General features: G+C 42.0%; 2 protein-coding genes and 1 long non-coding RNA gene across 3 annotated transcripts; 2 read left to right on the forward strand and 1 right to left on the reverse strand.

Annotated features, from left to right (window-relative positions):
* Positions 1 to 18,693: 18,693 nt before the first annotated feature.
* Positions 18,694 to 58,766, forward strand: LOC132870741 (CMP-N-acetylneuraminate-beta-galactosamide-alpha-2,3-sialyltransferase 1-like). The gene is made up of 6 exons (XM_060904571.1): positions 18,694 to 18,876; positions 47,374 to 47,564; positions 48,812 to 48,991; positions 49,094 to 49,139; positions 49,491 to 49,610; positions 58,404 to 58,766. The coding sequence occupies exons 1-6, from the start codon at positions 18,694 to 18,696 to the stop codon at positions 58,599 to 58,601; spliced, it is 918 nt and encodes a 305-aa protein (XP_060760554.1). The 3' UTR covers positions 58,602 to 58,766.
* A 24,589-nt stretch (positions 58,767 to 83,355) lies between these two features.
* On the forward strand, positions 83,356 to 85,690 carry LOC132870750 (uncharacterized). The gene is made up of 5 exons (XM_060904582.1): positions 83,356 to 83,465; positions 84,031 to 84,076; positions 84,641 to 84,732; positions 84,843 to 84,953; positions 85,408 to 85,690. The coding sequence occupies exons 1-5, from the start codon at positions 83,374 to 83,376 to the stop codon at positions 85,688 to 85,690; spliced, it is 624 nt and encodes a 207-aa protein (XP_060760565.1). The 5' UTR covers positions 83,356 to 83,373.
* A 1,816-nt stretch (positions 85,691 to 87,506) lies between these two features.
* On the reverse strand, positions 87,507 to 88,373 carry LOC132874988 (uncharacterized). Its single transcript, XR_009651738.1, has 3 exons — positions 88,302 to 88,373; positions 88,085 to 88,213; positions 87,507 to 87,632 (listed from the first exon to the last, which is right to left on the reverse strand). It is a non-coding gene; the product is annotated as an uncharacterized LOC132874988 (long non-coding RNA).
* Positions 88,374 to 144,179: the final 55,806 nt, after the last annotated feature.

A 144,179-nucleotide genomic window follows, 5' to 3' on the forward strand; every position in this document is an offset into this window, starting at 1 on the left:
GGTTATGTTTTTCTGTTTCCATGTACAGGTGTCTGCGCCGCAGGAGGAATAGGCCACAATTATAAATTATAAATAAATCATAAAATGTTTCTAAGAACTTGTTCAAGTGTGTTCTGTTCCTTATAAATGTTAAAAGTTATGCCTCATTAGATAGCTTGACAAACATTAGGAGAGGTGCATTGTTGCATGCATTTTTATATCCTGTTGTACATAAAACAGGATGTAGCCTACGCACATTGATATAAATTAAGTTTCACTTTCATGGTTGAAGTATGCATGTGTGTGTTCATCCTAGGCAAGAGCCCCGATGCTTTATTGTTAGCTAGTTTAATTTAGCCTGTTTTGCTTAATTTGTAGCCTTCCTGTTGTACATAAAACAGGAAGTAAAGTTGGATGAATCATCGCCGAAAATTAAACTATAAATCGACCGAAATCCGTAGTTGAATAAAGGGTGAAAGGGGGTCTATTCTCTGTCGGCCACCATCCACTTTTCAACGTCGTTTCAACGCAAACTCGTATGAGCAAAGCAGTGTTGAATCAACGCCGGTGATCCACGATGATTCGACGGCGTATGGTCGAAGAACATGCCGATGATTCCCCGTCGAATCAACGCCCTTTTGCTATCTGGGCACCTTCTGCAAACATGGGACTACAGTTATACACAGAATTATAATCACAGTTCAATCCATACATTCATTTCCATCTTTACTTGTGTTAACTGGCTCAAACATCTTAAGCTGCTCTGTGCATAACTATGTCATTAGTGTTACAATTAATTTTCCTTAAGGCTCATTTGACTCAGCAGCTATGGAAATGCATTAAGGTGTAAAGCATTCCAGCTCTGCTGAGCCAAATGAAACTACAGGAAAATAGCAGGCTAGCCTACAGCTAGCAGGTTCTCCAACTTAACCTACATTACATCAGCTCTTTGGCGTTTATGGAAAGATACATTATCCTACAAATAAATGCACTTACATTTGCACAGAGTGTATGTGAAAGGTTAAGACACAAAACCAACTGCAAAATAGTTTTTTTTTTTTAAGATAACTTTAAATCAAATGAAGTCAAAACAACATAGTAAGGGATTTGGACTGAATGTTAATCATATAAAATATATATACACACACAGCATGATCTACTGTATAAAGTGATAACTGAACAGTTCAGAAACCCTCCATATCCATTTATAGACAAAATTACAATTCAATCCTCACTCATGTCTCTTTTTTATTCCGTTTTAATACTGTCAAAACAGGCCAACTTGCCAACTCGTGGGAAAAAAAAAAAAAAGACGCGGTGGATTAAGTGAAAAGGTCCTTAGTCCTCAGTCCTCTCAGCATTGTGTCCTCCACCTCCTCGTCTTTGAGGTGCATGTTTAAGGTGTTCAGATCAGCAGAAGAAACAATTAGAACTGTGCGGCCATTTGCTTCTTCATCTCCGGCACAGAAGAAAAGTTCCTCTGAATCGCGAGAAACGTTAGCAGTGTTGTTGGCCAATCAGAGTGGCGTTTACTATTGGGCTGCGTCGACGCGGTTGGCCAATCAGAGAGGCGTTGACTGGTTGAACTCAAGTTGAACTCAAATAGACAACAAATTAAACAGATAAAATATAATGTAAATGGTATGTAATCACATATAAATAGGCTATATTAAAATTCACGGACAATATTAATAACAATGTTCATCTCATCTCATTATCTCTAGCCACTTTATCCTTCTACAGGGTCGCAGGCAAGCTGGAGCCTATCCCAGCTGACTACGGGTGAAAGGCGGGGTACACCCTGGACAAGTCGCCAGGTCATCACAGGGCTGACACATAGACACCCATTCACACTCACATTCACACCTACGGTCAATTTAGAGTCACCAGTTAACCTAACCTGCATGTCTTTGGACTGTGGGGGAAACCGGAGCACCCGGAGGAAACCCACGCAGACACGGGGAGAACATGCAAACTCCACACAGAAAGGCCCTCGCCAGCCCCGGGGCTCAAACCCAGGACCTTGCTGTGAGGCGACAGCGCTAACCACTACACCACCGTGCCGCCCCTAATAACAATGTTGATATTTGTAATATTATTTATTTATATTTATAGTTTGTAATAAAATTTATTTAAATTAAAAATAGGTTATATACGTAATTTTCCTGCACCTGTTTTAGACGTCTTGATGACGTCCAAAAAAGTCACCTTGTCTGACGTTAAAATTTTCAACTACATATTGACGTCCAAATAGGGTCATAGTTAGACGTCTAAATAGCAGACCTAGTTTGCACGTCATTTAGAAGTCCAGAATTGGTCTTGGACCGACGGACGCAATAAAGACATGATCTGCACGTCCATACGACGTCTAATGTTTAGTGGGTCATATAGTGTTTTAAAGATATTTAGGAATCCACTGTATGCTTTGTCAATATCTTCTTCCTCATATACAACTCTCCAGTTCTGTTTAAGTAATTCACTCTTAAGTATCCTTATGTTTTCTTCGGTTCTTATCCGTTTGTATTTCAGCTGATTCATATCCTTAGGTTTCCAGTAATTACAGTGATAGACAATAAATACAGGCAAATGGTCACTGATGTCATTATATAAAAGCCCACTTTCTGTATTATTTTCCATACTGTTTGTAAATATATTATCTATTAATGTGACACAATGAGAAGTAATTCTACTAGGTTTGGTAATTTTTGGGTATAAACCCATACTGTACATTGTATTTATGAAATCTTCTGTCATTTTATGCTTTTTTGGATTTAACAGATCAATATTATAATCCCCACAGATAAACACAGTCTTCTGCACTGAGTTAGAAAACATGTTTTCCATCCAGTTTTCAAATATATCAATACTTGATGCTGGAGTTCTGTACAAACAGCTCACAATTATATTTTTTACTTTTTCCATACAAATTTCCACTGTGATACATTCCACCAGATTATCAACAGCTGCTGTCATACTCTCTACCACCTTATACTTCAATCCTTTGTCCACATATATTGCCACACCTCCTCCTCTCTTTTTCACTCTGCTTATATGATTTAGATCATAACCCTCCATCTCAAAGTCCACATCTCTGTCAGTGCTGATCCCTGTCTCTGAAATTGCTATGATGTTGAATGGGTTCTTAAACTGTTTCAAATATTCTTTAATACTGTGGAAGTTGGCATATAGGCTTCTGCTATTGAAGTGGATGATTGATATGTTATGCTTTGATTGGAAAGTTGCCTAGTCTAGTCTAGTCTTTAATCTAGATTTGAAGCTGCCAACAGCAGGAGCATTTTTGATGTCCTCTGGCAGTTGGTTCCATAGCTGTACTGCATAGTAGCTAAAAGCTGCTTCACCACACTTTGTTTTAACAACAGGTTTTACCAGTAAATTTTGCTGCTGCGATCTGGTAGATCTGACTGGGTTAGGCCGCTGCAACATATCAGAGAGGTAATTGGGACCTGTACCATTTAGAGATTTGTACATCAGCAGCAATGCTTTAAAGTCAATTCTGTAGCTTACTGGAAGCCAGTGAAGGGACCTTAGAATTGGAGTAATGTGCTCTGTTCTTTTTGTTCGTGTGAGAACCCTAGCCGCTGCATTTTGAATCACCTGAAGTCGTTTGATGATCTTTATTGGCAGGCCTGTTAAAAGGCCATTGCAGTAAACAACCCTACTAGAGATGAAGGCATGTATAAGTTTTTCCAGATCATTTTTTGACAATTTTTTGAGTGCTAGTTCAATGTGCAAATTCACCATCTTTGCTAACAGCTAACCCACCGGAATATTCAATAGTCATGTCATTAAGACGGGTCGGCAACTCCGCGACTTGGACGACTTCTTTTCCACAGTCAAAAAACTCTTCTCACGTAGCCTTGCTACTCTCTACTTTAAAGACAAGTAGTGAACTGTTGTGTCTGGCTAATAACAGCTTTCTGCTGATGCTGTTAAGCTCGACTCTCCACGCTCGTGTCTGTTGTTTTTTTTTTCTCTGTAACCACTTGTCAGTGCACCACTTCCTATCGCTCAGTTATAACATTAAGCGGTAGTGGCGAGCCACCAAACCTGTGAACATAGATAACTTCATACTAGAATGGCTGTTCAGACTGCCGGGCTACACTCACATTCTAGATTATTATTGGGCAACTCATCAGTGGTGGATCGGTATCAATTTTGTGCCAAAATGTTCATACAATACTTTTGAAATATCAAACAAAAACGACAAATCAAAATCCAAAAAAAAAAGGGTTTTTTTTAGACTGGCAAACAAATTATTCATGTAATCGCGCAAAATATCAGTCTATTACTCTTCAGAAACCTTTTATTTTTGTTCCGCGTCTTTCTCAGTTTTGTTTGACGTAATTTATTTTGGTTGCGATTCCAGCTTTCTCGTTTGCGCTCCCTGACTTTTTGCTTGCAGTTTTGGCACAAACTTCACGTGTGGGTGGGCTGTCCAGGAATGCATTCCCATTGGCTAACTTGTGTTTGACTGACAGCTACGCTCAGCCATTCCCTACTCGGATTCTGGCGGACTGTTTGACGAGTGACCGATCCATTGATGGTAAACAAGGATCGAGTGGACTTCAGTGGCCACACCCATTAACAGGGCATGTGATAAGATGATTAGCTGGCCTGGGGTTACTTGGAAACTCATTTTTTCCCATGATAAGCTGATGGAGCGGCACAGTGGTGTAGTGGTTAGCACTGTCGCCTCACAGCGAGAAGGGTCGGGTTCGAGCCCCGTGGCCGGTGAGGGCCTTTCTGTGTGGAGTTTGCATGTTCTCCCCGTGTTCGTGTGGGTTTCCTCTGGGTGCTCCAGTTTCCCCCACAGTCCAAAGCAGGGCAGGAATTTCATGAGGGCCATGGCCCTCATGCCCTCTCAATTTGGCCTTGTGCCCTTGGAAAAAAATATCTGCCGTACGACCACAGCGGCCTTGATGCCCTGTGGTTTTGTAGTCTGCCTCGTGACTGCCAATAGGCTTTAACATCACCTGCGTCTGTTGAGGAAAAAAAATGTCTTTTGTTGACATTCTGGATTCTTATTGGGCAACTCATCAGTGGTGGATCAGACTCGAGCTTGGAATGAACCGCTCCGACGTGCTATAATGACACCAATCTATCACCAGCCAACCAGGAGACTTAATCAAACGCATCCCCCGCCCACTTGTGTCCACATCTGAGACGTTGAATTTCTTTCACAGAAGGAGGGAAGAAGTTGACTGAGGTAAGACTGTGTGATAAATTAATGAACGAATAAGAGAGGAATTTCAACATATAGGGCCTAAGTTTGTTACCGTTAAATAAGCATTGCTTGTACAGTGACGTTATGTCGTTACAACGTTGACCCACTTTTAACGTGCCGAGTAACGACTGTAGCTGCTTACAAATGCTAATTAGCTTGCTGCCAAGTTTTTCCTTTGTTGCGCTTTAAGCGTAAGGTCATGGATGTTATTACGACAGGAACAAGCAGTAGTATGATACGTGATATGTGCTGTTGTCTGTTCATAGCCACTTTTTTAATCTATGCAGTTAGCATTGTTTTGTTACTAGTATTGTGTGTTTCTTTTTGCTGTTTAACCGAAGTGTAACTACTGCCATCTTGACGAGATCACCATCGCAAGAGATTTTATCTCATTGTTTTTGGCATCATTGCAACATTAACATTTACTTTTATTCATTTACCCCCCCAGTAATAATTATGCCAAGCAAGGAGCAGAGGGAGAGGTGCCATAAAAAAAACGTTGAAGATGCAGCTAAAAACTGCAAAACAATGGACCCTTTTTTCAAGAGGTGAGTGGTAGCTTAATTATGATTCAAGAGGCAACAAGATATTGTAGTTTGTTTGTTAGCTATCTAACAACACACCAAAAGTGAAATTCAGGGAATCAGTTTATCATGCACACTCCATAAATATTTAGGCTATAAATATATAAATAAAATATAAATATTATAATAATTACATAAATATTTAGGCTATAAATATATAAATAAAATATAAATATTATAATAATTACATAAATATTTTCCTATCTTCAGACATAATAGTGTAGGAGATGTTTCTTTACCTGCTTGATAGTTTTGACTGAGACTCCAATCTTCTTCAGAAGAGTCATTAGTCCTTAAATTCATTATAGACGTGAACTTAAAATCATTGTTTTATTTTATGGCCTTGGTTCCCTGGCTTTTGGCTTTCGTGCCCTCAAAAAATTGACAGCACAAAAGGCCTAGTGGCCTTGCCCCTAAAATGATGAAATTCCAGGCCTGGTCCAAAGACATGCAGGTTAGGTTAACTGGTGATTCTAAATTGACCGTAGGTGTGAATGTGAGTATGAATGGTTGTCTGTGTCTATGTGTCAGCCCTGCGATGACCTGGTGACTTGTCCAGGGTGTACCCCGCCTTTCGCCCGTAGTTAGCTGGGATAGGCTCCAGCTTGCCTGCAACCCTGTAGAAGAGGATAAAGCGGCTAGAGATAATGAGATGAGATGAGATGAGATGAGATAAGACAATGATATGCCTCTTGAATGACTAATGATTAACATAAAGGGTTCACAAACTTTCAGGAACCACTGTACAATGGCACCTGGCCAGATAAGATAGCAATGACATTTGCGCACACACACACACACACACACACACACACACACACACACACACACACACAAATACAATAGAGGGAAGACCCAGAAAACAGTTGAAAGACTCTGTTAAAGACTCTCTTAAAAAGTGTGATATTGCTGCTTTTTTTCTTTTTTTTCCTCCGTGCTCTCATGGAAGGCAGTCGCATCTCTGCTCTCCTCTCCTCTCCTTTTTTCCTGCTTGTGCTCTTTGTCTCATCTGCTTTTTTTTGAGAGACTCTCTCCACATTGAATTTCTAAACTAAAAAAGCATGGATTTGATAAACTGGTCTCCTAACGAAATTGACACAGTTTCTGGGTCGGGCGAACCCACCTGTCCTGCCGGAACGTCTGTGGAGGACATTGAAGATATCTACCTATTCGGAACCATGATTACAGGACTTTTGCTGATTGGATTAGGCATTGCCCTGGTATATCGAGGAAATCAGACAACGGTGACAGCTGTTCAAAGCCCCACAAAGCTGCCCGATGATTGGAGTGGTGCGCAAAGCTGTTCGCACTCGGACTGTGGACATTCAGAACTTTAACTACAAAATGGTTGTTATCTCGGAGCAGCTTTCAGCTTTGCAAGGAATACGTATTTCGGAGACCAAATGGAATTGAATTGAACAGAAATGGACGAAACGGACAGATATGGACGAGTGGTGTGGACGTGTAAAGACTGCGTCTGTTTGAAAGACTAAACAATCTCTATCTTATCGACATTCGGCTCCCTGAACAGCACTGGCCTTGATCAAGGCCGTTGCTGGGGTAACATTCCCCCAGAAGGTCACTGCTGGGAGACACTCTCGCCCTTCCCCAATTTTCTGCAGTCGCCGTTTTTCACCCCCAGTGTGACAAGCGGGTGTGTGACCAGCACCGTTTGCATGGCTGCAGGAGCGGACGGCTGCTTGCTTGCGCTGGGTTACCTCTACCTCCTCCCCTCCCCTCCTACCCCCTTACCCCTTCCCCCCCACCCCTGATTGCCCCCTCCTTCCGCCTTTCCCCCCCTCAAGTCCCATGTTTCAAAGTGTATTTGTGTTATTGTGTGCTTGTGCAGAGGTTTTTAAATGCTCCCACACTGTACTCCTGATAGGAGCATAGTGGGGGGGTGTTCTTTTTTCCTCATCTTCCCATTTTTTTCCTTTTCTTTTTCTTTTATCCCTGTCTTCCTGTCCTGTTCCCCCTCTGTAAGGACAGGTTGATGGTCAATTTCACTGGTAACAGTGAAAGGGTTCATTCATTCATTCATTCATTCATTGTGATTTTGAGCAAAAAGCAGAAAAATGTCTGCTGTGGAGAGTTACCATTCAAAAGCGAGTTTTCTCCTTTGAGGAAGAGAGAGCCTACCAGATACACCAGGCCAGACTAGTGCTGGACAATATGGAAAAAACATATATCACGATATGGATTACTTTATATCACGATGACAATATATATCACGATATACCACAATTAAGTATGTTTTCAGTTCTTCTCTTTATTTTGAACCGTCACAAATGAGAAACGTGTATTTATATTGCTGCATGTAAATGTATCAAATGAAAATGGGTACACTACAGTAGTACACAGTGAGGTACAGTAGCCTTCACTTTTTTTTCAAAATCATAGTTATACAGTACAGTGAGGTACAGTAGCCTTCATATAGTTATTGAAACTTAACTGTCAAAATAAACTCACTTTTTTTAAAGTGCACAAGCTTCAAGTTTCTGAGACGAAAAAAAAAAATTTTGCACAAAAGTTCAGCTATAAAAAAAATAGATTATTTTTCACCTTCTGAAATCTTTAACCTTGTAGTGCAAAGTTTGAAAACCAATATAAAGTGTAAACATCAGGGTTGAACAGAACTCTGTTTAAAGCATTAACCATGAATAAAAGTGCAAACATAAAGGATACTTTGTAGAGGTAGACATAGACATATTTCTGTCAGAATTTATAGGATGAGTGCAAGGAAGACAAGTTGGTCAACTGTGTTTGGCTTAAGACATGACCTCTTACATGTGATGATGTTCCCACTCGCACTGAACACCCTTTCAGATGAAGAACTAGTGGTGGGAATGCAGAGATACTTTTTGGCAAGCCTGGCCACCAATGGGAAGTTCAGCTCATGCTGCTTCCACCATTCTAGTGGGTCTGTCTCTGAGTCAGGCCCAGGTGCCTGGAGATACTTGGAGACCTCCAGTTCAATGGATGCCCTGTTGGGTTGGGAGTGGGTGCTGGCTTGAACTGCCTTCTTAAAGTAACTACCTAAACTTTTCTTTTCCTTTGTGGGATGGGGATGCTCCGGATCATCCTGAGCAGCTTGGGGTGAACTGGAGGCTGCTGCTGTTTGTTCACTTTCTGGTGCCGTGGCTCCCTCCACCATGCCCACCAGCTCTGCTACAGCTCTTGTCTTGATGAACTCCACTGTCAAGGTATCAGTAATGTTAAATGGTGCATTACATAGTCCAACTGACTATACAGGAAGTAACGCGAGGGTTCGCACTGAGGGATGAGAGTTCAGACATGTAAGATTCATGTGAGTAGTGAATAAAGACGCAAGTCGAATTCAAAAAGCTGTGTCTTTAATGAGGTGAATCTAGGCTGCAAACATAATCAGAATCCACAATGAAAAGAATCAATGTGCAATGTTCAGTGGCCATGTCTCACCTTCTTTTCTGCAAGGAGGACCTGAGAAAGGGCTTTCTCCTGCTCTAGGAACCTTGCTATCATCTGCCGGCATGAGCCCCATCTTGTGGGGGTTTCAGTGATGAGCTGATGCTGAGGCAAGCCCAGCGCTGCTTGTGCCTTGGCCACAGGGCCGGTTCTGCCCTAATCTGGACCCGGGTGCAACATCGCGCAACCCCCCCCCCCCCCCCCCCCAAAACACACACACACACACACACACACATACACACACACCAGTCTAAATCAGGACAACCATCACATAACTATAACTATAAACATTTTTTACATCAACTATTTTAACTAAATGGGCTATAATAAATACAGTAAGCCTGCAGCCATGGTGGGCCGCTTCAGAAAAGTAACCATTCAATGACACAACTGAAAGCCTGCAGCCACGGCGGGCTGCCTTAAAAAGTAGCCATTTGTCCTACCTTAAAACTCGTTTTCCATTTTCTGCCTCCTTTTTTGTATATTCGACCCTGCGTTTATTTTCTTTCCTTTTCTAAAAACCCGATTTGTGTCCAGACATTTTGTTCTGCTACCAACGAACTAACTCGTCAGGTCTCATCTCTCGAGCCCGCGATGAATCCCGTGGGAAGGGCAACAATTGATACATTTTTACAAACAACCAATAAACAGCCAATAGGGAGGTTGCAACGTTCAGGCTCTCCTTTGCTCAGAGACACTCAGTAATGCACTTATTCAGGAACAGAGAGAACTCATCTCATTATCTCTCTAGCCGCTTTATCCTGTTCTACAGGGTTGCAGGCAAGCTGGAGCCTATCCCAGCTGACTACGGGCGAAAGGCGGGGCACACCCTGGACAAGTCGCCAGGTCATCACAGGGCTGACACATAGACACAGACAACCATTCACACTCACATCTACGGTCAATTTAGAGTCACCGGTTAACCTAACCTGCATGTCTTTGGACTGTGGGGGAAACCGGAGCACCCGGAGGAAACCCACGCGGACACGGGGAGAACATGCAAACTCCGCACAGAAAGGCCCTCGCCGGCCACGGGGCTCGAACCCGGACCTTCTTGCTGTGAGGCGACAGCACTAACCACTACACCACCGTGCCGCCCCTCAGAGAGAACTCTTTATTTTATCTTATTTTTTGGGGCCCCTCTCCACACCAGTCCCAGGTGCAAATGCTACCATTGCTACCCCTCCAGAACCGGCCTTGCTTGGCCAAGTCACGTTTTCTCTTCCATGAGTTGGAGAAGGCACTCACCACCTTTTTACAGACTCCCACTGCTCTTTCCACAGCCTGCTTTGTAGATGATGGTGTGAGATCTTTTAGAGCATTCTCTGTTGAAATAAAACGAAAAATGTGATGTAATAACATATTTGACAGCAATTTTATTTTTTATCGTCATGCATCACTTAAATGATTTATGGATTGATTTAATAATTAGATAGTGTGGGCAGTATGTATTACAATTCATTGTGTACCATGACAGGCAAAATAATCAATAAAATGGAAAGAATAACTTGTTCAATAATGTTTTGCACATGGCCTGATCAAACAACACAGGATAACCAAACTAATTTCAATTCACTAATATTTTTGTTGCTACTATAATATGCCCATTGCGATATTACACTAAGCCATATTTAGATTGTTTTACACTTACCAATGGCTAGCTGTAGACGGTGACCAAAGCATTGTCACCATTCCCACTCATTCAGTTCTACTGCAGAGATGTTGTTTGTGGCGTTATCTGTGGTGACACAGACAAGATGGCATTCTTGCAATCCCCATGACTCCAGGGCATCTCTCAGACCTAAATAGATGAATTCTTAATTATGGGTCATTCAGAATTACTACAGTAGACAGAAGACAGTATAATAAAACACCAATATGCTAATTGTTTTACTAAAGAGATACCTATAAATAATTATGGACCCGTTGCAGGCACGTGACTATTATCACGTGACGAGACAACGTGGGTTGCTGTTGTTGGAACCCATAGACATGCAATAGACGTCTATGGAGAGAAAACTAATAGGAATTTCGAAATAACATACTTATATGTTACATATATATATTTATACATACATAGTGTATTCTTATTTTAAGCACATTAGTAAAAAGATAATTAGCAACAGAATAAATATGTAGCAAGGTCAGGCTCATACCTTGGGCTAACATGACTCCTGTGTGATTGCCTGGGAAGTACGCAGTCTGTAAACAGCGAGCGCAGAGGGTCCAGTCGCTCCTGATGAAATGTATGGTTATGCTCATGAACGGCTGCGTAGCTCTGCTCGTCCACAGGTCCGTAGTCAAGGCGTAATGCACCACACTGCAAACATCTTTCTCCACTTCAGCCCGGCATGCGTCATATAAGCGAGGCAACTCGACTTTACTGAAGTGCTTACGACTGGGCATAACGTACCTCGGATCAAGTACTTTGACGAGATCTCGAAAGCTGTCCTTCTCAACTACATACACTGGAGCCATGCCTTTACAAATGTAATGCAAGATGTCACCTGTGATTTGTTTGTGGCGCTGAGACATCTTTTCATATGGCGTGCATTGGACGAGAGACTGCTTTATCTTCGGCTGGCTGTACTTCTTTTCGGAACATGCCCCCACTGTTTCACCCCTTTGTTTAGATCGGATTTGTTGGATTCTTATGTATTCTTGTTCGTGGACCTTCTTTAAGTGATAGAAGAGGTTGGATATGTTCGCATCTGTTGCGCTTCCATCCTCCATTTTTCAGCTAGAGAAATTCCAAAACGAAAAGGGCTCTGCTTCAGCAATCATGTCGCAAACATATGTCGCGTGAGACTCAAAGAACGTAAAGCAGCGTCGTGTCGCAAAACCACATTTCTTTACTAAGAATCGTTTTATTCTTCTTTATTTTCAGTTATATAAACTAAGAGCGTGCATAGTGACAACACAAAATTATATTAAATTATATTAAATTATATATTTGCTGTAATAATGGATAAAATTAGTTTATCATGATAGAAACGATAGAAGAGAAAGGGCACGATAGACACTTTTCTATCATCCCCACGATATGTATCGTCATATCGCCCAGCCCTAGGCCAGACTAAGGAGGAAAGCACCAGATTTTGCCGATGCCCCCTTTAGATGTAACACCTGCTCAAGACCCTGTGCTTTGGTTGCCGGCCTCGTCGCCCACACACACGTCCACCAGTAGTCATCGTTGACTTCCACGTGACATCCATGATGATGATCATATACACACATATATTTAAAATCTGTCATCCTTGTGTTTTTTTTTTAATTCCTCAGTGTGCTCAGGCTCCTGTTGTGCATGTGGTCGGAGTGTTTCTGATACAGACATGATGCTAACATTGTTGTTAAAAATGTGCACTATTATTACAGACACAGCACTTCTTGTTGTCTCGATTTTTGTTTTCACTCATCTAGAATTAAAGCTGCTTTGTGTTGAAAGTCATTGTTAAAAGTGCTCTGTCAATGAATGAAATTGAATTCCACTGAATTAAAAAAAAAAATAAAAATAAAATAAAAATCACACTTCACAGAATTATTGGCACCCCATATAAAGATTAATAAAAAGGGTTTGAAAAAAATCCACCTTTTGGTGAAGTTGTTTCATCTCGCGCTAAAAAAAGAGAGAAAAAATCCATGCAAACTTTATTATTCAGAGAAAAACAAATCTGTCATCAAGAAATAATGTTTTTCAACAAAAGAAAAACACGTCACTATTAGTGGCAACCCTGCATTTATATTTTGTACACCCTCCCTTTGCCAGTAAAACAGCACTGAGTTTCTCCTGTAACATTTTATTAGGTTCAGGGCCTGAATTTGGGCACGGGATTGCGGGTATCGCGCACATTATTTTTATTTCCTGCACCTTTAACGATTCTAATGCGGGAGATTCCCGCACACATTACTGCATTGCCTGACAACGTCAATCTAATAATGGATCAATGTGAATGCGCGACTACCTTCTGTTCTCAAGGTTACTTGAATTGAACCCTTCTTTTACTGACTGACCCCCCTCTCTCCCCATAACCTACTCAGAAAAAAAAGCAGCAGACACAGACAGTTCACACACACACACACAGACAGATACAATGCGTGCACTCTTCCTCTCTCGGACTTTCGCTGTAAAACAAACATGGACCGCTCGCTAAAATGTACAAGTGCAGTGGCAGGAGTTTCCCCTGCTAAGAGGAAAACTCCTGAATCCGATGGTGGTAGAGTAGAGTGGGGGAAAAAGCCCCCATGGGGTAATACGCCCCCGGCCTGTTTTACCCAAAATAACCACCAGATGGCGCAAAGTTACATTTCTATTGTTGATATGGACTGGCTTGACAATGGGGATATACAAATATCCACTGTGGATCGCACATCAGCAACACAGAGGAGAGAGATCAAATTTCATGGTAAGTGATATAATTTTCAGATATCAGTAATACTGTATTTAGATAGCTGCTATTTCGTCAGATATCACAGCTGTGTATGTGGTATGAGTAGACAAGTCAGTACGTAAAAAAAAAATACATTAGGTATAAAAAGTTGAATCACATTTTGAAAGTAAGACCCTTGTTTGTAAAAGTGTAGTCTGTGGGGTAAAACGCCCCCTTAATGGCGGGGTAAATGGCCCCTATGGGGCATCGTTTCCTTTTATCATAATTACTGTATTTCATACATTTCTGAATAGCAGATACATAGTTTTTAATAACATCTCACTTACCTGATTGAGTAAAGCAAGTAATTTGAACTTAATATTAAAAAATATTAATATTAGAATTATTTATTGATGCACTTGTTCTTTGTTAATTCATGTTCAATCCACACAAAATTATATTGAAATTAAAATTCGAAATATAATAAAATAATGCATCTATTCATTAATTCAGGGATATTTTCTTGTTTCTTTCACATTATAGGCTTAAGTAAACACTTTTGCTATCCAAACAGCTTTTTTTGAGTGAGGGGGCCTATTGCCCCACCTCAGGGGGCATAATGAAATAGTGGGACGAGCTGATGATTATCTGGCCTGGGGTTACTTGGAAACTCATACAGTGGAAACTCAAACAACTGTACAATGGCACCTGGCCTAATAAGATTGCAATGACATTTGCGTGCACACACACACAAACAGGATAGAGGGTTTGTCATCTACCAGTGGTAGTAGTGTGGCCACACCCATTAACAGGGCATGTGATAAGATGATTATCTGGCCTGGGGTTACTTGGAAAATCATTTTTTCCCATGATAAGCTGATGGGGTGGCACGGTGGTGTAGTGGTTAGCACTGTCACCTCACAGCGAGAAGGGCCAGGTTCGAGCCCCGTGGCCGGCGAGGGCCTTTCTGTGTGGAGTTTGCATGTTCTCCCTGTGTTCGCGTGGGTTTCCCCTGGGTGCTCTGGTTTCCCCCACAGTCCAAAGCAGGGCAGGAATTTCACGAGGACCATGGCCCTCGTGCCCTCTCATTTTGGCCTTGTGCCCTTGGAAAAAAATATCTGCTGTCAGGCCACAGTGGCCTTGATGCCCTGTGGTTTTGTAGTCTGCCTCGTCACTGCCAATAGGCTTTAACATCAACTGCATCTATTGAGAAAAAAATATGTCTTTTGTTGACATTCTGGATTCTTATTGGGCAACTCATCAGTGGTGGATCACACTCGAGCCTGGCATGAACCGCTCCGACGTGCTATAATGACACCAATCTATCACCAGCCAACCAGGAGACTTAATCAAACGCATCCCCCGCCTACTTGTGTCCACATCTGAGACGTTGAATTTCTTTCACAGAAGGAGGGAAGAAGTTGACTGAGGTAAGACTGTGTGATAAATTAACGAACGAATAAGAGAGGAATTTCAACATATTGGGCTTAAGTTTGTTACTGTTAAATAAGCATTGCTTGTACAGTGACGTTATGTCGTTACAACGTTGACCCACTTTTAACGTGCCGAGTACCGACTGTAGCTGCTTATAAATGCTAATTAGCTTGCTGTCAAGTTTTTCCTTTGTCGAGCTTTAAGCGTAAGGTCATGGATGTTACTACTGCTTGTTCCTGCCGTAATATGATACATGATATGTGCTGTTGTCTGTGCATAGCCACTTTTTTAATCGATGCAGTTAGCATTGTTTTGTTACTAGTATTGTGAAGTGTAACTGCTGCCATCTTGACGAGATCACCATCGCAAGAGATTTTATCTCATTGTTTTTGGCGTCATTGCAACATTAACATTTACTTTTATTCATTTACCCCCCCATTAATAATTATGCCAAGCAAGGAGCAGAGGGAGAGGTGCCATAAAAAAAAAAAAAACGTTGAAGATGCAGCTAAAAACTGCAAAACAATGGACGCTTTTTTCAAGAGGTGAGTGGTAGCTTAATTATGATTCAAGAGGCAACAAGATATTGTAGTTTGTTTGTTAGCTATCTAACAACACACCAAAAGTGAAATTCAGGGAATCAGTTTATCATGCACACTCCATAAATATTTAGGCTATAAATATATAAATAAAATATAAATATTAGAATAATTACATTAATATTTTCTTATCTTCAGACATAATAGTGTAGATGTTTCTTTACCTGCTTGATAGTTTCGACTGAGACTCCAATCTTCCTCAGAAGCGACATTAGTCCTTAAATTAAAATCATTATAGACGTGAACTTAAAATCATTGTTTTATTTTATTGGCTTGGTGCCCTGGCTTTTGGCCTTTGTGCCCTCAGCACAAAAGGCCAAGTGGCCTTGCCCCCCAAATGATGAAAATGCAGGTTAGGTTAACTGGTGATTCTAAATTGACCGTAGGTGTGAATGTGAGTATGAATGGTTGTCTATGTGTCAGCCCTGTGATGACCTGGTGACTTGTACAGGGTGTACCCCGCCTTTCGCCCTTAGTCAGCTGGGATAGGTTCCAGCTTGCTTGCGACCCTGTAGAACAGGATAAAGCAGCTAGAGATGATGAGATGAGCACAGGCGATTGCTCTAAGACAACGAGGGAGGCTCAGCCTCCTCTTAAAATGACAAACATCATGTAGGATGAATTGCGCTAGGCTTATAGCTGACCTTATAACATTGCTATTTCAGATCCAGAATTCTAGAAATATATGTGCTCAACCCATCTACAGTACGAAATCATTCCGTTATAACTTTCCCCAGTTCGCCTAATGTGTGCGTGAGTTTTCCCCCTCGTGACAGAGCGATGCAGCCCAGCCTCAGTGGACTTCAATGGCATTTGGGAGCTATGCGCTTGTCAATCTCAAAATACAAGACGATTATTGGACAAATACTGCGAAAATGCCCGCCCACGGAGTCTCACGGACTCCCAGCCTCAGTGGACTTCAACGGCATTTGGGAGCTATGCACTTGTCAATCTCAAAATGCAAGACGGTTATTGGACAAATCCTGTGAAAATGCCCACCTACGGACTCCGAGCCTCACATGGGAGGCACATGGCAAAGCTTTCCGCGAGGAGACTGGTGATTGGTGAAAGCGGCTGGATATTTTCTTTGATTGACAGCTCGTTTCAACTATAGACAGGCAGCGGTGAATTTCAGTTCAGTCCCATGCGGATTCGCAAGTGCTGTGGTGTATTGTAAGAAATCAGCTTACATTTCGATTTCATTCATTACATACGGTTTCTACCAGCTTTTTTAGTTTGTATATATTTTTATTGTAAATAAAGTGCTGTCAAGTTTGCTATCTTAGTTCCAGAAATTTCGTTTATTTGAGTGACTGAACTTGAACTTGAGGGGGCTAGTCAGCTAGCAAGAAAGCTGCGCACGGAAAGCTGCGAAACGTCTTCAAGACTTTTCAAGCAAGTCCAGTTGCTCTCTTCTACCAACCACAGATTACTATGTACCTGGATGACTGAGTATCTTCACAGATATGTTTCTACGCACTTTGGGATGAGTTCCCTTTGACTGGTGCGGGAGTACGAGAGGACTTCCAGAAAACTGGCAGACATCTTAGCCAGAGAGGATCGTTCATTTTTGTCAACCTGGAACGACCATCACTGAACAGAGGTGGGTGTCTATGACATCTATCAGCCACCTACAATGCAGCCATCAGCATTCTGATTCGGATTCTATGATGATCCATGAGAGGATAAATACTTGATACTCCCTATTAGACAGACAGAACTGAGGATGCCTTTCAGATGAGAGGCGAAACGTCTTCAAGACTTTTCAAGCAAGTCCAGTTGCTCTCTTCTACCAACCACAGATTACTATGTACCTGGATGACTGAGTATCTTCACAGAGATGCACGGATGCCAAGCATTGTTGATTTAATTTTGGCGAAGCCATCTGCCAGTCTTCCTTTCGAGGAAAAAATTAAAATTTAAGAGCAGGGTAGACCAACGCCTCAAATTGACTTGGTGAAAAAGGTAGGGAATAATACTCGTTCCTTTCAGCTCTCCTGGTACGAGAAAGTGAATTGGCTAACAGCAAGTGACCCACATCAACAACAGTAAATAGGCTACTTTAGTAATATGTCATGGATGGACCAAAAACATAGAATCGATTTAAAATGTTTATGCTGAGTATATTATATTGGAATATATATTTTTCTGGATATGAATTAAACACAGCTACAATTTGGAAAACATTTTTAAACAAAAACACAGCCGAGAACATTTCACACTACAGACCTGGATTAAAAGCGAAGGGTTATCAAAATTGTCAATAAAACATTTCTCAGTCAAAATAAGTAAAATATAGGGAAAGTGTCATTGAATGAAATGTGTTGCACCCAGCTCTATGTTTGGCTCCCCAAGGTCAGTGCTTTCCAGAACACTCTGCTGTTACTGCTGAGGTTCCTGACAAAGAGCTGCTTTCAAGAATGATCAATTTTTAAACAACATGGCACAATTTTAAAATATAAAATGTTAAAATATCCCCCCCGCCCCAACACCACCATCATATATATTGGACAGTAGGCTAATGGGCCAAAAGAACCTGTTATTTCACAGTTTGTGACCCTGCCAACAATCAGCCAGATCAGAGGCAAGAGTATGGGCAAAATTGATGTGTTTTTTCTTTTTTCTTTTAAAATCTGGAAATATCGTAACCGAACAGCCTCCCCTGTTTGAAAGACTACCAGCCGCCACTGGAGATGAGATGACGATGATATGCCTCTTGGATGATTAATGATTAACATAAAGGATTCACAAACTTTCAGGCACCACTGTACAATGGCACCTAGCCTGATAAGATAGCAATGACGTTTGTGGATAGAGGGTTTGTCATCTACCGGTGGTAGTAGTGTGCCCACACCCACTAACTGGGCAGATGACAAACTGACCTTTGCTTATGCAGTTGGAGGAAAACCATCAAAGGTTAAATACAGGCGCATGAGAGACATCAGTGCATTTTAATTTATGAAAATTAATATTAATAATTTATTTAGAAGATGAACATCAGGATTCTAATATTTTTAGCATTGTTGTGCATCACCTGCTTGATGCTGTACTGCTTCAGTGTTGGTCAGAACATCTCATGGAATATCTTTCCATTGAAAACATGTGCATGTACACAGTGCATAAACAGGGATCCATGGTTCGCAGAGCGCTATGACAGCCAGGTGCCAAAACTTATGAACAGGAGAAACAGCAATCTTAGCACTCTCACACTTGACTGGTGGCTGGTAAGAATGAATGAATCCATGCTGCTCTTTTTTTGTTTATTTTATTGTTATTGTAAAGGACCACTATTGTCCTTGTATGTGTTTTGTCATTTTGCCTGGGAAAAACAACACAATATGTCTAATTTATTTTCTAACTTATTCACAAATATTTCTATTTGTGTACATGCTTTGATCTGATTTGTGTGTGAATTGTGATCGAACATTGTGTGTGCTTATATTATTGAATTTTTTCCTGTGGGTGACACTGTAGTTTGCACAAGGGGGAGATCTTTGTAAAGGTAGCCTGCAGGTGGGAGTGATTGTAGGGATGCGCGATGTCGGAGAGCGGTTGAGAGGGCAGAGAGTTTGGTTGAGTGGTCTTCCAAAGCGACAACTTTTTGGTTTTCTTTGTCTTGATTGTCAGGGTTAGAGTAGTTTGAGTGGAGGGAATATTCTGTGAGAAGTATCGGCTGACGGCCTGTATGGGTTCGGTAGACGATACACTTGCACATAGTCTTTACCATGGCGGTGAGTCAGGGGGAAGATTGTTGTACTATGGATGACTTAGATGAAGATGACGGTAGTTGGCAGTTCAGGAAGATATATAAAGCTAAGCGGTTGAGGAAAAGCAACGAGAGTGAGGAGAAATGGAATGTTGTGATGTTTGAAGAGGGAGGAGTGAAAAATATGGATCCAATAAAGCTGACGAAAATAATTAAGAATCAGGTTGAGGAAGTTAAATATGCAAGAATTTTGAACGATGGCAATTTATTAATTGGATATATCTCTGAAGAACAGTTTGGAAGAGCTGAAAATTTGCAAGCAGTTGGGAAAGCAAAGGTAGTGAAGATTGTGAGAGTTGATGATCAAGGAAGTAAAGGGGTGATTTGGGCAATTCCATGTAAATGTCAACCTCACCATGCAAAAATAAAGCAACATGTAATACATCAAAACCACTCCCAGAGATATCACCTAGGCCTGTATTTTACAGATGTGAATAAGTTGAACCAATTTGTCACATTTTGATCACCTAATATGTCACCGTCAGTCTTTCTTTCTTATAATGTAAAACCCAAGCTAAAATCAACTTTGATCATGTACAATTCTATATTATTGCCACAAGCCACAGAAATGTATGCTAAAATCCACAAAACAATAGCCATCCTAAATATTATTTAAGAACTTTGATAGTTTTAGCTGATATTTAGAGAGTTTTTCAAAGGGTTATGGTGGTTAAATTGCTGATTTTCTAAACATATGCCATGTCTATTTCAGACGCGTCACATCCATAACGGAATTTCGTCACATCCATAACGCTGACTTTTCCTTCCGAAACTCTGCATGAAATATAAAATATTTTAAACAAAGATTTTTTATTCACCTTGGACCCCTCTATCAAATGGATATCTCCATTTCGACATTAGGTTTACAGTTTCACAGAGTTTGATAAAAATGTACAGTCACCCAAGAAAAGTGATACTTTTTCTGTCACATCCATAACGCATCTTTTATTGGCATTTTCTGGCATGCCCTAGATGTACTATGGGAATTGTTCTTGTTCTATCACTTCTCCAGTATGGTACAGCCTTAAAATATGCAACACCTGTTTAAATACTGGGAGACAATAAAACATGCACTGGGTCATTTGTTGCCATTTTGAGTTCAAGTGTCACGTCCATAACGCTGGAATTGCTCATTTATGGGATTCCTTTATCAATGGAGATGAAGGATCTAGTTAAGTATTAAAGGAAAAGTGTGATGCTGTTCAGAGTGCAAAACGATTGACTAGGGGATTTGAGAAAAAGGAAACTGAATCAGTTTTAATTCAGTTCAGTACTAAAGAGATGCCTACAGAGCTATATTTGGGTATATGAGATATAGTGTGAGAGAGTTTACTCATAAACCAATGAGATGTTTCAAGTGTCAAAAGTTTGGGCATATACCGTAGCTAAAATGTGTAAAGGGGAGAAAAGGTGTGCAAAATGTAGTGGAGCTCATGATTATGGGGAGTGTGGAGAGAAAACAAGACCTAAATGTTGTAATTGTGGAGGGGCACACAGTGCAGCTTACTGGGGGTGTGAAGTAATGAGAAGGGAGACGGAGATTTATAATGTGAAAATGAAGAACAAAGTTACCTATGCAGAAGCAGTTAAAAGGGTGGAGCAAACAAGGGTTAATGGAAGAAATGTCAGAGGGGAAGTAGCCACAGGGAAAGTATGGATGCAGAGACAAGAATCTGTTAAAGAGAAGGAGAAAAAGGAGTGGAGGGAAAAGAGGGATCTAGTTATCTTCATTGCAGGGGTGATTAATGCAACAGCTGAGGTTAAATCAAAAATTGAAAGGATTCAAATTATTACAAAGGCAGCAATTCAACATTTGGGTATGGCAGGTTTAAAATGGGAAGAGGTGCGAGATGGTCTTAGTGTGACATCAGCAAGCCAGGAAGGAAATAGTGTAGGATGATCATATTGATTATGTTACTTTTACAATGGAATGCAAGGAGTTTGTTAGCAAATGGTCAAGATTTTAAACAGTTTATAGATAATAGGAGTGTAAAACCAGATGTAATGTGTATCCAAGAAACTTGGTTAAAACCTAGATTTGATTTTGTTTTAGCTAATTATATTGTCATTAGACGAGACAGAGAGCAAGGAAGTGGTGGGGGCTGTGCTACCTTTGTAAGGCAGGGTGTGCCTTATAGAGATCTTGCAGTCACGTGACCGGAAAGTACACAGCCACCATCTTGTCAGTCAACAGCACAGCTGAATACTGCTGCACTCGTGTACAGAATGGATCAATTTCAATCGACGGACTACACGGCTCATTTTTCTAATGAACAGATAACTAGATATATGTCTAAAATAAACGATCTACAGATTATTGACCCTTATGGCTTTCCGGACGGAGTTTTCACGACCGTGTCAGTGGATATTGAACTGCCAGCGGAATACCCAGACACCTCATTAACTTTCACTCGCTGTTCAGTGGTGAAGCACTGCGTGCTTATAAATCTCTGGACAGTTATCTTTACAGAAATTCAGGATTTGTCAGCGACTCAGATGTGGCATCTTGTAAACAAGAAAATGATCCTCACTGGATGGGTAAGTCACTTAAGTATTGAGTATAGCACTGACCAGCCGATTATAGAATAGAATAAAGTAATTCCAGCTGTAATTTCAAATCGTCCATCTTGTTTACCTGGCGTTGGAGAGATAGAGGCTTAGCAGTGGAGGTTTGAGTGGCTGTTTTCCAGAGGTGGAAAGAGTACTAAAATATTATACTCAAGTACAAGTACTGTTACTCTGATGAAATTTTACTTAAGTACAAGTAAAAGTTACCAGACAAAAAATCTACTCAAGTAAAAAGTAGATCATTTAAAATGTACTTTGAGTAAAAGTAAAACGTTACTTTTAACAATGGGTGTTTTCTGCCTCCATTGTGTTGTGCAAAAATGAAAAAGAAGAGGAAACAAGGATATATGTACATCTCAACCCAGATGTTTTATTTAAAGGAATTGTATCAAATTGAATGCTTAGGATAATGCTGCATTAAAACTGAGACAAACAAAAAAGGTCAATACACACAGTCATGTCGTTTACATCGCCCTGACCACACACAAAGCATTGTACACGAAATATGAAAGTGAAATGTTGCACCGAAATCTCGTAGCTTGCCTGTGTGCACTGTGTGTTACTGAACAATTCAATTCAAACATTATTTGTTTTGCTTAGTATTCCTTTCTGGCCAGTTGGATGTAGAATGGTAGGAGGACTGATCACGTCAGGTTGGCGAGCTAACTTGCTTGCATGATTAGCCAACCAAATAACAGACTAGTTACCGTTATGTTACAGTACCAACAGGTTGCTACTTCAACATTAGCAATGCCATCCACTATTTTTGGAATATAACCAGCCTATTGTTGGTTTTACTATGGAAAGGAAACATTATGATCGGGGCGCAGATACGTTTTTTTGAACTGGGGGGGACAAAAAACTGGGGGGGACAAAGCTGCCAGCAAACCAACCCCAACCCCGATATGCCTGTCAAACTTGTTGTGGGTAACCATAGCAACCAAGCTCGAGCTCGCAACCTGTGCAGTCTGCACAGCTCAACCAACCGAATATCAGTCTTTGTTTTGTTTTATGTGAGTTGTTGCAACTATGTATACACTGCTGTGCACCTCAATAAACCGAATGGTAATTAGTCTTTTGATTTTTCCGTGAGGTTTGCCCTATGCAAAGAAAGACAGCATAGACGTTTTTTCCTCCCTATAAGTGGGGGGGGGGAACCGAACGAGGTGAATTTAAATCTGGGTGGGACGAATCCCACCCGTCCCACCCTCTATCTACGCCCGTGATTATGATGCCAATGACAATACTTACCTCAACATGCTTGCGCAGATTAGACGTCGAATTTTTGTATGCCGCAATGGTTGTCTTCTTGGGCACACATAATCTGCATTGCATAATGAAACTGTCACCCCTTTTCTCTATGAAGCTGAAGTGATCACGTATGTAGGGTCAGGGGTGCACTTCATTACTGGAAGAAATTGCGTTTTCTGCAGGGTCGTCCACCACAGGTTCCTCGGTCTCCTCCATGTCTGCAGGGGCGCTTTATCAACACCCGTGGCCCAGGGGCTAGGCCCCTCATAGGCTACCTGTCAACCCTACCTTTACCGTTGGCCAGGAAAACGCTCTTATTTTATTTGCAATACGTGTCAAGCATTTACAGTGTAAGTGCGTAATTAGCCTAGAAGCCTACGATAGGTTACGTTTGGCTCAGCGTAGCTGCGCAAGGCCCACGCTCACATCGCTCAACACATCCAACCACAGAGGGAGAGAAGAACGTGCGCATTATCATTACAGAGCCGGTTCTGATTATTACCACGGACAGGACAGTGATACTGCGTAACTTTCACGCAGGGGCATGGCCAGAGATAACCACACAAGCCTGCGTGCGCTATAATGTAGACCTATGTGTTGTAAACATAAAACACACACCCCTACAGACAAGTCCTTTTAAAAAATAAAATACATAAAAATAGCTCGGCGGCATGAAAACAAACATTCACTGCAATTCAAGGTACTTGGCTCGGCGGCCACATGAAACAAACACCATGGACAGCGGCCAAACTCATAACTCTACAGACCGAAATACACGAAACCAAGTCCTACTAGGGTCTATTTTACCGATCTATGTTCAAGCATCATGCAAGTCTTCCTTCTCCTTGAATGAGACCGTGCATTCAACTGCCTTTTTGATATGACTGCATCAAAATACCACTTGCAACAATATTTCACGCTAGGGCTGTGCCGATAGACGATGCCATCGTCCATCGACGATGGTGGTCATCCATCACGATGGAGAGCCACCATCGCGATACCACGCCCCCTCCTGTCATAATCATGCATATACGGTATCATCTGGGCCTATTTAACCTAAAAAGTTAGTTTTTTGTTAGTTTGTTTGGTTTAATATATAAATATATAACATAAATACATATGTTACAAACAGATGTAGCAGTGTAACATCTATGACAAAGTCACAGGGCTCATTTAAATCTAGAGGTATTTTATTGTCAAATAATAACAAAACAAACCAAGGAACAACCAACAAAGAATTAAACTACATACAAAAGGGGAAACCAACCACAAAAGAGAAACAAGCAGGCATCAGATGGGTGTGGAACCAACCCCCGAGGAGAGAGAGAGTCTTTAGGCTCCCACCCTAGCATTTATAGAGGAGACATCATTGGCTCCACACCAACCACCTGTAAAACAATTAAGTGCAGCAACCATACAAAAAAGTACTGGGGGCCCCTAGTGGTAGGAGGACGTAACAACATAATTATATAAATCATTATAAAGTAATATCCTATTACCGCTTGTTCACGTAGGCTATGGTGCAGGGACGTGCTAGTGAACATAACATGTGGTTACACAAATACAGTATGCTACTAATAATAAATTTTGACTTCATTTTTTAGCCTACACTATACTTTTAATGTAAAATTTGTCATGTTGTTCAAACAAATAGCCACTATTAACAGTCGGGAAATTTTGCACCTTATCAAACGGCAGTGAAGCGCAGACTTCGGCAGAAGTCAAATAACTTTAATCTGGTAAATAGGCCTACTTTCAGACACAGAATGGTCCACTCTAAGCCATAATGTCAAACCAAATGGAAGAATGAAGATGATTCTGACAAATGTAAAGACAGTAAAAACAAAAAAACAATATTAAATCATGATTTTAAAAGCTGGTGCAATAATTCAAACACTAATAAATTGGAAAAATTAGCGCGTTCAAGTGCGCACTAAAGGCCGAAACGCATCTTCAATTGATATGGTGTAAATAAACAATGAGTAATAGCTTAAGTGTAGTTTCTTCTCATAGTTTGAATACTAGTCTTTCATTGTTAGAGCAGATTAATATCTTGCCGTGATCAGTGAGTGCTCGGGGAGGTTCGTTTCCACCTGCGCTTTGCGCAGCTCATTTCTCCGAAGCCAGCTGTGCGCAAACGCAGTGTTGACTGCTCAGCAAACTCCAAACGCTCGGTCTGTACTGGCCCTCTGTTGCGCAAGCGAGTTGGTTATGGCCAGGTTCAAATTGTGCCCAAAACAACTTAACCACGGCCATTTCAATTGCCTGATGGCTGAGACAATATTCGCCCCGTTGTTATACAGGCGATCTTTTTCTCCTCTATTTTCCATTCGGCAAGTGTCTCGCGCAATGCGTCTTCTAAATTGTCCGCTGAATGTGTCTCTGGCATGAAACTCGTGTGCAGGCATTTGGACTGCATTGCCCACTCTCGGTCCACATAATGTATGGTAACTGACATGTAGGGCATCATGTTGCAGCTGGACCACATATCCGTTATCAAGGCCAAATATTCCACATCACCTAGTGCTTTTTTTTTTCTTAATGTGCCAAAGCCTCAGATGAGTACCTAATACTTTTAATAATAATAATAATAATAATATATTTAATAATGTGGTATTAAAATCCCCCCCGCCCACGATATGATCGTCCATCACGATGTTTGCACTGTAAACATCGTCGATGCCAATTAAGGGGGCATCGCACAGCCCTATTTCACGCACTCCATCAAGAAAAAAGTTAAACATGATGAACACGGGCATACTGTTTTGAGCATACGATTTTTTTAAAAGAAACTAGCTACATCAAAGTCCTTCAATAAACCCATCCTTTAGCGCAAATGAGCTTAACCTAGTTCAAAGCATGACGCTAGCAGTAGCTGCATAAGGCAAAATCATGTGGGCCTTTCGTCAACAACAAGCCACGGCGGGCAAACATTAATAATCAAGCGTCCTTACCTTAAAACGTTGTCTTGACCACAGAACTTCTCAAGTATTTCACTTAAATCCACACGGGTTAACAACACACCCAACACAGCTAGCGAGAAATGTGGATCTGCGCTAGCTTTGTATTGCTGTTCCCCTCAGTATGCTTATTCTGTCTGCTGCCCGAACTGTGAACATTATAGGCTACAATCTTTTCATCAATTTCTTCAGTAGATGCCATTTTAGACATTTTATTATCCCCATCGAAATATGCTATTATACTAACAGGATTATAACTCATCACACGACACGTATTCAAATCACAACTGATTTATTTTACTGTTGGACAGATCATAGCATATCTAGCCTAGCTACACATAGCCTAGCTGCTGGTACGGCTGACAACTGATAAGTAGCTGATATTCTGAACAGATTGGTGATCCTTACCTTAAAAAAGTCTGTGACTTTAGGCAACGATTCTATCATTACCTGAATCTCTCTCTTTTTTTCCTTTTATGCGCCCCGCTAACATGTGAACGCTTCATCTTTCAAAGCCTATAAATTTGTGTCTCAGTAGTCTGCAGTCTTTGGCGCGCTTTCGTGCGTGACATTACATTTTGTTCCATTTTATTCTGGTCCAGTTGTGGGTGTTCGTTTCGCGAACCACATCCACCATGTCTCTTACAGCAGGCTACTGTGCGCTCATTTATTTCTAACCTTATTTCTATCCGTACATTAATGTAGGCCCACGATTCCGACAGTTTATTATTTTATTAATATTACAAGGCCCCTGATTGGCTGTGGCCCAGGGGCTTGAGCCCCCCCCCTAAAGCGCCGGTGCATGTCCGCCATCGTCTGTGTGAGACTCGCGCGCGCGACAACTGTCCTTCCCGTGATTCATTTCCAGAACGCATTTCCCCTTCTCCGTTTTAGCCTTTTTTATTTATTATTATTATTTTTTTTTTTTTTACTCAGTAACGGCTGTGATGTAAAATGTACCGAAGTACACTAATTAAAAGAAAACATACTTAAGTAAAAGTACACTCTTTAAAAATTACTTGAAAAAGTATAAGTACACAAAAAAGCTACTCAAGTACAGTAACGCGAGTAATGTAATTCGTTACTTTCCACCTCTGCTGTTTTCTGAGCTTAGTCAACAGGCAGGCTCTGCAGCCTCGTTTCCGCTCCCGGCGCCGCCTCCTTAGCTTTGCTTCCAATAACAATCCACGGAGACCCCGCTGGTCTCACTATCTCGTCCGGAATGTTTTTTTTTTTCTTTTCTCGTCCGGAATGTTGTGCATGCGATGGAAATCGCTACAAACCGTCATTTTCTGCTGGAAACCAATGTCCAGTAAGTCCATACGGTTGTAGTGGATATTGAAGTCCGGTACAGACGAACAACACGCAAAAATACACACAAAAAACATAAAAAATGTGCACAGGTAGGGAGAGCTTGTAGCCGCAGCCGTTGTAGTAGAATTGTATATAGTAGGTTTTTCCAGAAGAAAAGGTAGAAGTAAAAGCAGAAGCAGAAGTAGAAGGCGGAAATATGGCGTTTGAGCGACAAGATGGCGTCTGTCACAATCTGGATCGGCTGTGACGTCACATGCAAGTGCTCCATAGGGTGTTGGGTACAGGTAAGGAACAAGAATATATGGTAGTGGAAGTATGGGCTGATAAAAAGAAAATAGTAGTAATAAATTATTATAATCCTTGTAAACTGTGAGAATTAAATGAGCTAGAGGAAATAGAAGGACAGGATAGAGATAATGTTATATGGTGTGGAGATTTTAATGCTCATAATACAATGTGGGGAGGGGAAAAGACTGACAATAATGGGCAGGTGATTGAGGAGATAATGAATGATAGGAATTTACTTTGTGTGAATGATGGTAGAGGGACTAGGATAGATATAAGAACTGGTAAAGAATCAGTACTAGACCTCACGTTTTTGTCTAGTAAATTGGCACCAAAGTGTGAGTGGGAAGTGTATGGAGGAAGCACTATTGGAAGTGACCATTATCCAATTATATGTAAACTGGATGTTGATGTAAGGTTGAGCACAGAAGATAGTCATGGAAAGTGGATTTTCAAAAAGGCAGACTGGGAGAGATTTATGGAAATAAGTGATTTGTATATTAGTTCAGTCCAAGAAACAGATGATGTTGATGAAATTGAGTTGCGACAGAGTATATGGCTGCAATGGCTACAATACCAAAAAGTTCAGGAAAACTAGTAAGAAAAGTGGTCCCATGGTGGAATGTTAAATGTGAAGAGGTTGTTAGAGAAAGGAATAGAGCCTTTAGAAGGTTAAAAAGAACTCATAACTTTCAACATATGATTGATTATAAGCAAGCACAGGCAGTAGTGACAAGGACGATAAGACAAAGGAAAAGATCATACTGGAGGGATTATTGTAGTTCAACTGGAAATACTACTTATATAAATGATGTATGAGGAATGATTAAAAAGATGGAAGGTAATAGTGGAATTACCCAATCCTTTCAGATGGAAATCAGTTGGCTATATCAAACCTAGAGAAAGCAGAAATGATGGTAAACACACTGAGTAAAGTGCATAGTTCTGTAATCTATCAGAAGAAGAAATAAGAGGTAGGGAAGAAACAAGGAGCATATATGCAGAGGTTATTCAAAAGAATGGAAAATTAGAGGATAAATATAATGTTCCATTCACACTGAGAGAATTAAGAAATGCATTGGATAGGTGTAAGAATTCAGCCCCTGGTAAAGATGAAATTTGTTTTAGCATGTTAAGACATTTAAGTGATAAGGGACTTCAGAAGGTTTTAAATGTATTTAATAAAGTTTGGGAGGAAGGAAAGATTCCTACAGGGTGGAAGGAGACAGTCATTTTTCCAATAAGAAAACCAGGAAAAGATGCTAGTAACTGAGCAAATTATAGGTCAATAGTTTAAGTAAACCCTTGAAAAACACTTGGAATAAAATGTGTATGTGGTACAGACTCCAAACGTGTGGTCATTATCTCCAAACTTCTTAATATCTAGAACCTGTTTATTAATTAATACGCATTTTGAAAAATTAATTTCAAGGCCTCCCCCGCTGCTTTCTGTTGCTCTGACTACGTCACAGTCACTGTTGCGCTGATTGGTCAGAGCGTTGGCCTATACGCACAGAGACAGTTTGAAAGACAGCGGTTTGTTCCTCCTACCCGCTTCGGAAATGTCTACGGATCGAGGCCAGACTAAATATTCACATTTAGTCTGGCTTGCCAGGCTAATTAAGTTTTAAAAAAAAGTTTGAGTTTAAGTATCTCTGGATCTTGTTCACGAGTGAGGGAAGGATGGAGCATGAGATCAACAGGCGGATCGGTACAGCCTCCGCAGTGATGCGGTCGCTTTACTGGTCCATCGTGGTGAAGAAGGAGCTGAGCCAAAAGCCAAAGCTCCTGAATTATCGGTCAATCTACGTTCCGACTCTCACCTATGGTCATGAGCTTTGGGTAATGACAGAAAGAACAAGATCGCGGATACAAGCGGCTGAAATGAGTTTCCTTCGCAGGGTGGCTGGGCGCTCCCTTAGAGATAGGGTGAGAAGCACAGTCACTCGGGAGGAGCTCGGAGTAGAGCCGCTGCTCCTCCACATCGAGAGGAACCAGCTGAGGTGGCTCGGGCATCTTTTTAGGATGCCTCCTGGACGCCTCCCTGGGGAGGTGTTCCAGGCATGTCCCCCCGGGAGGAGGCCCCGGGGAAGACCCAGGACACGCTGGAGGGACTATGTCTCTCGGCTGGCCTGGGAACGCCTCGGTGTTCTTCCCGAGGAGCTGGCCGAGGTGTCTGGGGAAAGGGAAGTTTGGGCTTCCATGCTTAGACTGCTGCCTCCGCGACCCGGTCCTGGATAAGCGGAAGAAGACGAGACGAGACGAGATTTCACAGTTTGTGACCCTGCCAACAATCAGCCAGATCAGAGGCAAGAGTATGGGCAAAATTGATGTTTTTTTTTCTTTTAAAATCTGGAAATATCGTAACTGACCAGCCTCCCCTGTTTGAAAGACTACCAGCTGCCACTGACATGTAGGTATAGCATCAAATGAAAAGGTTGATAAGTTGGCTAAGGAAGCTGCTCAAAAGGTACCCGTAGATGTCAACATAAATCTGTCCAAGGCGGAGGGTAAAAGTATTGTGTGGCAGGAAACAATTTTAAAATGGCAACAGCTTTGGGAGCAAGAAAATAAAGGGAGGCATCTATTCTCAATTGTTGGTAGGGTAACTGATTCAATTAATGTCTGTAAAAAGGGGGGGGGGGGCTAGACGTAAGGAAGAGGTAATTATTTCTAGATGGAGGATTGGTCATACATTTCTGAACAGCACTTTATTTATTTTGGGAAAGCATCAAAATGGCCTGTGTTCTTGCCAAGAGCGTGAGACAGTACATCATGTTTTAATTTTTTGTAGAAAGTATGACCGCCAAAGGCAAGATTTAATTAGACAGTTGCAGGAGATTTGGCTTGGAAGAAATATCTCTGAAAGGTATTTTAGAATTAGGGTCAAGCGGGAGGGGAAGACAATTTTTTTTTCAAGTTCTTAATGGACACTGGTATATATAGCAGGATATAGTGCACTAAGGTGGTAGTACTGTAGATGGCAGCAATGCAACTTTTTGGATGTTGGCTGTCATAAAACCTTGAAGAAGGGAGTGCTTTGTTTGGGCCTAAGCTGCATGAGTTTTATCTCCAAGTTTTGTACTTTTTTTTTTTTTACATAAGAAAAGCTCATTTTGATGCCTGTTTTAATGACAGAAGATTATCATATCATACATTTTTCTTTGCATTCCTTGGTGAGTGCAGCGAGGTATGTTTGTTTTATTCAGTCATGGTTTGTAAGTCATATCTTTGTATGTATGAAACATGGTTGTGTATATGATTGTTGCTTTTATATAATGAGAAGTTTGTACTCATGGAAACTAGATGCTAAGATGTTTATTGTTTATGTCTTGATATAAGGCTAAGATGAAATGGATTAAAGTTGATGCTCTTACGAACTAAAATAAAAGAAACCTTAATCATCTGTTGAGGCTCTCTTTGGGATCCAAGGGCTGCTACAGTGAAAACTCGATTCTACATCTGAGTTGTGTGCTTTGTTCGGGACGGCTTGGTTTGGGAGGGCAGGCCAGCTTCGGTTTGTTCCACGCGAATTCAGGCGAGATTGTAATGCGCTACCGAGTTCAACAGAGACTGCAGATGCAGTGAGAGAACCCGGTTAATGGGATAGTTAACCTGGGCTGAACTGAACTATCATACCGCAGTTTTCTGATTGATTCAAGCAGGGCGTAATGTGCTTTTGTTTGTGAATACAGCTTTAAGTTAAATGCTTGAGATGAATGCTATTGCTTGACATGCTTAGTGTAGCCTATGAAGTGAATGTTTAATGGCTTTGTGGAAGGTCCGTCATCACTTTACTTGGCATGCTCTAATTTTTAAAGTGAGAAGTGATGGTCTATAGCACTCTTAAAAACATAGCTCACTTTCAGTTCATTACTTCACTTAAAGATAATTACAAATCACATAATCAGAAGTTTAAAATTAAATATGTCAGTGTCAGAAGGAAAAGGGAAATCCACTGAAGAGGGACTTATCTGAAGAACCTGCGACAGGAGAAGGGAAATCAGTTGGCACGCAAGAAGGTGGCTAACTGAACGAGGCAAACAGATGTGTGAAGATGCTGCTAAAAGGCATGTAAAGGCATTCTTGAAAGCTTATGAATCCTGGAAGCAGATAGCAAGAGAATGTAGGAAAAGTCTTAAGAAATTTTGTTCAAAAGATGATCTTGATAAAATAAACCAGCATATTCAAAGTGGATATGACCGTGTAAATCAGAATTACAAACCACTCCAACACAATCCTATTAACACTCTCTAGATATTGTGCAGAAATTGGATGCTTGTAATACACTGACTACTAAAATATGTGATTTAGTGAGTAAACGAATGGAAGTGGACCTTGTCCAAGATGCATTTAAAGCAGCGGTTGAAAAGGAAAGAGTGCGGATGATTTTAAATGGAGAAGAATATAAATCCATCTTTGGCGGAACAAACACTGAAAGTGTCCTCTCAGAAGGGCTTGAAGGGTTGGATAATGTGTCCGTTGCCAACTCCAAAGCTTCTAGTAAGCGAGCAGAAGCAGATCTTGCAGGCAAATTAGAGCAAGCAAAGACAATGCAGGAGATACAAGCTCAATCAGTAAGCTGGAAAGTGAATGGAAACTTCATGAGTCACAGATGATTGAAATGAAGCAGAAGCAAGCTGAAGTTGAGCTGAAGCTAGAGGAGGAGAAAACAAGGCTGAAAATGATGCAGGCAGACATGGATGTTAAGGTGGCTGCAGCTCGGGTTCGAACATACAACAAATTTGAAGGTGAAGTGGAAAATGTAGTGGGAGAGCTCTGTGAGACAGTCCCTGTTCGAGCCATTACAGGTATGACTTCAAGTAGACCAGTAAGCACAGGAGTCACATTGTTGCAACCACATGCTTCTCCTCAGAGTTCAACAGCCAGCTTGGCTGAAGCAATTGTAAGTTCCCTAAGCTTAAATCATCTTCCTGTTACTGAACCAACTGTGTTTGCTGGTGATCCTTTGAAGTTTGTTGACTTTAAGATGCCATTCCTAACTTTAATTGGCAGGAAACCTATCCCTGCCAGTGAGAAGATGCTTTATTTGAAAGGCTACCTTGTAGGAGAGGCCTGTAAAGCCATAGAAGGGTTCTTTTACCGGAGCTCTGAAGAGGCATATGAGGGTGCCTGGGCTGTTTTAGAGGACCGATATGAAAATCCTTTTGTTGTGCAGAAAGCTTTTCGAGACAAGCTTATGAAATGGCCTAAGGTTAGTTCAAATGATTCTTCTGCATTAAGAGACTTTGCAGATTTCTTAAAAAGCTGTGTAGAAGCTATGCCTCATGTTAAAGGATTGACCATTCTAAATGACTGTGAGGAAAATCATAAGCTTTTGAAAAACTGCCAGATTGTACGAAAGTGGAGTAGGATTGTTGTAGAAGAACTTGATGCATTAGGAGCATATCCAGCCTTCAACTGCTTCACAGACTTTGTGTTAAAAGAAGCTCGCATAGCCTGTAACCCCATCGCTTCTGCCTTCTTGCTAAGTTCTAGAACAGCAGATGAGAAGTTGCCTAAGAGAGCAAAAACTCTTAGCACAAGTGCCCAATCAAAAGATCACACATTAAATACCTTAGAAAGTGTGTCTGCATCTAGGCCAAGGTTGCCATGCCTCATCTGTAAGCATGAGTTGCATGGCATTGTTAAGTGTCCAATCTTTGCTGCCAAGCCTATGGGAGATAAAAGGGCATTTATACATCAGAATCATCTTTGCTTTGGATGTTTGCGTAAGGGCCATATCACTAAAGACTGTAGGACAAGACATGCCTGTGGGGTGTGTGGTCACCGCCATCTGACTTCTCTGCACAGAGAGCGAGAGAGAGAGAGAGAGAAGAAATCTGGGGAAGCTGCGATGAAAGGTTCCATGTCTACAGAAAGCCAAGCAACTCGGGACGTCCATAAGGTCAACTCCTTTGCGCTGATTCGAGATGCATCCACCACTTCAAGTATCATGCTAGTTTTCTTGTCATCTGTGAAAGAACCTGAAAAGGAAATTCTTACATATGCTCTTCTGGATACACAGAGTGATTCAACCTTTGTCTTGGAGGACCTTGTTAGAGAGCTGAATGTAGTCACTCAACCACTGCAGTTGAAGCTCAGTACAATGACTGCTGTAGATACAGTTGTAGTCAGTCAAAGTGTGGGTGGCTTGCAAGTTAGAAGCTTCCATAATGAAAATCACAGAAGTTCTTAGTTGTGTGGAACCATCCCAAAGAGCGGCAAGTGTTGAAAGCCTTGACCTCAATCAAGAGTCAGCCTCAGTGTAACATGCATTGGGCATTCGAACAAAAACAAAAAGCTTGCTCAGTGGCGAGTACTGCGTAATGCAGGATAGCCTATTATCAGGGGCCCTGTGTCTTTTTCTAAGAGATGTGTCTTAATAGAAAAAGACACAGGGCCCCTGATAATAGGCTATCCTGCATTACGCAGTACTCGCCACTGAGCAAGCTTTTTGAAGAGATAGTGAGGAGACATTGGCCCATCCTTAGCTCAGACCCTACCCTCAGCGATGCCTCGTTTAGACAGCCCCCACGTTTTGTATACAAGCATTCATTCAATATACGCAACCTTGTCGTTAAGGCCGACTGACCACCAGACCGCGCACGGAGATTTCCTCCCCTTCCTGATGGCAACTATAGGTGCGGAAATTGCGCGCAATGTAATTTTACGCGCAAATGTAATTCTTTCAATCACCCACACACTGGGAAGCCTTTTAAAATAAAAGGCGTTATTTTGTGCAATACACGAAATGTAATTTATATGATTAAATGTCCCTGCGGATTAGCCTATATAGGCAAAACAACAAGGTGTCTAAAAACGCGCATCGCACAGCATAGAAGCAACATATGGTTGAATGATGAGAAGAACCCTGTAGCTGTCCATTTTAACACGTTTAAGCACAACCTCGCAACCCTTCAATATATTGGCATTGAACATGTTGCTACACCTAGACGTGGGGGTGATGTTGATAATCTCCTTTTAAGACGCGAGGCTTTTTATATCTATACCTTGAACACCATTGCACCTAAGGGAATGAATATGTATTTTGATTAAAACCTTTTTTGTAATTGATTTTCACGTGATATGTATTTTATATGTTGGTGTACTATATTCATATCTTTTTAATCTTTCAAACTTGCAAATGTTTTTTGGTTTTGCCTTTTGTATGACTGGTACAGGTTAAGACACCTGTCTGTCTAATTGATTGGCACCTTTGGGTGCCTTGCCTGGGCGGGTGTAGAGCAGAGTCATGTGATATAGGCCACAGCCTCTTCCTGTTACCCATATGCCTGATGAAGATCCAGGGTGATTGAAACGTTGCTTGTTTTAATTAAATAAAGTTTATTTTTTGGAGTGTATCCAGCAGTGTGCAGACCTATTTTCTTTTATTGAAAGGCGGGGTACACCCTGGACAAGTCGCCAGGTCATCACAGGGCTGACACATAGACACAGACAACCATTCACACTCACATTCACACCTATGGTCAATTTAGAGTCACCAGTTAACCTAACCTGCATGTCTTTGGACTGTGGGGGAAACCGGAGCACCCGGAGGAAACCCACACGGACACGGGGAGAACATGCAAACTCCACACAGAAAGGCCCTTGCCGGCCCCGGGGCTCGAACCCAGGACCTTCTTGCTGTGAGGCGACAGCGCTAACCACTACACCACCGTGCCGCCTCTAGGCGGGGTGTATGGCTGGTAATTACTAACACTGGCCACTAGGTGGTGTGTATGACAGATAATTACTAACACTGGCCTCCAGGTGGTGTGTATGACAGATAATTACTAACTGGCCACGAGGTGGTGTGTATGGCTGGTAATTACTAACACTGGCCACTAGGTGGTGTGTCTCATCTCATCTCATCATCTCTAGCCGCTTTATCCTTCTACAGGGTCGCAGGCAAGCTGGAGCCTATCCCAGCTGACTACGGGCGAAAGGCGGGGTACACCATGGACAAGTCGCCAGGTCATCACAGGGCTGACACAGACACACAACGATTCACACTCACATTCACACATACAGTCAATTTAGAGTCTCCAATTAACCTAAACTGCATGTCTTTGGACTGTGGGGGGAAAACCGGAGCACCCGGGGGAAACCAGAGCACCCGCAGAAAACCCATGCAGACACAGGGAGAACATGCAAACTCCACACAGATGCCCTCGCTGGCCACGAGGTGAGGTGACGGCGCTAGCCACTACACCACTATGCAGCCCTGAGGTGGTGTGTATGACTGGTAATTACTAACACTGGCCACTAGGTGGTGTGTGTGGCTGGTAATTACTAACACTGGCCACTAGGTGGGGTGTATGACAGTAATTACTAACACTGGCCATTCGGTGGTGTGTATGACATACTAACACTGGCCACAAGGTGATGTGTGTGTGTGTGTGGCTGGTAATTACTAACACTGGCCACTAGGCGGGGTGTATGACTAATTACTAAAACTGGCCACTAGGTGGTGTATCTCATCTCATCTCATCTCATTATCTCTAGCCGCTTTATCCTTCTACAGGGTCGCAGGCAAGCTGGAGCCTATCCCAGCTGACTACGGGCGAAAGGCGGGGTACACCCTGGACAAGTCGCCAGGTCATCACAGGGCTGACACATAGACACAGACAACCATTCACACTCACATTCACACCTACGGTCAATTTAGAGTCACCAGTTAACCTAACCTGCATGTCTTTGGACTGTGGGGGAAACCGGAGCACCCAGAGGAAACCCACGTGGACACGGGGAGAACATGCAAACTCCACACAGAAAGGCCCTTGCCGGCCCCGGGGCTCGAACCCAGGACCTTCTTGCTGTGAGGCGACAGCGCTAACCACTACACCACCGTGCTGCCCCTAGGTGGTGTATATGACAGGTAATTACTAACTTGCCACGAGGTGGTGTATGGCTGGTAATTACTAACACTGGCCACTAGGTGGGGTGTATGGCTGGTAATTACTAACACTGGCCACTAGGTGGGGTGTATGGCTGGCAATTACTAACACTGGCCTCCAGGTGGTGTGTATGGCTAGTAATTACTAACACTGGCCACTAGGTGGTGTGTATGACAGGTAATTACTAACACTGTCCACTAGGTGGTGTGTATGACAGGTAATTACTAACACTGACCACTAGGCGGTGTGTATGACAGGTAATTACTAACACTGACCACTAGGCGGTGTGTATGACTCGTAATTATGAACACTGGCCATTAGGTGGTGTATGACTGGTAATTACTAACACTGGCCACTAGGTGGTGTGTATGACAGGTAATTACTATCACTGGCCACCAGGCGGTGTGTATGACTGGTAATTACTAACACTGGCCACTAGGGGAAGACAAGATGGCCGCCGAGGGGCAGACACACAGTTTGGCAGGTCCTGTGTATTTGCTTAAAAAGTCATATACTTGCAGGAAAAGCCCTCAGATTTCACCATCAACATGTCTGTCTATTGTCTTTATAACTCTACCTTCTTTTGAGTTTAACCTGTCCAAAAAAAGTGGATAACTTGACTTTGTTACCATCTAAGCCGAGCCAACTTGCTTTGTACACAAGAGTACTGCATCATGGCCAGGCTAGGCCATCTCCAGGTAAAGACGAACAATCAACTACAACTCTTCCCTTTTGGGGAATTGTTCATCTCCTGATGATATTGCTCCTGGCTGGTGATGTTGAAGTAAATCCTGGACCTCAGTTTCTCTGTTTACATTTCTTGGATATGCCACAACCACAGCTGATTGACCTACTATCACAACTGCCTAGACCAGAGCTACCTGGGCTGTTACCACAGCTAGCCCCATTACCATACTTGGCATCTACCATCATTAGCCTGGCGTTCACTACACCAGGCTAGGCTTTCACCAGCTGGGCCACTATTGTTAGAAGAGCTACAGCTATACCAGGCTGGACTGCTAGCTGGGCACTTACCACAGCTAACAGGCCTCCCACTACTGCTAACTGGGCCTTCACCATCACTGGCTGGGCTACCATCATATTATGCCTGGCCAAACACACAACCAGCTGGGTTAACATCACATCTAGCTGGGCATCCATCTTTGCAAACGGAGCTACAGCTACATCAGGCTCGACTTTGTACTGGGTCTCTACCACAGCTAGCAGGCTTTTTACCTCTGCTAACTGGGCCTTCACCACCATTGGCTGGGCTACCATTACGCCTGGCCTGGCTAACAACCCAATCAGCTGAGCTGTCACCACATCTTGCTGAGCCTCCACTGCTAACAGAGCAACAGCTACGACAGACTCGACTACAAACTGGGTTTCCACCACAACTATCGGGCCTTCTACCACTGCTAACTGGGCCTTCAACACCACTGGCTAGGCTACCACTACATCAGACCCAGCTAACATCACAACTACCTGGGTCTCTACTATTGCGAGCGGAGTCACAGCCACACCTCCCACCACTGCCAACTGGGCTTTCATCAACACTGGCTGGGCTACCATCACAACAGGCCTGGCTCTCACCTCAACATCCAGCTGGATCACCACAACATCCAGCTGGGCCTCAACATCCAGCTGGGCTTCCACTACATCAGACTGAGCAATTACCTCTGTTACGTGACCGAACTGAGCAGCAACCACTGCATCAAGGACCATGTTTACAACTGCAGCTACCTGAGGTAACTGGGTCTCCTTCAATAAAGAAAACTTTACATTCGCTTAATCCAGCAATTAAGAAACAAAAGAAAATGCACTTTTTTCAAACTCTTAATTATGCCAAAATCATCTGGGACTCCCGATCTAAGCCAAAGGGAATTTTGGTGGGCCATGTTAACATTCGAAGTATTGTCAACAAAACAGAGCAAATAGAACATTTATTAAGTGAGTCGAATATTGATATACTTGGATTATCTGAAAGCTGGTTGACACATTCATCATCTACAGCAGCTATTAGTATTCCAGGGTATAATGTGTTCAGAAAAGATAGGGAATCAGGGAAAGGTGGGGGAGTATTGATCTACATCAAGTCAGACCGAAAGAAAATTAAACAACTTATGGATAAATTCAATATGACACAAATTATAAAAGGACCAACAAGAATAACAAATACGTCAAAAACAACGATCGATCTAATATTTACTAACAAACCAGACAGGATCTCTAAGACTTTTAATCTACTATCTGGTCTGTCAGACCACAATTTTATTCTGTGTACGAGGAAAATTTCAAGGAAGTACTTAGCAGCGTCCATCAGGGGTCACGATTACTATTTCATACCCAAAGGCCAACAGTATATCCTGAAGGAGGAGATAAAACACACAGATTGGTCTAATATTCTTGAAAATAACATTAAAACTATCTGAGCTAGTCTCATCAAGAAAGTCAATGACATTATAAGACATTTTACAAAAAAAGGTAAATCCAAGAAACAGAGAAATAATCTGCCTTGGCTGAATAGTGAGATTTTAAAATTAATGAAAAGTAGAGGTAGTGCTTTAAAGCAATCTCTAAAAACAAAAACTACGAGTGACAGACAGATCTTCACATCATTACGAAATAAAGTCCTAAGTATGACCCGTAAATCAAAAGCAGAATTTTACATTGAAACAATTAAAGAGGCAAATGGTAATGGAAAGCTAATATGGAACAATCTAAATAAGCTATTGGGAAGGGACAATTCTAATTATCTTAGTGATTTACAACTCCAAGTACATGGCAAGCTAACTGACAACCTAGGCATCATTGTGAATGACCTTAACAGATTTTTTTTATTGAGTCAATACAGGAATTCACAAAACACTTAAAATGCTCACACATTCCTCATAATCCTGTCGACGCAAGTAAACCAGTATTTATCATAGAAGAAGTACATAACTGTCCCAGAGGTAATAAAAATATCATTTTTTAAAAGTTCAAAGGCCAAAGACACATTTGGTCTTACTAGTGATTTTTTTAAAGACCCACAAGGAGGCGCTTGCTGACCCAATTGCACATCTTGTAAATCTATCCATAAAGCATGGTATAGTACCATCAATGTGGAAGATTGCTAGGGTCACCCCAGTCTTTAAGTGGGGGGACAAGACTAAATCTGAGAACTACCGACCAGTAAGTATTTTACCCATCATTTCCAAAGTAGTGGAGAGATGGGTTACTACAAAACTGACAGAACATTTAAATAAAGGTTATGCCACTCCATCCAATGCAATTTGGGTTTAGGAAATTCCATTCCACAGAGACAGCTACCTGCTATTTCCTAGAAAACTTAAAGAGCATGTTGGATCAGGGTGGCTATGTTGCCAGTGCATTTCTTGATTTAAAACGTGCTTTTGACACAATCATGATTTGCTTATTGCAAAATTAACATATTTCAACTTCTCAAATAGTGCCCTCTGCTGGATGAAGTCATACTTGTCAGACAGAAAATGGGCAGTTCAAATTGGTGACTCATTGTCTTCATACCTCACTTGTTCTGCTGGAGTTCCGCAGGCCTCAATACTGGGTCCTGTTTTATTTAGCTTATATGTCAATGATCTACCTGATGTCTGTAGAAATATAAAAATACAACTATATGCTGATGACACTGTACTATACTGTCATGCAAACTCTATGCAAGAAGCTGCTACAAGACTCTCAGGAGCCATGGTACCGGTGTCCCATTGGCTCCAAAACTGTTGCCTACATCTGAATACAAAAAAACTGTATGTATTTTTTTTTTTTCATGACAACCAACAGTGGGGCAGCAACCATCAGTTATGGTAGATGGAGAGAGACTTGATGTGGTTGATTATTTTAAATATCTTGGGGTAACCTTTGACTCTTCTCTTAATTTTAAGCAACGTTAAAGTAACACAAAGTTAAAGCTAGTTTATCTAATTTTAAACACATAAGACCTTTCCTACCCATGGAGGCTGCAAAGACCTATATGCGTGCAATGATATTTACTCTCATTTCTTACTGTTACACTACATGGTCACACACATCAGAGAACATTTTAAAACCAATTAAGTCTCTCTTTAAGAGAACACTTAAAGTTCTTGATAAAAAGCCCATATATCACCACTATTGTAACATTGTCAAGAAATACCAAATATTGGACTTGGATAGCTACCAGTTGTTTTTAGATGTCTGTCTCATTTTTAAGGTTTTGAATGGACTAGCCCCTCCACCATTACAGGATTTCATAAAGAAAAAATCTTCACGAGTAAACACAAGAGCACTGACAAAAGGGGACTGTGAAGTGAAATGGCGTAGAACTAAATTCAGCCAAATTGTGGTGTCCATTAGAGGAACACAGTCCTGGAATACACTGCCAGCTCATATCAGACTGTGTGACAACATCAACACCTTCAAAATGACCCTTAAACAGTGGCTGAAAATAAGCCAGACCTGCTCCCATTAATGATCTTAATTTCCAGGTGTATATTGTGAACTTGGTTTTACTTTCTGTACTTTTATATGTATTTTGTGTTTGTGATGTATGAGTATAATGTCTGCGTGTTTTGTGATGTTGTATTGTTTGTTTTATTGTTGTTTGGTTTATGACACCTGCCTTAGGAGAACGGATGAAATTTAGCAACTATGCTAACTCTGGCATATTTATATTGATGTTTTTTACTGATGTATTGCTTAATGTGCAATGTCCTAATCAAATAAATGGAATGAAATGAAATGGCTGGTAATTACTAACACTGACCAATAGGTGGTGTGTATGAGAGGTAATTACTAACACTGGCCACTAGGCGGTGTGTATGACTGGTAATTACTAACACTGGCCACTAGGTGGGGTGTATGACAGTAATTACGAACACTGGCCACTAGGTGGGGTGTATGACAGTAATTACGAACACTGGCCACGAGGTGGTGTATGACTGGTAATTACTAACACTGGCCACGAGGCGGTATGTATAACAGGTAATTACTAACACTGGCCACTAGGTGGTGTGTATGACAGTAATTATGAACACTGGCCTCCAGGCGGTGTCTATGGCTGGTAATTACTAACACTGGCCACTAGATGGTGTGTATGACAGATAATTACTAACTGGCCACTAGGTGGTGTGTATGACATGTAATTACTAACACTGGCCACTAGGTGGTGTGTCTCATCTCATCTCATTATCTCTAGCCGCTTTATCCTTCTACAGGGTCGCAGGCAAGCTGGAGCCTATCCCAGCTGACTACGGGCGAAAGGCGGGGTACACCCTGGACAAGTCGCCAGGTCATCACAGGGCTGACACATAGGCACAGACAACCATTCACACTCACACCTACGGTCAATTTAGAGTCACCAGTTAACCTAACCTGCATGTCTTTGGACTGTGGGGGAAACCGGAGCACCCGGAGGAAACCCACGCGGACACGGGGAGAACATGCAAACTCCACACAGAAAGGCCCTCGCCGGCCCCGGGGCTCGAACCCAGGACCTTCTTGCTGTGAGGCGACAGCACTAACCACTACACCACCGTGCCGCTAGGTGGTGTGTATGACACGTAATTACTAACTGGCCACTAAGTGGTGTGTATGACAGGTAATTACTAACACTGGCCACTAGGTGGTGTGTATGACAGGTAATTACTAACACTGGCCACTAGGCGGTGTATGACACGTAATTACTAACACTGGCCACTAGGCGGTGTGTATGACAGGTAATTACTAACACTGGCCACTAGGTGGTCTTTATGACAGGTAATTACTAACACTGGCCACTCGTCGGTGTGTATGACAGGTAATTACTAACACTGGCCACTAAGTGGTGTGTATATGACAGGTAATTACTAACTCGCCACGAGGCGGTGTGTATGGCTGGTAATTACTAACACTGGCCACTCGGCTGTGTGTGTGTGTGCGTGTATGCGCCTCATCTTTATTTGCCAGACTCAGGGTCCAAGTACACACACAGATTATACATGCCCAATATAAAAACAGACAAACAAGAACATAGACAAACACAAACAAACACCAATCAATTATTTTTAAAAAATCTCCTCACCCCCGGCGGGGGGGTGGTATCCATGTCGTCCTCAAGCTCGGGTCCTCTACCAGAGGCCTGGGAGTTTGAGGGTTCTGCGCAGTATCTTCGATGTTCCTAGGACTGCGCTCTTCTGGACTGCGGCTTCAGATGTTGTTCCTGGGATTTGCTGGAGCCACTCTCCCAGTTTGGGGGTTACTGCCCCAAGTGCCCCCACTACCACGGGGACCACGCAACCCTTGACCTTCCACATCCGTTCCAGCTGCTCTTTCAACCCTTGATACTTCTCAAGTTTCTCATGTTCCTTCTTCCTGATGTTGGCGTCAGCTGGGATCGCCACATCTATCACCACCACCCTCTTCTGCTCTTTGTCCACCACCACTATGTCCGGTTGGTTAGCCAGGATCTGTTTGTCAGTCTGGAAGCTGAAGTCCCACAGAACCTTGGCCCTGTTGTTCTCAGCCACCTTCTGTGGTATGGCCCATTGGGACTTGGGTACTTCTATTCCATACTGGTTGCAGATGTTCCTGTATACTATCCCAGCCACTTGGTTGTGCCTCTCCATGTACACTGATCCAGCTAGCATCTTACACCCTGCTACTATGTGCTGGACTGTTTCAGGGGCTTCTTTGCACAGTCTGCATCTTGGGTCTGATCTACTCTGGTAGATCCTGGCCTCTATGGCTCTTGTGCTTATGGCCTGTTCTTGTGCTGCCATGATTAGTGCCTCTGTGCTGTCTGTCAGTCCTGCATTATCCAGCCACTGGTAGGATTTATTGATATCAGCCACTTCCTCTATCTGATGGTGGTACATGCCATGTAGGGGTTTGTCTCTCCAGGTTGTCTGTTCCTCCTCCTCCTCTGCACTCTCATCAGGGTTCTGCTGCCTGAGACATTCACTTAGCAGTTCATCCTTTGGGGCCATCTTTCTGATGTATTCTCGGATTTTCGATGTTTCATCCTGGACCGTGGTCTTGATGCTCACTAGCCCTCGGCCTCCCTCTTTCCACTTAGTGTATAGTCTCAGGGTGCTGGACTTGGGGTGGAACCCTCCGTGCATGGTGAGGAGCTTTCTAGTCTGGATATCTGTGGCTTCTATCTCCTCCTTTGGCCAGTTTATGATACCAGCGGGGTATCTGATGATGGTAGTGCATACATGTTGATGGCTCGGACCTTGTTCTTACCATTCAGCTGACTTTTCAGGACCTGCCTTACTCTCTGGAGGTATTTGGCTGTGGTTGACTTCCTTGTGGCTTCTTCATGGTTTCCATTAGCCTGTGGGATGCCAAGGTACTTGTAGCTGTCTTGGATATCACCTATGTTGCCCTCTGGTAGGTCAATCCCCTCAGTCCGGATCATCTTGCCTCTCTTTGAGACCATCCGGCCACACTTGTCCAATCCGAATGACATCCCTATGTCATCGCTGTAGATCCGGGTGGTGTGGATAAGCGAGTCTATTTCTCGCTCGTTCCTGGCATACAGCTTGATGTCATCCATGTAGAGCAGGTGGCTGATTGTTGCCCCACTACGGAATCGGTACCCGTAGCCGCTCTTCGTGATGATCCGACTGAGGGGGTTCAGGCCTATGCAGAACAGCAGTGGTGATAGCGCATCTCCTTGGTATATGCCGCACTTGATGTTGACTTGGGCAATGGGTTTTGAGTTGGCCTCTAGGGTTGTCTTCCACATTTCCATTGAGTTCTGGATGAAGGTCCTTAGGTTCCTGTTGATCTTATACAGTTCCAGACATTCCAGTATCCATGTGTAGGCTTTCTTGTAGTCAATCCAGGCAGTGCACAGGTTGGTCTGTCTCTTCTTACAGTCTCGGGCAACTGTTCTATCGACCAGTAGCTGGTGCTTGGGTTCTCTGGTGTTACTGCCAATTCCTTTCTGTGCCTCGCTCATGTATTGAGCCACATGCTTACTCATTTTTGCCGCAATGATGCCTGACAGGGCCTTCCATGTTGTGCAGAGACAGGTAATTGGCCGGTAGTTGGATGGGATGGGTCCCTTCTGGGGGTCCTTCATGATTAGGACTGTCCTGCCTTGGGTTAGCCATTCTGAGATGGTTACTGGTTCTTGTTCTGGGAGGTTGCTGTGGTCAGCTCTTAGGTCTACTAACCATTGGGCATTGGTGTTGTGTGATGCCTTTCTTTCCCATATGTCTTTCCAGTATTTTTCCACCTCAGCTCTTGGTGGGTCTGACCGGTTGTTGTTCCCCTGCCACTGAGAGTACACCTTGGCTGGTTCAGTGGAGAACAGTGGCCAGAGCTGTTAGTCACTGTTTGGCAGTTTCGAGTGCCTCTGGTATGGAGAGTGAGTTGTACTTCCTGGGTGCAGTAGCTGCATGTATCCCCTCTCTCTGGGATTCCAGCAAATCCATATTTTCTGTCCTTGTCCATCGATGTCTTGTTCCAGTAGCCCATTTCTCATCAGTTTGCCCTGGTTCCCTAGCAACTGACGCAGACCTTGGGGACTCTATCAGTTATGTCTTCACTCATTCCTGAGGTAGGCTGATATATCATGAGGGTTTTTTGCCTAAGGACCCTTACTGGATGATGTTTTGCCCCGACCGGGATTAGAACCCCGATCTCCTGCGTCGTAGTCAGTGAGCGTTACCACTGTACTATCCAGCGGATATATATATATATATTACAATATATATTACACTGTATATTATTTATTACTTCAACTATTCAGATATCAATTCTCTATGACTATATCATATAATTAATTACATGTGTATATCCATATGTCTACACACAAGTTTACTACAAATACCACACTCACAATGGAGAACTAAATAAAAACAAAACAAATAGATGAAGACTCAAAAAAGAAAAAAAGAAAATTTACACAATAAACAGCCAGTTATGATTAATCTCCTTCATCCTTATACCTTGTGAAAATCTAATTTTTGTACATCTTTTTAAACCGCTTCATGTCTGGACATCCCTTGAGCTCCTCATTTAAACTGTTCCACTGCTTCACTCCACAAACAGAAATACAAAACTTTTCTTGGTTGTGCACACCCTATAATTTTTAAATTTAAATAAACCCCTTAAATTATAACTCCCTTCTCTTTCAGTGAACAGTTTTTGAATATTATGTGGTAGTTGGTTATTGTTTGCTTTGAATAATATTTGTGCTCTTTGATAGTCCACCAGATCTGCAAATTTCAGTATTTCCGACTGTAAGAATAATGTATTTGTATGATCCCGATAACCAGCCATGTGTATAATCCTTATTGCTCTTTTTTGGAGAATGAATAATGAATGTATTTTTGTAATTATTGCCCCATACCTCTGCACAGTAACTTAAATAAGGTGAAAACAGGGAACAGTAAAGAATCCGGAGTGAATTGTGATCTAGGCAAGGCAAGTTTATTTGTATTGCACATTTCATACACAGTGGCAGTTCAATGTGCCTTACAGAGGTAAAGGCAAAACAGTAAACAATAAAAAATAAAATTACATAAAATAAAGGGGGAAGAAGAGAAACTGTTTAACTTTGTTTAATATTGCAATACTTCTTGATACTTTGGACTGGATGTTTTTTATATGTGGTTTCCAGCTGAGTTTTTCATCAATAGTTGTTCCAAGAAATTTGATTTCCTTAACTCTTTCTATAATAACCCCATCTATTTGAATACTTATTTGTGTGTTTCTTTTGTTATTACCAAATAATATTATTTTGGATTTGTTCAAGTTTAATGATAATTTGTTACTGTTGAACCATGTTATTAATTTACTTATTTCTGTTGTGATCTCCTACAATAGTTCCATTAAATTATCACCAGAAAAGAGGATATTTGTATCATCAGCAAACAAGACAAGCTTCATTACTTTAGATACACTACATATGTCGTTTATATATTGTATAAAAATATATTTATGCAGAAATATAGAAAATTCTAAAGGGTTCACAAACTTTCAAGCACCACTGTACACCTTCCAGCATGAAACACAAACCCGAGAGAGAGAGAGCGAGAGAGAAAACAAATCATAATCTTTTGATTTATCTTGTTGGTGAAATTATGAACTTCTCAGCCGACTTCTTATGATCTATGTGGTTTAGTAGTGTTTGATAAATAACTCGCTGTGTAATTATTTACAAAATAATATCACAAATAGGGGCGGCACGGTGGTGTAGTGGTTAGCACTGTCGCCTCACAGCAACAAGGTCCTGGGTTTGAGCCCAGCGGCCGACAGGGGCCTTTCTGTGTGGAGTTTGCATGTTCTCCCCGTGTCTGCATGGGTTTCCCCCACAGTCTAAAGACATGAAGGTTAGGCTAATTGGTGGGTCTAGATTGACCGTAGGTGTGAATGGTTGTTTGTCTCTGTGTCAGCCCTGCGATGACCTGGTGACTTGTCCAGGGCGTACCCCGCCTCTTGCCCATAATCAGCTGGGATAGGCTCCAGCTTGCCTGCGACCCTGTAGAACAGGATAAGCAGCGAGAGATAATGGATGGATGAATGGATGGATGGATAACTCTGTTTACAGAATGACAAAAGGAACTTCTTTGCTATTCTTAGTGAAATGCTGCATTGTTCTCGAATTCTACTGCAGTACAGAGGGTTAAATGAGGTTGCTATATCCATGCAAATACTACAACAGTACATTCTTTTATATTTTCTCAGAAGCTACAACCATATCATAAAATGAAATACAGAGATGTTGTGCAGCCTCTATTCTTACACTTCCCTGATAAGGAACACTACAATGATGCTGGTCCTGACCGCTGCAGAACCTGTGCTGTGGTGGGCAACTCGGACAACCTGATCGGATCCCATTATGGTCAACTAATAGATTCTCATAACTTCATTATCAGGTGCTCGTCAATTCAAGTCAGTTTTATGCTCTGTATGAACAGTTGATAACTTCAGCAAAATAGACTTCATGGTCAAACTATAATGAATTTCCTCGTTACACAGTTGTACTTAGTGACTGTATAGGACGCAGTTATAGATGCGAGTTATTTATAATCATGCTATCTGTTATCACCCAGATGAGGGTGGGCTCCCTTTTGACTCTGGTTCCTCTCAAGGTTTCTTCCTCACGTCATGTGAAAGAGTGTTTCCCTGGCACTGTTGCCTCAGGCTTGCTCATCAGGGATAAATAAATTTATTAGGGATAAAATTAGCTCATATGTTTAAAGTCTTTAATTTTCTGTAAAACTGCTTTTTGACAATGCCTGTTAAAAGCGCTGTACAAATAAAGTTGACATGAATTGACTTCTATTTGTATAGCACTTTTAATTATAGACACTGTCGCAAAATGGCTTAACAGGAAGATATAACTTCTGGATATAAAATTTAAAATATGAATTCATGAGTTTATCCATAATAAGCAAGCCTGAAATGATGGTGACAAGGAAAAACTCCTTGAAATGACATGAGAAAGAAACTGTAAGAGGAACCAGACTCAAAGAGGAATCCATCCTTATCTGGGTAATAATGGATAGCTTGAATATAAATAGCTCACTTCTATAACTGCCTCCTATATGGTAAAAATGTGAAATTGTGTCACCAGAAAATTCATGAGAGTTTTAACATGAAGTCTATTTTGCTGAAGTTATCAGCTGTTCATTGATTGATACTTGAGTGCAAGACTGTTCATGACGAATGCAGTCATTACTTCTGTCCCTGCTGAAGTCTTCACTATTTGAGGTACCAACAAATAGGCTGCACTGTTTGATCTAAGAACTTACAATGATTACATACCTACTCACAAATCCTACCTTCCCAAGTACCCACCCACGTGATCTACCCATTTATGCATCCAAAAAACACCCACTGATTGCCTTGCCTTTCTACTGAACCATCTACCCAACCCACTTGCCTGCTTTCCTATCTACTTATTCTACCTACCAACCCACTCACTGATCTACCCAACCACCTACCCTACAAATTGCATCCCCACCCAAAGAAAGTACCTATCAACCCTTCTTATGCATCCACACACCAACCTACCTGCTTACCTAAATTTGTCATTATCTCCACTTTAATAAACAGAAAGACCATTAGTTTTTGTACATACAGATGTCAAACCTTGACAAAGTGTTATATTATGACATAGGATGAATCAGGGTCCCACTAAAGGCTATGAGAGGGATGTTGGATTGAAGACCACACACCGAGCCATGTACCCTGAGAGTGCTATGGACTTGGACAACTCCACCCATCTGGTGCTGCTGCCATTTAAAGTTTTGGACATGGAGTGGCTCATTAGTATCTTCACCATGAAAAACATTACACGGTGAGGGCACACACCTGCTGTGAAGTGAAACTGATCTGTACATGATGCTACTCTAGCAGGTTTTTGTTTTGATGTGATGTATTTTTTGTTGTGTTGTTTTAGCACATATACCAATGTTAAACGTACAATACAAGCAAACAAAGACAAGGTGAGTAAACATCTTTAATAATAACCCAATTAATGCTTTTCATATTACAAAATGACAACTAATTCCTTAAATGTTTAGAGCTACCCAACCCAGATTAAATGTCATGCTACTCAGCATAATTAAATCCTGGGACAAGCTGATGATTATCTGGCCTGGGGTTACTTGAAAACTCATTTTTCCATGATAAGATGATGATATGCCTCTTGAATGATTCATAAAAGCAGCCAGTGATTTACTATGATTAGTGCTATTTCAGTGGCTGGTGCATTAAAATATTCATATTGTATAAACATCAAAAAAAGACACATTTTCTTTTGATAATGTCCTCCCTGGTTGTTGTTGTTGTTATAGGTGATGATCATGAGCCCTGAGTTCATAAGATATGTCTACAAGAACTGGTTAAGGGAACATGGGAAATATCCTTCCACTGGCTTCCTCACACTCATCTTGGCCCTGCATATTTGTGACCAGGTAAAACCACCACTTTGCCAGAGTGTCTTCATGAGAGATCTCTGGACACCAAATGCTGTGATATTTCATCAGCAAAAATAACAAAATGAATATCGAAAAATGTTTACAAGCCATATTGGAAATTGATAGAATGCTTTGTCAAAAAGTGCTGACTAGGAGTGGGGTGTAAATGAAGTCAGGAAAATGGGGCAACACAGTGATATTAGCAAGAACGCAATGTTCTTTCAAAATGGGTTGAAAATACAAGAAGGATTGATGAATTCTTTCAAAACATCTACACCAACTTTAAAAGAGCTGCAACAATATCTGGCAAGTACTGGTCACTCCCTGCAGGTACAACAATCTCTCATATTCTTCATATCTGGGTGAAAGAACAGTGTGGCAAAAAAGAAGCCATTACTCACATAAAATATATAAAATTAAAATCCAAGCCCACACATCACCATGTGCCATGTATCATGTATCATGGTCTGCTGATATCAAGGTAGAACTTGATGGGAATAATTCTAAAAGATACTCTATTTTTGGCTTAAAAGCATGGCAGCTTTTTACCCAAAGGACACCATACGTCCAGTGAAGCATCATTATGGCAGCATCATGCTACAGAGATGCTTCTCTTCAATGACCAGAGTTCTAGTCAAGATTTGAGGACTCATGCATGGCTCCTGTTAGGACTGGGACTGTTTTTGCCAATAGAGGCCGCTGTTATTTCCTTTTCTTGTCATGTTTGTTTTGGCCTCTAGAGGCCGCCACTGTTTGTGTTTTATGTTTGTTGTTTTCCATGTGTCTTGTGCCCTGCCTAGTCCTCATTAGTGTCACCTGTGTCCTATTTTAGTGTGTGCATAAATACCCCTCTGTTTGTTCCCTTGTCACAGAGTCTTTTTCCTATGCTATGCTGTTAGTGCTAGTTCCCTCTGTCCCATGTACCTTGCCTGGTACTTAGTATTCTTGGTTTTGTTGCTTTCTTTTGGACTTGTGGATTTTGTTTTGACCTTTGTATCTTCTGAGCATTTGAGTTTTTGCCTCTTCTTTTCTTAGTTGGATTTTGGACATTGAACCTTGGGATATTTTTATTTTTGTATATCTTCTGAGCTTTGGATTATTCTTTTTGTTTTTTCCCTTGGATTGTATATATTTTCTAAATAAACTTTTTGATACTTTTCTACTTCCGCCTCACGCTTCTGCACTTGAGTCATCCCCCTGGTGGCCTAGTGGGGGTTTGCTGGATTATCACACCAGCAAACCAGGTTCAAATCCCAGCAAAACCCTAACAGAAAGACTCCGTCATGACCGACTCAGCAGAGGCTGCTTCAACTGTCTACCCGGCCAACCTTCAGGGAATTACGGCAGCTTTGACACGCTTCGGAGCGACCATGGACGAATGCTCACAAGCCAACGTGAGGCCCTTGCTAGCCACGAGGTACTGCTTCAGCAAATTGGGAAAACCCTGGCACAGCTGACACCTCTGCCTGCATCTCCTCATCCTGATCCAGCTCCTGTTCCTGCTCCAGTGCCTCCCGCCACACTGTCTCCTTCACCTCGTGAACCCAGCCTTCCTGCACCACAGAGGTATGACGCCAAGCATGGTGAGGGCCGGGAGTTCCTTACCCAGTGCCAACTCACCTTTGAGCTCCAGCCTACCACCTACACTACGGATCGCCACAAGATCGCCTTTGTGATAACCTTGTTAGCTGGTAAGGCACGAGCTTGGGCAACAGCTATCTGGCAGAGACGGGGACCCAAGTGCTCTGATTTTGAACTGTTTACTGAAGAGATGCTTCAGGTCTTCGACCAGGCGGACATCAGTACCGATGCAGCCAGAAAGCTCATGTCCATCCGGCAAGGAGGAAGCATCGCAGACTATGCCATATCATTCCGGACGCTCGCAGCAGTCAGCGGATGGAATGAGGCTGCCCTGGTTTCAGCCTTTCACCATGGTTTGTCTGACCCCATCAAAGACGGCCTGGCCTCTATTGGATGCCCAAGTGACCTCGAAACTCTGATCTCACATGCTATTTGTCTGGACAACAGGATTAGAGAACGCCGCCAAGTCCTGAGTCTCCCCGGCCTCACTGCCTCTACATGGAGCCCGTCTACCTCCTCCAGTGACTGTCCAGAGCCCATGCAAGTTGGCCGTACTCGTCTCTCCATAGCCGAGAGGGAGCGCAGAAGGAGGGACAAGTGCTGCATCTACTGTGGCAAGCCTGGTCACTTCCGAGCATCATGTCCCAAGCTCTTGGGAAAAGGACCGCCCCGTCCAGCCGAGGGAGGGTTGTGACGGGGCCTACCCTCTCTCCCGGACTCCCTGGCCAAGGAATCTACATCCCAGTCTTCATCTCCTGGGGTGAGTCCGTCCACTCTTGTTAAGCCTTGTTAGACTCAGGGATGGCTGGAAACTTTATGGATATCCACTTTGCCCAAAGCATCAATGTCCCGACTGCGCCCCTTGAAGTTCCACTGTCTGTGTCTGCCCTCGATGGCCAAGCGTTAGGTGATGGAAGAGTCACGCAAGTTACTTCTCCAGTGTTCCTCCAGTCTCAAGGTCACAAGGAAGAAATATCCCTGCACCTGATTCCTTCACCTGAGTTCCCAGTTATTCTAGGTCTTCCTTGGCTTACCCGCCACAACCCTCCTATAGACTGGGTCACTAGCCAGGTTGTGGAATGGGGCCCTGCGTGCCATGCCTCTTGTCTGCTCTCTAGCTCTCCTGTGTCTCCTGCCGAGCCCTCTGATCTCACCGAGCTATCTCAAGTTCCCACAGAGTACTGGGATTTGAAGGAGGTATTCAGCAAGAGCAGGGCCGCCGTTCTTCCTCCGCACCGGGCCTACGACTGTGTCATCGACTTGCTCCCTGGGACTACCCTTCCTCATGGCAGACTGTTTTCCCTCTCTCAGCCAGAACGCAAGGCCATGGAGGAATACCTCAAAGACGCCCTGGTCTCTGGGTTCATTTGACCTTCCACCTCACCTGCTGGTGCTGGCTTCTTCTTTGTTGGCAAGAAGGATGGGGGGCTCCGACCATGTATTGACTACAGGGGCCTGAACAAGATCACTGTGCACAACCGATATCCCCTTCCGCTGATGTCCACAGCATTCGACCTGCTCCAAGGTGCCACCGTCTTCACCAAGTTGGACCTACGGAACGCATACCACCTGATCCGTATCTGACAGGGATATGAGTGGAAGACTGCCTTTAACACCCCGTCTGGGCACTACGAATACCAGGTGATGCCCTTCGGACTCACCAACGTACCAGCTGTTTTTCAGGCCCTAATCAACGACGTCTTGAGGGACATGATTAACCTGTACGTTTTTGTCTACCTCGACGACATCCTTATCTTTTCCAAGACCATGCAGGAGCACCGCCACCATGTCCGCCAGGTTCTCCAGAGGCTGCTACAGAACAATCTGTTCGCCAAGGCCCAGAAATGCGAATTTCATGTTCCCGAGGTCTCCTTTCTGGGTTTTATTGTATGGACAGGCCAACTCCAAATGGACCCAGCCAAGACCCTGGCCGTCCGGGACTGGCCCACTCCCAAGTCCGTCAAAGAGGTTCAGCGGTTCTTAGGATTTGCTAACTTCTACCGCAAGTTCATCAGGAACTTCAGTTCTGTAGCAGCACCCATGTCGGACCTCACCAAAGGGACAGGTGGATCTTATGTCTGGTCTCCTCAGGCGGAAAAGGTGTTCAAAGACCTCAAGCACCGCTTCTGCATGGCACCCATTCTGGTCCTCCCGGACACCTCCCAACCATTCATCGTGGAGGTGGACGCCTCGGACAGTGGTGTCGGCACGGTGCTCTCTCAACGTTCGGAAGGAAAGCTGCACCCCTGCGCTTACTTCTCCCACCGCCTGAGTCCTGCAGAGTCCCGGTATGATGTGGGGGATCGAGAACTGCTAGCGGTCAAACTGGCCCTTGAAGAGTGGAGGCACTGGCTGGAGGGAGTGCAACATCCATTCCTGGTTTGGACGGACCACAAGAACCTGGAGTACCTCCAGCAAGCCAAGAGACTGAACCCACGACAGGCTAGGTGGGCCCTGTTTTTCAGTCGGTTTGACTTCACCCTCTCGTACCGCCCCGGCTCCAAGAACACCAAACCTGATGCACTGTCCAGGCTGTTCTCTGCCACTAACAGGGAGAGTGAAGTCGGGCCTATTATCCCTGTGTCCCGGATTGTGGCCCCTGTCCGCTGGGGTATTGAGGAGGCCATCCAACGAGCCCAACGCCAGGACCCCGGTCCTGGGACGGGGCCACCGGGCCTCTTGTACGTCCCACATCAAGCCCGGGCCAAGGTTCTCCAGTGGGGTCACTCTTCCCTTCTCACCGCCCACCCGGGAGCTCAGAGGACCCTGGACTTCCTGAAAAGACGCTTCTGGTGGCCTAACATGGAGAAGGAAGTAAGGTCATTTGTCCTGTCCTGTGAGGTGTGCACCAGAACCAAGAACCCGTGACAGCATCCCCAGGGTCTCCTGCATCCTCTGACCATTCCCCAGCATCCCATGTGGCAGTCGACTTCATCACGGGTCTCCCTGAGTCACAAGGTAACACTGTCATATTGGTCATAGTTGACAGATTCTCCAAGGCCTGCCACTTTTTACCACTGTGCAAGCTCCCTTCTGCTCTTGAAACTGCTAAACTAATATTCACTCATGTCTTCCGAGTTTTTGGTCTCCCGCAGGACATTGTCTCAGACCGAGGGCCCCAGTGCTCCTCCCGAGTGTGGCACAGGTTCTGCAAGGTCATCGGAGCCACTGCCAGCCTCTCCTCTGGGTTTCACCCACAGTCCAATGGCCAGACGGAGAGGCTCAACCAGGACCTGGAAACCACGCTGCGAGGCCTGGCTATGGATAACCTGACATCATGGAGCACCTGGCTGCCATGGGCAGAGTACGCCCACAACACCCTGCAGTCATCGGCCACCAAGCTGTTGCCATTCCAGTGCCAATTCGGGTTCCAGCCACCTCTGTTCCCGGACCAGGAGGAGGACGTGGGGGTGCCCTCAGTCAACCAATATGTGAGACGGTGTCGCAAGACCTGGAGCAAGGTCAGGAAGACCCTCATCCAGACCTCCAGAACCAACCAGACTCAGGCCAACCGCCATAGAAGACCTGCCCACACTTTCCGCCCTGGGCAGCGGGTTTGGCTGTCCACTAAGGACCTTCCGCTGCGGGTGGAGAACCACAAGCTTGCTCCTTGTTACATTAACCCCTTCAATGTGGTGCACAGGGTGAACCCTGTCGCCTACCGGCTCCAGTTGCCCCGGACTCTGAGGATCAACCCCACATTCCATGTTTCCCTGTTGCGGCCCGTACTGACGTCCACATATGCCCCTGCCCCTAGGAACCCCCCACCCCCCCGCATCTTCCAGGGTCAGACTGTGTTCACCGTGCATTGCCTGCTTGACTCCCGCCGGGTCCGCAGCGGGCTTCAATATCTAGTGGACTGGGAGGGCTATGGTCCTGAGGAGCGCTGCTGGGTTCCCGCTCGGGACGTCTTAGATAAAGAACTGTGTCGGGACTTCCATTCGGCCCATCTGGATCGCCCTGGGAACGTCAGGAGACGCTCCTGGGGGGGGGGGGGGGTCCTGTTAGGACTGGGACTGTTTTGGCCTCTAGAGGCCGCTGTTATTTCCTTTTCTTGTCATGTTTGTTTTGGCCTCTAGAGGCCGCTACTGTTTCTGTGTTTTATGTTTGTTGTTTTCCATGTGTCTTGTGCCCCGCCTAGTCCTCATTAGTGTCGCCTGTATCCTATTTTAGTGTGTGCATAAATACCCCTCTGTTTGTTCCCTTGTCACAGAGTCTTTTTCCTATGCTATGCTGTTAGTGCTAGTTCCCTCTGTCCCATGTACCTTGCCTGTGTCTTAGTATTCTTGGTTTTGTTGCTTTCTTTTGGACTTGTGGATTTTGTTTTGACCTTTGTATCTTCTGAGCATTTGAGTTTTTGCCTCTTCTTTTCTTAGTTGGATTTTGGACATTGAACCTTGGGATATTTTTATTTTTGTATATCTTCTAAGCTTTGGATTATTCTTTTTGGTTTTTCCCTTGGATTGTATATATTTTCTAAATAAACTTTTTGATACTTTTCTACTTCCGCCTCACGCCTCTGCACTTGAGTCATCCCCCTGGTGGCCTAGTGGGGGTTTGCTGGATTATCACACCAGCGAACCAGGTTTGAATCCCAGCAAAACCCTAACAGCTCCAAATGCCAAACTATTTCAGCATAAATACTTTCAAAAATGAAACACTGATCCAAGTAAAATAAACGAATGAATGACATGAGCAGGAGCATGGAAACCAACAGCGCTAACCAAACTACAAACATGGCCACCAAAGACTACAATGACCACAACCATTAAGTTTGGAGGGAGTACCCATCTACCAGATAAATTGACTGCTCAACTCCAGACTCAGAACAGGTCAGACTGAATATCTGGTAGACTGGGAAGGCTATGGGCCTGAAAAGAGAAGCTAGGTATGTGCTAAGGATGCCCCTGATGAAACAGGAGTTCCATGCTCAAAATCCCAACAAACCCACACCTAAGGGCAGAGGGTATCCCAAGAAAAGTATAGCTCCTTGGGGAAGGTTCTGTCAGTAGGAGCACTGAAATCAACAGTGCTAACCAAACTACAAACATGGCCACCAAAGACTACAATGACCAGGATCGATCCACAGCACCCCCTGTCACCGGAGTACTGAACTCAACTGTTTGTCATTAGGTCAATTACCACCACGCTACTTAAAGTGCATATCACGGGTAAATTCAGGAGCAAGATCAATGTAGTTCTTCTATTTTATATTAAACTTTGGTCAAATATCTGTCACATTTTGCATTTTGTGCAATTTTTTACCTTGTGCACTACCAGAAAAATTCAGTTGAAATCAAGCCATTTGAGGCGAATTGGTCCGCCTCTGAAAAAACTTGGCATTTGGATTTCCCAGGAAACATTGATTTTTGTGATATATTGTGCGGGACGCCTCCTTCTGAATCCTATGTCAGCGCTGGTTTGTTTATGAGAAAACGACCTGGTGATTTTCTGCAAATTTCTTCAATGTTATCACGTAATTATTAAATGGTTAACAGATGTATTGTAGGAGGGTGTAGCAACACCAATCTTGATGGGATTAGTACTCATCGATTTCAAAAAGACCAGACAATGAGAGAGAAATGGGAGCGCTTGGTCTACACAGGCTGTGCAATGAAACCAGGCAAAGCTCATGCAGCCTGCTGGCAGCTCCACAGGTAACATCACAAATCTGGCTCCAGACTCCCTTGGGATTTTTCCAGATGCGTTTTGTTATTTTATTTTTTTCTGCTGTAGACAGATGGCCTTGTGCATAATTACCCCTCTGGATGAGTGTGTAAAGGGACATACTTTCATATTAAAAAAAAGAAAGAAATTGGTCCAGAATATGCACTTTAAGCCCCTCTCAAACTCTGCCTCATTGCGAAGTATCATTCTGCTTTTCCAGTCCATACAAAGCCTTTGTATTCTTTGCCTGATCTCTCGTTATTTTAACTCTCGCTATCCTTCTCACGTTTCTTCTTCCTGGTTTTGTCTACATTACTCCATTTGCTGATCAACCGACCCTCACCCACCTACTGACTATGATTTCTGCTTTTTGATTTGGCTCTACGCTGTTTGTTCATCGCTTCTTCCTGCAATTACATCTGTAAGTGCTTGCACTCTGACAGTGGGGAAAAAAACATGAAGAGGGCTGTACACTGGAGATCCCCTTGCAATTTGATAGATCTTGAGAATTTTTGCAAGGAAGAGTGGAATAAAATTGCAGAATCAAGATGGGCTAAGGTACCAGAGTCTGGAGGAAGAGTGGAGAGGTACAGAATCCAATGTTTTTGAAGTCTATTGTGAAGTTTCCACAGTCTGCAATGATTTGGGGTCCCATATCATCTGCTGGTGCTGGTCCACTGGGTTTCCTCAAGTCCAAAGTCAACACAGCCATCTACCAGGAGATTTTAGACCACTTCATGGTTCATGCTGACAAGCTTTATGGAGATGATGAGTTCCTTTTCCAGCAGGACTTAGCATCTGCCCACAGTGCCAAAACTCCTACCAAATGGTTTGCTGACCATGATATTACTGTGCTTGATTGGCCAGCCAACTCGCCTGACCTGAACCCCAGAGAGAATCTCTGGGCTATTGTCAAGAGGAAGATGAGAAACACCCGACCCCAAAATACAGATGAGCTGAAGGCCATGATCAAAGCAACCTGGGCTTCAATAACGCCTCAGCAGTGCCACAGGCTGATCACCTCCATGCCACACTGCATTGATGCAGTAATTCATGGTAAAGGAGCCCCAGTCAAGTACTGACTGTGAAAGTGAACATATTTTTCAGAAGTTGGATATTTCTGTGTTGGAAAATATTTTTTGATTGAACTTCGGAAATATTCTAATAATTTGAGACACTGAATTTCTGATTTTAATTAGCTATAAGCCATAATCATCAAAATTAAAACAAAAAAGCTTGAAATATTTCACTTTGTGTAATGAATATAGAATATGTGAAAGTGTATCTTTTTCAATTAAATTATGAAAAAAAGAACTTTTTCATGATATTCCAATTGTTTGTTTGAGATGCACTAGTATTGGATATTGCACAGGAGAGAACCTGCACAGGAAGTCCAAACAGACAATAACCTGAGCTCAGAATCAAAGCTGGGACAATGGAGCTGTGAGGCAGCAATACTAACTGCTGCACCACCATCCCACCCTCTTTAGCATGTTTTGAAACCATGGGTTTTAAATCAATAATTATCTTTTTCTGCCACAGGTGAATGTCTTTGGATTTGGGGCAAGGACTGATGGAATATGGTACCATTACTATGATAAAGCACATCGTCAAAGTATGAACTCACTCGAGCACAATGGAAACATTGAATACAACTTCATGCTGGAACTTGAAAAGAGAAATAAAATTAAAATGTATAAAGGATGGCAACATGAGACATACCAAAATGTGTCACATTAGATGGTTAAAGATTTCAAGAGACAGATCCCTCTAAGGTTCTAACCTTTAACCCTCATTGCATGGATGTGGCACTGACTCAGACCAATTCCTTAGATTTAATAGCAACACAACTGTAATGCTTTGCCAGTTTTCCCAATCAGTTGTCAGCAACAATAAAGTGCCTGCTTCAGCTAAACATAAAATACAGAAAAAAGAGGGAACATTTCATCTGGTGCTCCCAAGTTACCTTTTTCCTGCTTGTTTGTTTGTTGCTTTTGTTTTTTGTTTCATTCAAAATAAATCAAAGTTTGACATGAAATACTGTACACTGTATATAGGTACAGATAATATATAAAATGCTATTTGTACTGTACAACCCTGATTCCAAAAAAGTTGGGAATTTTATTCAGAATAGAACAGATGACATATCAAATGTTTAAACTGAGAAAATGTATCATTTAAAGAGAAAAATTAGATGATTTTAAATTTCATGACAACACATCTCCAAAAAGTTGGGACAAGGCCATGTTTACCACTGTGAGACATCCCCTTTTCTCTTTACAACAGTCTGTAAACGTCTGGGGACTGAGGGGACAAGTTGCTCAAGTTTAGGGATAGGAATGTTAACCCATTCTTGTCTAATGTAGGATTCTAGTTGCTCAACTGTCTTAGGTCTTTTTTGTCCTATCTTCCGTTTTATGATGCGCCACATGTTTTCTATGGGTGAAAGATCTGGACTGCAGGCTGGCCAGTTCAGTACCCGGACCCTTCTTCTACGCAGCCATGATGCTGTAATTGATGCAGTATGTGGTTTGGCATTGTCATGTTGGAAAATGCAAGGTCTTCCCTGAAAGAGACATTGTCTGGATGCGAGCATATGTTGCTCTAGAACCTGGATATACCTTTCAGCATTGATGGTGTCTTTCCAGATGTGTAAGCTGCCCATGCCACACGCACTAATGCAACCCCATACCATCAGAGATGCAGGCTTCTGAACTGAGCGCTGATAACAACTTGGGTCGTCCTTCCCCTCTTTAGTCCGAATGACACGGTGTCCCTGATTTCCATAAAGAACTTCAAATTTTGATTCGTCTGACTACAGAACAGTTTTCCACTTTGCCACAGTCCATTTTAAATGAGCCTTGGCCAAGAGAAGACGTCTGCGCTTCTGGATCATGTTTAGATACGGCTTCTTCTTTGAACTAATAGAGTTTTAGCTGGCAATGGCGGATGGCACGGTGAATTGTGTTCGCAGATAATGTTCTCTGGAAATATTCCTGAGCCCATTTTGTGATTTCCAATACAGAAGCATGCCCAGTATGGTTTTCCGGCCTTAACCCTTTGAATGCCTGGAAATCTGATTATTCCAGATTCTCTGAATCTTTTGATGATATTATGCACTGTAGATGATGATCTGTTCAAACTCTTTGCAATTTTACACTGTCGAACTCCTTTCTGATATTGCTCCACTATTTGTCGGCGCAGAATTAGGGGGATTGGTGATCCTCTTCCCATCTTTACTTCTGAGAGCCGCTGCCACTCCAAGATGCTCTTTTTATACCCAGTCATGTTAATGACCTATTGCCACTTGACCTAATGAGTTGCAATTTGGTCCTCCAGCTGTTCCTTTTTTGGTACCTTTAACTTTTCCAGCCTCTTATTGCACCTGTCCCAACTTTTTTGAGATGTGTTGCTGTCATGAAATTTCAAATGAGCCAATATTTAGCATGAAATTTCAAAATGTCTCACTTTCGACATTTGATATGTTGTCTATGTTCTATTGTGAATACAATATCAGTTTTTGAGATTTGTAAATTATTGCATTCCGGTTTTATTTACAAATTGTTCTTTGTCCCAACTTTTTTGGAATCGGGGTTGTAGATATACATTTACTGTTGTTATGCACAATTTATGTAATTTTTTATGCATTTAAACAGTGTCTTTGATCCTAGAGTTGGGGGTGGGGGAGTATCATATGCCCTTGCAGGACCTAGGTATTTGTAATACTTAATTCATCTCATCTCATCATCTCCAGCAGCTTTATCCTGTTCTACAGGGTCGCAGGCAAGCTGGAGCCTTTCCCAACTAAATTGGGGGTCCACAAAAGGTTTTCTCACTGAGAAATAGCAGTAACTGGAGGACTGTATACATCCCAATAACATGTAGCAAGCAACAGGTTCATCATTGAAAGATCTAGTGGTTTTTAAGACAGAAGATATGGGTAACTCTCCACACTGTCTAATTCCTCATTAATGCTCCTCAGTAAACATTTGAATGTCTGAGTTAAGAGTCTCATTTTCCTTACTTCCTCTCCCTGGTTCCTTCCTCCAAGATGGCAGCAATTTTGTCTTGTCCTATGTTTTTGGTCATTGTTTGATGTTTTGTTGTTGTTGTTTTTGATTATTTTTTTCATCTTTCAATTATTCACTTTTAAAGTATCTTTTATTGAGTCTAGAGTTCATGGAATGGAATATAAACCCATTTTGTTGAAGTTTATATCTGATTTCCTGGGATTTTTTTTTTACACTCTGAATTGCTTGTGCTGCTCATGGTCTGTACTGTTTGAGCCAGCTTACTTGGACTCAATCTCAGGGAATAGCCACCTTCTGCAGAGACAGTAATTATAATTGGCTTGGGTGAACCATGCTGTATTGGTCAGTGAGTGGAAATCTGGTGACAATTTCTGAAACTGTAAAGCAGGCCTTTTGCGTTGCTGGTAGCTACTGCTCCTGCTGCTATCAGTTATAGCTTCAGCTTTCACCAAAAACTATATAGCTTTGGCCTTCATTGCTAATTACAACCAACTACAGCTTCAGTCTTCACTGCTAACCACCACCACTATAATTTTGGCCTTCACCATCGGCTACAGCTTCAGCCTTCATTGCTAAGCATCACTAATCTAAAGCCTCACTCACAACTCGACATGCAGGCTGCTACGGGTGGTCTACGGTAAAAAAAATCTAGCAAAACCGTGCTTGAGACTTACACGACACTTGCGTGTGTTCAGCACCATAGAAGGTTGCAGACTGCCATGGGGAGACTTTTGGTCCTGCACATGCAAATTCTATTGGTCTTGCGACAAATCAAGAACACATACATTACGTACGGAACCCATACTCCTTTTGTACGCCTGAACCAAGTCAGCAGCATGGCTAGTAGGGGCTTTTTGCGATGACAGTAAGACACATGAGTGACGCACGGTCATTGTACGAGTGATGTGCCTCAGAAGTATTACACAGGTATTCCACACTTGCTATTTGTGCGGCCCACAAGACAGAATACATCTCACTTTCTACCCCTATGTGTGGTGTGCACGCAGCGCACGCGACCCGCACGCAGCGCACGCGACCCGCACGTGACACGAGGGGCAAGACTCTGGGTATATATATTGTGGAGGAACCAAGGAACCGATCATGTAGTGTGTAGCATTGTAGAAGGGAAGACCACCTCATTTGCTGTTTTTGAGTATATGTTAATTTACGGGGCGGCACGGTGGTGTAGTGGTTAGCGCTGTCGCCTCACAGCAAGAAGGTCCGGGTTCGAGCCCTGTGGCCGGCGAGGGCCTTTCCGTGCGGAGTTTGCATGTTCTCCCCGTGTCCGTGTGGGTTTCCTCCGGGTGCTCCGGTTTCCCCCACAGTCCAAAGACATGCAGGTTAGGTTAACTGGTGACTCTAAATTGACCGTAGGTGTGAATGTGAGTGTGAGTGGTTGTCTGTGTCTATGTGTCAGCCCTGTGATGACCTGGTGACTTGTCCAGGGTGTACCCTGCCTTTCGCCCGTAGTCAGCTGGGATAGGCTCCAGCTTGCCTGCGACCCTGTAGAAGGATAAAGCAGCTAGAGATAATGAGATGAGATGTTAATTTACCATGCAAACATCAAATAATAAAACATTAAAAGGGAATAACGCATTTTTTTACATTGTAAAAAATCCCAAGTAAATAACCCAACAATTTGAGCACTGAAACACACTGACTCTGAGCTACTGTCCTGCTCCTGCTGAGTGGTGGGATGGGGTGCCAGGATGTCCTTGTCCTTATCACTGAGCCTGGCATAATGGCCGGACAGCGCTGATGGGATTGAAGTGTCCTCACTTCTGGGTGTCGTTAGCTGAAACATACATGAAAATGAGCATATGTAACATTTATTACATCAGCATATAGATACTGAAATGAATGTTTAAAGCATGTGTATTTACCTGTGAAAATCCCTCTGGCGAGGTGCTGTGCCTTCTGCCGTCTCGAAGGCATACTTCTCGCTGTCCGTGCAGGGCTTGCCGGTGCTGCTACTATCATCATCAAATTCTTCCTCCTCCCCCTCTGCTGTTTCAGGCTGGGTTACTTCACTTTTGCTTGCTTCTTCTTGGGTCCCATTTTCTAAACTTTAAACTGAAAATTTTTACATTTTTTCCACAAAATATCCAGTGTTGTTCAGTCGAAAGACAGATGCAGAATGCTACAGACATGATGGTTTTATACCCACTCCTGGCCTGCATCACACGCAAGTTATGAGTGATTAGCATGTTACAACCACATGCATCACACATGCTTCACAAGAGCGGCCCATACTTATAGCGCAGGAAACTGGTAAAATGCAAGTCACCCTAACTTTCCCCCGGATTCACTGCGACCCTGCGGCACGGCTGCATGCTACCAAACTCTGCGACCCGCGCATGTCCAAAACACTTACGGTGAATTGTGAGTGAGGCTTAACTTAAAATGTTGTGGATCCTTGCTATATTGTGATTCTTGTGTGGTTCTGGAGAAAATCTCCATGTGGCTGACAACTCCCATCCCTTGCTATTCAACCTGGATGCAACATGCAGGGGAATGTGCATGTTTGGCTGTGCGTCAGGGATCAACCTGTCACCCCCACATCTGTTATCTTCCTTTGACACTATAGGCTTGGCCTGTCTGATCAGTGTCATGGCTCTTCAATATAACTTTGTCATCTCTCTAAATTGTCTTCAGGATTTTACAGCAGAAATACATATAAAGAGAGAATACCCCACTAAATCACCTCAGCAGAGGTGTCTAATCATTATATTGCTCTTGATCTCTGGTTCTGTGCGACCTAATTGAGGCCCAGATACTGCAATAAAATTTAACACACCTGCCAATTTTAAATTAAGGTCGGGGCTTGGCTTTATCGATTTGAATGTTAACAGTCTGGTCACTAAAATGGATATGATTTGTAGATGGGAACATTCAACTGATGCTGATGTAGTGGTTTTATCTGAAATCTGGTTCAGTAAAACCATTTTTGGATAAAGATATCAGTATTGATGGTTACAATGTATATACAGTGGATATAAAAAGTGTACACACCCCGTTAAAATGATCGTTTTTTCTGATGTAAAAAAAATGAGACCATGATAATTTCAAAACTCTGCCCACAGGCGGGTTCGGGGGAACCCGCCTGTCCTGCCGGAACGTTCGCAGCTGGTTACACGATGGATGTGTGGGAGCGGTGGCAGGCCGTGTGCCTGGCGATTCTTTCTGTGGAGGACATTGAAGACATCTACCTATTCGAAACCATGATTACAGGACTTTTGCTGATTGGATTAGGCATTACCCTGGTTTATCGAGGAAATCAGACAATGGTGACAGCTGTTCAAAGCCCCATAAAGCTGCCTGATATGATTGAAGCGGTGGGCAGAGCTGTCGGCACTCAGATTGTGGCTATTCAGAACTTGAACCACAACATGGATGACATCATGGAGAAGCTTTCGGCTTTGCAAAGAAAAAGTATTTCGGACACCAAATTGGACAGAAATGGATGAACAGAGTGGACGTGCAAAAAATGCGTCTGCTCGCCCCAAGACCAAATAATCCCAATCTTATCTGCTTTCGGCTCCCTGAGACAGCACCAGCCTCAGCCAAGGCCGTTGCTGGGACAACATCTTCCCCTGAAGGTCACTGCTGTGAGACACTCTCACATTCCTTCCCCCACTTCCTGCGGTCGCCGCCTTCACCCCCAGCGTGACAAGCGGGTGCGTGACCAGCGCCCTCATGGCTGCAGGAGCAGATGGCTGCTTCCTTGCGCTGGGTTACCTCTACCTCCCCCCCTCAAGTCCCGTGTTTTCATGTTGTAAAGTGTGCTTGTGTTTTTTTTTGTGCTTATGTGCTGAGGTTTTTTTTTTAATGTTCCCACACTGTACTCCTCGCAGGAACATAGGGTGGGGGTTGCTTTTTTCTCCTCTCCTTTCCTCATGTTACTCTGTAATTTTCTTTTTTCCATCTTCCTGTCCTGTCTACTCCCCCTCTGTTAATTACGGTATGTGTATGTATGTAAGGACAGGTTGATGATCAGTTTCACTGGTACAGTGATAAAGGGGTCATTCATTCATTCAAATCTGTTAGGGGGGAAAACAAATAAAAAAATGTACAATAAGTTGGTTGCATAAGTGTGCACACCCTTAAACTAATACTTTATTGAAGCACCTTTTGATTGAATTACAGGATTCAGTTTTTTGGGGTTCACACCTGCCATCAATTAAAATGACTGATTAACCCCAAATAAAGTTCAGACATTTACTCAGTTGCATCCTCCAGCAAAAGCCATGGTCACAGAGAGCTTACAAAGCATCAAAAGCATCTCACTGTTGAAAGGTATCAGTCAGGAGAAGGGTACAAAAACATTTCCATGGCATTAAATATACCATGGAGTACAGTGAAGACAGTCATCAAGAAGTGGAAAAAATATGGGACAACAGTTATATTACGGACAACTCGACATCCCTCCAAAACTGATGAAAAGACAAGATGAAAACTGGTCAGGGAGGCTGCCAAGAGGCCTATAGCAACACTGAAGGAGCAGCAGGAATTTCTGGCAAGTACTGGTTGTGTACTACATGTGACAATTTCCCATATTCTCCATATGTCTGGACTATGAGGTAGGGTCAAAGGAAAACATCCAGGCCTAGCTAAATTTTGCAAAAAAAAAAAAAAAAAAAAAATACATGAACTCTCCCAAAAGCATGTGGGAAAATGTGTTATGGTCTGATAAAACCATGGTTGAACTTTTTGGCCACAATTCCAAAAGGTATGTCTGGCACAAAAACAACACTGCACATCACCAAAGAACACCATACCCAAGGTGAAGCATGGTGGTGCCAGCATCATGTTTTGGGGTTGTTTTTCTTCAGCTGGAACAGGGGCTTTAGTCAAGGTAGAGGGAATTACCAACAGTTCTAAATACCAGTTGATTTTGGCCTAAAACCTTTAGGTGTCTGCTAGAAAGCTGAAGAGGAATTTCATCTTTAAGCATAACAATGACCCTAAAAAAAGTTTTGGAATGGCCCAGACCTAAATCCACTTGAAAATCTGTGGGGTGACCTGAAGAGGGCTGTGCACAAGAGATGCCCTCACAATCTGACTGATTTGGAACACTTTTGCAAGGAAGAGTGGGTAAATATTGCCAAGTCTAGATGTGGCACTCCTACCCAAAAAGACAATGCTGTAATTAAATTAAAAGGTGCTTCAAGAAAGTATTAGTTTAAGGGTGTGCACACTTATGCAACTCGCTTATTGTGCATTTATTTATGTTTTTTCCCGAATACATTTGTTTGTTTTTCAATTGAATTGTACAGGTTATAGGTCACATTAATGGTGGGAAAAGTTTTGAAATTATTTATGGTCTCTTTTTTTTAACATTGGAAAACCTTATCATTTTAATGATGTGTGTACACTTTTTATATTCACTGTAGGTTTGATTGAACCAAAAGAGGTGGAGGTGTTGCAATATTTGTCAAGAGTAAATTTCACATCACACATCATTAAAATGATAGGGTTTTCCAATGTAAAAAAAAAAAAAAAAAAAAAAAAAAACCATGATAAATAACTTCAAAACTTTTCCCACCATTAATGTGACCTATAACCTCGGTCATTGAGCAAACAATCTGAATTGTTTGCTCTTGATTTAGAAGTATTTAAAAGCAGTTCCTATTAATGTTGTTGGCTGTTATACAGTAGGCGTCCTTTACCTGTCATCAGTGCTCTACCTGCCTTAATACATTTATTATCAGGTTTTAATTTTCATGAAATTGCTGTTATTGTAGATCTAAACTGGGATCAGTTGCAATCAGTTTCTGATGACATTAAAGCTCAATGAAATTCACAAAATCTTTTCCAGATGGTTGATAGTCCCGCAAGACCAAATTTGAAAGGTCCTGCAAAAGCATCTCTAATTGATTTAGTCTTAACCAGTGTACCTCATTAATACACAACTGCATCTGTTTTTTGTAAATGACATTAGTGACCACTGTGTTGTTGCCACAATTAAAAAAACTAAAATTCCCAAATCCAAAATTCACATGATTAGAAAGCAGGCCATGAAACACTTTGTGGAGCAAGGATTTTTACATGAGCTCATTCACGTTGACTGGGGAAAAAAATATTATTGCTGATGTTTTGAATGCCTGGAAATTTTTCCATGATGGTTTTCTTGAACTTGTTGATAAACATGCTCCCATCAGAAAGTATAATGTCAAAGGCTGTAACAATGCATGGTTCACTCAAGATATCTCTGACCTGCTTCATGAGTGCAAAGTGGCATGGGCAAAAGCCAGGAAAACCAATTATGAGTCAGGTTGACTGCTTTTCAGATGACTTCACAATTTATGAACAGCCGCAATCAGAAAAGCCAAATCAAATTATTTCCTTACTGAAACTATAAACAATATAAACAATCCCCTGAAGTTTTGGAAGTCAATTAAGTCAATGTGTCAGGCAGATCTCAATGTGTGCAGGCAGAGGGTTGCATTTCTAGCTCCCTTCATGTCTCTAAGGGTGTACCCCAGGGATCAGTCCTCAGACCACTACTTTTATGATTTATATAAATGGTTTTGCACAAAATGTCCCAAACATAAATTTTCACTTTTATGCAAATGTAGCGCTCCCCTCAGTCATATTGATGAGGGCAGGGATTTTGGGTTCTTTTAAGGTATTTATCAAATGTTTTTTTAACCCTGATTACTCAGTTTTAAATATTATCTTGGATCTCTTTTTAAAGCACACACATGAAATGGTTTTTATAACCTACGTATGAAATCACCTTTCTTCAGTTATAGTTTTAATAAAGATTTTTAACCAGATGTGTCTGTATATGTCTCTCTCAGAATGAAATCATTCCCTCTTTCCAGGTCAGTAATAAAGTAACACACAGAGTTTTAGAAAAATATGTCTGAATTATTTACTTAATAAAGAAATGATTATTTCTAATGAAATAAATGTTCTTTTAAACCTTCAAAATAAAAAATCCCTCTTTTTAAGGAAAATACTGTAAATGCTGTACCATATATAAATGCATAAACACAACCCTCCAAATGAGTAATTCAGAAAAGTTCAATTTACCAACTTCAAGGTCACTTAAACATAATTTGTGGGCCCATACACACACCTTAATGCACTGTCTACTAAAGCCAGCAACTAAAATTATCATGGATTAAAGCAAAAATAAATAAATAAATCTGACTGAAAAAAAAAGCTCCATGTTGTTGGCCTCTACCATGTCAATGATGCGTCAAATTTTAAATGCCATGTTGTCCATTATCCCCTAGGCCCCTACTTATAGTACATTTACATAACTTTAACAATGACTAAAACTAAGGCAAGACTTTACCATTGTCATTACTGGCTATAAATGATGAAGCATCAAGTTTTCAGCACAAAGTGCAAATTTATTTCAACAATACTTTAGTAATGCACAACAGTGGCTAAGAGAAAAGTGCAAATGCAGTCGAACTTGAACCATGCTTTCAAAAGAGTGGAACAGAAAGAAAAATAAGAAAATCTGTTGAAATAAAAAATAAAATGATGTGTGCTGGAGCGATCCAACCTTAGCCTTATGGTTAGCTTCTGACTGGTTGCGTGCTAGCACTTTTTTGCCATTGCTTCTATAGACTATTTTTTTTTATGGCAAACTACACAAAAGCACACACCTGCCATTTTCATCTTTTTGCACCATGAACTAAATGGCTTGCCATTATCACCCATTTCATTTAGCCAAGCCCAGCTCCACTTATTCTTTACCATTTTGTCGATGTCTGACACATCTGTGCCTTCATTTAAAAGAAGCGCGTCCATGCTGGCAAAACAGAAAGTAATTTGACGCGCTCTAGTGATGGAAATCGAAGGGCTTATGTCCGGTGAAATATGGCCTTCTACACAGTACTCGAGTTGAGGGGGGATGGCATTCCCCTTCTGAAATAAAAGTCTCAAATCATCCCCCTTATAAAACGGCCATCCCCCCCATCATATCCCTTGTGCCATTTTACCAATTAATGTGGAAATTAGCCTACTATTATTTTAACAAAATATTACTACCATTTCAACATTTCATTGCTTTGCGCAGTGATAGCCTACATGTAGCCGGATAAAAAAAGACGCATATTTATTTATTCGGTTGCACCTCTCATTCACACCTATACAGAGGTTTCAGTCACTGAAAACAGCTACTTTCACAAACTCTGGGCAGAGTGGAGATTTCTGAAAACTCCATCTTCAGACACTCGTGTAAATAAAGAAAACGAAGCAACAATGAGCAAGAGGGCACACGTGAATATAATGAGTCATAGGTGTGAATCTTTCACCAAATGCCAATTGTCCCGGTTCTTCATGAAATCGCACGCGCAAATTCATCAGGTTAACTTTCAAATAACTGTTCTTGTGCACTTGCGACACAGGAGCCACTTTCCTGAATTTTGAGCTTCGGAGTATTGGCTTCTTTATCTATTTAATCAATGAACTTATTTGTCACATACATTAAATTACTAATGTAAAACATTAGTAGCCTATTTAAGCAATCACTGTTTTCTCCACTGTTTTCCGACCTTTTGTGCTTCGTGAATGAGACTTCATTACACTCCACTGACTGACTTCCAATTCCGGACTTGTTTGAAAATGTAAAATATAGGCCTACAAGATGGTTTTTTGGGACTTAATTCGCGTTGGTCCTTCACTATTAATTTTTGAGACTGACGAGGCACTAAATACTGTGGAATTATTTTCTCCTTACTATGAAGTTTGGCATCTTAAACAAGTGTTGGGAAATCTTGCAGCCCGACTCTGCAGCCTCCAATGTTTAAGCGAACTGCTGAAACCATAATGTTTAAAGATTAAATCGTAGGCTAATCAAACCAAAGAAAAACAGTCTTTCCAGAACATTGTCTGCCGAAGCCTGTTTAACCTACAAAAGGCTTAATAGCATAGATCTTGCTGCGGCTTCAACAGGGCTGTTTAGATTTTTCACCTGATCACCTTTCAATAGGCAAATATCATTATTATTACTACTACTACTACAATAGGCCTAGTATTAGTAGTAGGCAAGTAGCTGCCTAGTAGTAGGACAGCCAAATTGTTTCATCAGTGGCCTACGCCGAGCCTCCCCAGGACTAGACAGTAGTGTAGGCTGTATTTATTTATTTAGGCCTATCTAGCACAACAACTTATTCCTTTACATATACTCAAACATAGCACAAGAAAGGGTTCAACAACAGGCAATCACAGCAGCTTGGTGAAGTTCTAAATCACATCGGTGTCAGACCTATGGGCCCCCCCTTTTCCCCTCGGATCTGCATCAATCTCATTACAGGGTAGCTGCACATTTTTCAAGTACAAATTTAAAGACTTTTAAGACCTTTTCAAGACCTCTAAATGGAAAAATTAAGACTGTACCATGGCAAAGAAAAATGATAAATACGACAACTTAAACCTGTTTTCTGCAATAGTTTTTTTTACTAACTTTAAGAAGAATGCACACAATTGGTGAACAACAGGGTGCATCAATGGCAACTGTTAGACATGCAAACAGCTGAAGCAAAGTCGTGTGTTTTGGGCCTGCAGAACTACTGTAGCTGCAAGGAGAAGAGGAGAAGACTGTTGTTTACTGGAGAAAACACCATGAATCATTTCAAAAACGAAAACAATAAACAGCAAGTAGAACCAGCTGAACAACCTTAGCCGGCATTATTTCAATCCCCAAAGATTATCTTTGATGTGTGATTTTGTGTCCGACAGCAAAATCAGTCTGAGTGTGGTACAGTATACAGCTGGCTGAGGAAGTTCTCGAGTATATTCTGCATTATAGCAGGTAACAGCATAAACCTGTTTATGCAGTCATACAATCAGAGCGTTACATTAAACACAGAAAAACAACTGTCACCTTTCATAACCATTATCAATATTAATCAATGTGTTGTAATAACTGTAAACTAATTATCATCAGTGCAATTGTTATATCAATGTTCATTATTCAAAAATAATCATTAATTATATATAATCCATGAATAATTGTTTGTATTACTACTACTACTGACTACTTTTTTAATAATAATAATAATAATAATAAATTCAATTTTATAACATTTTAATAATCATTACTTATTAGCTATATTAATTAATAATTAAGAGTAGCAATTATTATAATTCAGCATTATTAATTACAACTTAATTCATAAGTGATTATCAAAATGTAATTTAATAATTAATTAGTAATTAATCAACTACTACTTAATTATACTAATAATAAGTTGTGATTATTGAAATGCTATAAAATTGAGTTATAAGATTAGTTAATTATTAATAAAGTAGTTATTATTATTATTATTATTATTATTATTATTATTAATAGTAGTAGTGATACAAACAATTATTCATGGATTATAGATAATTTGTTTTTAATAGTGAACATTGATATAACAATTGTACTGATAATAATAACATTAACAACAAGTATTACTAGTAGTGTTATTGTTTATTATTATTATTATTATTATTAGTAGTAGTAGTAGTAGAACAGTTATTTTATATCAATGTTCACTATTTAATTTGTTTGTATTCTACCAATTACTACTTTTTAATAATTATTTGTAATAATTTTTAATAACTTAATTTTATAACATTTAATAATCCCTAGTACTTATCAATCACTAATTCATAAGTAGTAATGATTAATAATCAATAATAATTACTACTACTAATAATAAATTATTATTAGTAGTAGTGGTTGTTAATATTATTCTTATTATATTAAAAACACTGTTGTCGACGATAGGTAATAAAACAAATTTATTCAAATTATTTATATTGTATTATATTTAGAATTATTGTATTTTCTGTAGTTCTTTTTAATTGAGTTTTGACATAAAGGTTGTTTATATATTTATATTAAACTTAGTACAATAAACAATGTTAATTATGTAAAAAATGATGCTAATCATTAGTAGTAGTAGTATTTCCTATAAGTCCCATTTTCGACCTGACTCTTGTGCGCATGCGCGAACCCCCCTGTGTTTCACTCCGGAGCGCTTGACCTCTAACACGCGCGCGCCTCATGTCCATGAAAAGCTAGTTTCCCAGTGGGCGTGTCCCCAGCGCTGCGGTACCGGCTTTAAACACATTTGTGCAATCCAGTGCTTTTTATCGCAAACAATTCTTCTCCTTATTTTGGGGGTATCTGTCATCCCCCAACCACTTGTCGTTAAACAGACATCTTCCCATAATTATCAACACTTTCTAGCGCCCGCGTAAGCTACCTGTGCATCTCTTACTCTCCACAACCACCGCAACACACCACACTGAACCACACCACACTTCCCCCAGTAGCCTCCTAACGTTAGTTCTTGATCTACGGAATGCACAGAACACACAGAACCAATGCTGCCCCCAAAAGGTGTGCTGGTCACTTTTAAAATTACGGTTAAAAAAATACCCCAAACCAGATGGAGACATTTCACTCGTTTGGTCCAATATTAAATTTAATACCTCCCTTTCGAAAATTCCAGTCATTCCAAACAATTTAAGACATTTTAAGGCCTTAAAAACCGAAAGTTGTATTTAAGACTTTTTAAGGACCCGCAGGAACCCTGCCATTATTGACCTTTACCGCTCCCAATTGACGGAAATCCGTCGTAGCGACGGAAAACTTTAATCCATGAATTATTATAAAACTAAAATGTACAGTAGCAGGCCTGATGCAGTGCTCGTGTTCATTGTGGCTCAGAACTTAATGGCTGCTTCACTCGTCAGCAAGCAAAACAAAATGACTGATACCTGAGTTAATGTTCCAGTCCCGTCCTTCCTCCAACAGTCACAGATGCAGCTCAGCATCAGATCAGCATCTCACCACAGACTCCGTCGGGTTCTCTTTCTTTGTCCCACGTTTCCAGAAGAACTCACGAGTGAAGTCCTGGTTGCTCTAAGCTCTGTCTGGGTCTCTTCTCTGTCTTCAGGTTGAAAACAGCAGAGAAACCCCTCAAACAGTTCAACTGATGGAGTCAAACTTTCACTAGAAACGTCTGTTCACTTGTAATGGACTGACTCAAGCTTATACTCCCAGGTGGCTAAGCATTAGCACAAAATGTAAATAGTCTCTGAACTTCATGTAGAAATTCTTCCCGTTTCTCAACATGCAGCTTGTCACTCTTCTCACTGATTGTCGTGCAAACAATCATAAGACAAGTTACACACTGGTTTGTGCACTCCTAACTTTCAAATTAACACAGAAAATCTCTGTGTCACGCTCCCTCTTTAGCTTCACTCTGTCACAGAATGCGTCTCGCTCTCTCTTGTCCATGCTGAAGGTTCACATACTTTTGCCACTCACAGATATGTAATATTGGATCATTTTCCTCAATAAATAAATGACCAAGTATAAATTTGTCTCATTTGTTTAACTGGGTTCTCTTTATCTACTTTTAGGACTTGTGTGAAAATCTGATGTTTTAGGTCATATTTATGCAAAAATATAGAAAATTCTAAAAGGTCTCATTGCATCGTTATTTCATTAATTGTGTGATGGTCTCTAGTATGAATGAATGCCCTGTGAGTCGGTTTTTGTGAAAAAAAAATGCTGTGGTTCTCCTGTTTCAGGCTGTTCTAGTTTGCTGGAGGAGTGGGTGGCGGGAGAACGACAGGATTTCAGCTCTTGCTCATTAATATTCATGGAATGTAAACATATTACCTCTGATTGGCTAACAGCACTGTGACGCTACCTCCAGTGTGTCAGAACAAGCGGATGTGGGTGTCTTACTATGGCGAGAGAGAAGGAACAAACCGCGAAGGGAAAAAAATACCGCGCTGACGTCATTGAGGTGCGACGCGAGGAAATAAAAATTCAACAAATGTTTGGGTTTTTACTGAACAAACAAACGAATAAAATGAATGAGTGACTTAAAAAAAAGAATGTGGGTTTCTTTGTAAAAACTGTTTTGATTGGCTATTATGGTCTTGACATCGATGTTTTGACCAATAACAATGTAGAGAACACTAATTTTACATCACATTCAACGAGATTTAAACGAGACTAAAGATGGCGACTTACAAATAATGTGTAAACATCGTTGGAGTTAATAAAGTTTGAACAGCATGAAGGAACATACCCCAACCCCCCGAAATTAATAAAAAAATTCTCAACGGATTTGGCATAATATAAAAAGGTCGTTTTTTTACTCAGAAAAAGCGGAAAACTCTCATCCCTGCCTAGCTTATGACCATGTCATGCATGCTAACGTGGAGAATATGAACATGCTATTTTGTAACAAAAACCTTCAAACAAAAAGTTCATGTTTTATACAGCTTGTGAGCTGGTGGTCGATCGTCTTGACAGCACAGATCCAGGGATTAAAAACAACCTCGAAGCAAAACCACTACTGAAGGCACCGAAGTTTGAAAAGTCACTGTGGTTGAAATGATCAGAACACAGTACTAACGCTGCATCAGGGCCCTCAAGTTTTGAAGTCAGTTCAGAGTGAGATTTGTTGGGAAGGGCAGGGGTAGTGCTGGTGAGGGGTGTCGGCGGCGGCACACAGGGGGATGGGGGGGGTGTTATGATTGGTGTTGTGTGTTGTAAGTGTTAGTGGCAGATTTAGAGGCCTTCAATACAGGGGTACGGGGCTCCCATTTGAAACACAGTGGTTCCAGGCCTGCCATTTTAACAGCCATGATTGAGAAGAGAGTTCTGTCAAGGGCAACGTGTAAACAGAAGCACGTAACAATGTACTACTATATCTGTATTTTGCAGTTTGGCAAGTACCCAGTAAAGGAAGAGATTAAAAAAAAAAAAAAAAAAACACTGAGTTTTCATTCAAGTATGCAACACTAGAACTAAAAACAGGTGTCAAAAATAGCTGTTGAAATTAGCAAGGATTCAAGATTGAAGTGGCTAGACAAGCTCACAGACTCTGGGCAAACTGATAGTTAACATTATTAGCTGGAGACAATATTCCCCAACATCAGCTCTCAATTTTTGTGATGCAAGTACTAATTTCGTTCAGGAAATACAAAATCATATGATGAGATGATTTACTGTACTGTAGGTTACTCATCAAATATGGCGCTCCCGCGTCCTCCAATGTGTGTCCATCTGCACTTCACCGCATCGTCTTCTTCGGAAAGTTCACGTAAATTTTACCCGGATACAACTGTCAAGCTTCTTTTTACCGGAGCTTCTTTATTTTATTTTATTTCTTTTTCTATATTTTTTTCTGTGTGTTTGTGTAGTTTGATGTTTGAGTGTTTTGTCCGCCAGTTGTGGTGTAGCTCCGGACCTAGTTTGGGCGTCGGTTCCCTCCAGGCCTTGGTTCGCTGTGGGCAATGCCTGTGCTCCCAGCTGTGGACTGCAGTGAGCTCGCTACTCATTTTACATCATGGTTGTCCAGCGCTCTGCGCTTTAACGCTCAGCGTGATGTTCCGAGCAATGTTGCTCGGTGGTGTCGCGGCGGCTGTGCAGGCGGTTTGGAATGCACCAGCGCTCTGCGTGGCGGAGCTTCTCTGCTCGCTTTGTGGATCCATGGCGTGGTGTTGAGCGGTGTTGCTGGCAGCATCACGGCGGCGGTGCTGGAGATGTGGGACTTGTTTTCGTGCGCCTTTTGGTGGGACTGTGGCTGCTACACCACGGGAATTACATCCTGACCCCTACTTGGTGGACGTTTTACTTTTTATTTATTTATTTATTGATTGATTTATTATCTATTTTTTTTCTTTTGTTTATAACTGTAAAGCGTCCTTGGGTTTTTTGAAAGGCGCTATATAAATTTAACATTATTATTATTATTATTATTATTATTATTATTATTAAGTGTTTTGCTCCTTTGTTGTGCTTATCCCACACTTGAAGGGTAATACCAATGCTGAACATTAAAACTGGAATTCACTCAAACCAGACCTTTGTTCCATCTTTTTCCTTTGCAGGTGAAAAACCTTAAAAGACAAACACCATCCATTTACCAATTTGCACAGTTTTTTTTCTTTTTATAAAATCAGTTACGCAAAAAATGATTATCAAAAGCTTAACATTAAATAAATGTACCGTATTTTCCGGACTATACGTCGCTCCGGAGTTTAAGTCGCATCAGCCAAAAAATGCATTATGAAGACGAAAAAAACATATATACGTCGCACCGGACTATAAGTCGCACTTTTTTGAAGGGTTATTCTATCCACAGAATCTGTGATTGTATCTGATAAGCGGCGCGTGGTTACTGCGCGACTGCATTGTTTATTTAATAAACGAACAGCTGAGCAGTGATAACGCGCCCTTTGCCCTGTAAGTAGCCTAGTCTGATTATTTTAAATATCTACTACTATCTTTAATACTATCACTATCGTTATTACTAATAGCCTATATTATTATTATAACTAATATTAGTAGCCTATTAATGATGCATTAATCAGTTTGCTTTTAGAATATTTTTACCGGTAGGGCTTATTATCGCCCCATGGCTCTTTCATCTGTGTTATTAAAGCTGTAGTCATCATCGAGGAGTGTCATTCTTCATTTTTGTCGAATTTTATTTCATCAAATCAGAGGTCAAGTAGGCTATAGGTATATCATCTCCAAAGACAGGTACGGTAGTAAAAACAACCGTCTAGTGAAAAAAAAAACAACAACAACCGCTTTTAAATCCCCTACTTAAATCCTTAAAATGAGTCATTTAACTCATGTCGTGTGATCTGATCTCCAATGGTGAAATAAACCGGCTGTGATGAGTACAGTCTGTTATTTTAGAAGATAAATGTAATATATACCTAATTTAATATATAGACTAATAAAAATTAATATTTTATAATATAATATCACGACATATTACTGTCTGTAACTGTTTGTCACTAAAGCGTTTTCTAAGATCATAATGTCTGATATTATTATTATTATTATTATTATTATTATTATTATTTTACACACACAATAAGCGCATGTGCGTAAAGTTATAGTAAACCATCCCCCGCCTTTTTTTTTTTTTTTTTTGAGTCGCCGGACCCACCCACCTCCTGCGTTCCGGGACCTCCCACTTCACAAATTAAGTACTGCCTAAAATCACCACATAACTTATTTAAATAACTATAGGCCTATCATTAATAATAAAACACAGGTCAATCAAGTTTATCAAGCTGATGATTTCACTCCAAATCAGCAAATCCATTGAATTCCTCATCCTCGGTGTCGCTTCTGAACAACTCTGCCTCCAGCGGCAGATGAAGCGCCGTTTCCTCTTCTGCGTGGCTGTCGTCAGACTCAGCATCAGCTCCAGTTATTCCGCGGTGAAAAAAAAAAAAAACATATATACGTCGCACCGGAGTATAAGTCGCATGGCCAGCTGAACCATGAAAAAAAGTGCGACTTATAGTCCGAAAAATACGGTATGCGAAAATAGATAGAATTTACTTTAACTTAAGACAGATTTTGAATGAATTATGTAAATGCATCAAAATATTAAAATACATTTTAACCACAAGGGCCATAATGAATTAAGCAAGTTACTAAACCCAATAAATGAGTTACCAAGTAACAAGCCAACCTACATATTTACAAACCATATCCACCATGAACATTTTAGCAATGAAATACTTTCAGTTCGTTTTAAACATGCACTGTATGCAAGTAGAAAAAGATACATGCTTTTAAACCATGTCTTCACTGGCACCCAAGGATTCAGCACAATAAAGCCCACGCATCAAACCACATCTAAATTGGGCCATTTCAAACATGAGACCAAGCAAGTTGCCACACCTTTTACCGGACCAAACAAAGCAAGTTACAATAACCCTTACCAGCCAACAATTACACAAAGCACCATGTGAATATTTGAACCTTAAGACGCTACAAACACAAACATTTTCCCCGCATCTCAATGCCCCATCAGCGCAACAATTTCCTCACATTCACAACAAAATAAAAATAAACACGAGCTTACCGGCTGTCTGTTCAGATCTTGACAATGGTAAAACTTCTACACAGCTTCACAAAATGCTCGGCAAGTGATCGAGTTTGTATTTCGCGCTGCAGCAGCCTATTTGTTTGCTGTTCAGGCCTCGCACCCAAGCAGGAAGTCAGCGTGTTGCTTTGTTCTCCTTGATTGTGCGCAGGTGAGTAATTAACGCGCGCACATACCGCTGACAAAAAGGGCGTTCGCTGTGACAACAACAATGCTATTTTTTGATTGGCTGTTGGGTAGCTACATTTCTCAATTTATTGATCGGTGTGTGGCAAGCTATTTCTGAACTCTGCGGGAAATCACTTGATGCCTGCTCTTCGTCCACAGTTAAAAAAATAGCGGTGCACCTTGGTGGGCGTTGTCTTAGTAATTTCTGTGCGTGAGAGGTACAAGGTGTGGCGTGTGAACTGCTTGAAATGTGTGTCTCACGCTCAATGCGTGAGACTTGAGAGCCCTTATATAATGCAGCGCTGCATTATACTTCGCTGGTGGTGTTCCAAAGATAAATTCCAACCATTTCTTCTTCACCCAAGGGCGTAAAAACGGTGTTGATATTGGTGGGGACATAATTTGGCCAAGCGCCCCAGTGCGCCATGGTTGTCGCACGAAATGTGGCCTACTCTGTACAAATGATTGGTTGTCCATTCCTTTGTGTTATTTTGATTTTTAGCACCAGGTACACTTAGTCTTAGACTGAGGCTAACATCTGTATGTATACGGGCAATACATTATCACACAGAAAAAGTGGACATTGAAGTTGCTGTGAATTTCGCTGTAGTGGATGACCTACCCAAAATACAACACAACCAATCAAAATTATGTGCTGCTGCTTCATTTTCACACACTGTAAAAAATGTCCGTAGAATTAACAGTGAATTTATGTAAAATCATGACATAAAAAAACTGTAAATACAAAAACAATGAAGCAGTGTGTAATTTACATCAATATACTGTAAAACTCCTAACCAAATACCACTGTTAATTTAACAGTAAGAATATGTTGAATTGATCATATTTTTTTGTATAATTTACAAATTGTTGTAGTTTAAACACAGACAAACTGTAAGACTAAAACAGAATGTGATGGTTAAAATTATATCATTGCCCTGTTAAAAAAGCAAAAACATGCCCACCATTGTGGCTCAGTCAACTAAGACATCATACAATGAATCTGGGGACCTGGGTTCAATTCCGACCTGAGGTCATTTCCCGATCCCTCCCCGTCTCTCTTTCCAGCTCATTTCCTGTCTCTGCACTGTCCTATCCAATAAAGGTGAAAAAAGCCCAAAAAAATTCTAAAAAAAAAAATATATATATATATATATCTGTCTAGTAGATCATTGCTTGTAACCATCATTTTGAATCATTGTTTATTGTACAATGAATATCCGTAAAATTAAGAGTTATGTACTGATTATTGTACATTGAATACCTGTAAAATTGAACATTTTCAAACTGTTGTTTTTACAAGTGTTGATATACCTTACCGTAAAGCCATATACACTGTCACTGTATTTTTTACGGTGAAAAAATGGCAACCACAGCTGCCAGTTTTTCACTGTAAATTTGACAATATTTTTTTTTACAGTGCACAACTTTTACTATTTTCACACATTTGAAACATCACGTGCTTCCTTTTGAGTTACTGCAATTTCAGAATCTGGAAGTAATGTAGGTTTGGGTGGTAGAAGTGTGAAGAGTTTTGGTAGTTGTGGTGCATTTTGCAAAAATGTTTATTCATTAAGTTGAAAGGGTTAAGTGACAATTGTTTCACATTTTTACATTTTCACATTTTATTGCAGAGGTTACATACATATGCATATACACATGCATATATACATATGCATATACATGCAAACAATAAGCAAGAAAAAAGTAAACATAAGTAAACATTTAGCATTGTGTGTGTGTGTGTGTGTGTGTGTGTGAGAGAGAGAGAGAGACAGACAGAGAGAGAGAGAGAGAGAGAGAGAGAGAGAGAGAGAGAGAGATTGCAAAAAAAACCTCCTTGCTGTTACAGGATCATATGACAAAAATGTGTATGAAGGTAGGATAGTGCCATATATCCGAAGAAGAGCAGACTATGATTTGCACTTGTAAAACCCGTAATTCGCAACTTGTGAATGCGCATCTCAGAGTTTGTAAGTGTAACTTCAGATCCACACATCTGCAAAAAGCAAACTGCAAGCATATTTCGCAACTTGTGAAAGCGCATCTTCGAATTTGCACTTGTAACTTCAGATCTGCAAAGCTGCACAACACGATTTGCATGTGCAGGTTCCTATTTGCTCGCTCAGTTGCGTCATCCTTCTCACGTGATTTTTGGCACGATTCACTCGGATGGATTTGAAAGAAACGATTTGCGCGCAGAGACCAGGAATGCCTGTTCTACCACTTTTGTCCAGGAGGTGGCAGTGTGGTTATTGGCCATGCAAAGTCGTATATAGGGATAATATCTCAATAAACGGCTCTGTGGCCATGAATCTTGGTCTGCGACACGGCGCCACGAAAGCATGGAGGGAAGAGGTGTTCAACAACGTGTAAGTAACATTATGGTTTAAATGTCTTATAGTTAACTAACTCTGTAATATACACGGTTAGTGAAATTATCCTATTTGAGGTAATGTGCACGTAAAAGCAGCCTTGAGGAATGAGGTAATTAGGCTATCTTGACAGGCTAAGTTGGCTAACTATATTGTAATACACGTGTAGTAACATTTACAGTTAGCGAAATTATCCTAATAGAGCAAATGTGCGAGCGATACAGCTTGAAGAGTATAGGTAGTTATCCTGAGAAGCTACGTTAGCTAACTGTATATAGCACAGGCGTAACTTTAATAAGGACAGGTGGGGACATGTCCCCACCAACTTTGACAGGGCAGGGGACAGTCCCCACCAACATTTCACGCCTTTTCCGAACGTTTAGAGACACGCGCGACTGTTTTCCCCTGTTTTATCCCATGAATGACAAGCCCCGCTGTCGCCGCTTAGCTGCTGTTTTGAGAGCTGTAACCTGATTGGCGGCAGCTCTCTGCTATGTGTGTAGCAACCAACGACTCATTGGACCAAACTGGACAATGTGAACATTAAAGACATTTGTCAGCAGTTTGTGGAAGTAAGTGACAGGAGAAGGAAGGTGTTTGGTACTTTTAAATGAATACTGTGGTGCATAGTCTTACATGGAGGGCAAGGGAAGTTTCATTTTTTTTTTGTTTCTTTTTAATTATTATTATTTTTTAAATAACTGTAAACTGGAGGCTTTTTTTTACATTATTGTGATGTTCGTCCCTAATGTTGAGATGTTCGTTTCTTTTTGAAATGTTTTAAATTTTGTAATAATTTGAATTGAATTGTTTGACTTGCAAATACATTTTGTGGTTTGCACAAATTACACAGATTATAAAATCACCTAGATTTCCTTTATATGTAAGATTATATTACTAATTTGTGCCTTGTTGAAACTGCTACACCTGTTTCTTCCCAGACCTGGTGTAATCCTGGTTTAGTCCAGGTATAATCTAGTTTATTATTATATTAATTCTAGTTTAGTTTGCTCTTGTTTGTGGTTTAGCCTTGGTTTAGTCCTGATGTGATCCGTGTTTGCCCTGGCTGAAACATTGAAGTTCTGGTTTAGATCTGGCTCGTGTATAGTCCTGGTTTAGTTTTGAGTAGTCCTGTTTATGTGCTATCCCTTACCCCTTAGTCTGTATCTGTTTTGACTGAGCATTGTTGGTGGCCCTATTGTTTTTTTGTAACACTAGAATCAACAATAAAAAGATGGCAATGAATGTTTTAAGATGATACTGTTTATTGTGTATTTTTTCATATAGCGGTTGTACTGCAGGACACAAGTCCTTCCACAGAATCTAGTAATAATGTGTAATGTGTATATAGTTCATATGTAAAGTATGTTCAATCAACCAGTGTGCAAGAGAGTATTTGGTAGGTGTATTTTACCACCTTTTACCCATCAGAGTGCATCAGATTGCTTTATTTATGTGTGAAGATTCACAAAATTTTCTGGGGCAGGATCCCCCCCAGTTCTACATTTGTTTGGTCCATCATGTTTCCAGCCTTTCACTGCATACCCATTGACAGCCTGCCCTGAAATGGTTTTCATAAAAGTAGTGAGGCCATAGTACGCATCTCAAAATGCATCAAAATTAAGCCTTAAAACGGGATCTTTCTAAATTTTCTCCAGGGGGACCATGGCCCCTGACCCCCCTTGAAGGGAAGTATCGTGCCTGGAAATGTCCCCACCAACTTTGAACACAAAGTTACGCCCTTGGTATATAGTAGGCTAACGTTTCACAGTAGTGGCGAGCTGACCATCGGGACCACTCCTGGTGGCCTGACAGTTAGCCTGATTTAAACAGTCAACTTCACCAGCAATAATATAGTAAGCAATTAAACACACCTATGACAATGGGCAACATTGGATTGTGGTATATTAAAACACGCTGCCTGTCTTTGGGCTGCACAGAGTATCCGCCTCCACTGAGAGAGGAGAGGAGCAGTATTATTTTTTCCTGAGTGCTGCAGTGACTATTGGCGGCTTTCCCTCCTGTTTTTCAGGGGAAAAAACGATATTCAAACAGAGAACTTAATTGACATAAGGAGAGACCATTTTTAAATCTATTTTGTACATCATTTTCCCCTAGACATATAAACATGTTTATACGACTATGGTTTTTCGATATTTTCTCCGCTGTCCATGATTTGTCAGTCAATAGTTATTTGGCTACCGGTACTTTACTACTGTTATTGTTACCATTCATAAGCGCATTGATATGGAACGGTGATTACTTTTTTGGGGACTACTTCAAAGGTAGGCCATTTATACGACGTTAATGGCCACCCCATCAGCCAATCAAGGAAGAGAATCCCATTGTTAAGGGAGATAAAAGTGCAGTAACTGATGCAGAACCTATGTATGTTTGCTAAGTGACTATCATGTATAGTACAATAACAATGGAAAATTGTCTTTTATTTACAGGCACTGTTGCATCATGTCCTTCAAAGACTGCTTACACGCCTGGAACATGTCCTGCAACAGCCACACCTGGACATGGACTTCATGCAGTTTGTATGTTATCAGGAGAGAGTTTTTCTCAGTGCCATAGCAGGTCAAGTAACTATTCCAGCAGAGGTAATTGCAGGAATAGATGAACTGGACCGTGCGATCAACACTGAGATTGATCAAGAAAAAGTAACAGCATTGAGTATGGAGCAAGGTGCAAGAGGGCGCCCAAAGACACTCATTTCTGAAGAGCAAATAAGCAGCCTGTTGGAGTTGTCGTTCCCTGTACCGACAATTGCTGATTTACTTGGGGTGTCCATCAGAACAGTGCGTCGGCGGATGGAGGAGTTCAACCTTAGTGTTAGGGCCTCCTACAGCAACCTCTCAAATGAGCAGCTTGATGGGATTGTGTCTGAGATTAAAACCAGGATGCCACATGCAGGATACCGCATGATGAAAGGGGCATTGGAGGCAGAAGGACACAAAGTGCAGTGGGATCGTATCCGAGCATCAAGGGTTAGGGTCGAACATCAAGGGTGGACACCCTTGGTGTGTATTCCCGCATGATAAACCTTGGGTGTGTGGTGAGACGGAGCTACTTTGTTCCGAGCCCAAGGTTTCTCATGCACATTGACACCAATCACAAACTGATCAGGTTAGTTTTTTTTGTTTAATCATGTCTGATGTTTAATTAAAAGTGGTGATATTCACAACCACCGAACTAAAGGAGTTTACATAACTGTGTGGAAGATAGTCAAAGGAGTTAAGTTGTAAGCAACTGGACTTCTTGTTGGAGCTTGAAGACCGTTCACCTTTTATCCCAAAGGCTTTTTCAGTTCTGGCCTGATGTTTGAAAACCAGGAATTATATCTCTGGATCACTGGAGGTGTGAACCACACCCCTCATTTCCATGACAAAGGGTCATGAGTTACCCGTCAAGGTGTGAATTGGAGTGAGAGTCGTTGGGGTCACATGATCCAGAGAATGATAGTTCTGACAATTCTGATAATAATTCTGACCACAACAACCATAACTCCTGGTATCCAAACATCAGGCCAGAACTGAAGAAGCCTTTGGGATAAAAGGTGAAACAACAATGAGAATCTACACAGACATCTGTGTGGAAGATATTTTTATTTTTGTATGCAGGTGAAGTTATGTGATGTATAGAGTTAATTCGACAGTTTGTCTTTTAAACATGCCTCTCTTTTAATACACAGGTACAACATGGTCATATTTGGGGGTATTGATGGATATTCACGCAAGGTAAAACAACTTGCTGTATGTCCAGATTTTCATCACTGTCCTTTCAGCTGTCTGGCTACTTGTTGCACTACATCCGACAGTTGTCGGTAAATATCTGTGCTTTACTGTGATATGGTGCTGTGGTGGTTAAAAGGTGATTGTTTGGCGGTGAGATGAGAAGATGGCAGGTTGTTTTGGTTTGTGGAATGATTTTGATTTATACTAAACAAAACAATCTAAAATTGACATTGGAAGGGTAACACACACTTACTTCCCTCGTCCTGTTACCCCTAGCCCTGAAAGTTAATTTTATTACCCGATGCTCATTGTGGACGTTGCAGTGAAGAAGAGATTTGTTTTTTGTCTTGCTGGTTAGGTGGTTAAACTTTACTAACTTTTTACTATGCTGATGGTTAAAAACCAACCCCCCTCTCGAACCACGCCCAGGTGATATGGGAAAAGGCAAGACAGCAGGTCTGCAACAGTAGCAAGAGGCCTGTTGCACAAATCAAATCAATCAATCAAGGATAAGTGTCAAAGCTAGGCATGGCAAAATCTCATTAGTGAATTGATGTTTCTGTGCAGATCATGTACCTGGGGGCTGCCCCCAATAACCTAGCCTCAACCACCCTGGGCTTCTTCATGGCAGCAGTGGAGCAGTTTGGCTTTCCATTAAGGTAATGCTTTTTTGGTAAATAAACATTGAAACAGATATGACTGAATAGATACCAGTGTTGTGAAAAGTTGGAAAACATGAATACAACTAATTGGTGAATTTCTCTCTTAGGGTACGGGGAGACCATGGCGTGGAAAACGTTGACGTGGCTCGTTTGATGTTTTCAGTCCGAGGCACGGGGAAAGGCAGCTTCATAGCAGGGAAGAGTGTGCACAATCAGCGGTAAGTTCTAAGATAACTTTCAAACGCAGTCTCTTTAGTTAAATGCACTAAATGTAAATATACCTATGCAATGATTGAAATTCTTGTCATTGTCTTTGCTTATCAATAATAAACTTGCTTTGCAGTTGATTTAGAAGTGGATCAGGATTTAAATTGATTTAATGCTACGCTGCCAGTTTATAACATAAATGGGAAACACTGGTGTAACATATTATGTAATGTGCAAGAGGCACACGTGTACTTTTGAAAGTTCAGAACTAATAACTTATTGGGCCTAATGTAACTCATTAGAACTGGTATGATATAATAATACACCAATAATGCACCAACATGACCTCCTTTAACCAACTGATAAAGAATTCAACAAGAGATGGAAATATTTCAGTGATGAGCCTTTTCATACAGATCATTTGTGACACTGAGTTGGTCTTGTCAATGTGTTATGTACTCCTAGCATAGAGCGGCTGTGGCGAGATGTATGGTCAGTGACAAGTGCCTACTACAACACCCTCCATTCCCTCGAGGATGATGGTCTTCTGGACATTTCAGATAGTGTGCACCTCTTCTGCTGTCACTACACCTTCCTTCCTCGCCTACAAGCCAGCTTGAACACTTTCACTGAAGGTTGGGACAATCATGCTTTGAGTACTGAAGGGAATCTGACTCCAAACCAGATGTGGCATCTCGGTCTCGTGCGGAATCCAGTAGCAGAACCAGAGGGTACAGAGGTATGTTAATCATTTTGTAGCTATAAGGTGCTCAAAGGAGTTAAGTTGTAAGCAACTGGACTTCTTGTTGGAGCTTGAAGTTTCACCTTTTATCCAAAAGGCTTCTTCAGTTCTGGCCTGATGTTTGAAAACCAGGAGTTATATCTCTGGATCACTGGAGGTGTAAACCACACCCCTCATTCCATGACAAAGGGTCACATAAGTCACCCGTCAAGGTGTGAATTGGAGTGAGAACTCCTGGTTTCCAATATCAGGCCAGAACTGAAGAATCCTTTTGGATAAAAGGTGAAATGTCTTCAAGCTCCAACAAGAAGCCCAGTTGCTTACAACTTAACTCCTTTGACTACCATGACCTGGATGAATGAGAATCTACAGAGACAGCTATAAGGTGCAATTTGCCATTCTGGCAAATGGATTTTTGTATTGTTCCACAGTCAAATTATGACACTCCTTTCTGTGCTCTTGAGACTGAAATAATGTACTGTTCTAAACCAGTTTTCCAACATAAAGATTTTTTTTAGATTGGAGAAGAAGACTGCACCTTTTTAAAATATACATTTTATCCCAAGATAGTGAACACGTGTTTCACATGGGATCATGGCTTTGTTTTAATATCACTTTCAGGTGCTAAACATTCCCCTGCTTGACTGGGAAAGCAGTGGACTGAGAACAGATCCAAACCCTGGGGTTACTGTGCCTTCAATTGCTTGCCCTTTGAGCAGTGCACAAATGGAGGAGTTGAAACAAAGGGTCAATCCAACGGCTCCATCTTTGTCCTTTGGCACAGACCAGTACCTGGCAACTCTGCAAGTGGTGCAGAATATGATTGCAAGTTAAAATATTGTAGTTACCACAATGTTAATGTCCACTTTTGTTACTTAAATAAACATGCTGATGTTTTACAGTGCTTTTAATGTTTTTTTCCCCCTTCTTCGCTTTTTAGATGTTGACACACTTAACAGGCAGTGCTTCTACAAAGACAAAAACAGTCATTCCAGAGAACCTAAACCTTAAAAAAATTGAATGAAATTACATGAAAGGTTGCATATACTGTAGAAAGTCAATCAAAATAACTTTATGCCTGTCACTTGTTATATGAGCCCAAATCCAGTGTTGCTTGTTTTGATGCACGCCTCTAGGTCCTTTTGAAACTGCCTGAAATCAGTGTAATGAGTGGGAAGATGGAGTGTTTCAAAACAAGTTGCTGCTCTTGGGTACTTTGATGAAGTCATCGCGACAATGAGTTCACGGGGCAAGACCTCCCATCCAGTCCAAAAACGCAGCAGTTCTTTCCGGTCATTGCTGGATGCTGCAGGTGAAAGACCAGATGTCTGTTGACCATACTTTACAAAATGATGGATTCTTGAACAAATTGAAGTTGGGTGGTCTCTGTTTACATCCATGTCCAGTCATAATCAGTATTAGCTGCAGCATGTATATAGATGGTATAAGATACTAATACTAAGACACTTAATACTGATTATGAGTGGACATGGACGTAAACCGAGAACAGTCAGACATTAACTGACACAGCATGTTTACATGACAAAGTAAAATATAGAAAATATTCTTTAGACGTTACAAATAACTGGTCACCTACCATTCTCAATAAATTCACGAAGGTATCCTGTTATGCGACTTGTAGTTTCGACTGGACATTCATCTTCAGAGTCGTCATCTGTAGCACTGGGCCAGGTAATTACACGTAGAATGGCCTTGAAACATTTTCAGAAGGTTAGAGTTAGATCTGAGATCAACCACAGTTCCCCTTAAAGGCTATGCACTTGGCACTTAAGCATTTTTGTTTTACCTCTGAAGTTAATGAGGCATCCTTCTCCCTTGGAAAAATTAAGGGTACCACATCAGGTTTTTCTGTCATGAGATGCCAGAGATGAGTCTCTTTTAGACCCTTGCGCAGTTGCTTCACTTGTCTGGTGGTGCGTCCAATGACCTTTAAAAATGAGAAATGTTTTTATGTTAGGAATGCAGTGTCCTTGGTCCATGGATAACGTCTTGTATAAAATAAGGTTCCAGGAATTAGCTATCGACATGGCCATGAAACGGAACATCACTTAATAAATGCTGTTGCTAAATGCTGCGATTGTGAATAATTTTATTTTTTCCATTAAAAACCCATATGAAACACATTTAAAATAGAATTGAAATCCTGAAAATTAATTTATATTTTATACATGTTAACAGGACTAATGTTGGTTAAAAATAAACTCGTTATCTGTTATGGCAGTCTTTATGTGGACAGATTTCTCCCCAAGGAACCCTAATGGGAAAAAATCTGTAATTGAGGCACAAGTGTTAAATGCCTAGACTAAGTGCACATTGAATCTTTTGCTCCATCTACAGTACTGCTCTCTAGTAATACAGTAACTGCAAAGTAAGACTCACAGAATGAAGAAGCATTTTTTCACATAACCATCTTCGGTTATTTTCAGTTACTCTGGGAAGGTCCCATGCAAAGGCCAAATTCTGAACACGCGCTTTCTCTTGTTCTGATAGCTCTGATGTTCCATCAAGCTGTAAAAACAAACAATGCAAGCATGACATTTGGAAAATGTTCACCGTTTGACAATGCAAGGCCAACAGTTATTTCAACTCAACACACCAAAGTGATTGTTTCACGAATGTCGACATCTGGGCAATCCTTTATGGTTACAGTTGCCACGTCAGGGCTTCCGCCAAGGAGGACGTGTAGTATTGCCTGGCTCATTCCCACAAAACCTGGGCCACCATGGAGAAAACTATGTCCCAGCATCCTTCCGGCCATCTGGAAAAGGTCGCTGTCAACGAGCAGTGATGATGACAAAGGAACCAAGTAGTCTGGCTCACCCTCAAAAAGCTGAGTGATATTGGCATTTCCTGCATTCAAAATGACAAATATACCAACCTTAACAGATGAACATTGTTCATTGAATACAATTCTTAAAAAAAACAAAAACAATGCACAGAATAAAGTTATATTCACCACAGTTCAAAGAAAAGCCTGATCTCAGCTTTTGCATGCAGATGGAGAAGAAGAAACGGGTCACCCCCTCTCCAATAGCAGTGTCCCCTAGGATGGACATGAGAAGTGTTCAATTCAATTCAATAGAGCACATAATTTTTAAAGTTTGTGTAATTCTTACCCTCCAATTTGCAATTCAATGGACCTGCCCAGTTTTTTTGGTGTGCTTTATAGAATGCAACAATTGTCCTGTCCTGGTCTTCTGGGCTCTCTCTTAAATCCATCCTTAAACACAGTGGGGGTCCAGAGTCATGCGTTTTGAGAAGAGCCTCTCTGAACAGTATGGCAGCTTTAGCAGGGTCCGAGGCTACTTGCCACTCTGTTCAAATAGTAGAGTGAGGAAAAATAAGTCAGATTGAATGTGTGTATCCCATAAATATTTTTTCCAATTACACTTGTTAACAAATCTTGTTATACCATCTGTAGTAGAATCAGTGGGTGCTGCTACTGAGAAACTTCTGGATGGACCTTCTAGGGCCTCCAACTCACCTCCAACTGTGCCATCTGATGGATCGATGTCCCTAGTAGTATAAATACAACACAATGATTAATGTAATTCTGACATTCACAAACCCGTTTCTTTTTCCAAAACAGTAAGTAGTGTCATGTCACTCTTATGGTAGCACATGTAAATAAAGTGTTACCCTACAGAAGTAAAAGATTGATTATAAATGTAGATAATATACATGTTACACTCGGTTCTTAGAACCCAGGTCTCCCAGGTGGTAATCTGTGGACAACCCACCAGTCTACTGAGCTGAGAATGGTATGACTCAATAGCAGGCTAAGGAAAAAGTCTTTAGTGCATGGGTTTATTCCAATAGTAACTCAAGGCAAAAGCTCAGTTTCTCAAACAGATAATTCCAGTTAGCACAGCGGGTCAACAGGAAAAGAATAGGCAAATCCAGTTCACAAAAAACACAGAAAATCCAAACAGAAATATTCCACGAGGTAAGTTTAACAGGTAATCCAAAAGGTGATTTCAGTCCACAAAAAGCACAGAAGATCCATAAGGCAAAACATAGGCGGAACAGGGCATAGGTACTTCAGAACAAGGAAACCAGTGAAAACAAGAGAGAGTTCCTTACTGTGTTCTCCTCGAAGACTCAGCAACGACTGAATGAAACACATGGCTTAAATACAAAATGGCTAATGGGTGGCAAGGCAGGCATATGACCAGAGTAACAGGGTGCAGGTGAGAGTAATCAACCAAGGACACAATAGGAAAGGTAACATCACATGAGGCTAGCCCACAAGGGCGACATCTAGTGGCCAAAACACAAATGTCCAGAGAGTGGTGAAGGAAGTCCATGAGTGTGACACATGTTTCTGATGATCAGATTTTTCTGTGATATACACAGTAACAATAATGACAACCATGTATGTTACACAACTCTTTTCGATTATTTTTGGATGGACTATTGTACATAACTTTAGTCATTTCTAAACTGACTGAATAAATCAAAGTACTTACCTCTCACCACACATGCTGGCATGCATTTCAATTGTGGCAGAGGAGAATACACATGAACACACTGGACATGTTGCATTGTCCTCTGGGATCTCATCACATGCTTCAGAGTCCTGGATTTTGAAGGAAATTGAAACTATTAACACATACTGTGCGTTACTACATTCCAGAAATACAATCAAAGAGAGAATTTTCACTTTAAAAGGGACATCATTATTGAAAGACAACCTCTACGGGAAAAATTACTTTATGTACTTGATAAGTGTAGTGATAACCTAAGCAGTACAGTTATATTATTAATATATTTGTTAGTATTTAACAGATTCATAACGTTAAAAAGTACACCAGAAAAATTCAAGAAGTCATTTACACCTCATCATGAACCTTGTCAACAACTGTATAGGCTACTGTGTTGTAAATAGCAGGCCTATTAATGCACTGAACACAAAAGTACAGATATTTATCATCATTATAGGTTTGTTAGTAAAATAGTGAACCTGTAGTGTCCCTTGACATTTCTCCAGGTGGACTAGCAGAACATGCACCGGCATGCTTGACCCACATTTTTTACAGTCACTTTTCGGCATTTTTGAAAAGAAACTGTCATCTTGTGGGAGGGGAGTTGTATCAAGTTCTTCTTGCAGAGGCATAATGAATAGTGTGTTTTTGCCATTGTTAGAAGCAATTTTTAACTGTCTGGCAGAGTACCCCTCTGCTTCGGGTGGAAGCAAGCTTAGCTTGCGTTGTCCAGTGCCTCCTATACAAAAAGAACACACACACACACACACACACACACACACACACACACAGATTTATATTACTCTTTCATAATAATTTTAATCTTATTTGAATAACCTGAGGTCTAGTTCAGTAAATGCTACCTGAGGCTTTGTAGAGGAGCCATCCCCCAGTTAAATTCCCCATTTTGGGAAACTCTTGGGTTAGAAGTGATGTGATCTAAGAGAAGATAAAACTTAAGCTCAAGACAGATCTGATACAGGCCGAAATGCTAATATAAGATCAGCTGTAAATTAGTTTGTACCTGGGTATGGTCACTGTCCTCTGACATAGAAACATTCCTCCGGCCAAGCCCTGACATCAAATAGGATACTTCATCAGACGGCTGTGGTGTGCGGCTCATGGTCTTTGGAAGCAGGTAAAAAATAAAAGAGCATGTCTTGGAGACCGAGACATTTTGCCTTACTCCAACATATGGCCTCTTTCTACCTCTTTGACCTCTCTGGAACAATCCAGGAAATGACCTGAAAAAAAAAAAAGACATTCAGTCATTTTGTTGACTTAAGAAACCATTTTTTGCAGCTGTAGTATAGTCATTGATATTTCTATTCAATTCATGTGTTGAAGTACTGCAGCTCCCATTTTACTGACTGTGACAACTTTCACATGATGAAATATCAAGGGTGTAAATTTGAGTATTCAAAGTTCAGCTGAGTTAGTATCAGAAAAGCACAAGTCAAAAATACAAAGTCAGCAATCACAAATATTACCACTGAGTATTACAAGATAGGGACAGGTGCATGTGCACAAAGTGGATGGTGTTTATTTCCTCCTCATTTGTTGAACAGTTTATTTTGGCTAATATGATTTTCAAAGGTCAAACCTGGTCATTTCCTGATGAACTGTAGGCTGTTGCCCTGCAGTTAGGTTACTTTGCGGTTGAGATGTTCCCACAGGTTCATCTGCCAATTGCTGGACAATAGGTTGCAAGACAGAGAGGAGGTTCTGTGCTGCATCCCGTACACTGACCTGTTTGGAAAAGAAACGTGAAAAACGTAATGACTGACGGAATTTAAACGTTTCCACATACTTAAACTTTCACTTGCTCCCGTATGCCTATACACATTACAACATTCACTGCATTTTTAAAGGGTGCCGCGAAACAAGATATTTTAGGCTGCAAAAATCACAAAACGGCCAACGCAATCCTGGAGGGACTGATTAGCTAACTTGGATATTCGCAATCTAATGTTGCCCATCGACATATGTGGGAATCGTCACGATGCTCCTGATGGTCAGCCCGCCACTGCTGTGAAACGTTAGCCTACTACACGTATGTTACAAGCACAATTATATACAGTTAGCTAATGTAGCTTCTCAGGATAACTACCTATACTCTTCAAGCTGTATCGCTCGCACATTTGCTCTATTAGGATAATTTCGCTAACTGTAAATGTTACTACACGTGTATTACAATATAGTTAGCCAACTTAGCCTGTCAAGATAGCCTAATTACCTCATTCTTCAAGGCTGCTTTTACGTGCACATTACCTCAAATAGGATAATTTCACTAACCGTGTATATTACAGAGTTAGTTAACTATAAGACATTTAAACCATAATGTTACTTACACGTTGTTGAACACCTCTTCCCTCCATGCTTTCGTGGTGCCGTGTCGCAGACCAAGATTCATGGCCACAGAGCCGTTTATTGAGATATTATCCCTATATACGACTTTGCATGGCCAATAACCACACTGCCACCTCCTGGACAAAAGTGGTAGAACAGGCATTCCTGGTCTCTGTGCGCAAATCGTTTCCTTCAAATCCATCCGAGTGAATCGTGCCAAAAATCACGTGAGAAGGATGACGCAACTGAGCGAGCAAATAGGAACCTGCACATGCAAATCGTGTTGTGCAGCTTTGCAGATCTGAAGTTACAAGTGCAAATTCGAAGATGCGCTTTCACAAGTTGCGAAATATGCTTGCAGTTTGCTTTTTGCAGATGTGTGGATCTGAAGTTACACTTACAAACTCTGAGATGCGCATTCACAAGTTGCGAATTACGGGTTTTACAAGTGCAAATCATAGTCTGCTCTTCTTCGGATATATGGCACTATCCTACCTTCATAAATGTGGCCTATTTACTACCCAACTCTTGGACAAAATATTTTGTTTTGAATAGCTTACCATTGACTGGGTAAAATAATGTCTTATGTCCTCCTTACGTTTTCTTTTATTGCCCGACATCACTGCCTGTGTGCTGTTTTGCTGTAGCAGCGAGCTGGATGCTGATTTTACCGCTTGCTACTGCTTACAGCCAATCAGGCCCGCCGACAGGGGGGGACAAACAGGTATGTTGTCCCGGGCCCAGGAATGGGGGGGGGGGGGGGGGGGCAGATCTGGGCTCTCATGAAGTTGCGATTATTTTATTTCATTTCAAAATGTGTTGATTTGGGGGAGAACTGTGCTATATTTGCATTCAATAAATGATTTCTAGATCTTTTGCCTTTATTGTCTTTGAAAAAGGCGTCAAGAACCCCCTACCACCCCTCATGCAAAAATGGTTTGGTCTGACTCTTTCAGCCCGTCCCTTCTGTGTGTGAGAGAGAGCGAGCAGCCCCTCCCCCAACCCATGTGCTGCGAGCAGAGTGTCACAGGATTTTCTCAGTGCGCTCCCTCCAAACAACGGGGATTTACACGAAAACGGAAGGAGATATTCACAAAATTCTTTCACAGTGAGCGCCACAAGGCTCTCCTGAACACACTGATGTAATTTCTTTGTCTGTAGTGTAAAAAATGAGGTCACTAGAGCGAGTTAAAAACGAGTGACTTTTCTGCCAAGTTTATAATGGCAGTCTATGGGGAAGCGCGCCTGTTCTCTCCTTACTTTCAGGCTTCTCATTCAAAAACTGCAAGTCCTATTGTGTAGGTAGACACATTGTGTGAATCAGGACAAGTATGGCTACTACTTTTGAGAAAATTGTGTGTGGGGAGTGAAAATTGGGGCTGAAAACACAGTTTAAATGAGAAAGTTTGAGCTATTTTTCCAAGCTCTCTACACTCTAACTTAACGAGCTCCACTGGTGCGTAACGCAATAGACACCCATTATAAAGGCTGATTTTCTCAGGCTTTATAAGGGGGAGGAGGGGTGGAGATGCGGGGGGTGGGAGCATGGCGAGGGCGGGCGGGTTTCTTTTCAAAATATGGCTTGCGGGAACTGTTATTCCAAAATCTCGTACTCCACCTTTAAGGGGGAAAAAATGACATCGTTCGATCATAGCGCTTCGACAATCAGCGTGCGTGCCATTTGCCAACATGCACAAGTCAGGAGCACAGAAAAGAAAAGAGAAAAAGAGAGGAAGAAACCAAGAGACTCAGGGGCTCACTGCATAAATATTTTAAAAAAGATTCGGATGATGCAGCAGGTACTAGCAAAGGCAGTGGGGCAGCTGAGTCAGGTAAGACACAGCCAACTTTTTCCAGCCCCGTAAAGTAACCCCAACCAAGGCACGCAATTAATGTTACAAACGAGGGGAGAGCAAGTCACACTGAACACCATATCAAATGCACAGGGCATTGAATCATTTCATAACCACAATGGCTTAATAACATTGTGTTTCATATATCTGATTGAAGCTAAGAATATTCACATTAGCCCGCAATCATATCCCGCCGTTTCTCAAGCGGTGTGTTCTTCTCTGCTTTTCACACTGGACAGTACGCACGCACAGTATACTATGTTCTCCCCCAGCCCTGCCCGAAATCCCCCGTCCATCGCTGCTCCTTCAAGAGCACCCCAATCGCGTGAGTAGAGACTGGGATAAGAGAGGTGGGTGTGTGTGTGGGTTGGCCCGGGGGGGCCCATTCAGAACATTTTGTCCCGGGCCCAGCCAAAGCTGTCAGCAGCCCTGCAGCCAATGACAACAAAAAAACATAGCAACGTCAAGGCAACGGGAGGTGGGCCAATCAAAGCTTCATAAAGCTTTTTTACCTGTCCTCACCAATAGTCAGCCGTCTTTGAGAGGTCTGTTCACAACTGAAAATCAGCTGGAAGCGATACAGCATTTGGTGTTTTTATTCAGCGTTTCCCACATCGTGGCTTCTCCATTCAAAAATGGTATGGACATTTTAAACTCAGCTGAATATTGGTATGGACACGTCCATACCGTCCATACGCATTTTTACGCCCATGTCTTCACCTCTTGTGATAGCGATTTTTTCCAAAGTTTTCCACGTTGATGGCAAACGCTAGGCCTCGGCTTGGATTTCACGCATACTCGTGTCACGGTTAAGAAAATAATTTATTGAGTCCAGTGTGATAAAAGTTATGAATGAAAACTGAATGAAAAATAAGTAAAGAGTCCAAGGTAAACAAAAGAATTGTAAAAATGGTGAAAATGTAACAAAAGTATGGTCAAAATAGTGTTAGAAACCGGGCTCCATCTCCCCCGCCAAACTTAAAGACCCGGCTATAAGTCACTTGGCGCATGACATCACTCACAGGTGTACGACATACTTAAAGCCACAAACATAAAAGCCATAAAACATAAAAGTCAAACTAAATAATAATCCACTACAATCTAGCAACTAGTCCATCCACAATAACGAAACATATTCACATGTCCAGCCCAAAATATTATCTTTGTGAAACAAAACATAAAAAGCATAAATGGCTGTAACATAACGGCCCCTAATTTTAAGCAAACAAAAATTACCAAATCATCATCATTCACAGAGCAGCCATTTGCTAAGAGTCCATGTACAGTGTCCAAACATTGCTCATAATAAACCATGCAGTATCAACCATAGCATTACATATTGTGTTTTGCACACCAACCCCAAACCCAAAGTCCAGTGCATATCAATGTCCATCTTTGATTTTTTTTTAAAGTTCATGAGAGAAAAAAAAAGGATATTAAAAAAGGCAAAAATCTTCAGACAAAAAAGGTCCAAGAAGTGCAAAAACAAAAGTCCTTCGACAAAAGAGTCCAGTAGATGCAATTGTCCATCATTTCAAACATAAATCATAATCAATAAACTTAGGCTGTCAGTTCAATCTGACTCAAGTAAGAGGCATAACTTAGTTATGGGTCTCTCCAATTCACTGCTCTGTGTTCTAACACGTACTTTGCGCACAAAACCTTTGGCATCCCTCATAGTTTCTGTAATGCGCCCTAGGGGCCATGAATTTCTTGGGGCACACTCATCAACTAAAAGAACTAAATCTCCTACAGAGAAGTTTCTATGGGGCCTGTTCCATTTCTGGCGCTTTTGCATAAGGGGTAGATATTCTTTTATCCATCTTTTCCAAAAGAGGTCACTGAGGTACTGAACTTGTTTCCAGCGCCTTCTTCCATATGATTCTTGTTTGCTAAACAAACCAGGTGGGATGATTGGTTTTCCTTTTAGTAGTAAGAGATGATTCGGTGTAAGCGCTTCAAGGTCATTTGGATCATCACTAGATGGTGTAATTGGTCTGTCATTTAGCATTGCTTCAACCTCACAGAATATTGTATGGAGGACTTCGTCATCAACCATTTGCTGCTTAGTGACAGAACACAGGATCCTTTTAGCTTGCTGCACCAAACGCTCCCAGACTCCACCGTGGTGTGCTCCATGCGGAGGGTTAAAGCTCCACTGTGTTCCATCATGGGCTAGTGTGGTATGGATTTTACTTTGGTTCAAGTTTTTTAGGGCTTGCTTCAATTCACGCTGTGCACTTATGAAATTAGTTCCATTGTCTGATCTAATGGTTTTGACCTGTCCCCTCCTACAGATGAACCTTCTTATGGCATTAATGCAGGAATCTGTATTGAGCATTTGGGCCACCTCGAGATGAACAGCATGGGATGTTAAACATGTGAAGATCACTCTGTACCTTTTTACAATATTCCTTCCTCTTTTGACCTCGATAGGTCCAAAATAATCCATGCCTACGTAAGTGAATGGAGGGAGGTCCATGACAAGGTGATCGGGGGGGAGGTCAGACATTTTTTGTTGTCCAGGCCCTTGGCATGAGCGACGGTATGTCACACATTCTCTGATTATCTTCCTTGCCAGCGCATTGGCATGAGGGATCCAGAACTGCCTGCGCAGAGTGGAGAGCATGTGATTCCTACCACTGTGCCCCACCTTCTCATGAATGCAGTGGAGAATGAGCTCAGAGATGTGACTATGCTTAGGCAGGATGGCAGGATGTTTTGCCTCTTCAGGTAATGCAGACTTACTCAGCCGTCCGCCAACTCTTAGAATGCCATTTTCCATTACAGGATCCAGTTTGTACAAAGAGCTTGCTTTCTTCAAAGCCTTCCCATCACTCAAGAGTGACATTTCTTCAGAGAAGTATTGTCTTTGTATGTAACTGACTATGGCTTGTTCAGCCTTTTCAAAGTCATCCACTGTCAGCTGGTAAGTTTTTTCCATTTTCATTTTGGGAGCAGCAGGTTTGTTTACATTTGTCTTTTTCTTTTCATCACACTTTTGTTTAAGTGTATCTTTAATCTTTAAAATCCATGCAACTGCTTGTTTTAGGTCTCTCCACCTTGAGAAGTGCGAAAGCAGTTTGGTAGTTGGGCAAGATTCCATGGGTGAGACTGCTGTGGCATGAACAGAAACTTCCTGCTTTACTTCAGGATCATTCTCTGAGATGGTATGTATATTTCCAGTCATTTCAGGCCATTGCTTGTACGTTCGAAGAAAGTGTGGTCTAGTCAACCACATTTGGCACTGGAGAAAGGCTTTGACTGACAGGCCGCGTGAAGCTGCATCAGCCGGATTCTCCTTTGAAGAGATGTGCCTCCATTGTTCCACCTTTGTCAGAGCGTGAATCTGAGATATGCGATTAGCCACATAGGTCTTGAATCTTTTTGTCGTATTGTCGATGTACTGCAGCACAGTCATACTGTCTGACCAAAAGACTGAGTCTGACAGTTCCAAATGCAGTTCAGTTCTCAGCATACGGTCCAGACATGCAGCCAGGACCGCCGCAGCGAGCTCCATTCTGGGAATGGTTATGGGCTTCAGAGGTGCTACTCTGGCTTTCCTGAAGGCGAAAGACACATGGATGTCACCATCATCATTCATGAGCTGGAGGTAGGATACGGCGCCATAACCCACCTCACTGGCATCACAAAAGTGGTGCAGCTGTGCAGACCTGATCTGGCCAAAGCCTGAATGGATAAAGCTCCTCTTAACTCCCAGAGTGCCGAGAAGATGAAGCATGCTATGCCAATTTTCCCAGGTAAGTGCGATCTCATCAGGAATTCTTTCATCCCAACTCAGTTTCAGTTTGCATAAGCTTTGCAGGATCTGCTTTGCCACGAGTGTAACAGGAGCTAAGAAACCGAGGGGGTCATAGATGGAACAGACAACAGAAAGAATTCCACTTCTGGTCAGCTGGTGTGATTTGATGGTTATGCTAAATATAAATTGATCATTTTCCACATTCCATTGGGTTCCAAGTGCTCTTTCCATTGGAAGATGCTCCTTGCTGTTCAGATCCAAAGTTTGTACTTCTTTGTCCCTGTCTTTCTCGGGGATTGCTGCAAGAACTTTGCGGTCATTGCTGATCCATTTGTTAAGATGGAAGCCTCCCTTTGCGCATAACTCACGCAGCTGGTGCAACAGTGACAATGCCTGCTCTGTGCTGTTCACTGCTTTGAGGTAGTCGTCAACATAAAAATTGTGCATTACTGTGCTTATCACATCCTCTGGATGTTCGTGCCTGTGGTCATCAGCAGTTTTCTGCAGGGCAAATGTTGCACAGCTGGGTGAAGATACAGCACCAAAGATGTGCACCAACATTCTGTATTCCATAAGAGCTTTGGATATGTCTCCATCAGGCCACCAGAGAAAGCGTAGGAAGTTGACATGCTCCTTTGCCACGTGCACCTGATGGAACATTCCCTCTATGTCAGTAATGAAGGCAACAGGGCCCAAGCGGAAGCGGAGCAGTGCACCAAGGAGGGTGTTGGTTAAGTCAGGGCCCTGTAGAAGCTCTTTGTTCAGAGAGGTTCCGCCGTAAGCTGCTGCACAGTCAAAAACTACACGCAGCTTGTGTTTACGTGGGTGATACACGCCGTGGTGAGGCAGGTACCACACCAAGCCAGTTTCTGTCTGCAGCTCACTCTCAGGAACAATTTCAGCTTGTCCTTTCGTGAGTACGTCACTCATAAATACCTTGTATTCATTAAAGAATTCTGCATTCTTTTTGAACTTCTTGGTTAAATACTGTGCCCTTTGATGCGCTGTCTGTCTGTTGTTGGGCATGTTCACGCTGGCATTGCGAAATGGCAATTTGAAATGGTAATGGCCACTTTTAAGTTCAGCAGACTCATTAGCAATTTTCAAAAACTGCACATCCTCTCGTGATGGTTCATTCTTTTCATATTGGTGTTCTATGAAATCTTCATTATACTGTTTCATCAACAGATTCTCCAAGCTGACAATGGATATCCTGTTGGCTGTGCAATAGCTGCTTGAGCTTCCATCTAATCCTAGCGGGCCATTCATAACCCAGTCTAGAATGGTTCTGACAGCATAGGGTCCACTGCCAACACTGTTGATGATTTTCCATGGTTCTAATACCTTTGGAGCATTGATGCCTATCAGTAGCCCAATGCCAGCGTCAATAGACTTGATGTCAACCTCCTCAAGATAAGGCCATTTTCTTAGGTCCTTTTGTTTTGGTATATCATCATATGTCACTGGAATTTGTTTTTGAGTAAAAACATCAGGGAGTTTGAGGAAGTTGTTGCTGTCTAATGCAGCTACTTCCAGACCAATGATTTTAAATGCAGACATCGTTTTTTCTTGGCCCATTGTTTTTTGACAATTTCTGTTCTTTTTCCAGGGGCAGCGAGCTGCTTGGCCAGCTCCTCACTGCAAAAAGTTGCAGAACTTCCTGGATCCAAAAAAGCATGCGTTTCTATGCACTTTGTTCCATTCTTCATCTTAACTTTTACAGGCACAATTGCTAAAGCACATTTTCTGGCCCCAGTATTGCTACTAGTTGCCATTGACAAGACAGGATCTTCTTCAGTCGGAGACTCACTTTGGTTGCCTTTGTTTTGTATATGCAGGACTGTTGGGTGCTTTTTGTTACATATTTTGCACAGCAGACGGTTCTGACAATCTTTGCTTAAATGTCCCTTTTGCATGCATCCAAAACATAATCCACTATCCTTCATGAATTGCACCTTGTCATTGTTTGGCTTGGTTTTGAAACCTTCACACACAGCCATGGGGTGGTTTTTGTTACAGAACATGCATGGTTTTATAAATGCATTCAAAGCGTTTGAAAATTGCCCTTTACTCTGTGGATGAATCCTGGTTTGGTCATTTGGTACAACAGCTGTAGCAAAACTACTTCCTTTGTTTGTTTTGATGTAAACTTTGCTTTGTGTCAGATGGTTTGCTTTGTAGCTCTCCAAATACTGGATCCAGCATTATTCGTACTTGTTTGTCAATAAAAGCCAGTAAATCCCTAAAAGTTGCTCTTTGCTTGTGGTTTTCATATATGTTGCAGACAACAGTGCACCATTTTTCTCTGAGCTTAAATGGTAATTTTGACACAATTACTTTCAGGTTAGATGGTGTTTCCAAGTCGGCAGTATAATTCATTTCCTGCATTGTATTGTGACAGGTCTGCAGAAAAATTGCATATGATTTTAAACCGGATGCATCCTCTGCCTTGATAGCAGGCCACTTCAATGCTTTGTCCAGGAAAGCAGATGAAACTTTAATTTCATTCCCAAAGTGCCACCGTAGCTGTTCTTTGGCCTCCTTATATCCCTTGTCTGGTGGTAAATGAAAGCAGCTTCTTACAAGGTTCCTTGCTTCCCCAGATGTATACTGTTCGAGGTAGTAAAGCCTTTGCTGTATATTGTTGGTTTTTGTTTCTATTATTTGTTCAAATGATTGCATAAATGTTTTAAATTGAAGTGGGTTTCCACTGAAGACGGGTATTTCTCGTTGTGGTAATTGTGACAATAACTGTTGTTTTGCGAGCATTTCTGTGATTTCATTCTGTTTTCTCATAACGTCGAGAAAGCTGCTATCATCATTTGATGTTGAGCCTTGAGTTTTGTTTTGCTCAGGCATTTGTTTTGTGGCGTTTAATGATACTGAGCTTTGTTCCGTTTTAAGTGCTGCTTGGCTGAAGTTGAGTTTCACCTTGCTTGTTGTACTGTGAAAAGGGTGTGTGTGTTGCTTTGATTTGGCTTTTCCTTTTGTGGTTGGAATTATGTATTCCGTCGATGTCCCAGATGGTGTCGTGAGATGAGCTGGCATTTCTGTTTCCGAAAGGATTTGAATTCTGGCATCGGCCACGGCTAATTTAGTCTCAAGTTGAAGTTTTTTCCTTGCAGATTTTATTCTCAGTTCTTCCATGTCCAATTCAAGCTCTCTTTCCATCGCTTCAGTCTGCGCCTTTAACACAGCGCATTGCATGTGCGCTTCGGAGAGCGCTTGAGAGGAGTTGCTGCCCCGACTGGAAGCCTTGCTTGGCGGCCTTGCAGCAGCCTGTGATATGCTGTCGTGCGGGGAAAGAGATTCATTGTGCTCGTAACACACATCAGTTTGCTGTTCATGTTCACAAGCATTCATTTCAGTTCATTTTTCATTTACATCAGTTGCTTCTACTTCGTCAGCGTTTAACCACATTTCCACACCTTTCACAAACTCTGCGAGGCTCAATACTTTAGGTTCATACCAATCAATGTGGTCATTGTCCCTCTCTTCCTCAGGCAATGAAGATTGCACTTGTTCATGTATGTGGCCAAAATCCTCCAAAAAACTAAGAAAACTGAAAAGTGCTTGTTTAACCTCTTCTTTTGTGTCACCTGCTTCGATAAGTGCATTTATCTCATTGCGCTTTCTTGTCAACGTGCTCAACTTTCCACGACGGGTTCCAATTAACTGAAACAATTTCTTTTCTCTTTCAACTGTTTCTTCCACATCGTTATCCATATTTTGATCATCCATTTTGTAATTTATGAGATCAGTTTAAGCACCATAAACATCTAGCAACAGTTTAGACACCACCCAACACACTTTGTTTCCTTGTATGCGCTTCTGCATTAACAGATGGCACGGCGGCCGAAATTGTTTTAAAACTGTTTTACTCACGGTACTTGTTGAAAGATCAAAGCAGTTTTTCCACAGTCCAAGTTATCCAGTTCCAGCAATTCTTTACTATTTTGACGTTGTGATAGCGATTTTTTCCAAAGTTTTCCACGGTGATGGCAAACGCTAGGCCTCGGCTCGGATTTCACGCATACTTGTGTCACAGTTAAGAAAATAATTTATTGAGTCCAGTGTGATAAAAGTTATGAATGAAAACTGAATGAAAAATAAGTAAAGAGTCCAAGGTAAACAAAAGAATTGTAAAAATTGTGAAAACGTAACAAAAGTATGGTCAAAATAGTGTTAGAAACCAGGCTCCATCTCCCATCTCCCCCGCCAAACTTAAAGACCCGGCTATAAGTCACTTGGTGCATGACGTCACTCGCAGGTGTATGACATACTTAAAGCCACAAACAAAAGCCATAAAACATAAAAGTCAAACTAAATAATAATCCACTACAATCTAGCAACTAGTCCATCCACAATAACTAAACATATTCACATGTCCAGCCCAAAATATTATCTTTGTGAAACAAAACATAAAAAGCATAAATGGCTGTAACACCTCTTCTGTCTTGGGCAAGAAATGCAACATTGATGTCTTACTGCCATGAACTTACTGCCACGAACACAGGCACGAACTTGTTCAGACATGTTTTCAACTTGCTGTTAGGTCCTCTTTGTTAGCTACTGATGAGATGTTGCCAGATACTGCTGATGTTTTCCAGCCCAAAATATGTTCAAAACCTGCCAAAATGCGCTTAAAACAGCCCAATCTGGCAACACTGGTTCTGCTATCTCTCCTCGCGCTTAAATCCGAACTTCCTTCCCATGGGCGGTCACAAGCCAAGGTGGGCGAGGCCATGAATACTAATTTACGAAGTGACGTAAGCTTGTATGGCTTTTTCACATCCGCTCGTTTTTCTAACTATTTTCTTTCATAAGCTAATACAGGGAATGGGAGTAGAATTACATTGTCACATGCAGCATGCATATGCAACTCAGAGTGAACTATGGTATTTCAAAAAAGAGCCAGTATTAAACGTTTTTGGTGGAAGGGCACCTTTAACCGGGTTACACAAATGATAGTGATCTACTGCTCTGCACCTACACCAAATCAGGCTCTTCATCTTCATCAAGGCTACAACTTGCTTTTAATACTGTACAACACACTATATGAGTTGAAACTTATTTTGAATGCTGACAAAATTAAAATCATGTTTTCAAATACAAATTCAAAGGTACTGAATCATCAATCTATTACCACCCTGCAGGACTCTAAGATTGAGTCTGTATCTCAATACAAGCATCTTGATACTGTAATAGATGATGGTCTCATATTCAGCAATTGTTTTTTTTTTTTTAAAAAAGCTGAAATTTGGATTTTATTTTCGAAATAAGGCCTGCTTCTCTTTTGAGGCCAGGAAGAGACTTGTAGCTGCTACTTTTTATGTCTGTGCTGGACTGTGGGGATGGGGTGTGTGTCTATCTATCTATCTATCTATATATATATATATATATATATATATATCAGGGTTCTCGCCAGCGCTTTATATGGTTGCGGCCCGCTACGCTAAAATTTCAGACCGCAACGGTAATTTCCCCCCGCTACGCTAAATTTTTAATATAGCGTAACGGTTGTTTTCAGTTGTTCATCACCATCGCCAAAAGTTTTTTTTTTCCTGCGCACTTGAGCAGTTTTCAAGGTGTCAAAATCAGCCTACGTTTGTTAGGAAACCCATGCCTGGAAATCAGTTCCGAGAGAGAGAGAGAGAGAGAGAGAGAGAGAGAGAGATCCTGGCGATAACTTTCTCTTGAGCTGGACTTCGGTGAATGACAATGGATGACGGACCCCCTCGCAAAAAAAGAGACATTCGCTCTTTCTTCACAGTTAGAAATGTAAGTGCACCACTTCTACAGGTTTTCCATCACGCTTGAAAACTTAACCCAAAGCTATATAACTTAACCCAAAGCTATAAAACTTAAAAGCTTATAAAACTTAACCCAAAGCTATATATGTTTTGAGTATCAATATTATTATAAGTGCTATTGTGTTAATAATCAATATTATTGTGCTATTGTGTAACAATTTTCCATCAAGGATATACAACATAAAAAATGCAATTTATCCCCTCCAGGAACGTCAAATATGGCCAATTTTGGGCATGATTTTTCAAAATCTCCGCACCATCCCCCCGCTCGGTCGCTACGCTCCCTCGCCATAACCCATTACGCTAAAAAAAAATCCTGGTGAGAACCCTGTATATATATATATATATATATATATATATATATATATATATATATATATATATATATATGCAGGCCCGCCGACAGGGGGGGACAAACGGGTATGTTGTCCCGGGCCCAGGAATGGGGAGGGCCCAGAACTGGGCTCCCATGAAGTTGCGATTAAATTATTTTATTTCATTTCAAAATGTGTTGATCTGGGGGAGAAATGTGCTATATTTGCATTTAATAAATTATTTCTAGATCTTTTGCCTTTATTGTCTTTGAAAAAGGCGTCAAGAACCCCCTACCACCCCTCATGCAAAAATGGTTTGGTCTGACTCTTTGATTAAGGGGAAAAAAACTACATCATTCGATCATAGAGCTTCGACAATCAGCGCGCGTGCCATTTGCCAACATGCACAAGTCAGGAGCACAGAAAAGAAATGAAAAGAGAAAAAGAGAGGAAGAAACCAAGAGACTCAGGGGCTCACTGCATAAATATTTTTAAAAAGATTGGGATGATGCAGCAGGTACTAGCAAAGGCAGTGGGGCAGCTGAGTCAGGTAAGACACAGCCAACTTTTTCCAACCCCGTAAAGTAACCCCAACCAAGGCACGCGCGGCACGCAATTCATGTTACAAACGAGGGGAGAGCAAGTCACACTGAACACCATATCAAACGCACAGGGCATTGAATCATTTCATAACCACAATGGCTTAATAACATTGTGTTTCATATATCTGATTGAAGCTAAGATTATTCACATTAGCCCGCAATCATATCCCGCCATTTCTCGAGCGGTGTGTTCTTCTCTGCTTTTCACACTGGACAGTACGCACACACAGTATACTATGTTCGCCCCCAGCCCTGCCCGAAATCCCCCGTCCATCGTTGCTCCTTCAAGAGCACCCCAATCGCGTGATTATAGTAGACTATCCACGAGTTTAGGAAGGCATTGCAGGGGCTGTCGCATGCAGGCTTGGGGCGTAATGGAATACATTTAATGGCGTTTGGTTAAAGGATACAAAATAACAGTAACCGCTTATTTCATTACAGTACAGGGGGGAAAGATTCAGTGAAATTGGGGATTACTTCACAGGATCACAATGTGTGTGAGCAGTCCCGTCGCGAGATCTCAGTCTTAAGGGGGGCTTATGAAATCCACCAGGGGGGCACCACTATTATTAGCTTATTTTTGCACACTATTCGGGCAGCCCTAATCCCGCACAGTAATCATCACATTAAACATAACCAACAGCAAACATGACCAGACCAGCAACAGCCTGCAACATCAGTCCCCTCTCTCTTTCTCTCTCTCTCTCTCTCTCTCTCTCTCTCTCACACACACACACACACACACGTACACAACAAGTACACTTAGATCACAAGCAGCATCTCAAACTAAACAAACAAACAACAAAAAAAAAAAACGCCACGGCGGGTGCATTTCAAAGCAACCAAGAAGGGTAGCTACCAATTGCCATTACACACACGCACGCACGCACACACACAACAACTGAGTGTGCACATGACATATTAGATGACAAGCAGCATCTCAAACTAAACAAAAAAACACCACAGCGGGTGCATTTCAAAGCAACCAACAGAGAGGTAGCTACCAATTGTCATTACACACACACACAATTTGGACCTACTTTGAGTAGAGTGCCAGCTCTGTCCTCTCTTTCGTCCACCCTGTGTCAGTACAGTTGCAGGCGGCGTTTCTCCGAGCTGAACCTCCTCATCAACGCATCCTTCCACTCGGACTTGAACTTGTGAGTAAGGTCCTTTTCAAAAGCAAGCTGAATCAGCTGGGCCTTGCGTCTATGCAGCATACTGCGCCGATGCTCTGAGAACACGTTTTTGAGTGTAGAAAACGAGTTTTCACACATTGCCGTGGAAGCTCCTAAAGTTAGGGCAAGGGTGTAGGCTGTGACAACAGTCGGCATAGCCTGGAGTGCACCGTTGAATGTGCTAAGGATGTTTGCTATTGTCCATTTTCCATCTTCGGGGGGAACTGGAGTATCCGTCATTTTCTTCACCAGGAACTCACGAGCTACAGTATATTCAGATTCGACCACATCCGTTCCAGCTAATGCCAGTAGAGGGGTTACCTTTGATGGGTCCAAGAAAGTATCCTCCTTGGCCTCTGGGTTCAAAGAAGCCAGTGCGCCAATGAGCGCGCTACTGCGCTCCCCAAAACGCGCATCCATCTCTCCTTGCACAGCATCAATAACACTGTAAAATAATCTCTTTAACTCGGTCTTTTCGTCTATGCCACGTTGTGGCTGCCCAACTGTTTCTTCGACTGCAAAGTCACGAAGGCTCTTGTTAATTGTGCGTCTTCTCTTGCTTGGGCACGTCATCGGAACAGCGTCGGTGGCCATGGCTGAAGGAGCGCAGAGATTCCACAGTGCAGAAAATTCATTTTCTGTGCACAGTGTCTTCACGCAGTCTGAAGCACTGTTTACAAGTGTAACAGCAGTGAATAAGTCGGTATCTTCGGCTTGTAGTAGTCTGTTAGGTGGCTCGAAAAGTAACAACAGCTTCATAACCAGGTGTGCAATGAAAAGAAAACTGCGCTGCGTGATGGCACGAAGCAGGCCCGTGGCCTCAACACGCACGTCTGCTCCTCCAAGGCCGCTTCTGTTTTCCACTTCGGCCAGTAATGACAAAATGTCATCGAAACTGTTCACCAAAACCTTGACTGTGGCCAAGTGGCCGGTCCATCTCTGGTCTAAAAGCCTTTTCAGGGTCTCCCCCTTGTACAGCACGGCGATGGTGGGCTTCTTAATGAAGTTGTACAACATGTTGCAGACTTTTAAAAAATCTTCGACTGCCGCTTCGCTTGACATGGCATGAATAACCACCAAATGCATTTGGTGATTAAAGCAGTGGATGTATGGAACGTGACGTTTGAGTTTGTTTTGAAGTAATTTCTGTACGCCCCCATGCCTGCCCGACATGAGCGACGCGCCATCATAAACCTGGCTCAGGATTTTGTCGGTGCTGAGTCCGGCGCTATTCAGCTCATCAATGATAACATTTGTTAGGGCTTCTGCATCTCCTTTGGTCGATGTGGCCATGATCAAGAGGCGCTCGCACACACTGTAGTTCTCGTCCACAAAACGTAGAACAATGGATATATTTTCTTGCCCCAAAGGATCCCGTGTTCCGTCCACTTTAATCGTATACCAGCTATCCCCGATTTGTCTCACTATCTCCTCTGTCACAAGTTTGCTCATCAATTCGATTATCTCGTTCTGTATTTGTGGGCTAGTATAGCACGCATTTTGAGGGATTGTTTTTGCAATCCGTGTCAATTCTGCATCTTTGCGCATAGAATATTTGAAAAGAGACAAGAACAGCCCCATGGAACTAGCACTGTTAGCATCTAGCACACTGCCAAAACCAGCATTATCACCATGTAACGGCAGTTGATTCACCACTAAAAACTCCAGCATATCGATTATGGCTGACATGTAGTATCTGTTGCGAGCCAGCTGTTCTGAATTTAAAAGAGTGGAAATCTCTTTACCTGTCTCTTTGCGTTTTTCTGAATCTCGCCACATTGCTTCACAGGCTAAATGTTCCTTAGAAGCTGCATGCTTCTTTAAGCCTTTGCCAGTTTCAATAGCATGTTTCCAGTCGCTAAATCCTTTCAGGGAGAAGGTTGTGTCTGACGATACAGATTTGAATCTTCTGCAAGCATAACAAAAGGCTGCGTCCTTTTCAATGGAATACTCAAGCCAATCCCTGTTCACATACCAGCTAGAGGAAAATGAACGTCTTTTCGAACCAAAAGACCTCACTGGGTATTTTTTCAACAAAACCTGATTGGGTTTATCCGTGCCGAGGTCATTCACAGATCCAACAGTCGGGGCAGTCACAGTCGTTGACCTGCTCGTGCTAGCCTCCTCTTCGTGGTCGCTGCAGGTCCGGTCAGGCTCCACGGAGCTAGAAATGGGTCCATGGTCTTCTTTGCCAATGACATGTCTTGGTTTATCCGAAGTTGCCGCCGGTGTTGGGTTTTTTTTTAACCAATTACGTATATGCATATTTAAGCGCGGAAACTAGCTGCTGTCTGCTGACATAAACTCGCGCTTCATTTTCCACCCAAAAATGCGGGAAAATGATTGTTGCTTGGCAACACTGACTGACGTAATTACGTAGCCAAATTTTCCAACAACTTTCCGACACGAGGTCATTTCCCGATCCCTCCCCGTCTCTCTCTCCCACTCGTTTCCTGTCTCTATACTGTCCTATCCAAATAAAGGTGAAAAAAGCCCCCCCAAAAAATCTAAAAAAAAAACCCTCACACGGTTTTAATGTTTAATGTCTTAGTGATTATGCAACACTGGAAGTTTTAACCCAAAGCGAGTACAATAAAATGAAATTAGGATTTTATTTATCTATTTATTTATTTGAGATCTGTGATTGTGATCTGGCTTGGGTGGGCGGGCCGGGCAGGCCCACGCATATTGGTGGGCGGGCACTGCCCCCAATGGCCCGCCCACAGCGACGGGTATGTGTGTGAGGTTGCTGGTTTTGGGCTTTTTTTTGTTAAAATGTTAAAACTGTAAAAATGTTGAAATGCTAAAATGAAATGGTTGTTGACCGGTTGAATGGTTTTTGAATACCTGTCATTTAAGGGTTGGAGTGAGTAGAGACTGGGATAAGAGATGTGGGTGTGGGTTGGCTTGGGGGGGGGGGGGTTGTTAGGGGGGGGCCCATTCAGAGCATTTTGTCCTGGGCCCAGCCAAAGCTGTCAGCGGCCCTGTATATATGCATCCCTCTTCATTGTCTTCACATGCTGGATACAGTCTATGATGGAGCATTGACATTCATCACAAATATCAAGGCTCTCACACACCATTGCTTTCTGTATGAGTGGATGTGTTGGTCAACCCTGTCTACCCAGAGACTGAAGCACTGGCATATTTTTATTTATAAGGCAGTTCTTAGCCTTCTTCCTTGTTATCTACAGATGTAGATACAACAGGATTTATTCCTTCTTATGGTTCCCAAAGTCTGTACCAAACTGGGGAAAAGGACCTTTAAATACACTGCTCCCTCTGCTTGGAACCAGTTGCAGAATCACTTAAACCTTCATGAGCAGGTTTCACTGAATACTTTTTAAGGGATTTAAAATTACTCTGATACAGCTGCATCTGGTTGTAGATGTGTGTGTGTGTGTGTGTGTGTGTGTGTGTGTGTAATGTTATGTTTGTGTCTGAAACTGTTGTATGCTGCTGTCTTGGCCAGGACACTCTTGGAAAAGAGATTTTTAATTTCAATGAGTCTCTTACTCCTGATTAAATAAAGTTGATTGAAATGCTCTGTAACACAGTGTTGTCAGACAGTAACAGTCTACTTTTTTTCAATGTGTTTGGATGAAATATTTCATGAAATAAAAGCATTACTTGAAATTTTATCTTCAACTGTATGCATTTGCAAACATGGGCCACCATGCATTTCAAATAACAACAAACATACCCACCAGTTTAAGGCGTAGTAAGAACACATTGACCTTGAAACGGCCACAACACAGTATAACAAATATGACTGATTATTTCTTCTTTATAAATATGGGGGGAAATTGCTTCATTGGTGGGCTGTAGACACACAAGTTGGGTTAAAAATTTACTTTCAAACATTAGACACACAGAAATTAGAGATGCACTATGCAAAATATCTATCCATTATCTGTAACTGCTTATCCTGTTCAGGGTTGCGGGGAAGCTGGAGCCTATCCCAGCTGACCATGGGCAAAAGGTGGGGTACACCCTGGACATGTTGTCAAATCATTGCAGGGCTGACACCCAGAGATAAACAACAATTCACACTCACATCCACACCTATGGTCAATTTAGAGCCACCAATTAGCCTAACCTGCATGTCTTTGGACTGTGAGAATTCAGCTCAAAGGAGTTCACATTACCTACAGTGTACAACCAGACTATTTTATTTACAATTCCATGATTTTTAATGAACCCTCTGGGGTCTGAGGGTATTTTCTTGCACTCTAATGATTTTCGTATGTTGTCAATTTCAACAAATCTTAGCAGTATTTTCAATGTTATATGACTTTTTTTGGATTCAGCACAAGTTTAGCTACAATAATATCTCTGTCATAAGTATGTCATGATTGTACTTTAAAAAACAGATAAATTAAGATGTTGTAAAAAGCAGTTTTAGAAGAGTGTTGGAATGTGTGAAAAAAAGCATGACCTTACACATTGTGTCGAACCATTTTGGTCACTTGAGGTGATTCTGTTCAGTCTTAGGAATGTATCAAGCACAAAAATTTAATTCTGCTTCATTGATTTGTACAATTAACTGGCCATCAAAAAATGTATTTTCTATTGTTTTGGGATAAAGGGTTGGCAGTGGGATGGGTATTCAATGAGAAGGGTAAAAAATTCCCATTCTATTCAATGAGAAGAATGAAAACCCCTCTCTTAATCCCATCAGATTAATTCTTAATCCCATCAGATCAAGTCACAATGGGTAAGGTAATGTTTTTCACACATTCCAACACAGTTCTAAAAATGCTTTTACAACAGCTTCATTTATCTGGTATTTGACTTTATTTTGGTATATGACTCTATTCAGGGGCAACACAGTGGTGTAGTGGTTAGTGCTGTTGCCTCACAGCAAGGTCTGGGTTCGAGCCCCGTGGCCAGCGAGGGCCTTTCTGTGTGGAGTTTGCATGTTCTCCCCATGTCCGCGTGGGTTTCCTCCGGGTGCTCCGGTTTCCCCCACAGTCCAAAGACATGCAGGTTAGGTTAACTGGTGACTCTAAATTGACCGTAGGTATGAGTGTGAATGGTTGTCTGTGTCTATGCGTCAGCCCTGTGATGACCTGGCAACTTGTCCAGGGTGTACCCTGCCTTTCGCCCCTAGTCAGCTGGGATAGGCTCCAGCTTGCCTGCGACCCTGTAGGACAGGATAAAGCAGCTAGAGATGATGAGATGAGACTATATTCAGTGTGTCTTGAAATTAACTCTTGTACTATTTTACTCAATTCAGAGCCACAACCTACTCTGTTGCACAATTACTCTGTAATTTTGCTCCCACTCCAAATGTTACTCTCGAAACTCAAAATGGAGCAAAATTAACTATTTTTGAGGAAAATACCTTTAACTCTGGAAAAATTGCTCAGTCATTTTTCCTGTGTATGCACTACAGCACACGCATATCAACTGACCTGCTTATCAGAAGTAGAAATATTTACACTTACTTGAGTTGATCTTTGGCTGGATCAAGTCAAAGTAAAAAAAAAAAGGCACTACTCATCATCAATATCGCAGTTCTCAAGATTGAATTGAATCACTGTCCTAATTCATCAATTGATTCTCTGTCCTGAATCATCCAAAGCGCATGAATCCGAGTGCCATCTCGCAACAAGTTTTACCTCCAAATAGCCTAAACAATGTCTGACAGATTTTAAGGTGACAAGTTCTATGTTTCATCTAATTTAGGTCATTTTAAAACTATAATACAGGGTTAGTCAAAATTATGTTAACACGAATCAATTATTTTTCTCCTGAATGTGTGGTGCGCCATGACCACTGCTGGTGTAATTGGGCCCTACTTTTTTTGACACCCCAACAGTGATGTCAGATGTCTACTTACAGATAGTGCAGCAGTACACCATTGATCAACTTCCACTACAGATCTTATTGGTTTCTACAATTTAAGTGTTAACATAATTTTGACTACCACTGTATTATTTTGCAGTGGGCATATAGGAAGGTGTAAAGTATAAACTTTCTGCTAACCCTCTGTGATTCAGAGTTTTGCCAGCAAAGCTCGGCAGGTTTCGAATGAACAGGTAATGTATTTAGAAAAATATCCTGATGAGTTTTTACAAGCATGATAAACATATTGACAAACTATACTTTACACTTTCCTATGTGCCCACTGCCAAATCATATGATTCAGCATATTCATTTGTTATTTTTTTAAAGTACAATCATGACATACATAATACATGGATATTATTGTAGCTGAACTTGTGCTGAATACAAAAAAAGTCATGTGACTTTGAAAATACTGCTTAGATTTGTTGAAAATGGCAACAAAATCAGAGCATGCCAAAATCATTAGAGTGCCAGAAAATACCCTCAGACCCCAGAGGGTTAAACACCACCCACACAAATGAATGTCCTTCAGTACAGTACTGCCAAATACTTCCAGTGTCCAGTCAAGTAGAGGAATACAAGTGTTCCAAAGTTAGGCTGGAAATGACACTGACAGAATCCCATGATCCATGTGTCGCCTGAACAGCTCCCATACTGGCCACTGGAAGAAAGTGGACCCCATCACTAGCTACGCAGCAGGCAAAGTCATCCTTAAGCATCAGGACATCAATGGTCATGTGCAGCAAAGGAGAGGAGGCCTTGGCCTTAGAGAGAGCAATCTATCCTGGCACAAAGCAACACCATCACAGTGCCGAGGTCTTGTAGTTGAGGAGGTATGCCACCAAGAACAAACAATGAGGTGAACAAAGGCCACTTCTCAAGCAAAGCAGGGGCAGTGGATGTGATGGGAGGGGGTTGAGAAGAGGAAATTCTCTTTGTGGGATCTGTGTAACATGGAAACACATCAAACCAGCTTCATCATATGAGCAACCTATGATGTCCTGCCACCTCCAATCAACCTCAACCAGTGGTAAGGAGAACACCCTACGTGCCCCCTCTGTCAGTCTCTGGCCAACCTGAAGCACATCCTGGTGGGCTGCAAAACAAGCCTGAAACAATCAGGTGCTGAAGTGGCTTGCGTCAACAGTGGAGACCAGGTGGACATCCATCAATGCCCTACCTCCTCCTTCATCAGCCTATCACTCATCTGTGATAGCATCTGTCAGTGCTGGAGTGAAGCATGACAAAGCCCATGCATCAAAGCCACACATTGGCCAGCTAGGTGGGGCGCGAGTCTGGAAGCTATCAGTGGACTTGAACTAGGAGCTCTCCTTCCCAGCTTAGATTACCACAACAAATCTCAGACCAGACCTCATGCTTTGGTCCTCCTCACTTTGCTCCATTTACATAACAGAGCTGACCATGCCCTGGGAGGATGCTGTGGAGGAGGCATATGAGCGCAAAAGCTTGAAGTATGCTGAGCTGACAGCCGATGCTATGTAACGTGGCTGGAAGGCTAGGTTCTGCCCAGTTGAGGTTGGCTGCAGAGGTTTGTTGGTAAGTCAACCACCAGGCAGTTTAAGGACATGGGAGTCAGAGGTGAAGCCCAACGGCAAGCTATGAAAGCCCTTTCCAGTGCCACCTGGGACACCAGATGTTGCCAATGAGCCCTCTGGAGGTGTTGTGGGCCTATCATCAAAACACCTAAAAAGGAGGGTGCCCACCTGATGACCCCACTGAAGCTTTATTCACACTCCACCCAAATACCATTAGGGAACCCACCTGGAGACCCTCAGTTTGCACACCTATCCCCACCAGCATTAGCTCAGGTAGACACACTCTGTAAGGGATTGTACCTAATATAGAACTGTCCTAATATAGAACTGAACATACACCCCCCATATATATATATATATATATACCCTCAAGCTTGGGTCCTCTATCAGAGGTCTGGGAGTTTGAGGGTCCTGTTCAGTATCTTAGCTGTTCCTCAGACTGTGCTTTTCTGGACAGAGATCTTGGATGTTGCTCTTGGGATCTGTTGGAGCCAAGCTCCCAGTTTGGCAGTCACTGCACTAAGGGCTCCAACCACCTCGGGGCCCACTGTTGTCTTCATCTTCCACACCTTTTCTACCTCTTCGTTCAACCCTTGATTCTTCTTGAACTTCTCAAGTTCCTATTTCCTGATGTTATTATCACTTGGTATTGCCACATCTATCACCACAGCCTTGTTCTCTGGTTTGTCCACCACTACCATGTCTGGTTGGTTAGCCCTTACCAGTTTGTCCATCTGTATCTGGAAGCATGATCTTAGCTTGGTCAACTTCGGAGGTGTGTTCCACTTTAACCATGGGACTTCCAGTCCATACTTGGCACAGACGTTTTTGTACACTATGCCAGGATCTTTCCTTGTCTACAGATACAAAAACAATGAAGATGATAAAAAAATACTGGAGATGACATGACTAATCCTTCCAACAGTGTAGATAAAAATAAATAATAATAATAATAATAATAATAATAATAATAATAATAATAATAATAATAAAATGGCCAGTGAAGGTAATTCAAGAGGTATTTACATATTACACCCCATATTATACACAAGAAAATATATCAGTTTTGTATTGGCTTGTCACTGTTAAGTTATGTGGAAATCTAAGAAACTGCTTCTGGTTTTACACCCATTTTTTGGTTGACGGAGTTCTGTCTCAGTCAAAAATATGAAAATAAAAGATACAACAGTGCTGTATACATGAAAGATGGTCCATTGTGTTATATTTTCAACTTTCATTTATTCAATTAATGACTTTTCATTAAAAAAAGTGTACACACCAGAGCACTGCATATTGTAGATGTACCAAACATTGATGTATTTTAGTTGAGGTACTTGTTAAATCTTCATGTCTTTATGTAAACTTTCACAAATAAATGTACACAGGATTTTCATACATGAGGTTAGGAAGACTGGGAACTACAGTTACACCTGGTCTGATATGATTGCAATGAAATGTAGTGCTGTTGAAACAAATGACAAATTATGGAATATTTCAATACTCAACAGAGCATGCATTACGTCAGCAAACAAATGTTATTTCAACTATCATGGATGAAAGACAGTTTGCCCTTGGGGTCTTTTTAGACTTAAGTAAAGCTTTTGATACTGTCAACCACAGTATTTTGATTTCCAAAGTAAATAGATATGGAGTGGAGGATATTGCCCTAATGTGGTTTAAAAATTACTTAACAAACAGAGAACAATATGTATCTCTAAATGGATACTCTTCCACCAAATCCCGAATCATACACGGAGTTCCTCAGGGTTCAATTCTTAGCCCTTTATTATTTTTGATTTATATAAATGATTTAGCCATATCTTGCAAACATTTTCTTCCCATATTATTTGCTGATGACACTAATCTTATTGCAACACATAATGACTTCAATCATTTGATTAATAGTGTGAATGATGAATTATCTAATATTTCTAAATGGTTCCAAATCAATAAATTAACACTTAATGTAAAGAAATGTAACTTTGTCATCTTTTGCAACACAAATAAGTCTTACCCAAAAGCGCTAGCTAAATTATATATTAACAGTTCGGAAATATTGCAAGTAAAATGGACTAAATTTCTGGGAATTATAGTTGATGAAAGACTTAAGTGGTCAAATCATATTGACCTTGTTTGCAAAAGGTCTATGAAGATGCTGGGCATATTAAGAAAGGTCTGTCCATTAATACATCCCTCAGCCCACCTAACTCTGTACTACAGTTTCTTGTTTCCTTATTTGAATTACTGCAATATTGTTTGGGCAGCCTCTTACACTACTCATCTTAACAAATTATGTATTATTCAGAAGAAGTTTCTAAGGTTCATTTCATATTCTCACATATGCTCCATCTGCACCACTTTTTGAAAAAAATATTCTTTATTGCCAATTCAAAAACTGAATATGAACCAAATATGTTTATTCATTCACAAGTTTATTTACAAAAACCAAGCTCTCCCTGAAACTTCCCAAAATTTCTTTTCCTACACATCAGATGTCCATTTATATCGCACAAGACATAGTAACAATAATAATGTATACTTACCCTTTTCTAGTACATCACACCATCAATTCAACATATCTTATAGAGGCCCTAAGCTATGGAATGAACTACCTCTCCCATTAAGATCCATATCTTATCTCTCACTCTTCAAAAATCAGCTTAAAATACATTTCACCTTTTCATGAATCCTCCAGTTATTGCATCTGTTCTCTGCCCTCTCCATTGCCTCACTTCTTCACTTTTATTTATTTGTTTTTGTTTTATGCATCTTTTTGTGTCCTTTTTCCATGATTATTATCCCTCCTTGATGTTTTGTTTCATTATGTACCTTGTCTCCTTATTATTCACTTGCATTGTTTTGTATCTTGTTTCTATATTTTCCACTTTACAATGACTATTTTGTACATTGTTTCCTTACTTTTTGAAGTTCATTTGTTAGCCATCATCATAATGATTGATGCTGATTATTGATAGGGGTAGAACTCTTGTACAAGCCCTTCGGGCTTCGTTCCCTCCTTGCACCATTGTTCTTCTCTTCTCTTCTCTTTTTCTTCCGCTTATCCGGGGCTGGGTCGCGGAGGCAGCAGTCTGAGCATGGAATCCCAAACTTCCCTCTCCCCAGACACCTCGGCCAGCTCCTCGGGAAGAACACCAAGGCGTTCCCAGGCCAGCCGAGAGACATAGTCCCTCCAGTGTGTCCTGGGTCTTCCCCGGAGCCTCTTCCTGGGGGGACATGCCTGGAACACCTCCCCAGGGAGGCATTCAGGAGGCATCCGAAAGAGATGCCTGAGCCACCTCAGCTGATTCCTCTCGATGTGGAGGAACAGCGGCTCTACTCCGAGCTCCTCCCGAGTGACTGTGCTTCTCACCCTATCTCGAAGGGAGCGCCAAGCCACCCTGCGAAGGAAACTCATTTCGACTGCTTGTATCTGCGAACTTGTTCTTTTGGTCATTACCCAAAGCTCATGACCATAGGTGAGAGTCGGAACGTAGATTGACCGATAATTCAGGAGCTTTGCCTTTTGGCTCAGCTCCTTCTTCACCACGATGGACCAGTAAAGCGACCGCATCACTGCGGAGGCTGTACCGATCCGCCTGTTGATCTCATGCTCCATCCTTCCCTCACTCGTGAACAAGATCCAGAGATACTTAAACTCCTCCACTTGAGGCAGGACTTCTCCACCAACCTGAAGAGGGCAAGCCACCCTTTTCCAGTTGAGAACCATGGCCTCAGACTTGGAGGTGCTGATTCTCATCCCAGCTGCTTCACACTCGACTGCAAACTGCCCCAGTGCATGCTGAAGGTCATGGTTTGAAGAAGCCAACAGGACAACATCATCCGCAAAAAGCAGAGATGAAATCCTGTGGTTCCCAAACAGGATTCCCTCCAGCCCCTGGCTGCACCTAGAAATTCTGTCCATAAAAATTATGAACAGAACCGGTGACAAAGGGCAGCCCTGCCAGAGTCCAACATTCACTGGGAACAGGTCTGACTTACTGCCGGCAATGCGAACCAGACTCCTGCTCCATTTGTACAGGGACCGGACAGCCCTTAGCAAAGAGCCCCGAACCCCATACTCCCGAAGCACCCCCCACAGGATACCACGAGGGACATGGTTGAATGCCTTCTCCAGATCCACAAGGCACATGTGGACTGGTTGGACAAACTCCCATGAACCCTCGAGCACCCTATGAAGGGTATAGAGCTGGTCCAGTGTTCCATGACCAGGACGAAAACCGCATTGTTCCTCCTGGATCCGAGATTCAACTATTGGCTGAATTCTCCTCTCCAGTACCCTGGAGTAAACCTTCCCAGGGAGGCTGAGAAGTGTGATGCCCCTATAATTGGAGCACACTCTCCGGTCCCCTTTCTTAAAAAGAGGGACCACCACCCTGGTCTGCCACTCCAGAGGCACTGTCCCCAACAGCTACGTGATGCTGCAGAGGCGTGTCAGCCAAGACAGCCCCACAACATCCAAAGACTTGAGATACTCAGCGTGGATTTCATCCACCCCCGGTGCCTTGCCACCGAGGAGCTTGCAAACCACCTCAGTGACTTCAGCATGTGTAACGGACAAGTCCACCTCTGAGTCATCAGGCTCTGCTTCCTCAATGGAAGACATGATGGTGGGATTGAGGAGATCCTCGAAGTATTCCTTCCACCGCCCAACAATATCCCCAGTCGGGGTCAACAGCTCCCCACCCGCACTGTAAACAGTGTTGGCAGAGTACTGCTTCCCCCTCCTGAGGAGCTGGACGGTTTGCCAGAATTTCCTCGAGACCGACCGATAGTCCTCCTCCATGGCCTCACCGAACTCCTCCCAGTTCCAAGTTTTTGCCTCTGCAACTGCCCGAGTTGTGGCACACCTGGCCTGCCGATACCCATCAGCTGCCTCAGGAGTCCCAGAGGCAAACATGGCCTGATAGGACTCCTTCTTCAGCTTGACGGCATCCCTTACTTCCGGTGTCCACCACCGGGTTCGGAGATTGCCGCCACGACAGGCACCGGAGACCTTGCGGCCACAGCTCCAAACAGCTGCGTTGACAATGGAGGCAGAGAACATGGTCCACTCAGACTCAATGTCCCCCACCTCCCTCAGAAGCTGGGAGAAGCTCTCCCGGAGGTGGGAGTTAAAGACCTCCCCGACAGAGTGCTCAGCCAGATGTTCCCAGCAGACCCTCACCATACGTTTGGGCCTGCCAGGTCTGTCAGGCTTCCTGCTCTGCCAGTGGATCCAACACACCACCTGGTGGTGATCAGTTGACAGCTCAGACCCTCTCTTCACCCGAGTGTCCAAGACATAGGGCTGGAGATCAGATGAAACAACAACAAAGTCGATCATCGACCTCCAACCTAAGGTGTCCTGGTGCCACGTACACTGATGGACACCCCATGCTCGAGCATGGTGTTTGTTATGGACAAACCGTGACTAGCACAGAAGTCCAGTAACAAAGCATCACTCGGGTTCACATCGGGGAGACCGTTCCTCCCAATCACACCCCTCCATGTGTCACTGTTGTCACCCACATGAGCATTAAAGTCCCCCAGTAGAACAATGGAGTCCCCAGTCTGAGTACCTCTCAGTACCTCTCCCAGGGACTCCAAGAAGGCTGGCTACTCTATACTGCTATTTGGCCCATAGGCACAAACAACAGCAAGAGCCCTCTCCCCGACCCAAAGGCGCAGAGAGGCGACCCTCTCGTTCACTGGGATAAACTCCAACACATGGCAGCTGAGCTGGGGAGCTATCAGCAAGCCCACACCAGCCCACCGCCGCTCACCGTGGGTGACTCCAGAGAAGTGGCGAGTCCAGCCCCTCTCGAGGAGCTGGCCCAAGCTATGCGTGGAGGTGAGCCTGACTATCTCTAGCCAGTACCTCTCAACCTCCCGCACAAGCTCAGGCTCTTCCCCCCAGCAAAGTGACATTCCATGTCTCAACAGCTGGCCGCTGTGTTCAGGGATCAGGTCATCGAGGCCCCTGCCTTCGACTGCCACCCAATCCACACTGCACCGGCCCCATATGGCTACCTCTGTGAGTGGTGAACCCACAGGAGGTCGGGCCCACGTCACTGCTTTGGGCTGAGCCCGGCCAGGCCCCGTGGGCAAAGGCCCGGCCACCAGGTGTTCGCATACGAGCCCCAACCACGTGCCTGGCTCCAGGGTGGGGCCCCGGCTGTGCCGTACTGGGCGACGTCACGGTCCTTGATTTTTTTTATTTCCATAAGGGGTTTTGGTGAACTGCTCTTGGTCTGGCCTGTCACCTAGGACCTGTCTGCCTTGGGAAACCCTAACAGGGGCGTAATGCCCCCGACAACATAGCTCCTAGGATCATTCAAGCACACAAACCCCTCCACCACAATAAGGTGGCAGTTCTTGGAGGGGACCATTGTTCTTATGAGTTCTTATTGGTTTAGGTTTATTTATTTAGCACTCACCATTGTTCTTATGAGTGCTAAATAAATAAACCTAAACCTGGAATGCACATTTGCTAACATTTCCTTGGAATATTTGCACACACACACACACGCACAAATAGGATAGAGGGTTTGTCATCTACCAGTGGTAGCAGTGTGGCCACACACACTAACGGAGCACATGGCAAACTGTGAGCACCTGATGTGACCTTTGCTTATGCAGTTGGAGGAAACGCATCAAATGTTAAACACAGGAGCGTGAGAGACATCAGTGCATTTTAATTTATGAAAATTAATAATATTCATAATTTATTTGGAAGATGAACATCAGGATTCTAATATTTTTAGCATTGTTGTGCATCACCTGCTTCATGCTGTACCGCTTCAGTGTTGGTCAGAACATCTCATAGAATAGCTTTCCATTGAAAACATGTGCATGTATGCAGAGCATAAAGAAGGATCCATGGTTCGCAGAGCGCTATGACAGCCAGGTGCCAAAACTTATGAACAGGAGAAACAGCAATCTTAGCACTCTCACACTTGGCTGGTGGCTTGTAAGAATTAATGAATCCATGCTGCTCTTTTTTATTTTATTGTTTGTTTGTTTTTTATTCTTAACTGTGTGTGTGTGATGTATATCTACAACGTGCTGGGTTATTTTTATATTCCAGTTGGTGCGTTTTCTTGCTGGTACAGTTAACTGGATTGAATTGAACTAAATTTGGCTGGTAAAATGGAAGCCATTATGCTGCGTTGAAGTGAACCTGAAAAGGAACAAGCATGTCATTGTGTCAAGTTCCAGAAAAGGAATCTTTCCACAGCACCTGAGATGATGCAACAATGAAGAGAAACGATGACAAATAAATGAAATCTGTTGCAGCTCCAAATAGTCTTCACTTTTAACTTAAATTATGATTTAGTTTCATTGTTTTTAGGGTGAAGATGTTTCAAATTTGTAAAAGTGTGTTTCTTTGCCAATTGATTTTGGCATCACTGGAAAAACAGCGAAATGAACTACTATTCTTGGCAGTAATAAATATGACCTTTCTATTGTTCTCGTCCCTGTGTGGGTAGTGGGTAAAAGGAAATTTTAACCTAACTTGGTTTTATAAAGGGCAGAAATGTTATTTTAACCTCAAGTTGAGCGCACACACACACACACACGTGTGTGTGTGTGCGCTCAACTTGAGGTTAAGGGCCCGTTTACACGAGGACGCTGTCGGGTAAAAACGACTAAATATTTTATCAGAAGTGCCTTTCGTTTACACGAGGACGGCATTTCCGAGGCTGAAAAACGGATAAAATTGAAAACGCCTTCCAGAGTGGATAAGTTTAAAAACAGCCCCCGTTGCATATCCGTCTAAACTACCCAATACGCGAAACTCTGCTCGGATCTGCTCACGTCGGGTACGCGTTTACGTCATACATATGTCATATACTGCACATGCCAGCCCGGGAAGTAAGAAAGTAAGTAAAAAAGTAAGAGCATGTCTGATTACATCGATCTAACGGACCTTCAAGCTGCTCTGTGTTTTAATGCAGTAGATGTGTTTTCCTGCTCACCCGCCCAGCTGGAGCTCCTCAGTTTGGTGTGGCCAAGTTACACACACACGCACGCGCGCACACGCGTGTGCCGCCTATTCAAGCCGCTCGTGAAACCATTTTTTTTTTAAATAAATTTTCATACATACTCAGTATTAATTAATTTAATATGTATGTGATAATTATATATGTGATTAATGTATAATTAGTATTTACCCGCCATCATGTCATCATTCATATGGACCGCAATGGAAATAAGTTTTAAACTTTCTTGCGTTATCCAGTGTATATTTTCCATATTGTATTTATTATATCATGTATATACATTGGTTTACTAAATAAACAAAAAAAATAAAAAATAAAAATAAACCCGAGACTGAAAACAAAACTAGCAGCCGAACGGATTTATTTTGCTGAGATGGACACTGCCTTTTCTCTTCTTCACCGAAATAAGAGTGAGTGTTACTTAATAAAGGCAGATTAAAAGAGTTTCGGTTTGCTCCTGCTCCTCCCTCGAGCACTACAGTACCTCAGCCGGACCGGTGTTCTGTAAAGTTATCCTAGCAAGTTCTCATACAGACCGTTTTATTATTCAAAACAAGTCATTACAAATTATTTGACTCGGCCAAAGACTCGACCAATACGCACAAAACATAAAAATCGGCAAATGCGTGAAATTCTCACCGATTTTCTATCAGCCCAGCTGATCAGTGGGACAAAACTACTGTTGAATTTTCCTACCCTCCTGGATTTCGCGCATGCGTAGTAGGCTTGGTAGCAGGGGCGTAGCTTGGGTATTGTGACAGGGGGGGCGGTAGATGTTTCAGAGGCCCCCCTACCCATATCTTAGGCTATAGCCTAATAAAATACCGGCGATAAAGGCATTTTTACAATTTCGAAAATGCGACCATAATCTTCAGCAACAGACTCACGCATGACAATAAGTGCAAACTAACAGGCTTTAATTTTATTTCACATCAATTATAAATCATACAGCTTGCTCTGGGTGATTATATCATTCGAACTCTGCAGCACTGCGTAGCGCACTGGAACTGCGCATTGCAAACAAGTACAAACCAGTGGCAAAATATCATTTTCCACAGTGCTAGTAGTACCAGCACATCCGCCTGTCTCGTTCACCTCAGGTGTAGCATCAACCGTAGCCTGGCGAAAATATCTCGTCAGTGGAGCACAGCTAGAAGTCACAGCATCTCTCCTCTGTTGCTCCTCTAATCTTTCTTTCCTTTTACGTGCGCCGGATTTAAACCGCCTCATACTTGTTTTAACACTGCTAAGAAAACCGTACCATCACCACACCACAACTCAGCTAGCAGATTAATTCTTTGTTTGAGTAACCATAGCATTAGAATCCTGAGCAGCATGGACCACTGCGCAGGGGCAACTTCAGAATCTGGAGGGTACGCATAAACAAGCCATAAGCCTATGTCAGTGCCAGTAGGCCTAGTGTGTCTTACCTTGATATAAGCTGTCTCGTCACAGAAAATAGAATAATTATATAACCATATTCCACGTTATGTGTAGACGCCACCGGCGCAGGCACATAGTGTAAATAAAGTTTGACCAGCACGTCCGGTGATTGGCAGGGGCCCCCCCTAGTGGTGAGGCCCTGGGTTTTTGGCGCCGATGCCCCCCCCCAAACTACGCTACAGCTTGGTAGGATAACTTGACAGAACAGCAGCACAGATGTGCAGATCAGACAAGACAGAAGACGTTGCGCATGCGTGCAGACATAGCGGAGACATTTATGCGTCACCGTATAGACGCAGATTTCCTCCTTGAAAACAGTCGTATAGACGCGGAAAAAAGTGAGAACGAAAACGGACTTTTGCGTTTTTGTTTTATACCGTCCCCGTGTAAAGTGGGCCTAAAATAACAGTGTCTCAGTGTTTTTTTTTTTCCCCAGGCGACACACACACGTGTGTGTGTGTGTGTGTGTGTGTGTGCGCTCAACTTGAGGTTAAAATAACAGACTGTCTCAGTGTTTTATTTTTCCCCAGGCGACACACACACACACACACACGTGTGTGTGTGCGCTCAACTTGAGGTTAAAATAACAGACTGTCTCAGTGTTTTTTTTTTCCCCCAGGCGACAATCACACACACATACATATATTATATATATATATATATATATATATATATATATATATATATATATATATATATATACACATATATACATACATACATACATATATATACACACACATATATATACACACACACATATATATACACACACACATATATATACACACACACACACACATATATACACACATATATATACATATATACACACACACACACATATATATATATATATATATATATATACACACACATACACACATAGAGGTGGACAGTAAAGAAGTACATTTACTTGAGTACTGTACTTAAGTACACTTTTTGAGCATCTGTCTTTTACTTGAGTATTATTTTTTCTGGAAACTTATGACTTTAACTTCACTACATTTGAAAGACAAATATCGTACTTTTTACTTCACGACATTTCTATGAAGGTCCTCATTACTATGAAGTGGCTTTGAAAGTGGAGTTTTTTTCTTTTCTTTTCTAAAACGTGATTGTCGCATGGGGAAAAAAAAAACTGAGACAGTCTATCAGTAATCATTAGGGTTAGGTCCATAGACTCGATAAAATCAAGTTCAACGATTTCCCAGTGGCATTATTTGAACACGATCAGTTGATGGCAGAATGGAAGGAGGCGGATCTTCTGGAGAATGCACACACACCCATGGCTAGAGCAAGAACCCATGTTTCAGTTTTCTGAAAGGATTAAAGATTTGTTTCATTTTAAATGTTTGCCTAAAATAAACCACACAGCCTATAAAAACCCACTGTCCAACCTGCAGAAGCATATTCAGGTATGTAAACGTTTTATTCCAAGGGAAAGCTTGCAATGAAGTTGTCTGTGCTTTTAGAACTTGCGATACCATTGCAATAGCTATGCAGTCTGGTTAGTCTGAGGACTTTCTATGGATTTGCTCGCCAAGTTGCCATTGTCTTGTCCACGGCTAATGTTAACACATAGCTAGTAAACTTGGACACTGTTAGTTAGCATGTAAAAACAGAGTTACACTAACATGAATAACATCTGAAGTCCTTTCAGAAATGTTTTAGCATAAACTTGGGAAATAAACAGAATGTAGAAATCTTTCTTTTCTAGTAGTGTTAGTTACCTGATATGATTTTGAGTCTGAAAAGCTTTTGCTAGCATGTCAGGTAGAGTTTCATTGACTAGCTAGTTTAACATTAAACCATCACGATGGCACAGCATGCGTTTATTTTGTAAATCCAGTAGGTTGCTTCAGAAGCATTAGGTTTTGTAAGCATTGTGGCAATAATACAACAATGCACTGACAGAAAATGCACTTTTAATATTTAAGTATTTTTAAAAGCAAGTATTCAGTACTTTAACTTAAGTAAAAATTTCAATGTTCAACTTTCACTTGTATCGGAGTAACATTTGACCAGTGGGATCTGTACTTTGACTTAAGTAATGAACTTGGATACTTTGCCCACCTCTCTCTCTCTGTGATATATATATATATATATATATATACACACATACACACCATCTCATTATCTCTAGCCGCTTTATCCTGTTCTACAGGGTCGCAGGCAAGCTGGAGCCTATCCCAGCTGACTACGGGCGAAAGGCGGGGTACACCCTGGACAAGTCGCCAGGTCATCACAGGGCTGACACATAGACACAGACAACCATTCACACTCACAGTCAATTTAGAGCCACCAATTATTCGAACCTGCATGTCTTTGGACTGTGGGGGAAACTGGAGCACCCAGAGAAAACCCACGCAGACACGGGGGAACATGCAAACTCCACACAGAAAGGCCCTCGTCGGCTGATGGGCTCGAACCCATTCTTGCTGTGAGGCAACAGTGCTAACCACTACACCACCGTGCCACCTTTATTGGAAATGCTGGAAATTCTAATGAACACAATGTAACTGAATCATGTTTCCCATTTAAATTTTCTATTTTTGAGTTGATTGGAGTGTGAAGGAAGTTTCATGATCATTTTGGAGGGCTGTGTGTGCGCGCGCGCTGTGTGCGCGTGCAGCTCTGGAAAAACATTGAGAGACAACTACAAAATGATCAGTTTCTGTGGTTTTACTATTTATAGGTATGTGTTTGAGAAACATGAGCCTTTTTGTTTGATTCCATAAACTACTGACAACATTCCCCCCCCCAAATTCCACATGAAATATTGTTACTTAGAGCATTTAGTTGGATAAAATGAAAACTGATCAGAATAACAAAGATGAAGTGTTTTCAGACCTTAAAAAAATGCACAGAAATCAAGATCATATTCATTTTTACACAACACAGTACTAATGTGTGAACTTTGGATGAGTTCAGAAATCAAAATTTGGTAGAACCACCCTGACATTTAATCACAGCTTTCATGCATCTTGGCATGTTCTCCACCAGTTTTTCCACATTGCTATTGGGTCCAAAAATTCAATCAGCTCAGCTTTGTTTGTTGGTTAGTGACCATCCATCTTCCTCTTGATCACATTCTTCAGGTTTTCAATGGGGTTCAGGTCAAGAGGATGGGCTGGCCAGGAGAGGGTCTTGATCTTCTGGTCCTCCATCTACACCTTAATTGACCTGGCTGTGTGGCATGGAGCATTGTCCTGCTGGAAAACCCAATCCTCACAGTTAGGGAACATTGTCAGAACAGGTCTCCGTCTAACCATTAGACAACCAGGTGATAGGGAAAAGCTAAAAATTGGACTCATCAGAGAAGATGACCTTACTTCAGTCCTCCATGGTCTAATTCTTATGGTCTTTCACCAACCTCAGCCTGGCTCTTCTTTGCTTCACATTGATTAAGGGCTTTTTTCAGCTTTGCATGACTTCTACTCTGCCCAGATGAGCCTGTTTCAAACCATCCTTGCCATGCACTTAACCACAGCTACCAGATGACTTGGTCTGATAATCTCCAAAATGCATGTGTCAGCATTCACTTTTTCAGCACTTTGTGCTATAGTAGCTCTTCTGTGGGATTGGACCATATGGACTAGCCTTCATACCTCATTCAAATCAATGAACCTTGGACACCCATGACCCTGTTGCCAGTTCACCAGTTGTCCTTCATTGGACCACTTTTTTGTTAGGTACTAACCACTGCATACCAGGGACACCCTACAAGATGTGCCATTTTGGAGTTGCTCAGGCCCAGTCATCTAGCCATCACAATTTGGCCAACAACCACCAACATCCAATTAAAAAACAAACTGAAATAGGGAGGTTAGAATAAACTGGTGGCATAAGTGTGCACACCCTTTTATAATGGGTCATGTGACTGTGCTAACCTTCAAAAATAATTATGCCACATCTGTCATTCATGAAGTGATTCTGATTAAACCCAAATAAATAATTTATTTCTCTAAAACATTTTTGACATCTTGATTTGATTTCTTCCAACTGCTGAATCCATGAAAACATTAGCTGTACCATGGAACACTGTGAAGGCAATCAACAACTTTGGAAAATAGGACACCACAGTGACTATGATGAAAAGACAAACAAAATCATAGGTCTCTTGGCAGCCTCCCTATGGCAAATTAAAGAAACTGCAGGAATATCTGGCAAATACTGGTTACTCCCAGTCTAGGGTAAGACAGCATAACAAATGTAAAGGCAAGGGTTATGTGAGATGTATTTGAGTGAAATATTTGGTATCCTAAGACAATGAGATGATTTATCTTGTTGGTGAAACGATGAACTTCTCAGCCAATTTCTTATGATTGATGTGTTATAGTGTTTGATAAATAATTCAATATGTAATTATCAGAGGTGGACAGTAATGAAGTCAAGTCAAGTTTATTTGTATAGTGCTTTTAACAATAAACATTGTCGCAAAGCAGCTTTACAGAATTTGAACGACTTAAAACATGAGCTAATTTTGTCCCCAATCTATCCCCAATGAGCAAGCCTGTGGTGACGGTGGCAAGGAAAAACTACCTCAGACAACATGAGGAAGAAATCTCAAGAGGAACCAGACTCAAAAGGGAACCCATCCTCATTTGGGCAACAACAGATAGCATGACTAACATTAACAGTTTTAACATGACAGTTTCGTTGATGTTGTAACTCTTCATTGATGGAAACTTGAGTGCAAAACTGTTCATGACAACTGCAGTCCTAAAGTTAGAGGGTCAACTGTAGTCCTCAGCCATAAAAGCATTACTGTAAGAGTCCAGAGCGTCCTCCAGGTGTAACCCTCAACTGTCCTCATGGGGCCGTCCTCCACAGGAGCGATGTGATAAAACTCCAACCAGACACAGGGCACCAGGATGGATCAAGCAGGTCCGAGGGGCAGAAGAGGCCAGCATCTCAATCCCAGGACCAACACGTAACTCAGAGGGACAGATTGGGGGGGGGGGGGGGGGGGGGGGGAGAGAGAAAACACCAGTTGTTAGGTATGCCCTAAAAATGACAAGTATCAAGTCTGTGTGGTAGGCTGGCAGAGACGAGAATCATGACATCAGGCATAATTTAATATTATATATATATATATATATATATATATATATATATATATATATATATATATATATATATATATATATATATATATGTGTCGGTAAGGGATCTAGTACGCAAGTTGAGGCTTTTGATGTAGAGATTAATGAAAGTAATTCAGTTTCTTTTAGGGGAGTAAAACATTCTAACTGATGATCTGATACAGTTATATTGTTAACTACAAGGTCACTTTCATTGTCTAACCTTAAATTAGTAGTTTGAATTTTTTGTCGGATATTCTCAATTTTGTCATTAAAAAAATTCATGAAGTCGTTGCTACTACATACTGCAGGTGTGCATGTGTTGATAGTGGACTTATTCCTGGTTAATTTTGCTACAGTATTAAATAGGAATCTAGGATTATTTTTGTTATCTTCTATTAGGGAGGAGAGATATGTTGATCTCGCAGCACTAAGAGCTTTTCTATACTTCAGGAAGCTCTCCTTCCACGCCAATTTGAACACTACCAATTTTGTTTGACGCCATTTACGTTCCAATTTTCGAGTGGTCTGTTTTAATGTGCGAGTGTCATCATTATACCAGGGTGCTAATTTTTTGTCTCTGACCATTTTCCTTTTTAGAGGAGCTACATTATCTAAAGTATGGCGGAATGTTGACTCTAAGCATTCAGTTGCCTGATCGAGTTCTGCAGGGGCTGACAGTGACCCAATCAAAGTTGACAGCTCTGGGAGATCATTTATAAAGCTCTGTGCAGTAGTTGACGTGAAAGTACGTTTAATACAGTAGCGTGGTGAGGTGCATATATTATTACTCAGACATATTTTGAATGAGATGAGACAATGATCTGAGATAACTTCAGACTGTGGAAGTATGACTATATTGTCTACGTTTAATCTGAATGTTAGTATTAGATCAAGGGTGTGACCACCATTATGGGTCGGTCCTATGACATTCTGCTTAATCCCGACTGAATCTAAGATGGACACAAACGCTGTTTTTAAGGGGTCTTCTGGGTTATCAAAGTGAATATTAAAATCTCCGACAACTAAAGCTTTGTCTAAGGAAATAACCAGATCTGAGATAAAATCTGCAAATTCAGAAAGAAACTCAGAATATGGCCCCGGGGGCCTGTAAATAATAAGCAATGGAATTAACTGGGTAGACTTATTTTTCGAGGCTACATACATTATATGAGTATGAAGAACTTCAAATGTATTAAATTTATAACCAGGTTTGTGTGTTACACCTAGATAATTGTTATAAATAACCGCGACGCCTCCTCCTCTGCCAGTTAGACGAGGCTGGTGTATATAACTGTATCCAGGAGGACTCGCTTCATTTAATGCTATATATTCATTTGGCTTAATCCATGTTTCTGTTAAACACAGTACATTAAACTCCTGATCAGTAATGAGTTCATTAACCATTAGCGCTTTAGATGTAAGAGATCTAATATTTAATAGCCCCACCTTTAGATCAAAGGTGCTGGCAGCAGCTGTACAGTCAGTCTGATCTAATTTTATATTGATTAGGTTACTGGAACAAACTCTCTGAAAATTTCTACCTTTTTGTTGAGCTCGGGGAACAGACACAGTCTCGATGTAGTGGGCCCTGAGTGACGACTCTGTGCAGCTAGCAGACAGTCGGTTTAGCCTGTTCGTCTGCTCCCTGGCCTTGGCTCTGGATTGTCAGAAATTAACTAGGCCTGTTCTGAGACTATGACCTATGCTGCAGGAAATGAGAGCAGCACCTTCCCGAGTGGGATGGATACCGTCCCACCCTAACAGGCCAGCAGTGCCCTCAAAATTAGCCCAATTATCTATAAAGCCCACACTGTTTTCAGAGCACCACCTGGACAGCCAGCAGTTCAGCGACCATAACCTGCTGTAAGCTACATCGCCACGCCGCATTGGGATGGGGCCAGAGCATACTACAGCATCGGACATCGCCTTCGCTAATTTAAACACCTCTACAAAGTTACTCTTAGTAACCTCAGACTGACGAAGGCGTATATCGTTAGCTCCTGCATGGATAACTATCTTTGAGAACCTGTGCTTGCCTAGGACCCTAAGATTACCTGCTATGTCCGGCGCCCTGGCTCCCGGTATACACCTGACTAAAGCTGCTGGTGCCCCTAAAGGCTGAGCTAATTTCACGTGCCGTATGATAGAGTCACCTATAACCAGAGCTCTTTCAGGTTTCTCAGTGGGTGCATCACTAAGGAGAGCAAACCTGTTCGACACGTGACGCGGAGAGGAGTGGTGCTCCCGTGGGCGAGCCTCAGCGGTAGCTTTGGCTCTACGCTTATGCCGCCGAGCCGTCACCCATTCGCCCCGCTGTAAGGGCTCTAATGCCGGAGTTGGGGGATTGCTAACTCCACCTAGGGCGTCCAGACTTTCCCTAACAGAAACTACACTGTTCTCACGCTCACTAACCTGCTCTAAAGCCTGGACACGCGCTTCTAGCACTGAAATCTTCTCCGTCAGAGAGCTAACTAATCTGCACTTATCACAAGTAAAGCTAATAGAGCTATCGCTAGTGACGGAGGAAGAATGACTAAACATCCTGCACTCAGCACACTGAACAGGCTGAAGGGGTGCCATGATGAAAAGATTCACGTACCTTAAATGAAGATCTGTTGATATTAAAGCAGATCAGATGGCCTCCGCTTGTGGACTTTACACAGGAGGAGAAAAAAAGAAAGCTTCCGGTCTCGGCGTTCTTCCGAAAAAAGAAAGAGAAAAAACCGGAAAAAAAACGGAAAAAGGAAAGCGAAAAGTACAAAAATGAAAGCGACAGTATAATAAAAATGAAGACGATACTGGAAATTTATTTATAGAAAAAAAGTTAAAAAAGGATTAGTAATTAACGCCGGCACTCGCGGGAAAAAGGACTCGGCGCGAACCGAGTCCTATATTATTGTAATGCCTTACTGTCTGGATGTTCCAATAAGTGCATAAACAAGCTCCAGTTAGTTCAAAATGCCGCAGCAAGAGTCCTTACTAGAACTAGAAAATATGACCACATCACGCCTGTCTTATCCACACTGCATTGGCTCCCAATCAAATTTCGTATTGATTATAAAATACTACTATTGACCTTTAAAGCACTAAATGGTCTCGCACCACAGTACCTGAGTGAACTTCTGCTCCTCTATGACCCGCCACGCCTACTTAGATCAAAAGGTGCAGGCTATCTGCTGGTACCTCGTATAGTGAAGGCTACATCAGGGGGCAGAGCCTTTTCTTACAAAGCCCCACTGTTATGGAACAGCCTTCCAAGTAATGTTGGGGAATCAGACACAGTCTCAGCATTTAAGTCTAGGCTGAAAACATATCTGTTTAGTCAAGCCTTTTGTTAATGGTGTTTATGAGGTAAAGGAGTAGATCTGGAGGGTCCTCAGACATAGTGTGTTTTGGTAAACTGGGATGTATGGATGCTGTCAGTCCCCACTCGCTTGCTCACTCGAGTTTGTTGACGGTGCAGTGGCTGGCTGCTTTATGTCCCGGGGCTCCCTCATGCCTGTGTTACCTTCTGGCTCTCTCCTTTTAGTTATGCTGTCATAGTTAGTTGCCGGAGTCCCTGCTTGTACTCGGTGCAATATGTATACTGTTCCTACTTATTCAGGTGACATTGGGCATACCTAACCACCTGTGTTTTCTTTCTCTCTCTCCCCCCCCCCCAAATCTGTCCCTCTGAGTTACATGGAGTCAACAGGAAATCTTTTGGTGGAGACGGTGGGGACCTCGACTGGCTATCGTAGCCTGCAGGGAATCGGCCGTCAGACATTCTGTCGCATGTCCCAGACCCGGTGAAATGTAACTGAATTGTCTTGGCCAGGCCTAAGGGTCCCATCTGCATCTCATCATTGCTGAGGAGTGTGCTCCCATCACCCAATCAAGCATCCAGCCAGAGCAGGTCATGATATATTTTTTACCATATTAACATGCCATTGTGCGTCATGCCTGATGTAAAGACTCTCGTCTCTGCGAGCCTACCACACAGATTTAATACTTGTCATTTTTAGGGCATACCTAACCACCTGTGTTTTCTTTCTCTCTCTCTCCCCCCCCCCATATCTGTCCCTCTGAGTTACATGTTGATCCTGGGATTGAGATGCTGGCCTCTTCTGCCCCTCGGACCTGCTTGATCCATCCTGGTGCCCTGTGTCTGATCGGAGTTTTATCGCCCCACTCCTGTGAAGGACGGCCCCATGAGGACAGTTGAGGGTTATACCTGTTAAAACTGTTAATATTATAGTCAGGCTGTCTGTTGTTGCCCAAATGAGGATGGGTTCCCTTTTGAGTCTGGTTCCTCTCGAGGTTTCTTCCTCATGTCGTCTGAGGGAGTTTTTCCTTGCCACTGTCGCCACAGGCTTGCTCATTGGGGATAGATTAGGGATAAAATTAGCTCATGTTTTAAGTCGTTCAAATTCTGTAAAGCTGCTTTGCGACAATGTTTATTGTTAAAAGCGCTGTACAAATAAACTTGATTTGATATATATATATATATATATATATATATATATATCTCCTTCTCACCCCCGGCGAGGGGGTGGTATCCATGTCATCCTCAAGCTCGGGTCCTCTACCAGAGGCCTGGGAGTTTGAGGGTTCTGCACAGTATCTTCGATGTTCCTAGTACTGCGCTCTTCTGGACTGAGGCTTCAGATGTTGCTCCTGGGATTTGCTGGAGCCACTCTCCCAGTTTGGGGGTTACTGCCCCAAGTGCCCCCACTACCACGGGGACCATGCAACCTTTGACCTTCCACATCTGTTCCAGCTGCTCTTTCAACCCTTGATACTTCTCAAGTTTCTCATGTTCCTTCTTCCTGATGTTGGTGTCAGCTGGGATCACCACATCCATCACCACCACCCTCTTCTGCTCTCTGTCCACCACCACTATGTCCGGTTGGTTAGCCAGGATCTGTTTGTCAGTCTGGAAGCTGAAGTCCCACAGAACCTTGGCCCTGTTGTTCTCAGCCACCTTCTGTGGTATGGCCCATTGGGACTTGGGTACTTCTATTCCATACTGGTTGCAGATGTTCCTGTATACTATCCCAGCCACTTGGTTGTGCCTCTCCATGTACGCTGATCCAGCTAGCATCTTACACCCTGCTACTATGTGCTGGACTGTTTCAGGGGCTTCTTTGAACAGTCTGCATCTTGGGTCTGATCTACTCTGGTAGATCCTGGCCTCTATGGCTCTTGTGCTTATGGCCTGTTCTTGTGCTGCCATGATTAGTGCCTCTGTGCTGCCTGTCAGTCCTGCATTATCCAGCCACTGGTAGGATTTCTTGATATCAGCCACTTCCTCTATCTGACGGTGGTACATGCCATGTAGGGGTTTGTCCCTCCAGGTTGTCTGTTTCTCCTGCTCCTCTGCACTCTCAATTTTCTATATTTCTGCATAAATGACCTAAAACATCAGATTTTCACACAAGTCCTAAAAGTAGATAAAGAGAACCCAGTTAAACAAATAAGACAAAAATATTATATTTGGTTATTTATTTATTGAGGAAAAATATCCAATATTACATATCTGAGTGGCAAAAGTATGTGAACCTTTGCTTTCAATATCTGGTGTGACCCCCATTGTGTAGCAATAACTGCAGCTAAAGGTTTCTGGTAACTGTTGATCAGTCCTGCACACTGGCTTGGAGGAATTTTAGTCCATTCATCTGTACAGAACAGGTTCAACTCTGGGATGTTGTTGGGTTTCCTCACATGAACTGCTCACTTCAGGTCCTTCCACAACACTTCAATTGGATTAAGGTCAGGACTTTGACTTGGCCATTCCAAAACATTAAATTTATTCTTCGTTAACCATTCTTTGGTAGAACGACTTGTGCTTAGGGTCGTTGTCTTGCTACATGACCCATCTTCTCTTGAGATTCAATTCATGGACAGATGGCCTGACATTTTTCTTTAGAATTCGCTGGTATAATTCAGAATTCATTGTTCCATCAATGATGGCAAGCCGTCCTGGCCCAGATGCAGCAAAACAGGCCCAAACCATGATCCTACCATCACCATGTTTCACAGATGGGATAAGGTTCTTATGCTGGAATGCAGTGTTTTCCTTTCTCCAAACATGACGCTTCTCATTTAAACCAAAAAGTTCTATTTTGATCTCATCCATCCACAAAACATTTTTCCAATAGCCTTCTGGCTTGTCCACGTGATCTTTAGCAAACTGCAGATGAGCAGCAATATTTTTTTTGGAGAGCAGTGGCTTTCTCCTTGCAACCCTGCCATGCACACCATTGTTGTTCAGTGTTCTCCTGATGGTGGACTCATGAACATGAGCATTAACCAATGTGAGAGAGGCCTTCAGTTGCTTAGAAGTTACCCTGGGGTCGTTTGTGGCCTCGCCGACTATTACACGCCTTGATCTTGGAATGATCTTTGTTGGTCGACCACTCCTGGGGACGGTAACAATGGTCTTGAATTTCCTCTATTTGTACACTGAGGGTTTTGCTGGGATTCGAACCTGGTTCGCTGGTGTGATAATCCAGCAAACCCCCACTAGGCCACTAGGGGGATCACTCAAGTGCAGAGGCGTGAGGCGGAAGTAGAAAAGTATCAAAAACAGTTTATTTACACTATGTACAATCCAAGGGGAAAAACAAAGAATAATCCAAAGCTCAGAAGATTTACAAAAATAAAATATCCCAAGGTTCAAAGTCCAAAATCCAAATAAGAAAAAAAAAAAAAAAAAAAGGCAAAAACTCAAATGCTCAGAAGATCAAAAAGATCAAAAACAATCCACAAAGTCCAAAAGAAAGAAGCAAAAACCAAGAATACAAAGACACAGGCAAGGTACATGGGACAGAGGGAACTAGCACTAACAGCATAACATAGGAAAAAGACTCTGACAAGGGAACAAACAGAGGGGTATTTATACACAAAATAAATTGAACACCGGTGACGATAATGAAGACAAACAGGCAATCAACACAAACACAAAGACACACAGGTGGTAGCCTCTAGAGGCCAAAACAAACATGACAAGATGGAAATAACAGCGGCCTCTAGAGGCCAAAACAGTCCCAGTCCTAACATACATAATCTGTCTGACTGTGGATTGGTGGAGTCCAAACTCTTTAGAGATGGTTTTGTAACCTTCTCCAGCCTGATGAGCATCAACAATGCTTTTTCTGAGATCCTCAGAAATCTCCTTTGTTCGTGTCATGATACACTTCCACAAACGTGTTGTGAAAATCAGACTTTGATAGATTCCTGTTCTTTAAATAAAACAGCATGCCCACTCACACCTGATTGTCGTCCCATTGATTGAAAACACCTGACTAATTTCACCTTCAAATTAACTGCTAATCCTAGAGGTTCACATACTTTTCCCACTCACAGATATGTAATATTGGATCATTTTCCTCAATAAATAAATGAACAAGTATAATATTTTTGTCTCATTTGTTTAACTGGGTTCTCTTTATCTACTTTTAGGATTTGTGTGAAAATCTGATGATGTTTTGGGTCGCATTTATGCAAGAATATAGAACATTCTAAAGGGTTCACAAACTTTCAAGCACCACTGTAAAAGGGGAGAGCCAGAAGGTAACACAGGCATGAGGGAGCACCAGGACATAAAGCAGCCAGCCACTACACAGTCAACAAACTCAAGTAAGCAAGCGAGTGGGGACTGTCAGCATCCATACATCCCACTTTACCAAAACACTATGTCTGAGGACCCTCTAGATCTACACCTTTACCTCAAACACCATTAACAAAAGGCTTGACGAAACATATGTTTTCAGCCTAGACTTAAACGCTGAGACTGTCTGATTCACGAACATTACTTGGAAGGCTGTTCCATAACTGTGGAGTTTTGTAAGAAAAGGCTCTGCCCCCTGATGTAGCCTTCACTATACGAGGTACCAGCAGATAGCCTGCACCTTTTGATCCAAGTAGGCATGGTGGGTCATAGAGGGCCAGAAGTTCACTCAGGTACTGTGGTGCAAGACCATTTAGTGCTTTAAAGGTCAATAGTAGTATTTTATAATCAATACGAAATTTGATTGGGAGCCAATGCAGTGTGGATAAGACAGGCATGATGTGGTCATATTTTCTAGTTCTAGTAAGGACTCTTGCTGCTGCATATTGAACTAATTGGAGCTTGTTTATGCACTTATTGGAACATCCAGACAGTAAGGCATTACAATAATCCAACCTGGAGGTAACGAAAGCATGAACTATTTTTTCCGCATCATGTAATGACATTACGTTTCTTATCTTAGCAATATTTCTGAGATGAAAGAAAGCTATCTGGGTGATGTTATCAATGTGAGTTTCGAATGAAAGACTGGGGTCAATAATCACTGAGGTCTTTTACTGCTGCACGTGAAGAAACAGAAAGCGCATCCAGTCATTGTGTAATCAGAAAACTTACTTCTAGCTGTATGTGGTCCTAGTACAAGTACTTCAGTCTTGTCAGAGTTAAGCAGAAGGAAATTAATAAGCATCCAGTGTCTAATGTCCTTTACACATTCCTCAATTCTATAAAGCTAGTGTCTCTCATCAGGCTTTGCAGAGACATACAACTGTGTGTCATCAGCATAACAGTGGAAACTAATACAATGTTTACGAATAATATCACCCAGAGGTAACATATAGGAAAAAAAAAAAAAAAAAAAAAAAAAAAGCAGTGGACCCAAGACAGAACCTTGTGGAACACCAAACTTTACCTCAGTACGTCTAGAAATATCACCATTTATATCAACATACTGATAATGATCAGTTAAATAAGAGCTGAGCCAGGAGAGGGCTGTTCCCTTAACTCCCACATTTTCTAGTCGATCCAGAAGAAGGGAATGATCAATGGTATCAAATGCTGCACTAAGGTCAAGCAACACAAGTAGCGAGACACAGCCCTGATCAGACGCCAACAGTAGGTCGTTTACTACTTTAACCAGAGCTGTTTCTGTGCTGTTATTAGGTCTAAATCCTGACTGATACATTTCATGGATGTTATTCCTATGTAACTATGAGCATAACTGCTGTGCCACAGCTTTTTCAAGGATCTTGGAGATAAAGGGGAGGTTTGATATTGGCCTATAATTGGACAGCTGACAAGGATCAAGGTCAGGTTTTTTTAATCAGGGGTTTGATAACTGCTAGTTTAAAGGATTTGGGTACATAGCCAATCGTAAGAGAAGAATTTATTATTTTTAGAAGCGGTTCAATTACTCCAGGCATCATCTGTTAGAATAGATGTGTAGGTAAGGGATCTAGTACGCAAGTTGAGACTTTTGATGCCGAGATTAATGAAAGTAATTCAGTTTCTTTAAGGGGAGTAAAACATTCTAACTGATGATCTGATAGAGTTATATAGTTAACTACAAGGTCACTTTCACTGTCTGACCTTAAATTAGTAGTTTGAATTTGTCAGATACTCAATTTTGTCATTAAAAAAATTCATGAAATCATTACCATTATATACTGCAGGTGTGCATGTGTCTATAGTGGACTTATTCCTGGTTAATTTTGCTACAGTATTAAATAGGAATCTAGGATTATTTTTGTTATCTTCTATTAGGGAGGAGAGCTATGTTGATCTCGCAGCACTAAGAGCTTTTCTATATTTCAGGAAGCTCTCCTTCCACGCTAATTTGAACACTACCAATTTTGTTTGACGCCATTTATGTTCCAATTTTTAAGTGGTCTGTTTTAACATGCGAGTGTCGTTATACCAGGGTGCTAAATTTTGTCTCTGACCATTTTCCTTTTTAGTGGAGCTACATTATCTAACGTATGGCGGAATGTTGACTTTAAGCATTCAGTTACCTGATCAAGGTTCTGCAGGGGCTGACAGCGACCCAATCAAAGTTGATAACTCCAGGAGATAATTTATAAACCTCTGTGCAGTAGTTGATGTGAACATACGTTTAATACAGTAGCGTGGTGAGGTGCATATATATTACAGTTTTTCTCCATTGGTTTGGCTCATTTCTTGAAACTGAGATGACATTCTCAAAACATGGACAAATCCCCAAACTAACTTGCAGTTTCTCACAGCAGAATGGCATTTATCATTGCTTTCATCAATATTTCAAATGCTTTGTACATGTCTCAAGCATTTAGTACATCCATGCAAATGGCTATGTACAAGTATCCTACAGTTAACACAATCAACCTACATTTAGTACATTTTTCAAATGAATGTATCTTGCTGATCTATCCCAATTGGTTGGTTCTCAGTGTAATGGTCATTGTCCTCAAAACATGTCAGCACATTTTCATCGTATAAGTCATCATATGCAGAATAGTCTGCTCAATTGTCAAAATAGTGTTAGGAAATTGGAAGAGAATACAGTACATATTTTGTAAGATGTCATAGTAAATTTAGGATAATCATGTTAGTAGGTAATAGGTGAAATCAGTTTCTGACTAACGAAGGAGGAGTGTCCCACTTTGCAGGTGACCAATCCATCTGTTTGTTGAGTTACCTGACAGGTGCTAGTACTTTTTCCTATGTCAACATGGAGAGAGAGCAAGTGCATCAACCAGGGCAATCTCCACTTGGAGGAAGGGGAAGAGGAAGAGAAGGAAGAGGAGGTGGAGGATTGAGGGTGCGTGGAGGTAGAGGAGAGGGAAGAGGAGTGAGGGTTTGTGGTGGTGGAATAGGAGGAAATAGAGTTCGCAGACATCATGTTGTCCCAGATGAAATTCGGGCCACCATTATTGATCATGTCATCAACCATCGCCTCACAATGGCAGAGGCAGGGCGCAGAGTGCAGCCTAACGTGCCACGCTCCACAGTTTCCTCCATCATTCAAACCTTTCGGCGGGAAAACAGGTATGCACTCAGGCAATGACAACTGTTTGACTGTGTGCGTGCGCGCGTGTGTTTAGACCCAGGCCGAAAATCTTACCTCGATGTGAAGTCACAGTATTCTACAGTTCACTACTGTAGAATGACAAAGGAAATACTGTTGTAAATTGGACAAAATACAGCAAGAATTCGCAATAGAATGGCAGTGCAATTGTAAGTACAGTAGCCTACAAATACAGTAAAGTGGTGTGTAATGCAGTCATTACTGTACAGTGATTGATAATCTGTAACAAACATAAGGCAAGGACAACAAATAGTTATGTTGTCTATGTGCAGGATTGGCCGACAACCTCATGCGGGTGGAAGAAGAAAACTTCTAACCGATCGCCAAGAACAGGAGATCTGTAACATGGTGATAGCAAATAATGCCATAACACTGACAGATCCGGGATGCAGTCCTCCAAAACAATGGCGTCTTCCAAAACATCAACTCCATCAGCATATCAACAATAGACCGGGTTCTGAAGAACCTAATCACCATGAAACAGATATACAGAGTACCATTTGATAGGAACACTGCCAGAGTAAAAGAGCTGCGGTACCAGTATGTGCAGGTAAGTCAATTATTCATTGTCTATCATTTTGTAACCTATAAGTAGCCAACACTGCAGAGGTTCCAATTTCTGAGGGTTTCAGTATCCTCCTCTTTACCTTTGGATTCCAGCTTTACAATATATGACCACAGCATTTTGCTGAACTGTAACAGAACACTGTCAACAGTATGTCTCTGTTCTCTTTGTATCAAAAACTACCCCAGAAAATCTGCATAAGTCTGCACTCTAGGATTGGAACCACAGTGGGTTATATTGACTTTGTGAAGAACATTGTGTAGCATTGCTGTGACCATATGACCCATCTACATGATTGATTTTTTTTTTACTCTCTTTTCCAGAGAATCTTGGCACTGGAGGGGAGTGAAACACCACACATCCTAGTGTTTGTTGATGAGGCAGGCTTCAACCTGGCCAAGGGCCGCAGGCGTGGCCGAAACATCATTGGCCAGCGGGCCACAGTGGATGTCCCAGGCCAGCGGGGGGGGGGAATATAACCAGGCTATTTCAGAAAATGGTGTGGCCACCCACACTGCAAGCTTGGGCCCGTATAACAGAGAAACTCCTCCGTTTCCTGGACCAACTATACGTATATTTGGTCCCAGAAAATGAGAGGGGTCTCGAAGGGCCCCACCTACCCCAGTTTGTCATTGTATGGGACAATGTTCATTTCCACCGTGGTCCACGCATCCGGGCATGGTTCAACATGCATCCAAGGATGCATAATGTCTTGTTACCACCATATTCTCCATTCCTGAATCCTATCGAGGAGTTTTTTCTCTGCTTGGAGATGGAGAGTATATGAACACCATGCCGAAAACCAGAGGTCTCTCCTCAATGCTATGGATGCTGCCTGTGAGGATATAACAGGTGATCAGTGTAGAGGATGGCTCAGGCATTCACGACGCTTCTTCCCACGCTGCATCTCAAGAGAAAACATCAGATGTGATGTTGATGAGAATCTGTGGCCGAACAGAGCACAGAGAATGGATGGCCAGGAAGATGAGGATGGTGACCGCGACTAAACAAAATGTCTTCATTTGTGACTCTTTATTTACAGTATTCATTTTTTGTTTGTGGGCGGCACGGTGGTGTAGTGGTTAGCACTGTCGCCTCACAGCAAGAAGGTCCTGGGTTCGAGCCCCGGGGCCGGCGAGGGCCTTTCTGTGTGGAGTTTGCATGTTCTCCCCGTGTCCACGTGGGTTTCCTCCGGGTGCTCCGGTTTCCCCCACAGTCCAAAGACATGCAGGTTAGGTTAACTGGTGACTCTAAATTGACCGTAGGTGTGAATGTGAGTGTGAATGGTTGTCTGTGTCTATGTGTCAGCCCTGTGATGACCTGGCGACTTGTCCAGGGTGTACCCACCTTGTCCAGGGTGTACCCACCTTTCGCCCATAGTCAGCTGGGATAGGCTCCAGCTTGCCTGCGACCCTGTAGAAGGATAAAGCGGCTAGAGATAATGAGATGAGATTTTTTGTTTGTTTTTGTGGGTTTTTGTATTTTGTGTACACAGTATACACAGCGTATACATTTTCCTTTTTATTGTTCCCTACCTACAGTAATGTGTACAATTCACGTTAGCTGAGAATAAAAATGAAAATTCCTCGGCAGAATGAGTGCAGCGTGTGTGTGGTGTGAAAAAAAAAAAAAAAAAAAAAAAAAAACTGTATTCCTATAGTTAGACATATGCCATGACAAAGCGTCTAAGCATTTTGACTCGCAGTACTTACACAATACCAAAGGGACAATGCATTTTGGAGGCACTGACTAGTTATATGAGAAGGGAATGTAGTTTTGACAGATGGGTAAACTGTTTTGGGAGCTGTACAAACATTGCCAGGTGATCCATGTAGTTGTGCTGTACCATCCAAGTTATTTTGACAGAAGAACTGAATGAATGAAAATGTGCCAAAGCAATTGAGAAGGATTTATGCCATTTTTATGGTACTGACTATTTAGATGGGAAAGGGATTTCATTTTGAAGCATGGATGAGTAGTTTTGGGAGACAAATGACATTTTGCTGGTTATCTGAAGTGTTATGCAGAACTGCAAGTCTGTTTGGCCAAATTGCCTTATAGTTATGAGAATGTCATCTCAGTTTCAAGAAATGAGCCAAACCAATGGAGAAAAACTGTATTACTCAGACATAGTTTGAATGAGATGAGATAATGATCTGAGATAACTTCAGACTGTGGAAATATGACTATATTGTCTACGTTTAACCTGAATGTTAGTATTAGATCAAGGGTGTGACCACCATTATGGGTCGGTCCTATGACATTCTGATTAATCCCTACTGAATCTAAAATGGACACGAAGGCTGTTTTTAAAAAGGTCTTCTGGGTTATCGAAGTGAATGTTAAAATCTCCGACAACTAAAGCTTTGTCTAAGGAAATAACCAGATCGGAGATAAAATCTGCAAATTCAGAAAGAAACTCAGAATATGGCCCCGGGGGCCTGTAAATAATAAGCAATGGAATTAACTGGGTCGACTTATTTTTTGAGGCTACATACATTATATGAGTATGAAGAACTTCAAACGTATTACATTTATAACCAGGTTTTTGTGTTACACCTAGATAATCATTATAAATCACCACAACACCTCCTCCTCTGCCAGTTAGACGAGGCTGGTGTATATAACTGTATCCAGGAGGACTAGCTTCATTTAATATTCATTTGGCTTAATCCATGTTTCAGTTAAACAAAGTACATTAACTCCTGATCAGTAAGGAGTTCATTGACCATTAGCACTTTAGATGCAAGAGATCTAATATTTAATAGCCCCACCTTTAGATCAAAGGTGCTAGCAGCAGCTGTACAGTCAGTATGATCTAATTTTATATTGATTAGGTTACTGGAGCAAACACTGAAAATTTCTACCTTTTTGTTGACCTCGGGGAAAAGACACCAGTCTCAAATGTAGTGGACCCTGAGTGACGACTCTGTGCCGCTAGCAGACAGTCGGTTTAGCCTGTTCGTCTGCTCCCTGGCCTTGGCTCTGGATTGTCAGAAATTAACTAGGCCCGTTCTGAGACTATGACCTATGCTGCAGGAAATGAGAGCAGCACCTTCCCGAGTGGGATGGATACCGTCCCACCCTAACAGGCCAGCAGTGCCCTCAAAATTAGCCCAATTATCTATAAAGCCCACACTGTTTTCAGAACACCACCTGGACAGCCAGCAGTTCAGCAGCCATAACCTGCTGTAAGCTGCATTGCCACGCTGCATTGGGATGGGGGCAGAGCATACTACAGCATCGGACATCGCCTTCGCTAATTTAAACACCGCTGCAAAGTTACTCTTAGTAACCTCAGACTGACGAAGGCATACATCATTAGCTCCTGCATGGATAACTATCTTTGAGAACCTGTGCTTGCCTAGGACCCTAAGATCCTATGAAGTACGGTCATGCTCCGCCCCAGACATCCACTCCGGAGATTACGGATCTCACGCCAGCACTGATCCAGATCCAGGACGGGAATTCCACCCCACCTGTATTCACTTCCTGGTTTTCACCACTGCCTATAAATACGCAGTTCTCAGACTCTGACATCACCAGAATGTCTCCTTTGCTACTCTAGCCGTTTGTGCCTTTTTGCGTCTCATGGTTTTTGCTCTAGCTGTTTTTCTGGTTTATGTTTTTTGCACTAGCGTTTATTCTTGTTCATGTTTTTTTTCCACTAGTGTTTTTGCCCTTGCCTGTCTCATGTTTTTGTCAAGTTTTATGTCTCTTTTTTCCCTGAACTATTTTTGCCATTTGTTTCTTGTCCTGTTTGTTTACCTTTTTGATAAATAATTCAATATGTAATTATCAGAGGTGGACAGTAATGAAGTACTGTCATGCTCCACCCCAGACATCCACTCCGGAGATTACGGATCTCTCACACCAGTGCCGATCCGGATCCGGGACGGGAATTCCACCTCACCTGTATTCACTTCATGGTTTTCACCGCTGCCTATAAATACACCGTTCTCAGACTCTGACTTCACCAGAACGTCCCATTTGCTACTCTAGCCGTTTCTGTGCCTTTTTGCAGCTCATGGTTTTTGCTCTAGCTGTTTTTCTGGTTTATGGTTTTTTGCACTCGCGTTTATTCTTGTTCATGTTTTTTTTTTTCTCCCCCACTAGTGTTTTTGCCCTTGCCGGTCATGTTTTTGTCAAGTTTTGTGTCTTTTTTCCCGAACTATTTTTGCCATTTGTTTCTTGTCCTGTTTGTTTACCTCTTTGCCACACCCTTTTTCCCCTGGATTCAATCACCTTATTTATTTGATAACTGCATGTTCTGCCTTTGCATCCTATCTCACCACACCTCCACCACCCCTAACAGTACGTTCTGGCCAACATGGATCCAGTGGAACTCACCCGTCTGAAAACGGCCATCCAGCGGCAAGGGACTCTCCTTGGGACCAATCAACAAGACCTCCAGCAGATCACCCAGAACCTCGCCACCCTGTCCAACTCACTCAACCTCCTCACCACACAGCAGGGTTGTACAAAATTCAGACTTGAACTGAGAATGACCCCTAAATTTCAATTCAATTCTTGAATTTGAATTGAGATTGCAAACAGGAGGCAGAATTGCAATTCAAAGTCGAATTGCAGGAAGTAGAATTGGAGTTCCATGAAATTCATGATACATAATTAAGGTGTATTTAACAATGAAGCTTTACAGTGTATATTACATATGATTACAATATGAATTTCATACAGATTGTATGGACTTTATGTACATAATACTTTATTATAATAGGCCTTTTTTACAATTAACATTACAAACATACTCTATAG

The sequence above is a fragment of the Neoarius graeffei genome, chromosome 2, assembly GCF_027579695.1.
Source record: "Neoarius graeffei isolate fNeoGra1 chromosome 2, fNeoGra1.pri, whole genome shotgun sequence".
NCBI classification, from domain to species: Eukaryota; Metazoa; Chordata; class Actinopteri; order Siluriformes; family Ariidae; genus Neoarius; species Neoarius graeffei.

Excerpts from the sequence above, each read along its gene's own strand:
- LOC132870741 (XM_060904571.1), top strand. The coding sequence starts at position 18,694 with ATGCTGTACTGCTTCAGTGTTGGTCAGAACATCTCATGGAATATCTTT. Across the intron at positions 47,565-48,811 it reads TCTCATAACTTCATTATCAG|GATGAATCAGGGTCCCACTA; the intron begins GTGCTCGTCAAT and ends ATTATGACATAG. Across the intron at positions 48,992-49,093 it reads ACCATGAAAAACATTACACG|CACATATACCAATGTTAAAC; the intron begins GTGAGGGCACAC and ends GTGTTGTTTTAG.
- LOC132870750 (XM_060904582.1), top strand. The coding sequence starts at position 83,374 with ATGATAAACCTTGGGTGTGTGGTGAGACGGAGCTACTTTGTTCCGAGC. Across the intron at positions 83,466-84,030 it reads ACCAATCACAAACTGATCAG|GTACAACATGGTCATATTTG; the intron begins GTTAGTTTTTTT and ends TTTAATACACAG. Across the intron at positions 84,954-85,407 it reads AAGAGTGTGCACAATCAGCG|CATAGAGCGGCTGTGGCGAG; the intron begins GTAAGTTCTAAG and ends ATGTACTCCTAG.